Below are 144,179 nucleotides of genomic sequence, written 5' to 3'. Positions count from 1 at the left end.
TATTATGACAATGATGCTATGAACATTGTGTGCATGTCCTTCCTGGTGCAGGAGTTTCTGTGAAGTTGTGGAATCGCTGGACCAGAGAGTATGCATATCTTGAGCTTCCTTAGTTTAAAACAACACTCTTTCCCCAAGTGGTTGACTAATTAAACTGTAGCACATCCAGTAGCAACACTATCACCTCACTAACACTTGGTATTGAAGGCCTTCATTTGGGCCACTATGTTAGGCATATGTTATCTTGTTGTGTTTTAATTTGTATTTCCATTTATTAATAAGGGTGAGCACATTTTTACATCTTTAATATCCATTTGGATTTCCTCTTTTAGGAAGAGCTGGATGAAGTTTTTAGTCCATTTTTCCCCTATGGGATTATCTCCCTTTTTCTATTGATTTGTAAGAATTCTTAATGTATTTTTGAAATTATCCTGTTTAATATTTAATGTTTAATATGTATGCTTCAATGATCTTGTCTCACTCTGTGACTCATCTTTTCACTTTTTATGATGTTATAACCCCTAATATTATACTCAACAATCTTTTGCCTCTGGAAGAATAAATGAACTATGCATTAGATTGATCTTAGGGTTGAAAATAATGCTTTGGAATACATCATTCTGAGATATTCTTGTTCTAAATGCGTAAGCTGAATCTGATCATGAAGAAATATCTGACAAATCCAGATAAAGGGACATTTTACAATATAACTAATCCGTACTCTTCAAAAGTGTCAATGTCATGCAAAACAAAGAGGAGTTGTTACAGATTAATGGAGGCAAAAGAGATATCATAAATGAATGTAAACATGGTCTTGAATTTTCGTCAGTTATAGAGGACATGATAGGGACACTTGGCAAAATATGAATAAAGTCTAAGATAAAACATTATTAATGTGTCACTATGAGGACACCATTAATGTATCAATGTTAGTTTCTTGGTTTTGATAATTGTATTGCGGCTATGTAAGAGAATGTCCTTGTTTTTAGTAAACATATCCTGAAAGACTTAGGGTAAAAGGCATCATGTCTGCAACTCACACTCAAGTTCAGAAAGTAAAAGTATTTACAGAGAAAAGGATAAAATAAACATGGTAATATGTTAACATTTGGGAATCTGGTGAAAGGGATATAGGATTTATTTTGGTTCTATTCTAGCAACTTTTCTGTAAGTCTGAAATTGTTAAAATGAAAGGTAAAATAAATAAATAAATAAATCTGTTAGGGCCAGCTTAGTGGCACGTTGGTTAAGAGCTGGCTTGGGACGCCAGAGGGCCCCGGTTCAGATCACACATATGAGGGCCAGTGATACTGCCCTCTACAGCTAAGATGCTGAACAACAGCTCAACCTGGAGCTGGACTGCTGTGAGTCGCCTGCGTCGGCGTGGGCTGCAGCCCCTGCTGCAGTGGGTTGCCATGGGCTACCATGTGTAGCTGGCAGCCAGCAGCCGCCGTGAGCGACCATCCAGAAGCCGTCGACTGATCTGCCTTGCCCGGAAAAGCGTAATGACAGTGCCAACATGGGCCAGTGAAGCAACATCCTCCACAACTAGACTGAAGAACAAAAGGACAGCAACTTATCTGTTCCCCTTCCCCCAATTCCCCAGCACTGTTCCCATCCCCCAATTCCCCAATAAAAATCTTTCAATAAATAAATAAATAAATAAATAAATACTCCTTTATCTTAAAAAAATTTTTAAAAAAAGAGTGCAAGGTCTGAGCAACAGCGGTTCAATTCTTGGCCTGAGCTGAGCTGCAGCTGAGCTGCCAATAAGTGGCAGGATGGCTCAGCTAAAAATAAAATAAAATAAAATAAAATAATAATAAATGATGGAATGCATACAAGAATATACACTTCTTTAAAAAAAAAATCTGTTCACAGTAATAGCTATTGGAATCAGAGATTAGCCAAAAGCAGGAACTAGAAGATTCTGCTACAAACACAATCAACCCAAAAGAAAATGGATAAAAATTTTTGAATAGACACTCAAATAAGAAGAAATCCAGCTGACCAGTAAATGTGTAAAAATGTGCTTGATCTCATTAATTATCAAGAAATAAAAATTAAAATGACAATGAGAGACCACTACACACTCACCAAATTGGCAAAAATTAGTGTCTGACAATACCAACTGCACCCCCGTGGAGCAGTGGGAATAAACATCCAAAGCTGGATGGGAAAGTACACTTATTTGTTCAACCACTTCAGACGGTTGTTTGGCATTATCTAGTAGTCAAAGATGCACATTCTGTGGCCCAGTACTTTTATCCTTAGATACATAACCTGGAGAAATGCATGCATATACACAGCAAAACACATGTACAAGAAGGTTCATAGCAGCGCTGTTCAAAACAATCCCAAGCTGGAAACAGCTCAAATATCCATCAACAGGAGAATGGATAAACTGTAGTCAAGTCATATAGTGGAATGTTATACAGCAATGAAAATGAATACACTACATCTGTGTGCAGCAACATGGATGAACCTTACAAACTTGATATTGAGTAAAACCATATAGTTTTATTTATATAAAGTTCCCAGACAGACAAAACCAAAGCTATATTGTTTAAGGATACATATACAGGTAATAAAACCATGAAGGAAAGCGATAAAGAGATACTCTAAGCGTTGGCAGAATGTTGATCTGTAGAACAGAGGAAGGAGAGTGATGTGGGGTGAGGGGGTGTCTGAGGTGCTGGCAGTGCTCTATTTCTTAACCTGGGTGGTGGTTACACGAGGGGTTATTTTACAACTATTTTTCAAGATATACGTATATCTTGGATGCTTTTTCTGTATATTATATCCCAGAATAAAAATGATTGAAATCAAGTATTAGAACAAAAAGTAATTTTTGCTTTTTGTTCAACTGAAGGTGCTATTACAGGGTATGGACACAAGAGGGGGCTCTAACCAGTGAGCCTCGGAAAAACGAGGTTTCCTAGCAACGGAAAAAACATCGAAGAGGAAACTTCCTGAGAATGGTTAACTGATGCATTCAGGCTCCTGCACCTGCCAGGTCAGCCTGAGGTCAGTTTCTGGCACCTGGAGCATTTCTGCTGGGTCTAACAGCGTCCTTGACCTTTCACGATAAGAGGGGCTATTCTTTCAAATGCAAGGTCCAGTCTTCAGAGGCGGGGAGGCTGCCCACCCTCACATCCCTGTGCTTGCCTTTCCTGCTAGTGTCAGATAATGACACCGTCAGGTTTTGATGGAGGCCCTTCTTCATAAAATTCCAAACACATCTGTAGTGTTTCTGTAAAAGAAAAACCGGAGGAAATTAAGAAGTGACTTTGCGTTTCTAAGGCTCCAGGTCACACAAAAAATAAGACTTTCGAGAGTTGGGATGTGGTGGAAGTTTTCTGGATTGTTGACAAAACAGAACGTTTATAATTGCTAAATGGGTGTATTTGAGGCTAAGTGGGGTGGGTAATAATAATGAATATATATAGAATACAGCTTTCCCAGATTTGTGTCACTTGTTACACAATCACTCTAGTATCACTCCATTTTGTAGATGAAGAAACTGAGATGTTAAATGGTGAGAAGTTCAGAGCTTTCCTCCCGACCTAATCTACAAAAGAATAAATATTAACTAGTAGTTTATTTTTAAAGGGGAGAAGCTGTTAATTGCCTCTAACAAAGAAATGAAAATTAAAACAACAGCAAGATAGCTTTTCTCCATTAAATTAGCAGAACTATTTAAAGTCATAATAGCTCACACTAGGAAGGCTGTTTGGAAACTGGCAGTCTTATACAACGCTAGTAGCAGTGGAAACTAGTAGCAGTTCTTTGGGAAAACAGTCTGGCAACACTTAGTAGGAGCCGTAAAAACGTTTCTATCCTTTGATCCATCAACCACACTTCTGAGAAACCTATCTGAAGGACATAGTTTGAAATTTGAGAAAAGATGCATGTGCAAATGTTGGTGTATGTGCAGATAAAAAACATTATTTACGATGGCAAAAAAATTGAAAACACAAGGGAACTGTGACGTGACTACGGGAACAGCTAAACTATATTAAGTAACATTAATGCCTCCATTTTAAAAAATGATGATTCTGAAGCCTGTGGCATCATGGGATATGCTGCTGTGTAATATTAAATGGGGAGGTGGAGGAAGCAGCTAAAAAATGGCCTGGACACTAATCAAGCTTGTAAATACATAACATCCCACTGAGGGGGGGGGGAGGGAAGTAAAGTGGGGGAAAGAAAAAAACATTAGGGAAGTAGGAATGCTTTTTTCTGTTTGTTTTTTTAATAATGTTTTTCTCCCCTTTCATTTACACTGAGTTTACTTTTCCTTCTTTTCTATTTCTTTCTATTATTGGGCATTTTTCTTATATCTGTTGGCAATGTAATGCTCACTCCAGGTAAGTCTGAAAATATAAGAACATAAAAGAAAGAAACACTCTAGTCATACCTCAGAACAGTGGTTCTTAAACTTGAACGTGCATCAGCACCACCTGGAGAGCTTGTTAAAACCAAGTTTGCTGGACCCCACCCCAGAATTTCTGTTTCAGTAGATGTGGGGTGGGGCTCAAGAATTTGCATTTTTAACAAGTTCCTGGGTAATGCTGATACACAGATCACACTATCACAGCAAAATTTAAAAACACAGGGGAACAGTTAGGTGATCAAGGGAACAAGGATCAGTGCTTTATAAAGTCTTTCTAAATTGAAAAATAAATTTAAAAAATAAAGTGAGGATAAGAGTGAAAAAATTATACAAGGGAAAAAAATCCCAGCTCTGCCACTAGCTATCTGTGTGATCATGGGAAAATTACCTTTCCTTTCTACGCCTATTACTTCATCTGAAAAATGGGAATAATATTAGTGCTTACCACAAAAGATGTTTGAAGACCAAAACACATTTTCTTTCTTTTTTTTTTTTAAAGATTTTTATTGGGGAATTGGGGGATGGGAACAGCGCTGGGGAATCAGGGGAAGGGGAACAGACAAGTTGCTGTCCTTTGGTTCTTCAGTCTAGTTGTGGAGGATGTCGCTTCACTGGCCCATGTTAGTATTATCATTGCGCTCTTCCTGGGCTAGGCAGATCAGTCGCCGGCTTCTGGATGGCCGCTCACTGCGGCTGCTGGCCGCTCGCGCTGGCTGCTGGCTACACACGGTAGCCCATGGCAACCCACTGCAGCAGGGGCTGCAGCCTATGCAGTTCCCTGCGACTCATGGCAGCCCAGNGACTCATGGCAGCCCAGCTCCAGGTTGAGCTGTTGTTCAGCATCTTAGCTGTGGAGGGCAGTGTCACTGGCCCTCATATGTGGGATCTGAACCGGGGCCTTCTGGCGTCCCAAGCCAGCTCTTAACCAACGCTCCACTCGGCCGGCCCCCAAAAGACATTTTCACACAGTAAATTCTCAGTGCTCATTAGCTCTCAGAAGAAAGGAAGGCGCATGACTTTTGGCATCTAGATTCTTTTTAGAATCCTTATGATGTTTGAATAGTGATTTTATTTTCTCCTGACATCTAATCTATGTCAAAATTAAAATATGGTGTTTCCTTAATAAAAAGTCTATGTGTCACACATACAGATTCCTCACCAAAAAATGGTGGACTTTTGGGCTGTTTTTGCAAGAGCATTCTTGTAGCTAAATTTTTGGTGCATTTTAAATTATTAATTATCTGAATAATTAAGATTGTCATAATTATTAATTCATTATTTTAATTATTAAAGTTATTAGGATTAAGCTTCCAATTCCAGAAATGGAATTGTTGGGTCAAAAGACCTGAATGTTTTTCAAGCTTTTAATATATATTGTTAAATTGCCACCACAGAATCTAATATTTCCCACGTGCTGTGCAAATATGTCACCTCATTTAATCTTCAAAATTCATTCATTTATTCCATATATGTTCACTGGATGCTCCTTTGTGCTAGCTATTTTAGGGACTCAGAGATAAACAAGACACAACAATCAGATGATGTAGATACTGTTCTTAATTCTGTTGCATGGATGAGGAAACCAAGACCCATGAGATGGCTTGCCTATGACGACACAGCGGGTGTAGCTGTCTGTACCTTAGGACTGCTTCATCATTTGCACAAGAAAGTCACTGCCAGTTCTAGGGGGCCTCATGCTGCATTGTTCCATATGGAAGGGAATATTTTAATTTTGGGTGGCGACTCTCTTTTTCCTTTTTTTTTCCATCACGATCCTGGAAAAATCAAATTAGGAAACATCCTGGCATATAGCTTAGGAAATAAAGCTCATCCAAAAGCTGCCAGGAATAAAAGCTAACAAAATTTTCTCAACTGAGTTTGATGTCCCACTGTTATGAAATCAGGCAGAATTGGCCCCCTTTGATCCCAAAGTTAGATTAGTTAGGAAAATTTCTAGCAAAAATCATGACAGATATGCGTGGACATGTAGCAACTCATTCAGATCATTTTTCATTTTCCTAAATTAGCTCTAATTACAACTATTGGCTGGATAGCTTAATGGTTAAATGCAAAAGTTTATGAAACAGATTTGACAAAACGGAAAGTTTTACAATAAATACACTATTTTTATAACTCTAAGCTTCAGTTTCCTCATCTGCAAAATGGGTCTAGGAATACTTTCTTCAGAGATCACTATGTAAGATCTAAAGAATTCAGGGGCAGTGATCACCATCTATTTCCCTTTTAATTCACTAATCGGACCCATGCAAAAACCAGATGGATCCTGGGAGCTGATAGTGGACTACTCCAAATGCAACCAAATAGTAGCTGCAATTGCAGTTGCTGCATTGGATGTGATAGCTTTGCTAGACAGATTAAGATATATTCAAGTTCGTGGTATCAAACCATTGATCTGATTTATATATTCTTTTCCATCCCTAACAGGAAAAAGGACCAGAAACAGTTCACTTTTATATGGGGCAGACAACAATACATATTTATGATCTACCTCAAGGCTATGTGAACTCTCTTGCTCTCTGTCATAGTATATAGTCTGAAGGGACTGGAACATTTGGACATTCTGCAAACCATCACCTTGGTCCACTCTATTAGTAAAAAGTGATAATAGGACTGGCTGAACAAGACATGGTTCTGGAGAGTAGGAGATAAAACCTACAGGAATTCAAAGACTCCAGAGGATGGTGAATTAACCTACTTTCAGGGGCTCACCACATCAGTGTAATTTGGGAGGGTTCACTGACCTGGGGCATGCTGGGACAACCTCTGCAAAGGAAACGACGTATAATTACATCTTGTACCTCCCACCCTTGAGAAGGAAGCACAACCCCTTGTAGACTGCTGCAAGCTCGAGTCAGCATATTTATACTTGGGAATACTGATCCAACATATTTTCTGAGCGACATGGAAGGCTGCCAACTTTGTCCTGGACAGAAAAGAGCTGTGTGGTAGATCCAGGCTGTACTGCAAGCAGCTCTGCCTCTTGGGTCATATGACTTGGAAGACCTTATGGCAGCGGTTCTCAACCTTCCTAATGCCACGACCCCTTAATACAGTTCCTCATGTTGTGGTGACCCCCAACCATAAAATTATTTTCATTGCTACTCTATAACTGTAATTTTGCTACTGTTATGGATCGTAATGTAAATAATTTTTTGTTTTCCAATGGTCTTAGGCGACCCCTGTGAAAGGGTCATTCGATCCCCCCAAGGGGTCCCAACCCACAGGTTGAGAAACGCTGATCTAGACCCTTAGAGTTCTGGAGCCATTCAATCTGCAGCAGAGAATTATAGCCAGTTAAGGAAATCCCCCTGGGGTGGGCTCTGGTAGAAATGGAGCATGGAACATTAAGTGACCCTGCAGCCAAAACAGTCCATCACAAGCTGGGATCTCTCAGACCTACCAAGTCATAAGGTCAGGTGGGCTCGTCAGTAATCCAACGTAAGATGGTACATCTGGGACCAGGCACAAGTAGGGCAGAGGGCACAAGCAAACTGTACAAGCAGGTGGCCTAGACCCCTATGTCATCCACCAATTTGTACTAAGACCTCTCCTTCATCTCACATCTGTGGCTGTGTGGGGCTTCCTTGTGGCCAGCTGACAAGGAGGGAAAATGCCAAACTTGATTCACAGATGGGTCTGTTTGGTAGGTGGGTATAGCTGAAAATGGAGGATGGTTACACTACAGCCTCACTCAAGTGACCTTTAAAGACAACCGTACTCTGGGCCGGCCGAGTGGCGCGGTGGTTAACAGCTGGCTTGGGATGCCAGAGGGCCCCGGTTGGAATCCCACATATGAGGGCCAATGACATTGCCCTCTACAGCTAAGAGGCTGAACAACAGCTCAACCTGGAGCTGGGCTGCCGTGAGTCCCGGTTGACGGCATAGGCTGCAGCCACTGCTGCAGTTGGTTGCCATGGGCTACCGTGTGTAGCCAGCAGCCAGCGTGAGCGGCTGTCCAGAAGCCGGCTACTGATCTGCCTCGCCCGGGAAGAGCACAATGATGGTGCCAACTTGGGCCAGTGAAGCAATGTCCTCCACAACCAGACTGAAGAACAAAAGGACAGCAAGCAACTTGTCTGTTCCCCTTCCCTCCAATTCCCCAGCACTGTTCCCATCCCCCAATTTAAACAAAATAAAAAATAAATAAAGACGATCATATTCATAAGATGGGATCTTCCCAACGGGCAGAGCTTTGGGCAGTTCACCCAGGCATCCGCTTTGTGGACAAGAGAAGCAGCCTGAGGTAAAAAGAAATACAGAGTGATGAGCAGTGGCAAAAACAGGAAGGATAAATATTGGAAGATTACGGACAAGGAAGTCTGTGTGTGGACACATGGGAATGGGTACAAAGTGTAAAGATCTTTTGAGACCCCATGTTGATGTCCACCAGGGAGCATCCATCATGGAAGTGGTACTAAACAACTAAGTAGACAGTGACTCAGCCAGATCAGCAGTCAGCTTCTGTCATTGGCTGCCCCAGCTTGGGCACAATAGGCTCATAATGAGAAACTGTGTGGCAGTGATGGAGGTTCTATATTCACTAAGAATGATCTAGCTACTGCCACTGCTGGCTGTCCAATTTTCCAGCAACAAAGATCAACATGGAGTTGTCCATGGGACGCCATCCTTTGAGGAGCCCCACCAGCCACTTGGTGGCAAGTTAATTACCTTGAACCTCTTCTACCTGGGAGGAGAAGCAATTCATCTTGACTGGAACACATACTTTGGGTATGGATTTGCCTTTCCTGGCTACTGGATCTCAGCCAATCTAAAGACTTGCAGAGTGTTTGATCTGCTGACATTTGGTCTCAGATAACATCACATTGGACCAAGGGATGCACTTTATAGCAAAGGAGGTGCAGCAGTGGGCACATGACTGTGGGATCTACGGGACTTATGACATACCGCATTGCCCAGAAGTTGCTGGCTTTGGGAGGATTTTGGACTTTGGAGAACTTTGGAGCTGAAACTTACATCTAAGCCAGTCAAACTGGGCACCAAGGAGAGAACAAGTTTCAGGTTTCACCCAGCCCCAGCCCAAAAATATCATCTCATTTCTATCCCACAGGCTTTAAGAAGTAAGTACTTTAGTTCTTAATTCTTTCTGACTTCTGTCCTTTCTCTCTTCCACACATGCAATAAATTCTGCCTGAAAGCTATTGTACCACCATGCTCTCTTGGGCACTATTGGTCAAAAGCTGCTACCCACAGACCTCCCTGGCCTGCCTGGAGACTTTCTTGGTTAATGCTTGGCAAGGCTCTGTCATTCCTTCCCTTTCCCAAACATCTAAGCAGATCCAAGACTCTAGGTTTCTAGGGTCACAGGCAAAGAATCTTGGTAGGAGGTAGGCTCCGATTCATTTCTGTCCTTCTCCCAGGTGGATTTTACCTCTTGCCAATCTAATAATCTGTGGAAAAGTTTATTCTATGTCCAAAAGGTGTGATCAGCAGAATACTGATAGATGATAAAGTTCCTCTCAGTAACATTTTCCTATTGTCTCCTAACGGGATCTGGCTGTCCCTAGAGGTGGCAATGGTGTCATGTGGGAGGGGCCTACTGCACTCAGGCCATCTTAGAGAAGGCTATAAGACTCCATGCTTCTGGCTGCCCTGGCTTGTCTTCTGCTAAGACCATGCTCTCACAGGTGACAAGGGTGGTTGTAGGTGAGGGAAGCAGTCAGGAACCTGAAAACCTGCCTTTCTCCCTCATAACCCACCCCTGCTCCCATGTTCTGCAGATGCTGCTGTGATTGAAGTTTCTATAATAAAGAATTCATATCTTAAAAACATTTGGTGGGTCTAAAAATAAAAAAAAGCACTTTAGCTAGAAAAAAGAGGCCACCAACGGGGAAATGATATCTGTGCGAATGAAGCACCATCTTCCAGAATAAAGTATTCACCCTAAACCAATAACTATGAATAAGTGCTGTCTACAAAAGTACAATTCAGGCATACCTCAGAGATATTGTGGCTTGGTTCCAGACCACCTCAATAAAGCAAATATCTCGATAAAGCAAGTCACATGAATTTTTTTGGTTTTCCAGCACACATAAAATTTATATTTATGCTATACTGTAGTCTATTATGTGTGCAATAACATTATGTCTAAAAAAACAAGGTACATACCTTAATTAAAAATACTTTATTGCTAGAATTGCCAACCATCATCTGAGCCTTCAGCGAGTCATAATCTCCTGTCTCCCGGTGGAAGTACCATTAAAATTTAAGCTATAGCTGCTACCTGCTCTCTTCAGGCTCCTGTGCAAAGAGAGCAATAGGCAAAAATTGGAATCACCCTCTTGGCAGGCGAATTGACTGTGACATCAGAGGAGGAAGGGCTGCTGCTACACAACAGGAGAGGAAGAATACATTTGACACTGAAGGTGACCCACTCGGTGTTTCTTTGTTCTTCTCTGACCAATTTTGATGGTAAATAGATAGATGCAGCAGCCATAACTAAGGCCAGCATGGTGACCAGGGTGTCAGACCCCTTAGAGATGGAGGTCTGAGCCGTCTTGCAAGGTAAGCCGCCTCCACCAGAAGAGGTGCTAGCTGAGTGTTAGGGGTCTGGAATGGGTAGTAGAGGAGGGAGATAATGAGTAGACCAGCTGTAGCATGAGAACTCTAGCCTCTTCCACTAACTCTCTAAAGCAGCGGTTCTCAACCTGTGGGTCGCGACCCCTTTGGGGGTCGAATGACCCTTTCACCGGGGTCGCTGGGTACTCGGATGTGGGTGTATCTGCATGTGGGCCTGGAGACGGATAGAGGAGCGGTGTCTCGGTTCCTAAAACCATCAAAAATATGTGTTTTCCGATGGTCTTAGGCGACCCCTGTGAAAGGTTGAGAACTGCTGCTCTAAAGTTTCCCCAGAAAAAGAAATGAATCAGAACCCTGGTGGAGCTGTCATCAGATGGCGTTAACTTATTTTACAAAGCAGGCGATCCAAATGGTACAGAACTGTGATAAATACTATGATGTGTGCCAGATCGCCTCCTTCAGGAGCAAGACACGCACCCACAGCTGCCAGGAGTCTTGCCCTGTCATGGACGCTGCTGATGCCTTGTCCAAAGTTATAACCCCTCCTTCGCGGCAGCCTTAGCCAATGACTGGCCAATTGTAGGGGTACAAAGGCCTAGGCCCCTGCTGTCATTTCAGAAGAACTCTGAAGGCCATCCTATTTTTAGAACTCCATTGCAGTCCATCTTCTCCCTTTGTGAGATTTTCCTGTCCTCACTCCCTCGCAATTGTTGTTCCTGAGAGTACTCCCCAATAAACCTCCTGCAAACAAACCTCCTCCTCAGAGTTTGTTTCCCAGGGAACCTAGCCCAATACACTGTGCACGTCCTCAACCACACTTGTTAATGTCACACTGTACCCAAAATGGCTGTACCAACTTACACTCCTACCAACAATGCATGAGAATTCCATTTGTTCAACATCCTTGCCAAATCCTGGCATTGTTAGGCATTTTATTTTTAGCTAATCTGGTGGGTGTGAAATGGAATCCCATTGTGGTTTGGATTTACATTTCCCTGATGACTAATGAGGCTGAGCACCTTTTCATGGGGTTTTCTGGCCATTTGCTGTCACTCTTTGGAAACAGTCCCAGCTCCTTTGCCAGTTCCAGTGTCACAGGCCCACTCATTGAGTGCAGTCTACTAAGGGGGTGAGTGCAGGGTTAAGCCCAAGTAGAATTCATGGCTTTCCTGAAGGCCACCAATCTCAATGAATCCTTCGGTCCTCTTTGGACTTGACCTCTGAGCAGTGTGAAATTTAATGGACCACTCTCTCCTCCTCCCATCACCTTCTTTTCCTGGCTTCCTCAACAATGCCTCATTTCCCCTACCTTTCTGGCTGCCCTTCTCTGTCTCCTTGGCAGGTTTGACCTACTGTAAAGGTGTGGCTGTTAAATGTTGGGGTTCCTCGGGCCGGCCGAGTGGCGCGATGGTTAAGAACTGGCTTGGGATTCCAGAGGGCCCCGGTTGGGATCCCACATATGAGGGACAGTGACACTGGCCTCCACAGCTAAGATGCTGAACGACAGCTCAACCTGGAGCTGGGCTGCCATGAGTCGCCAGCGACGGCGTAGGCTGCAGTCCCTGTGGCAGTGGGTTGCCATGGGCTACCGTGTGTAGCCAGCAGCCAGCGTGAGCGGCCAGCAGCCGCAGTGAGCGGCCGTCCAGAAGCCGGCGACTGATCTGCCTCTCCCGGGAAGAGCGCAATGATGGTGCCAACTTGGGCCAGTGAAGCAACATCCTCCACAACTAGACTGAAGAACAAAACGACAGCAACTTGTCTGTTCCCCTTCCCCCAATTCCCCAGCACTGTTCCCATCCCCCCAATTCCCCAAAAAAATCTTTAAAAAAAAATGTTGGGGTTCCTCAAGGCGTAGTCCTTGACCCTCTTCTCATCTTACTCTGACCTTCTCTCTGGACAAGCTCATGTGCATCCTCCACTGCAGTTACCATCATTATACACTGAGGATTCCCACATTCCTCTCCTTTGGCACTTCCCATGTGACGTCGCAAAGCTCCATCTCAGTCTATCCAAAGTGGAAATCATGACTTTGCCTCTGCTGGAAAAATTTCCCCAGGGCTGAGAGACCAGAGAAAGAGGCCAACAACTCCAGCATTACGTCAAGTGTTTATTAAGGGAACTTACATATGAGACGCGTCTCCGGCTGCAGGGAGAAGACATGGATATCCTCTGTGCCCTGTGGTGGGCGCTGAAGGGTTATATGGGGCAGGGCAGGATGGATAGGGGTACTGGGGCATGACCCACCCCAGATAAGGGGAAAATGCCTTACATACTTGCCAAGGGCAAGGCAAGGGCCTGTTCCAGGAACCAGTATGTCTGGAGCATAGGGGAGGGTGGGTCAGACAGTCTCAGAGGGGATTTATGGGAAGCAATCTGTTCTGGCCAGGATCTAGCTGGATGTAGTAGCTCCAGGGTCTGGCAGTGGTCACCTCACTGAACACATAGATGATATTATTAGCCTCTATTCCATGGGTAAGGAAACAGAGGCACAGAGATGTTAAATGAATTACCTAAGGTCACACAGCTAGGCAGTGCTAGGATTTAAACTCAGGTGGCCTGGCTCCCGAGTGTATGTGACCGTAACCACTACACCACACTGCCCCTGCCAGAGACAACTGAGTACTTTCCCTTATTTATTTTTCTGAAACTAGTGTTTGTTTTCTGATAATAAAAAGATACCTGCTCATAAAAAATATACGAGAAAATTTAAGGAAGCAAGAAAAAATGTTTCAGACTTTTACTCCCCAGCCCTCCCCAGAAGTAGCATAGTAGGGTTATCTCCACAGATGTACACAAATGTATGTTATGCAAAATGAGACAATATTTGTAAGTAATAAAACCCAACAGCCATGAGAGAATGATTGTGAGCTCACACTTAGGTGCCATTCAGCCTGGGTTCAGATTTCCCAGCTTGTCCTCTGCTTGTGTGATCCTGGGTAGTTCATCGAAGTTTCAGTTTTCCCTCCTGTAAAATGGGACTGATGGTAGTCCAACCTTACAGAGCACGCCTTATAGTGAGATAATACATCAGGAGAAATGCATAACATGGTTCCTGGCATCCAGTGAGTGCTCAGTAAAAATTTAGCTACAACGACGATTATTCATGGCTGATGTATGCTCCTTAGGTCAGTGAGCTTCCAGTTCTAGGAAGATCCGAATTCTGGCCACTGAGGGAAGCCAAGGATGAAAGCTACAGACTGAGGGCTGAGGTGAGAGGCCTCTAATGTAACCCTCACTGTGGTCAGGGTCTGGAGGTCCAGGAGCAGTTTAGAAAGTAAGGTGCATAGGGGGCCCAGGATATGGATTATGTGCTGGGGATTGGGGTAAAGAAAGGCTGGAGATGCTGCTGGAGTGAACAAACAGAACCTGCCCCCTGATAGGGAGGATTCTCTCCTGTGTACTGAGTGTAATTGTTCTCCAGGCGCTGAAACTTGCCCAACAGTCTCCTCCCTCCAAGTAAATAGGTGTTGCTATTCTGAGCAAAGCCTGTGATAAAAATACTTGCTTTGCTTCAGAGAGGTGTTTTTTTTTTTAAGCCATGAAAATAACAGGGCAGTAGGCTGTCTATTTTAGGTTGGGGCTTTTGGCTCGCTTTCAAAGTCACGGCCCAAATGAGATCTATTTAGAAACAGGTCACTGCACACTTTGCACGCGTTGAACGTCTGGTAGAACAAGCCTGGAAGGATGCATTCTGGGGCCTGTACCGAGGGGCAGCGTTGGAGGGAATTTCGGGCCATTGTTTATGCCTGAATGTAAATATCAGCCCTGGTATCTCTCCCTGGGCCTCAAAGCCCGCCCTCTCACTCTCCCTCCCCGGGGCCTGGAGACGGATAGAGGAGCGGTGTCTCGGTTCCTAAAACCATCAAAAATATGTGTTTTCCGATGGTCTTAGGCGACCCCTGTGAAAGGTTGAGAACTGCTGCTCTAAAGTTTCCCCAGAAAAAGAAATGAATCAGAACCCTGGTGGAGCTGTCATCAGATGGCGTTAACTTATTTTACAAAGCAGGCGATCCAAATGGTACAGAACTGTGATAAATACTATGATGTGTGCCAGATCGCCTCCTTCAGGAGCAAGACACGCACCCACAGCTGCCAGGAGTCTTGCCCTGTCATGGACGCTGCTGATGCCTTGTCCAAAGTTATAACCCCTCCTTCGCGGCAGCCTTAGCCAATGACTGGCCAATTGTAGGGGTACAAAGGCCTAGGCCCCTGCTGTCATTTCAGAAGAACTCTGAAGGCCATCCTATTTTTAGAACTCCATTGCAGTCCATCTTCTCCCTTTGTGAGATTTTCCTGTCCTCACTCCCTCGCAATTGTTGTTCCTGAGAGTACTCCCCAATAAACCTCCTGCAAACAAACCTCCTCCTCAGAGTTTGTTTCCCAGGGAACCTAGCCCAATACACTGTGCACGTCCTCAACCACACTTGTTAATGTCACACTGTACCCAAAATGGCTGTACCAACTTACACTCCTACCAACAATGCATGAGAATTCCATTTGTTCAACATCCTTGCCAAATCCTGGCATTGTTAGGCATTTTATTTTTAGCTAATCTGGTGGGTGTGAAATGGAATCCCATTGTGGTTTGGATTTACATTTCCCTGATGACTAATGAGGCTGAGCACCTTTTCATGGGGTTTTCTGGCCATTTGCTGTCACTCTTTGGAAACAGTCCCAGCTCCTTTGCCAGTTCCAGTGTCACAGGCCCACTCATTGAGTGCAGTCTACTAAGGGGGTGAGTGCAGGGTTAAGCCCAAGTAGAATTCATGGCTTTCCTGAAGGCCACCAATCTCAATGAATCCTTCGGTCCTCTTTGGACTTGACCTCTGAGCAGTGTGAAATTTAATGGACCACTCTCTCCTCCTCCCATCACCTTCTTTTCCTGGCTTCCTCAACAATGCCTCATTTCCCCTACCTTTCTGGCTGCCCTTCTCTGTCTCCTTGGCAGGTTTGACCTACTGTAAAGGTGTGGCTGTTAAATGTTGGGGTTCCTCGGGCCGGCCGAGTGGCGCGATGGTTAAGAACTGGCTTGGGATTCCAGAGGGCCCCGGTTGGGATCCCACATATGAGGGACAGTGACACTGGCCTCCACAGCTAAGATGCTGAACGACAGCTCAACCTGGAGCTGGGCTGCCATGAGTCGCCAGCGACGGTGTAGGCTGCACTCCCTGTGGCAGTGGNCCCGCCCCCCCCAGTTCTCAGGAGGCGGAGCCGCCAGTCCACTTATCTCTCACTGCTAGAATCCTGGCCCAGGGTGGGGCTTGTGCATGGGAAATGCTCCCACTTTTCAATAAATCAGCAGGGCACGCTGCAGTGTTGAAACCAAGCAGGTTGGGGACCACCATCTGGAACTGGCCTGAATTTTTCCATCCTCAGTGGACCAAAGGGTGCTTTTGGGGACTGAGAAAGACAATGTGGAGGGGATGGTCTGAAATACAGTGGAAAGAGCCTGAGCAGGCTTAAGTTTGAATCTTGGCCCTGGCTCCCACTAACTGTGTGATCTTGGAGCGATAACTTCATCTCTCCATCCCTTGTTTTCTTAAAAAGTGAAATGGAGATAATAAAGCAAACCTTAAGAACAATTGGGACGCCTGCTCTGACCAGCAGGGCAGCGGTTAGGATCCCACATGGGGGCCAGTGACACTGCCCTCTACAGCTAAGATGGTGAACAACAGCTCAACCTGGAGCTGGGCTGCCATGAGTCGCCGGCGACGGTGTAGGCTGCAGCCCCTGCTGCAGTGGGCTGCCATAAGCTACTGGGTGTGGCTGGCAGCCAGCTTGAGCGGCTGGCAGCCTGTGTGAGATGCCAAGAGCCGCCGCGAGCGGCCATCCAGAGGCCAGCGACCAATCTGCATGACCCGGGAAGAGCAGAGATAATACCAACATGGACCAGTGAAGCAACGTCCTCCACAACTAGACAGAAGCACAAAAGGACAACAACTTGGCTGTTCCCCTCCCCCAATTCCCCAATAAAATCTTAAAAAAAAAAAAAGAACGATTGGGAGGATTAAAGAAGATAATGTATTTAAAAAGCATTTAGTACATCTAGAGTGACCACGAAGTCTGGAAACAGGAATTTTCAAAATAAATAGTTTATTGATAATGCATAATAAAGTCCTTTATATTTCCAGAGTTTAGGGTTACCCTGTGGTAATAATTACAGGTATTTATATGGTACTTACCATGTGCCAGGCACTGTTCTAAAGACTTTACATGTATTGACTCATTAATTGTTCGTAACAACCCTATGAAATAGGCCCTGTATCATTCCCATTTTACAGATGAGAAAACTGAGCCTCGAAAGTTAAATGACTTACCCAAGACCACAGGGCTAGCAAGTGGCAGAACCACAAATCAAACCTAGGTAGTTAATCATTATACTATAGTTAACTATTTTGCTATAGTTGTTTTTCCTAACACAACTGATGTCTTGATACTCAGATAATGCTAAAAGATGAAAATGACAATTATGACAGTCACAGAGTCCCAGCATTGCAAAATCTCTTAAAAGGTCACCCAGTGACTGTGGTCTTAACCTTCTGCTTTTCTCAGTTAAGAATACACCGAAAATACTTGGGAGGTAACTAGCAAATATTTTTTTACTTTTTCCAATCTGGAAGATGAAAAGTGGCCTCTCAATGTGGTTTCTCTTATTATGATGGTGATTATCTTTTTTACATGTTTGATTTATTTGCATCATCCTTTCTGTGAATTTTCTTTTCATATCCTTTGATTAATTTTTCTTTTGGGTACTTGGTCTTTTCTTATTGATTTTTAGAGCTCTTTTTATGTTAGAGAAACCAATGCTTTGCTTGTGAATTAAACTGCAAATATTTTTTCCCAGTGTGCCATTTGACCTTTGATTTCGCTTAAGATATTTATTACCATGCAGAAAGTTGACTTTTATGTAGCTGAATTTGTCAACCTTTTCTTTTATAGCTGCTGGCATTTGTATCACGCTTGTAAATGCCTTCCCTGCACTGTTCTTAACTTTCACATGCTTTCCTCTAGTATGCCTATGGTTTCACTTTTTATGTTTAAATTTTTCAGTCATTTGAGTTTCACTTTGGTGTAATCTTCAAACTAGATATCAAAGTTTTCCTTCTTTTTTTCTAGGTGTTAGGGAAACAGCACTTTGCGTCCTATTCTTCTACATGCCCAGTACTTCCAAGTTCAGCGTAAAATTTCTGTCCAGTTCTCCTTGGTTCCAACCGTAATAGGAAAATTTGGCTTTAATTTGGTGTATTTGTTTCCAGGGCTGCCATAACAAAATAATACAAACTGGGTGGCTTAAAAAAACAGAAATGTGTTCTCTCACAGTTCCACAGTCCAAAAGTCCACGATCAAGGTGTCAGTAGAGCTGTGCTCCCTCTGCGGCTCCAGGTAGAATCCTTCCTTGCCTTTCTCTTAGCTTCTGGTGGTGACCAGCAATCCTTAAAGGCATTCCTTAACTTGCAGCTCCATTACTCTAGTCTCTACCTCTGTTGTCACATGGCATTCTCTTTATGTATTTCTGCCTTCTGTTCTTATACAGACATCAGTCCTATTGGTCTAGCACCCACCCTACTCCAGTACGACCTCATCTCTTCTTGATTACATCTGTGAAGACTCTATTTCCAAATAAAGCCACATTAACAGTTCTGGGGGTTAGGACTTCAACATATTTTGGGGAGGGGGACACAATTCAACCCATAACATTTGTTCCTCAAAATTATCTAACTTCCAGAGGGGACAGCTTAAAAATTATAGGCTACATCATAAAGAAAAACATCAAAATACAGATGAAAGACTTCTGTGGCTTAAAAATCTCCAAAACTACCATAACAATAACTATGACTACAAATTCACTAAAAATAAATGAAAGCTTCAAACTAAAAAGGCAAACAAAAGACTAAGAACAAACACTTCCAGTCAGTAGATAAGATGTTAATTGCATTATCATAAAAATAATTCACACATATTGATAAGAAACTGTGCCCATACCCCAGGAGCCAAAGGTCATGAACAGATAAGTCGAAAACAAGGAACGTGTATGTGGGAAAATATTCACCTGCACAATTAATCGAAGAGATACAACTTAAAGCAGTGATAAAGTGTTTCTTTTTTTCTAATAACCAACAGAAAGAAAATATAACATTTTGTGCTGATAAAGGGATAGTGAAACTGGCACCGCTGGTAGTACCCTTTTGGAAAACAAGCTGGCAATATAGATCAAGGGCCATAAAAATGTTTATTCCAGCTGCTCCATTAATTCCACTTCTGGGACTCTATTCTAGAAAAATAATCTGAAGTATGGAGGCTATTTGAAAATGTAGAGGAAAGAGACATGTATTAGATACCTACTAGATGCCAAGCTCTTTAGATATCTTATCTCATTTAATTCTCTCAATAACCTGATGAGGTCTGTATTCTTTGCTCCATTTACAGATAAGGAAACTGAGGCACTATGAGGTTAGGCCCTAGTCCAAGGTCTGACAACACTGACCTTGGACCTGAGGTGATCCAGTTCTAAAGCCACTGGCTCTCAGCTCCCTATGGCTACTTGGGAGGCAAAGCCTGGCCCCTCCTTCAGGCCAGCTCACCCATCTGCCAAATTCAGGAGGTGGGGGCTGGGGTGGGATGTTTCAGTGAAGGGTCTCTAAGATTTTTTTTAAGCTCGGAGCTTTTGTGAATCTATTTATTCCTGTAAGTAAACCTCAGGAAGGATAAATACAGAAATGAGTAAGAACTCTGCTGAAAATATAGATACACTTCATTTCCCCCTTCAGCTTTGGGACTTTCAGCCAAGATTAATCTTTGTTTTGGATTTTCATTTTGGGTTTATTGATATTTTCCTAATTAAAATTAGCTACTTACTATGTTTGAGTGCCTATTTATTTATTGAACAAATATATCATAATGGTTAAAAGTGCAGGCTCCATATATGTGAGTTCATTAGAGTATTTTTGCAAATTTTCATTTTGAAATTATTTTTTTTTAAGTAATTAGTTTTTTTAAAAATAAGGGGGTAGAGTTGAACTGCTTGATTTGGATCCAGAACTCACCCTTGTTAGCTTAGCTGTGTGTCCTTGCCTCAGTTTCCTCATCTGTAAAAAAAAGGTTGATAATGTTACCTATCTCACAGGCCCTGAGTGATTCCCATGTCCTAGGAGATCTCTCTTCAGAAGATGAAAAAGAATGACCTTAACTGAATGTCAATATTGCCAAGAGGAAATCAATAGGTAATCACTAGAGCATCTACTAAGACTCTGTTACAAGTGATAGAAATACTATGTTTAGGTTCAAACAAAGAGAATGCAATGCTGCATGGAGCTGAAAAGTCCGGGTCTGGCTGGTTTCAGGTCAGGCTGGCTTCAGTGCTCAACAAATGTCAACAGGACCCTGTATGACTCCAGCCAGGCCCAGCTCTCATCGTGTAAAGGTGGCTAAGGCAGCCTTCCTTCCCCACAAAGTTCAAGTCCGTTTGGGGGCTTCCTCAAATATCCTGAGATTCACTTTTTTTTTTTTGTAGGTTTTTTTTGGTTTTGTTTTTTAAAGATTTTTATTGGGGAATTGGGGGAAGGGGAACAGACAAGTTGCTGTCCTTTGGTTCTTCAGTCTAATAGTGGAGGATGTTGCTTCACTGGCCCAAGTTGACACCATCATTGTGCTCTTCCTGGGCGAGGCAGATCAGTCGCTGGCTTCTGGATGGCCGCTCACTGCGGCTGCTGGCTGCTCACGCTGGCTGCTGCCTACACATGGTAGCCCATGGCAACCCACTGCCACAGGGGCTACAGCCTACGCCGACGCCGGCAACTCACGGCAGCCCAGCTCCAGGTTGAGCTGTTGTTCAGCATCTTAGCTGTAGAGGGCAGTGTCACAGGCCCTCATATGTGGGATCTGAACTGGGGCCCTCTGGCGTCCCAGGCCAGCTCTTAACCAACGCACCACTCGGCAGGCCCCTGAGATTCACTTTGATTGAATCCAGTTGAGTCTTGTGTTCATCCATGATCCAATTACAGCGACCAAGGGTTATGTGCCACTTTGGCCGGGCCTGAGTTATGTGCTGTGTAACACTGAGACCTGTATAGATTATTGTTTGAGTTCCTTGCATGTGGCTGTACTTCATTTGTGTACAAACTCCCTACCCCCACAGCATAGTGAGTCCCCTGAGGACAGGGACTGTCCTGGGCATCTCTACATCTCCAGTGGCTAGCTCGGTGCCTGGTTCCCAGCATGCAGTACATGCTCAGTAAATGTTCAATGAAATAAGCTGAATTGTAGATAATGGAAGGAACTGGAGAACTGAGATGATTGTTTGTATAATTTATGCAAAACAAAGAAACATAAGCACACCTTTGGCCCTGATTATCTGGCTTTTATTCTCCCTTTGGAATCATCCAACCCAAGTCAATGAAGGAAACTACCCATTTTAGACTCTGGATAGCAGTGACAATGAAATAACCTGAAATTAAAGTTTTAGTCGTCTAATAAGTCTTGTTGCTTTAGAATTTGCCCCTAAGTTGGAGCCACAGTTTCTCTTTCATCTTAGCTAGTAGCGAAATAAGTGTATATTAAGCACCAACTGTATGCTCGGTTCTACATGCTGGGGGAATCATGATGGTAAAATATTACAAAGATAAATAAGGTCCTTTTCCAGAGATTGAGAGAGGATGGAGCCACTTCTATTTTTTTTTTTAAATTGGGGAATCGGGGAGGGGAAACAGACAAGTTGCTGTCCTTTTGTTCTTCAGTCTAGTTGTGGAGGACGTCGCTTCACTGGCCCATGTTGGTATTATCACTGTGTTCTTCCCGGGTGAGGCAGTCGCTTGCCGGCCATTGGACGGCCGCTCATGGCGGCTGTTGGCAGCTCACCCTGGCTGCCGGCCAGTCACGGTAGCTTATGGGAGCCCACTGCAGCTCCACTGCAGCCTACGTCACGGGCAACTCATGGCAGCCAAGCTCCAGGTCGAGCTGTTGTTCACCATCTTAGCTGTAGAGGGTGCAGCATCACTGGTCCTAATGTGGGATCCGAACCAGATCCTGCTGCTCAGAGCTGGCATCCCAAGCCAACTCTTAGGCAGCTCGCCACTCGGCCAGCCCCACTTCTATTTTTTTAAAGCTCCTGGTATATTTTTAAAAATGTAAAATGCCAAAGCAGACATTAAAAATGGTGATGATATATTTTAAATGCTTATATTCAACAAGTTAATTCTTTTAAAACACAATCCCCTGTTGCAAACATAACACAAATTAATGATGCTTTTTGTGAGATAGTTACAAGGTTTATTTTTAAATTTAATTCATAGTTGTGGCTGATTGCATTTTTCAAAGATGGCTGCAACAATATGTCCCATCCCACATGAGTCTCTGTAAACTTGCCAGGCCTCCATCAAGAGATGGAGTCTGTATTGCCTGCCCTTGAACCTGGGTGGCTTGTGATTGCTTCAACCAGGAGAATACACTATAAGTGATGCTGAGTGACTAGGTAAAAAAAGACCTGCAATGCAGCTTCTGCATTGTTTGCTGGTGCTCTGAGCCACCACGGAGGAATTCTGACTACCCTGAGGCGACAGTCCTGGCTAATCATCACACACACACACACACACACACACACACACACACACACACACACACACCCCCTTCCAGTTATCCCAACAGAGGTGCCAGGCATAGGAATAAAGAGACCGTTTTGGAAGTGGGTCCTCCAGCCCCAGCTGGTCCAGCCCCCAGCCATTGGAGTCCTTCCTATGGAGGCCCCAGAAATCATGGGGCAAGCCATCCCTAATAGGCCCTATCTGCATGCTTAATCCACAGACTCTTCGACCATTATAAAACAGTTGATGTTTTATACCCCTGAGTCCACGGTGGCTTGTTATGCAACAATGGGCAACTGGAATAATAGTCTACCATGTACAGCGGGGTCTGGTGACAAGGCTCCAGGTTAATACTGTATGATGGGTGTTTTCTCCTTGTATTCTTATCAGTGTACCTCTTTAACCTTGTTTGGGGAGAACTGGCAAATTTTAAGACCCTTCCAGGGCCATATAACCCTCCTGGCCTCATCCAGGGTTATCTACATAATTTCTGGAGCCCAGTACAAAGTGAAAATGTGGGGCCCCTTGTTCATAAAGCAGGAGAAAAGTGCCATTAAAAGTATTAAAATGTAGAACTTGGTCCTTTCTCTGGACATGTCACGGTGTTTTGTATTTGCTATTTAATGATGGGCTCCCTGCAGTGCAGGGATCTACACAGGGTGAGTACAGACCCCAGTAGGGGCCCACACTGCTGGGGTCACTCCCCGGCCAAAGGATGGCAAAGATTGCTGGATGGGTGTGGAGACAAGGAGGCTGGGCAGGACTTGGTGCAGGTTGTGGGGGGAGGAAAGTGCCAGAAAGGAAGAGGAGCAGGCAGCGGAGAACTCTTGGGAGGTAGGAGGCAGGACCACGTGTGAGCAGAGATTCCAAGCCCTTGGGTGCATGCTCCATTGTCCTATCAGATTTCACTTACCAAAACACTAATTCAGAGATAACATTATCAAGAATTTCAACACAGAGTCCACAGAACAAACCCCAAGTGCTGGGGTCTTGTGTGACTGCCCTGATCTTATGCCTATGAAGCCCACCGTGCCTTTCACCAACACAAGGTAAGATGCTTTAATAAGGATCCCTGTCTCACCAAAGCCCTGTGAGGTGGGCATTATTATCCCCATTTCACAGATAAGAAAACCTCGTAGGCAGGTGTACTAGCTTGTTGGCCTAGCCCAGAGTCAACACAGCTAACAGGAAAAGGAGAAGGAAATTCAGCATCTGATTCCAAAACGTGTGCCTTTTCTGCCAGTTGAAGTAACGAGAGGCTGAGAAAAGGCACGCCATGAGGTATGAGCTAAAGTGGGAAACACAAAAATTCGGAGAAAGGACAAATACTGGAAGTTGCAGCGGCCAAAGGAGGCTCCATGGAGATGTGACCCTTGAGCAGGGGTTGAAAGTCAGGAAGAGCATTTCTGGCAGACGGAATAGCGTGAGCTGCCAGGTGGGCTGAGTTTTGTGGGCCCGAGAGGAGAACAGGAGGAGCTGTTCCTGGGACAGCAGGTGTCAGACCAGTGAAATAGGAGAGAACCTCAGAGGCAAAATTTCAATAGGAAAGGGATGCCCTTGACCAAATATCATAAAGGGCAATGAGGCCTGGGCTCGGGAAACTTCCCTGGAGAGACATTTTAGTAAGGAGAGGCATGCTGGGGATGGCCGTGGAAGGCGACTGTTGGGGCTTAGTGAAAGGATGGGTGAGAAAATTGAGACTGAGTTTACACCACTTGGGGATACATTTGGCCTTAAAGGGAAGAAAGAATTGGGGTGGTGGTACCTGGAAGGCGGAAAGGGACATTTGAAAGTGCTGGTGGTTTTCTTCCTCAAGACCTGACAGACTTGTCCATTTAGGGCAGAAAGCAGTAAGTCAGGCGGAGGTGTTAGGGGGGAGGTGACGAGGAACCTACTGTGTGCAAGGGCCTGTACATCTACTTCCCTGATTCTTTTTCTCCCAATAACCACTGAAGGCAAGTGTTCCTACTCCTAAGTCACCCAAGGGAGAGCACAAAAAATCACAGAACTGAGGTCCTGGCTGGCATTTGATCTATTTGTCTGACTTCAGAGCCCACGCCCACCCTGTGCAGGAAAGAGGAGGGGTTGGGTTTATCAAGAGGAAAATGTGTGTTCTTCTTAGCCGCTGCTGAAGTAGGGCTGTGGTGGGAAGGGGGCAGCGAACAGCTCAGGCTTCCGGCTGGAGGTATGGTCTGGGGCTGGGAGGAAGCCAGTGGAGGTGAGCCATGGACGTGGTGGCAGAGGCTGTGCATTGGCCATGCCCAAGAGGCAGGCACACAGCACAGGCGCTGTAGGTGGGCTGCCTAGTCAGGATGCTCTTTACCTCTGAGCTTTGCAGCTGAGGAGCTAGAGTGGAAGGCGACACATACTGGAAAGAGTGAAGAGGCTGGACAGGCATTCAGGGGCCCAGGCAGCCAGGCGGCATTGCCTGAGGCCTAGCCCTTGGAGTCCTGGGTGGGTAGTGTCCTGGTGAGGGTCACACTGAGTTTGTGGGTGGGTGGGGGAGTGTGAACAATGGAGAAGGTCATAGGGCTGAGGGACAGACCATTAACCTATGCTTCATCTCATCTCTTATTCCCCCATTCCCAATCTTCATTTCCAGTGTGGACCATTTCATTTGACCTCCAGACCTGTGGGGTTTTGTTTTTTAGCTAAACTTTTGAGTGGGTAACACACTCACACGGTTCAACAATTAAAAATTATTAAAAGTTTGGGCTGGCCAGGTGGCTCAATTGGTTAGAGCGTGTGCTCTTTTTTTGAAATTTTATTTTTATTTTATTTTTTTAAAAGATTTTATTGGGGAAATTGGGGAAGGGGAACAATGTTGGGGAATTGGGGAAGGGGAACAGCCAAGTTGTTGTCCTTCAGTCTTAGTTGTGGAGGGCGCATCTAGCTCAGCTCCAAGTCCAGTCGCCATCTGGCCGCTTGTCAGCAGCTGGTGGCAGCTCAGCTCAAGATGCCATGTTCAATCTTAGTTGGGGGTAGGTGTAGCCCACCATCCCATGAAGGAGTCGAACCAGCAAAGAGCACGTGCTCTGACAAGAAGGTCGTCGGTTCGATTCCTGCATGGGATGATGGGCTACGTACTCCTTCCCCCCCGCACCCTCACCCTCCTGCCCCCCGAAACTAGATTGAAAGTGGCAACTGGACTTGGAGCTGAGCTGTGCCCTCCACAACTAAGATTGAAAGACAACAACTTGACTTGGAGCTGATAGGTCCTGGAAAAACACAATGTTTCCTGCCCCAATTCCCCAACACTGTTCCCTTTCCCAATTCCTTAATAAAATCTTCTTTTTTAATTATTAAAAGTTTAAGAAAAATAAACTAAAAATGATATAAAAAAATTAAAAAGAAAAAACAACAAAAACTTAAAGGAATACAAAATTTGCCAGTGAAAACTATTTTTCCACTCTTGCACTCCATCTACCCAGTACCCACCCTCCTTGTGATCACTGTTAGCATTTTGTGTGTCCTTCAGACTTAAGCCTTTACAAGCCAATGTTTTCCTTCCTTGTTACAAAAAGTAGCATACTGTTCACACTATTTTGTCTCTTGGTTCTTTTTCTTTCTTTCATGCAACAGTATTTTTTGGAGATCTTTTCATATCTGTACTTACAGAGTTCATTGTTCTTTCTTATAGCTGCATATTTCTTTGTTTAGAATACAAGCAATGCAGCACGAATAACCTTGTGTTACCGACTAGACTAACCGAGCAGCACCCCCACCACTGAGAAACTTTTAAGTGTTCTTTCCTATAGAAATGTTAAGTATAGAAGTGTTAAGTCTCCTCCCTAGTTTCTTAGCTCCTAGCTTTGAGTACTCTTCTCATCATTCTGTGAATTTTAGGCTAAAGATTGCTCCTAGCTTGAATCCTAGAATTCTCCTATCCCCCTGCTTCTTGATTGCTTTGTAAGTCAGTTTCTGAATCCTAAACAATAGAAGTCTCCTACCCCTGCTTCAGATAACTGCTTGAAAGCCTGTGACTTCCTAATATCCCTCATGTCAGTAAGCTAAATGCCAAACCCATTCTGGGCCCAGGCAATTGACGCCACCTGAGTGACAGGCTGAACGGCCACAGGCTTCATGAGAGCTAACAGATTTATTAATTAAAATTTATTTTTCCTCATTCAGGGGCCTTGGGGATACAGAGGATACCCCAACAAAATTGCCATTCACAACCAAAGAAGCCAACACGGTCTTCCAGGCAGATCTCGAGACCCCTTCCTCTCATCTGAGATCAGCTAGGGTGAGAGTTCCGTGAATCCCCCAATAGGCAGGGACAGCTCTATGCCCCTGCCCAGCAGAAAGCAGATCAGAAGAAGAGACCTCCTGTCCCTCGGCTTCCCATAGAGATTTTATGGGGATAATATCTCTCAAGGGGAAAACTAGGTGGGCAGTTAGAGGCAGGCACTGGGTCTCTGCATTCCTGCAGGTCCCACAGAATATGACCGCCCAGATGACTTCCCCTCTCCACTCCAAACTCCCCCTTTGTATTATAATTACCTACCCCTGCGGGAAAACAAATGGGCACAAAATACCCAACTAGATCAGACCAGTCACTGGCACCTGCGCAGTACCACTTGTCAATCACAGGTGCCAATCAAGTGGTCCCATGCCCAAAGGGGAAAAGCCCATTCTAGAGAAAGGGAATAAAAACTCCAAGTCCTGGGAAGTCCGCTCTGCTCTTTTTGATCGCTTCTTCCCTTTTGAACCCCTTCCTCCCTTTTTTTGAGCCTCGCCTTTGCACGTGGCCTGCTCCAAACTCTTTGAAATGTACTATCTCTTTGAATAAACTACTTTTTCAGTACTTTACTCCGGCATCTCGTTCAATTCTTTGCTCAAGCTGCCAAGGACCTGGACTTTGCGCCGAAAAGGGCCCACTCTCCGACAACACTTGTACATACATCATTTCACATGTTTACAAGTGTACCTGTAGGAAATTCCCAGAAGGAGAATTTCTGGGGCAAAAGGTATACATATTTATAATTTTGATATTGCCAAATTGACTTCCATAGAGATTGTTCCAGTTTATACGCCCCAAGCAATTTATGATAGAGCCCAGGGCTTAATTTTTAAACTGTCTTCTAAGATGACTGCACTAGGCTTTCTTGCATATGACACCACAGCAGGTATTGTGGTTGACACATCAGTAGCTGGCTCCTCACCCGGCTGCTCCCCCTGCCCCATTATGGACTGCCCCATTATGACTTGAGGGAGATTGACCCTGGGTCAGACCTCTTTTGCCCCTCCAGGCCTCCCCTTTACCACTCCCTGGGTGCTCGCTGCCCCAGGGAGGCAATCTCCAACCCTGAGAACTGCTTGCTCTTTCCCAGCATATCCTCAGTCACACCTCTTCAGCCCTTGCTCATATTGTTCCCACCTCCTGCCCTACCCCCCTCCCTTTAGTCTGGAAAATTCTGACTCCTCCTTTAAGACTCAGCTTAAATGTTGCCTCTGGAGACCTTCCTGACCCTCCCTGGCAGAACTGGTCATTCCCTCCCTCCTCTGGGTGCCCTCCCACAGAACTCCACAGCTTGCTATTAGAACACATTTGGATTACCTGGTGGGGTAACTGTTTGTTTACATGGCTCTGTCTCTCCAGTGCCCAGGGCAGGCCCACACTTCAAGCTCATCTGTGACTAAAATTAAACTCACCAGAGAGGCAGGATGGTATGGAAAGGCCACGGGTGTGGGAGTCAGACTGGATATGACTCCATCCTCTGTCTTCTTCCCACCTCTCAGCCTCATCTCCTCCCCCTCCTTCTCTGGGCTCTGGCCACGCTGGCCTGCACTCCATGGCCCTTCACGTGCTGTTCCAACTGTGGAGTGCTCTTCCCCTGGCTCCTTCTCATCCTTCAGTACCCAGTTTAATATTACCTCCTAAGACAGGCCTTCTTTGGCTCCTGAGGCTAAAGGCCCTTCCCATTCTATCATTCTCCAGTCATTCCCTTATTGTCTTCTCGGCTAGACATTGAGGGAAGGGCCTGGCATATGTTAGGCACAACAAAAATCATCATGAGGAATGAACAAACAGGTTCAGATCCCTGCTCCACCACTTCCCAGCTTTGTCCTTGGATTAATTACCCTCTTAGAAGGTTTCCTCATTTGAAGATCAGGCCTTTCAAGTTGAGATGAGTATTGGAGATTGTGTAAAATGCCTGATTACATGAAGAGGCTCCATAAATGTTAGCTATTATTTGTGAAGTTTTTCTTTCCTTCATCTGAAAAATGTGCCCTTTTGCCAGGCTTAGAGACCTGGTATTTTTCAAAAGAATTTTTTTATTGAGGTGTAACAAATGTATAGAAAAATATACACACCAATTACTACATATGTATAAATACATATATTTACTACATATAAAAATAATACACACACACCCATGTAACCACCTCCCAAACTAAGAAGTAGAACATTCCAACACCCAGGAAAGTTTCCATGTTAGCCTCCCCCACCCCTTCCCCCCCACCAGTAACACCTCCATTCCTTCCCTCCTCTGTTTGATCTGAGATCAATTCATGCCCATTCTTTCTTCAAGCCATTCCTGACTCATTCCTTTCCCCTGGTTCCTCTTCTGAGACTTTTCCTAATAACTCTAGCTCTCCTGACCTCTCCTACCACCTGTGGACAAAAAAGGGTGTTCTATGGAAAGTAACCTCATAGGGTGATGATCATAAATTCCTAACTGGGCAGGTCATGGTGAGTAGTCACGCTCCAGGCATATAACTTCTTTACTAAAAGGCTTATCTTGGCCTTAAGTAAGCCCTGTCCATTGTTACTGTGCATCTAGGTTAACACATCTTTGAAATGCCCCCTTTCAGACCCCTCTTTCTAATACATGCCCACCCTCAAGAATTTAACAATCTTGTAATTCAATCCCTGCCTTGCTTTCTCCCACCTCCATGTAGTCTTATTTTCAAATGCATAAAGGAAACTGCAAAACTGTTATAAAACTCCGGAGCATTTGAGATCTTGTTCCCCAGCATAATTTTGGCTCAAATAAACTCTTATGAAAATTCTCTACAGGTCTGGATGTTTCTTATGTCAACACCAAACCAGGTTTCCAAAGTGGGGACATGCAACCCAGTGAAGTGCATGATAACCCCTGCAATTCCACTCCTGGGTATATGCCTGAAAAAATTGAAAACAGGTACTCAAACAAGTACATGTACATGCTTGTTTATAGCTGCACTATGCATAATAGCCAAGAGATGGAAACAGCCCAAATGTCCATCAACAAATGAATGGATAAACAAATTGTGCTATATATTTACATATTCAGCTATAAAAAGGAATGAAGTACTGATACATGCAACCACATGGATGAATCTTGAAAACATTATGCTAAGTGTAAGAAGCTAGACAAAAGGTCACATTGTATGATTCCATTCACATGAAATATCCAGAACAGATAAAGCCATAGTGATAGAACACATATTCATGGTTGCCAGGGCCTGGGTGGGGATGGGATGGGATGGGGAGAAACTGCTTTGTGAGTAAGGGGTTTTCCTTTGGAGTGATGGAAATGTTTTGGAGTTAAGAGGTGATGGTTGCACAACATTGTGAACATACTGAATTGCCACTGAATTGTTCACTTTAAAATGGTTAATTTCATGTTATATGAATTTCACCTCAAAAAGTTATTTTTGAAAAAATGAAGGAGACACTCTTACTGGTCTGGTGGGGATTGAATGAAGCATGGGCTCTGTAAGGATTCTAAGATGTGAAATGCTGGGCAAATAACAGCTGGGGACAACTGAAAGAAGGAATGTCCTGGGGGTCAGCAGGTGTGGCTTTGCTGCTCTGCCCCTAAGTAGTAATGATATAAGATAGCTATAATAATTACAGCTGACACTTCTATGATGTTTAATATGAGCCAGGCACTGTTGCAAATGCTTTACATCTTAAACTCACTAAGTCCTTACAATGCTAACAGGTGGGCACTGTCATGTTTTCACTACAAATGAGAAAACTGAGGAACTGAGGTTTAAATAATTTGTCCAAGTCACAGATGAAGAAATGGCAGAGTCCAAGTTTGAATTTAGGCACTTAGACTCCATAACTGAAGTCTCAAACCCTAGGCTCTGTAGTAAGTGCTTTCTATGTTTTATCTCATTTAATCTTGTGAGGCAGGTATTACTATTGTTAAAGAAAAAAACAAAACACAGGCCCCAAATGTTATCACTCGTGCTAAAAGCCCATGATACAAAACCTAGATTTAATACCTGATCTAATTGCAGTTTCAACCTCTCCCAGAAACATAATTAGCCAGTCTGGAATTTTCTGGTCAAGTATCTGTAAGGTAATCTGTCACATAGGCCCTCTCCATCCCTCATAGAAAGAAGAGGCAATCTGCATGATAAGAACACTTGCCCTTCTCTTCCCAAAAGATGTCCAGCCAGAAAAGAATCCTTTCTTTTCTTTCACTAGTAGCTCCTTCTTCTCACCGTTTCCTATAAAAACCTTCCATTTTGTACAACTCTTGGGAGCTCCCTTCTAGTTGCTAGATGAGATGCTGCCTGATTCATGAATTGCTCCGTAAAGCTAATTAGATATTTGAGTTTACTCAGTTAAATTTTTAATTATTTCTATTAAAAAAAAATCCCCTCATGGCTCATTCATATTCAATGTCTTCATACTTCCCCTGCATTTATTTTCATGTTGGTCCACATACTCCAATCATTATCTCATCTTGCTTCACTTCATTTTTCTTTATGCTGCACATATTACTACCTATTATTTATATTTTATTTTGGTCTCTCATCACTAGAAGGCAGGGCTTTTGATTATTGTTGATTTCCCAATACTCAGAACAATGTGTGGTACACAATAGGTTCTCAATAAAAATTTAAATGAATGTTGCACCCGTATTGGGTATGCCTGTGTTTGAATAAGATCATACTGTACATGTTCTACTTTAAAAAAACAACAACTGAATGTCTTGGATTTAAAAAAAAAACAGTATATAAACCTACCCATTCTTTTTAACAGATGGATGATAGATCTTCCATACTGTGGAGGTAGCAACTTTATTTAACCAGTTTCCTATTCAATTAATCCACATTTCCCCCAGTTTATGTCTAAGGCATACAATACAATAAACATCTTAGCACATACCTTTTTCTGCATATGTGTACATATTTCTCTAGAATTAGTGCCAGAAGTGTAATTGCTGGGAGGGTTATAAACATTAAAACGTCAATAGAGAATACCAAATTGCCCTCCTGATATCCATTCCTGCCAGTGCCTAATGAGGGTACACAAGTTTTCATATACCTTGGACCAGACTGGATATTGAGTCTTTTCAACTTTTTGCCAATATCATGGGGGAAAAAGAACCCCCAATTTACAGATGAGGAAACTGAGGCTCAGAAAAGTTTAGGGACTTTCCCATATAATCAGTAAGTGGCGGAGTCGCGATTCGACATCTCATGTGTCCCACTCTGGAGAGGATGAGCCAAAGCTGGACAGTGTTCTACGCTGTGCATCCTCGGGAATTTCTGGTTATTTCTGGGTCTTGTGATGTTGGCCGGCTGCCTTTTCTCCCCTCTTCTAGGCGGCCAAACGCCGCTCTTCTCGATTGCCGGCCGCCCCTCCGCAACCTCGGTCATCACCAGCCCTACAAACCACCCCCGCTCCGAAATGGCGACCAGCTCGCGAGGCCACGCCCCTTCCCTGGGAGGCGGGGCCTGAATTCAGGCCGGAGCGATAGATGCCGGAGCCAAGTTTGAAGTCGGCTGCCAGGCGGGCTCGCGCAGAAGCAGACAGCTGGTGGCGCTTCGTCAGGTCGGGAGGAGGAGCACCGAGCTGGAGGGCTCGCTTGCCGGGGCCGCCCGAGAGTTTCTTCATCGCGGGCGCTGGGGCCGCCGCCATCTTAGATGGCGGGAGTAAGACGAGAACGAGTGTGAGACGCGCTCCTTTCCTGCCGCTCTCTTGGGGCCCCAAAGAGGGCCAGCTGGCCGGGCTTTGGGGTGTGTGCCCTGAGGCTCGGAGCGCGAGTGCGACGATGCGGGGGCTGCCCGGGGCCCCGTCCCCTGGGCTGGGGACGCGCCGAATGTGACCGCCTCCCGCTCCCTCACCCGCCGCGGGGAGGAGGAGCGGGCCAGACGCCGCCGCCGGACGACGGGACACGGAGGCGGCCCGGCTCTTCAGGTAGGCGGCAGGGCCGGGCCCTGGATGCTGGGGAAGCTGGCAGTGGGGCCGAAGGGGCCGGGTTCCGTGGTGGCCCGGCCTGGACGGCGCTGACGGAGTGGTCCCAACGACTGCTGGGGTGGAGGGCCCGAGCCAGGCCGCTGTCACCCCGGTTGGCGCTGACGGGCGGGGGGGCCTCGGGGCCCGGTGTCATGGCCGGCGAGCTGAGTTCCCACATCTCCACTCTAATTTCCTTGTGTTTCGGGGAAACGGGCCAGCGCCACACCTGTACCCGGTGCACATTTCTCATATTTTGGCAGTGGGAAAACGTACCCAGTGCTGCCCAGTGTCTGTGTTGTCATAATTCCTTTTCTGGCCGCGGAGTGGGAGACCTGGGCTTGCATCTTCTCTCAAGGGCCGTCACTCAAATGACACCCTTTTTGGGGAAGACGAGAGAAATCCGGGACGAGAGAGGAAATGGGTCACACTGCCCCACAAAGGCATAGGGGCCTCGCCTTGGGTTTCAGGACTCTGTGGGTTACTAATGAAAGGTTTGGGATGCTTATACTGACTGTTGGCCTCGGGATGCCTTGGAATGAAGATCCAGGGCTTTCTTTTGTGTAGAGTGAGAGCCGCCAGGACGCTCGCTGCAGCTGCAGAGGCTTTGCAGCGCAAGGCGATGCCCAGAGAGAGGAGTTTGGACATCAGGAGAGGGGAGGCGGCTGTGTTCATTCATTGTTCTCTTTCCAGCGCTCTGGGTGTGCCCTCTGATATTCTGTCTCTGGTGGGAAGAATGATAGGATCTCCTATGTCTCCTTGAGATGTGACCGGGTTCTAGAGGATCGCTTAACCTAAGTAGGGAATGAATTCAGCGCACGTTCATTGAGTATTTCTGTTTGCCTTGTCCTTTGTGGGCTTAGTGGAGGGAGTCTGCTCTCCGTTGGCTCCCAAGGCGTGAAAACAATGCGCTGTGATAAGATGGACTTACCAAGTGTTGTGGGAATTTGGAACCACTGGTTTTTTCCTGGGAGAGTTGAGGAGGCTTGTCCGCTGGAGGGGACTTATGCGCCGAGCTTTGGACTGGTGAGTGTACTCACCAGGTGAGGAGGAGGGGAGAGCATTTTAAAGTGAGGGAACAGCTGGTACAAAGGCTTAGAAACATGCAGGGGTTGGGATGAGTTTGTGGAGCAGCAAATAGTTCGGGGTGCAGGAAGGAAGTCGTGAGAGTTGAGGGTCTAAAAGAAAAGTTGGCTAGATTGTGAAGGATATTTGTTGAAGATAGTGAACTACAATGGTTGATTTAATTTGGGTTATTTTAAATGAGTGTTGGTAATTTTTTTCTTGGTGATAACTAATTTTCTCCCCTTGATGATATTGAAGCTGATATTGAAAAGATTCACTTTGTTAAACCGAGTTAACATTTTTGATAAGTGCTTTACACAATGGTGAATGAACTGAACATATTCCTAGGGATTCTTGCAGAAGATTTTTCTGAAGTTACAATTGCTCACCAAAATATTGACTTTATAAATGTAGTATAGTGTACTAATACTACATTTGAATGGCTGTTGACAACAAAAATCATGCTCAGTCATATATAAATTGCCAGATTATATAAAACATCTGAAAAAGTGTAGATTGCAAGTGGGTATTTTTAGTTTAGTATATGTGTTTTATATAGTAAAGTGTTTCTTTGAATTGATTCCATGGATTTGAATTCTATTATCAAGTCTTTAGCTCTATGAACATAATTTCCCCCCAAACAGCTGTATTGTTGTGATTAATGCTGTGCTAAAGTGATTATTATTAACAGGCTTTGGCTGGCAGATCCTAAATCTTTCTTGGGTTGTGATGTTTCTGTTCCACTGAAGAACATTAAGATTCTTTTCATGGTGACAGAACGGGACTAGACTTTGGATGGATGATGTATTATTATAAAACTGTACAACTGAAACTTATATAATCTTATTAACCACTGTTACCCCTAAGTTTAATTTAAAAAAAGATTCTTGGGGCTTGTTTTCACCCTTATCACTTCAAAGGCTAAACTGTTCAAATTGCAACAGAAACATTTGACCCAATTGATTGAACATTGGATACTTGGGAAAATAAACCTGTTACTGTTTCTGTTGTAAAAGCTTATCTTTTAGGTATGTGGTATTTGTGATATAAATTGTAGTGGAATTGCTTAGTCTTGATAAACTTTTGTCATTGTTGAAAAAAATGGGTATGCCTTCAAAGTAGAAGGCTTGAGTGAAATACATTAGAACATATTTTATGGGATTTGGTTTACCAGAAGAAAACAGTGAAAAGCAGATTAAGCTGGTCATTTATGATGAAAAGTATCTAAAAGATGAAATAGAGAATGGTTAAACATCAGGTATTGTATTACAACTGTTCTGAAACTAGTTGCTTTTAGTTTAAAACATACCCTTTTGTGAAATCTGAAGTAGGTGGTTTACTCTGAAGATTAAACAACTTGGAAGTTAAATTTGATTTTCCAGAAGCATTAGATTACTTATTAAATGGAAAATATAATTAATAACTTCAAATTACTATTTCAAGTAGTCTGTTAGTAGTAGATGTATTATTCTACTACATTTTAATTTCAGATAAAACTTTGTTGGTAATCTACTGCCTAAAAATAGAAAAATGTTACATGAGGGAGTGCTTTTGTTTGCATGTTAGGAACATAATAGGCTATACATAATAATCCTGGTCTTGGGAGGAGCTTGTTAGCCAAACAGCATGCCTTAATGTTGACTTGCAGAAGAGAATTTTAAATATTGCCTTTGAAAGGCATTGGACTAATGTGACAGTAGGGGGTTTATGAAACCACAAAATTGTACTTTGACTTGAAAAGGTTTTTTGTTTTTTAAATTGTGCAGAGCATAGAAGTTTGATTTCTTCAAAACAAATGACTGTAGCTGGAAAATTGCTCACCTTGACTAAATTAATTGGAAATCAAGGAATACTGGGCTCATTTAGGATGAGGTTGTTTAGGATTTAAGTTGTCTTATTTTGTGTGTGTTATGTGTGTTCATGTATGTGTATGGATGGATAAGAACTATTTAATAAACTGGGTAGGTTCAAAATGTAATACTAGATATTTGTGTTACAATTCAGTTAGTATTTTGGGTATAGGGCTAAATTACCTTGTCTATAATCTTTATGATAATAATGGCTGGGTATTTTATTCTTGCTTCAAAAGTTGTGAGTAAAAATTCCTTAATTATTTATTAACGTTTTCATCTTGATTTTACAGTGATCGAGTCAGTCTGATTCCTCATCTCTCCCAAAATACTTGTGTAGCTTTCAATGATTTTAGTATTTAACTTCAGATCTGTTATCCTTTCTTCTAAAATTACTCCTCGAACCTCAGTTTAACCAAGGAAAATGTCAAGTGAGTGTTGTTTTTTTGTTACTGGTTTTGGCCCAGACTATCTGAAGTCTCTTTGGCAAATCACAAAGTGTGTTAATTGCCTCACATTCCAATCAGTGTACATAGTTTTTCTTGAGGAACACTTGACACATAGTTTTATTTTTAGACCACATTCTAAGGGATTTTACTGGGTGGGGATTAACAGTCTACTACTAGTTTAGAATTTTAAAACCATTGTGATTTAGAGATAGTTTGCATTTTTGGTTAATAAATGGGAAGCAGCAGGCAATTGCAGGCAGTCAGTGTTTTAGGGGAACCCAATATGTCTAATTGCTTCTGAGGACCTTGTGGATTCTACCAGTGTCATCTTCTCTTTCTACTTGTTGGGTTTCATTTGCTGTCATTTAATAGCAAGAGTAAGTACGTCTTTCCTGTTTTAGTCAAGATGTTCTTTCCTATTTTCTCCCAGTCTGCTATGGAAAGCAAAAGTGGTCTGATGTCTTTGAAGCTACTTAATACTAGGCATCACATTTGGACAAAGTATTTACCTTTCTCCATCCATGGACATTTCTGATGGATGAGTCAGGCTACTTAATGTTTAACTATGTTAATATATCTTTAAAATTATGAGTTATCATTCTTAAAATGGGTATTTTGGAGGCATCCTTTTCAGCCTCGAATAGCTTTTAATATCTGTCCTTTTAGGTTTGGGATAGATGAAATCCTGAGCTTTCCCTGGAAGAACATGACTGCTTTTCTGCGGCAAATCTCATTAGGAAGCTTAGAGCTTCTGGGAGAGGCATTTCCCTGGATCCAGATAGATGGTTCAGAAAGGAGCTCCCATTTGCAGTTAACAAAGTTTATTTACAATAGGAAAACTGGAAAGAGTTCAAATGTTCAACAGTAATAAAATGATTGCATAAACTGTGGTACAGCCACTTGATGGGGCACTGTGCTTTTCATTAAATATGGCATATATGAAGCATTGAAGACATGGGAAATGCTTAGCACAGAATTACGTATCTGGAAGGATCACAGTTGTATATAAAAACTTCATACAATGGAATATTATTTAGTAATAAAAAGAAATGTACTGATATATTCTCCAACATGTAAACCATGCAAACATGTTAAATGAAAGAATCTAGTCAGAAAGGACCATATATTTTATGATTCCATTTATGTGAAATGTCCAGAATAGGCAAATCTACAGAGACGGACAGTAGGTTAGTGGTTGCCAGGAGCTGGAGGGAGTGGGGGATAGGCAATGAGTGTGATAGAGTTTTTTTTGGGGGGGTGATGAAAATGTTCTAAAATTGATTGTGGAGATGGATGCACCACTCTGAATATAATAAAAGCTATTGAATTTTACACTTTAAATGAGTGAGTTGTATGATATGTGAATTAGGTCTTAAGCTGTTAAAATATTTCAGGGCCGGCTGAGTGGCTCAGTTGGTTAAGAGCTCACTCAAGAGTTTGAGCTCTGAGCAACAGTGGTTTGAGTCCCGGCCCAGCTGAGCAGCCGCTGAGCTGCCAACAGGTGGCAGGATGGCTCAGCTAAAAAAAAAAAAAAAATAATAATAATAATAATTCAAACCTATACATAGGAAGAAAATACATATAGATATTAACAATGGTGGTTAAACAGTAGAAATAAGGATAATGTTCCTTTTTATACTTTCCATATTCTCTGAATATGTTGCTTTTATAATAGAAAAGTACATTTAATAAAGCTAAGTCAATTCAGTTCATGGTATGGGCCCTTACGTCACTTAAAGCATTCAGTCACTATCAGATTACATTGACAACTTTATTTTTGAATTATTCAGCTATTTTCTACTTCCTTCAGATTAGTTCAGACTTTTATTACTATTTGCCTTGACTCTTAGGAACCTCTGAACTGAACCCCTTTGTCTTATTTCTTCCCTGCCAGTGCATTCTCCACATTATTGCCATATTTACTTTCTTAATGTGCAGATTCTTAAAAATTAAATTTTATTAATTTTTAAATAGATAATAGAAGTCACGTGCTACAAAGTTAAAAGGATATGCTGTGCAGAGTAATTCTACTTTCCTCTGTTTCCCAGCTACCCAGCTTTCTTTCATGGAGGGGAATTATGGGGTTCTTATGTATCCTTTTTGTGATGATACAAGAATATTCAAGTGTAGATGTGCTGGCCTCACTTTGCAAATCTTCCAAGCATCTCCTCCATTGCCTGTAAGACTAAGCATACAGTTCTTTCTTCTGTGTCTTATTAACATGGATTCCTCATACTACCTCTAGTGGAATTAAAAAACCTTTTTTTTTTTTAGCACTTATATAGGTGCAGGCTACTGTGCTTGGTGCAGGGTAAGGCAAGTTCCTGCCTTCAGCAACCTTATCTAATGAAGAGAGATTGGCATGATTTCCTCACTTTTATCTGTTCCTCTTTTAAGAGCTATTTTGAACACCATCTTCTAAATATCATTTCCTGATCTTTTTCTCTCATTATTGTTTCCTTCCTTGAGCCCTGCCTTATACCCTTTGCATTTATTTTTCTTATAGCCTTTATCATATGGTCATTTGTGAGCTCACCATTCCATTGGATTATAAGCTCAAATGCTTCAAACTCAATGAGCAATTTCTTATTTATTGATATTTGTGAAAAAAATTTCCCCTTTGAAAGGCTGAAGGACCAGTCCGTGTACTTTGGTGAAAGTGTTGAATCTAAATTCCAACACTTAATACTAGTTTTTATGCAACCCATTATTTAAATTTAAATGATTTGTGTAAGTACTTTTTTGGTACTGTGCACTGTAGACTTTATATGTATTTATTGTGATACGTATTTTATTAAAGTATTTGTTTACCCCTCTCTTTTCTTAGAGGACTATATAGCTTAATCACTTAAAAACAAATTTTTTAAGTGTATTGGGGAACAGTGTGATTTTTCCTAGGACTCATCATCAGCTCCAAGTCAAGTTGTCCCTCAATCTAGTTGTGGGGGGGGACCATCCCATGTGGGAGTTGAACCGGCAGCCTAGTTAAGGGCATGCGCTCTAATCAACTGAACCATCTGGCTGCCCACCAGCAGCTCAGTGGCAGCTCAGCTCAAGTTGTTTTTAATCTAGTTGCGGAGGGTGCAGCTCACTGGCCCATGTGGGAATTGAACTGGCAACCCTGTTTCTCAGAGCTCACGCTCTAACCAAGTGAGCCACCCGGCCGCCCTTCTTAATCACTTTTGAGTACCCAGAGTTGAGCACAGTGGCATAGCCCCTGATTGCAGCTCAATTTGTTGAATGTGAGGTGCTAAATAATGTTTATTGGATTTTTTTTTTGTACAGATGTTTTATATCTCTGGGTAGACTTAAGCTCCTTAAGGTGAGGCATGTCTTACTCTTGTTTAGAAATCTCCAGTTCCTAAAACTTTGTCTTGATTATATAACAAATGTTAACTGAATGATTGGAGATTCAGAGGTTAATCACCTGTGGATTTAGTTCCTTCCTACCGCCCATCATTTACACACAAATGCTTACAATTTAATGGATATACAGTACTTAATAAACTCACACTCAGAACTTTGTAATTTAGGATACCTCTTGAAAGAGTTACTTTGCTTAGCTTCCCCTTCTATTGGGCGTTATCTGCAGAGTGCCCTGGGTTCTTACTGCCAGCTCCTTGAAGACATGTGCCTGGTTTAGCAGCTCCTTGACTCATTGGCCCAAACTGCTGGTGGCTGTTTCCTTCTGCATTCGTAGGCTTTATACATGGAAGAAAGTTTAAACCAGAGAGAATTAGTGGATAAGTGATACTCTTCTACATTCCATGACTTTAGTCTGGATTAGAATTAGAGTGGTATTGTGAATTGTGAGAGAAGAGATCATGACCTTCATGACAAGCATTTATCTAGCTGTTTGACACTGCAGAATGGGCCCCTTAGGGTTTTTTTCTTTTTTCTTTTTTTGTGGGGTGGTGATGGTGGTAAACTATACATAACATGAAATTTACCATTTTAACCATATTTATGTGGACTATTCAGCGGCATTAAGTACATTCACAACATTGCGCAACCATCATCACTATTTCCAGAACTTTTTCACAATCCCAAACAGAATTCTGTACCCATTAAACAATAACTCCCCATTCCTCCCTACCCCCAGCCTCTGGTAAACCATTCTGTATTCTCTCGATGAATTTTCCTGTTCCAAGTACCTTATAAAAGGTGAATCACACAATATTTGAAATTTCATGTCTGGCTTATTTCACTTAGTGTTTTGAAGGCTCATCCATGTTGTATCATGTATCAGAATTTCATTCCTTTTTATGGCTGAATAATATTCGATTGTGTTGTGTGTAATATTTTGTTTATCTATTCATCTGTTGATGGCCTCTTGGGTTGTTTCCATCTTTTGACTATTGTGACTATTGACTGCTGTGAACATGGGTGTACAAGTGTCTGTTTTTAGTTTCTGCTTTCCTTTGAGTATATGCCTAGGATTCGAATTGCTGGGTTATATGGTAGTTCCGTTTAACCTTTTGAGGAACTGCCAAATTGTTTTCACAGCAACTGCACCATTTTACATTCCGACCAGCAATGCATGAAGGTTCCAGTTGCGTCACATCCTTGCCAATACTTGTTATTTTCTGGTTTTTGATGATAACTGTCCTAATGGAGATGACGTGGCCCTAGGCCTTTTCTTTCTGTGAATTAGATCTAATAGGCAAACCAGAAGCTTAGAAGTTGGCTATATTTGCATCTCATGGACTTTTTTTCTCCCTTATAAATGTATTTGTATATAGTGTTCTTCAAAGAGATAAATTAATCACGCAATTAATGACTCATCTTTTTTGAAAAGAATGTTTTTTTAATAGCATAAGCTGGTACATGTAGTTACCTTTCTTTATACCCTCATTCTGTTTTAATCTAAAATGTATTCAGTCAACTGGTGAAAGATGATTTCAGTTAATCCTGGTTGACAAGATATATTAACTGAAAAAAGTAGGGTACTATAATGTGTACAAGAAGATCCCATTTTTATAAATAAAAATATACGTATGCATAAAAAAGACTGTATACATATGTCCACAAATGTTGGCAAGAGCCATCTATAGGTATTTGTTTTTTTGTAGTTTTCCAACACCCCCCCCCCCGTGAACATGTGTTCTGTAATCAGTCAGTGTATCTTTTTAAAGATTAGTAGATTGGAAAATAAAATTTTTGCTAAAACCTATATATGCATGTATGATATCTGTATGGGATTGTAAGCATGGAGAAAAACACCAAAGAATATTAGGTTGTCAGCATAGGTTGCTTGGTGGGGTTAGATTGGAGAAGAAAGGCAAGGGTAAAGCAAAGAAGGTGTTAAATAAAAGACCACTAATTTATATTATCATTTAGGTGCTATAGGAAAAAACAAAGCAGGGCGAAAGTTTTAGACTGTACTGAGGATGGGGACAGGTTGGTTGCTATTTATAATAGCTGTGTTTGTAAAGTCATTAGATATGAAGCTTTAAAATAAAAGGAAAACAAAGTTGTGTAAAAAGTAAAAACAGCTTTACTATTCATCATCAGGTTTGTTTATTTCTAGATTTTTCCTCTACTCTCATTCCCTGGATAGATACATTTTAGCTTTTGTTTTACCTATGCATCCATCTATTGAAATGCTACCCCTTCTAGTTCAAATACTACAGTGAAATCATCCTTTATTGTCCACCTCTTCCTCCACTCAAGCTGTGATTGAATTCTCATAGCAGTTTTCTTAAGAAATTACGCACTGCCACGCCCCCCCCCCCCAAAAAAAAGCTGCCAAATTTTGTTGCATACCTACTTGTCATCCTGAAAGCCCTTACTTTAGCACAGTGCCTAGCATATCATTAGTCTTTGGTAAATGTTGATGGTTTTTTTTTTTTCCCCTTCTACTTTAAAACCTCCTGGAAGGCAAGGGCCATGTCTTTCTGAACTATATTTTTCAAAGCAGCTAGGAGTTGAAACTAGCTTCTGAGGAACTATTGAATGAGTAGTGCTCCTTTTTCTTCTTTTCTTCTCAGTTCTATGCCAGGTTGCAGTGTATAGAGAAGCATTCTGGTTCTTTCTTTTTTTTTTTTTTTAAATTGGGGAATTGGGGGAGGGGAACAGCGTTGGGGAATCGGGGAAGGGGAACAGACAAGTTGTCCTTTTGTTCTTCAGTCTAGTTGTGGAGGATGTCGCTTCACTGACCCATGTTGGTATTATCATTGCTCTCTTCCCGGGTGAGGCAGATTGGTCGCTGGCCTCTGGACTGCCCGCTCACGGCGGCTCTTGGCAGCTCACACCAGCTGCCGGCCGCTCACGCTGGCTGCTGGCCACACACAGTAGCCTATGGCAGCCCACTGCAGCCCCACTGCAGCCTACGCTGTCGCTGGCGACTAAGGCAGCCCAGCTCCAGGTCGAGCTGTTGTTCACCATCTTAGCTGTAGAGGGCAGTGTCACTGGCCCTCATGTGGGATCCAAACCGGGGCCCTGCTGCTCAGAGCTGGCTTCCCAAGCCAGCTCTTAACCAACGCGCCACTCGACCGGCTCGCATTCTGGTTCTTTAGATTATATATCAGTATTTTTATGTGGTAGATAGTGGATTCACTTATTTTATATTTCATGTCTTTATTTTTGAGGAAGGCTAATGCTATTTTTTAAATCACTTGTTGATTATGCAAGATTTGCCAGTAAAATTCATGCCTTTTATGTGGAACAGAAATCAATGGTATAAGGTTAAGTCAGAGTTTCCAGGTATTAACGTAGCAGGCTGTTTTTTTTTTTTGTTTCTCTTCCTTCCCCTTTCACTATGTAACTTTTTAAAATTTTTTATTGTTACTTGGCCATCAGTATGATCATCTTTAAACCACATTTTATTTATGCACTGTATATTTTGGTCATATGGTATACTTTGTAAATGGGTCTGTTAAATTTTAAATTAGCAGTTGCTGCCTAAATGAGAAAAAATGACTGATTTGGAGATGAAAAGTAAAACTTGGATTTTTAGTTCAGACAAAGCAGCTTAAAATGAAAATATAAAAATAATTTGTGACAAGAGTTAAAAAATGAAATTGGCTCCAGACATCTTTTACTTTGGAACTGATAGGTTTAACATAATTGTTTTGAACTAGTATTTTTAACATATTTTAAAAGTAATTACCTTTTTAAAAAGTTAGAACCCTTTCTAAACTTGGGCAGCCCCTGCTTGCTAATTTTTTAGAAGGGTAGAGTGTCACATTTCTTCATGTGTGTTTCTGCTGGCCAGTCATCTGATGAAGTTACCAGTTTGTGGTCAGAAATTGAGAAAGAGGAGTGAAGAAACTCAAAATATTGACACACATACCACCTTGCAGTGTCAGAGTGCCCTTTTGGACTGGTTGGGGAACTAGCCTAAGCCTTTTCCAAACTAGATGCATTGTTTTTTAGCTTGAATGAGATGCATTTGATTTTTAAGTGTTTGAGCATGTCTCAGAAGAACTTTTCATGTATGAGGTTGATTTTTTTCTAGAGTTGTGTGACCAGTTGAGTTACAAAAACAACAAAAAAATAAACAAAGCACATATTTCCTAAAGAAAATTGGGGTGATCTTGAAAAATTGATAATCTAGTCTCTCAGGTGGAGAAATAGTAATTAATGTGTATGATAACCACATTAAAATATGAATATTCAACCATGTTATTGCTCTGCCTCAAAAAAGTTTTTTAATAGTGCAGGCAATTTTAGCCACCATTCCTGACCTGAGTAGAAATACTTATTTCCATTACTCTTTTTTTCTGTAAGGTGATAATGAATCATTTTGCTTTTACTTTACATGTGAAAACGTTTCTTCAAATCTTAAATATTTAATTTAGGGACATAGTTTACAATATTTTTAACAATATTCTTTTCAAAATGTTTCCCTTTATCACTCGTCAATATTTCATAAACTTCTAGGAAACTTCTTATCACTTAAATATGTGTAAAACGTACCAAGTTTATACAAGCACTTTAGAGACATTGTGGGTTCACACTGAAGCCTTTAATCTAAAGCTTGGTTACCCCAAGCATTAGGGTACCCGCCTAATGTTTTATCTTAAACCTTTGTCATTTGATGGAGGGACTTCCTCTTTGGAAAGTTTCCTGTGCTAATTTTGCCAATTCTTAAGAGAGTGTTTAAGATGCTTGTAATTTTATATGATAGATAATATTCTGAAAAGTGAGCTTTGTGGAAAGATTTCTAAAATGATTGTATTGGCTTTTATAATTTTAAAGGTTCATTATACAATTAAGTAATCAAAATTGAGTAGACACAAGTCTGGAATAGTGTTCTGATCAGAAATGCTATTAGAGTCATTAAAAATTATATACAGTACTTAGTTTATTTTATTGCCACTATATCTCCTACGCTATACTCCCAATCTATTTTCTAATTTTCTGACTTATCAGAGATACAGTGTTAGAATATTTTAATTAGTTAACTGATTAAAATATAAACTGGCGGGCCAGCCGAGTGGCTTAGCTGGTTAAGAGCTCGCTTGGGAGCGCCAGCTCTGAGCAGCAGGGCTGTGGTTCGGATTCCACATTGAGGGCCAGTGACGCTCGCCCTCTACAGCTAAGGTGATGAACAACAGCTCGACCTGGAGCTGGGCTGCTGTGAGTCGCCGGCGTAGGCTGCAGTGGGGCTGCAGTGGCCTGCGGTGAGCTATGTGAGTGGCTGGCTGCCAGCGTGAGCGGCCGGCAGCTGGTGTGAGCTGCCAGGAGCCGCTGTGAGCGGCCAACCAATGACTGGCGACCAATGGCCTCACCCCGGAATAGCACAATGATCATACCAACATGGGCCAGTGAAGCGACATCCTCCACAACTAGACTGAAGAACAAAAACAGCAATTTGTCTACCTGTCTGTTCCCCTTCCCCGATTCCCCAACGCTGTTCCCCTCCCCCAATTCCCCAATTAAAAAAAAAAATAAACTGGCATATACTTCAAAATATAAAATTGTATACCACATATAGTTAATAGAGCTACTTTTACCTGTATTTTTCTTAAAGAACAGTGAAATAGGATTTTTACATTTCTCTTAAGCATTAAGTTGCTGTAAGTTGTTGCATTAAGTTGCTACAAGTTGTACGTGGCATTCGTCTTATTTTCTCTTATCTTTGATAAATAATCTTGTCTTATTTCTCCTATATAGAGAAATACAAATAAGAAGCTTTTTTTTGAGGAAATGATTGACCTAGGCAGAGAGAGAGAGAGAGAGAGAGAGAGAGAGAGAGAGAGAGAGAGAGAGGTATTTTCTAAGAAGTTGCTTTGGTTAATTTTAGGTAATTTAGGAGTGTGTTGATATCATTTACAGATTCCAAGTTATTGGATTGGATAAAGCATCTGGAATTGGTCCATGCAGTCTCTGCAGAGGACCTCTGAGAATGTGCAGACAGTTTGCAAAGAGCAAAGGAATAAGATAGTGTATAGCAAATGTTATCCCCACAGATAATGTGAGAGCTAAACAAGGGCTTGCACAGTTGATCTGTACCTTGGAACCAGGAGCTTAACTTTTGAAACACAGTAACATAGTGGTTAAGTGGTTTAGGCTTTGAACTCAGAATTCCTGATCATTGTAAACAATAGAACCATCATTGTTTGTATAACAAATGATAATAGGTAACATTTACTATCTCAGGCTAACATTATGTGCTTCCCATATATTATTTAATCCTCACATGTTATAAAACATGCCAAGTACAGGAGAAAGACATACAAGTAAGTCTTAAATTTAGATGTCAGTAAGTAAAAGGCTATTTAAAAATACAGGCATCTTATTTAGTGTGTCATTTACGAGTATGCCAGACATAAGCTTTTAAAAAACTCTTGCTACCAGTTCCTCTTCCTCTGCTTGCAAACAAAGGAGAGCAGGGCAGCTAGATAATATTAACAACAGAATTTTAGCTGAAGGGCAGTGCCTAGATTATTTTGATGTATAGAAATTCTTTTATATTGACTAATATTCAGAATTAGTGAGTCATGGTTTGCAGTTCAGTCTTCTAATTACATGCAGATTTTATTTTATTTAACCTGTATTACCAGCTCTGGGAAGAAAATTTTTGGAATGAATATAAAAAAGAATGGCTTAAAAGAAATTTATAGAATCTTCATTGTATTTGTTTTAAGTCCTTATCCATTTATTCCAGATTATAAGAATTAGCTTTCTGAATAAAAGATTGTATTTTTGATACACCCTTTATTCTTTATCATTCAATGGATAAGAAAGGAAGGCCAAGTTAGAAAAAGCATTAGGAATACCAGGATAATGAATTTAAACTAAATTGTTTAGAAATGAAGTAAACATCTCTTAAATATGAAAAAAAAAAGAAAAATTGAAGTTATGATGTATAAGACATGGTATGTATTTTCCTTTCCTCCACATACAGGTCTGATGCATTTCTTATAAATAATATTTATTTCAAAGTACTATAATAGTAACCTTACATAATTAAATCAGTGTGTTATATAATACAGCTGTAATTTAGTGAGGATCTTAATTTTTTATTTGTTTTGCTTCTCTTAAATTGTTACTAAACCTTTTGAACTTCATATTTTCTTCATCTAAAAAAGTAGTAGTAATAGTACCTGCTTTAGACTGTTTAATTTTAACAGTCCTGTGAGATAGTGGTGAGGAGAGCTGAGTAAACTGTAAAGTTCTGTAAAATTGTAAGTTCTCTTGACTGAAGTAAACTTTCTGGAATCAACCTCAGTTACACAGAATACATTGCTACATTCTCAGAAATTAGGTTTTAGGTAGATTGAGTCTCTTAAAACCTCTTCACTCTCTTAGGCAGAAGCTTTAGAACTTTTTGATTCTTGTATTGCGTTGTTGGAAAAGTCATGACGCATTTTTGCAACAAAAAAAACAAAAAAATACGTCATGACTTTTCCGACAACCCAATACATTGAACTCCTAAAAAGCTTCCTGGGTTAATCAAGATTGCTGTAATTGATTTTTCTTACCGTGGTCCAAAGGAATCTAACCCCATCTTTTAGGAGAGGAGCTGTGTTACTGGAGAATCAATGATAAATTGGAGTGATTGCTCTAGTATGGATTCTCTCTCCAGAAGTTGGTATAGTAGCATTTCCAGGCAAACAGTTATGCCTCAGATTAAGCTTTAAGTGGGAGATGGACCTTAAAGCATAGGACTCAAATTACCTAAAATTATACACTAAGTACTACTAGTTACATTTTCATAATTGTAGTCTTATCAGATTTGACTTGGCCTGAGGTTACTTAATAGTATTGGGTGTTGGAAAAGTCATGACGTATTTTTTCTGTTTTTTGTGGCAAAAATTCGTCATGACTTTCCGGCAACGCAATATTTTGTATGTGTGCTGCTCCCTAATGATCTTGCACCTTAAACATAGTCTTGTTTTCACAACATTTTAATAGCATTTGGTAAACTCCAAAAAGCAAAAACAAGACCCTCCTAGGTTTTGAAAAGTTTATTTTGTCTTCTAACTTATACTTTATTAATCTGGCATTATTTATTCGTTTTTAGAAGTGCCTCTGAATGCAGCAATTCACTGAAATTATTGCTAGAACTGGGCCACAGTGTGAGAAGGCTGAAATGAATGTGTTGAATTTAAAATGCTTTTATCACAACTCGGTGTTGTGAATCTTGAGCATCAGAATAAATTACGTAAGTGTCCTTTGTAAAGATCACTTTGAACAGCTTATTAGGAATTGTACTAGAAAATAACTTGATTTCTTTTAAATTTTTTAACAAGTCAGTTTTCACATAGTGTGGCCTCTATATTTACTGCCTTTTTACTTTGTTTGATCCTTAACATGTTTACATACCTGAGTGTTCCTGCATGCTATAACCGGTTTCTCAGCCACATGGTGCTTTGTGTAGATTGGGGCATGAGGATTGTGGGAACAGTTCTCAGAACTCTGCAGACTCTCTGGAAATACATACAGTACAGCTTTTTGCCTTAGCCAACAGAATGTTTGTGACTTCTTTGCTGATGCCTGGGGTTTGAGTGGTAGGTACTGTGCCCATAAAGCCATTTGCTTTGTTGCCTGAGGACAGAAGTGCATGCAGTATTATAGGGAGGACTTGTACCTTGCTGAACCAATGTTTAGACTTAAAAAAGATAATCTTATTTCTTGAAAGTGTAAGGAGATGAAAATCACTGGCCTCCTACTTCTATTCTCTTTCTTGAGCTTTCTGCTTAGTATCTAGTAGAAAACTCATTGGCTGTAATGGTGTGTATTGTTCACAGAAACCCTCAGGAATGTGTTCCTGGTTTAAAAAAAAATGAGGTTTGCTGTAAAAGTTGAGTTTTTCTTAACATTGTTTATTTTTTAATTCTTCAAGTAGGAGTTGGAGAAATTTATGTTGCACCATAGAAATCAGCTAATTAATGGTGGCCTATAAAACTTGTTGACATTCAACAGTCCCTAGTTTATCTTCATTGAGGAATTCACTTCATGTTTTTACTAAAATGGAGAATTATTCTTAGGGCTGCAACATTATGGCCTCTGGGGTTTGGCCCATAGCAAATACAGAGAAAGGAGTAACTACTGTTCAATTACAGAATCATTTGCAAACACGATGTGAAAATATAGCAGTTCTCTCTGTTGCGCATTCTGGAAATTACTGGAAACAGTAACAAAATTTTAAGTTTGTTTTACTGAATCCTATTCCTTAATTTTACTGTTACTCCTAATTATTTATTTTACTCCTTAACTGTTTACTATTTACTCCTTTATATTACTGAATGTCTGGTTGGTTTCATGGTTAACAAATTATATACAAGGATATTAAATTAACATCCAAGAATCTAAACTATAACTAGCATTGTTTGGTAATGCTTAAGAAAGCATTCTTGTTCTGGGACATGTACCCAAAATATTTGAGAATTATTGTATTTCCTTTAAACGGAACGATTTACGCCTTCCCCCAATCTGAAATTCTTCTTTCTACATATTCTTTTGCATTCTACATCCTTTTGCATTCTTGCATATTTAAAAACAACATTTCTGCATTTCTTTAGTAGAAGCACTGTGGTTTAAAGCCACTTTATTTTCAGCAGTGTATACTTTGGACAAATTGAATATGTGTGTAGGTGAAAAATATTTACATTTTAGTATGACAGAACAGGTGAACAAGAATGGTGCTTGGTTTTATTAAAAACAAAACCAAAAAACCTATGAAGGGAAATGCCAACAATACTAGTAAATCAGAGTTTAGAAATAACTACAGCATAGTACAATTCCATAATGGCTTCAGTTGGGTTTTATCAGCTGGTTTTTGTCTAGAATCTGTCTGATGAGCTGTTGTATGACTTGACTGACTGCCAGTCAACAATTGTGCTGTGTACTACAGTTGTAGAATTCTAGTTGTTAGTGTTCTAATTCTCAAGTGTAGCCCCTCAGCATAGTGTGGTTCCTAAATGACTGCACTGATGGTCTCTGTTAGAACTTAGCACTCGTTGGACCCAGATGGCAGCATTTGTTATTCAGGAAATATCTCAAGGACCCATTGTATGCTAGACACTATTAAAGGTGATGGGGCTGTAAGGGTGAATGAACTCAGCTTCTTCAAGTATACTATCTAGTGGGGTAGGTAGGCAGTAACCACTTAGTAGGCAGATATCTAATATAATTTCGAAGTATTATATTAGATGGTGTAAAGTATTAATGAAAAATGTAAAGCTGAGTAAAGAGAAAAGAATGATGGGTAGGGGCAGGATACACTTGAGCAGGTCCAGGAGGTCCCCTTTGAAGAGTGACATTTGAGTGGAAACATGATAAGTGAGCAAGCAACAAGAAGACCAGTATGACAGAAATAAAGTAAGCAAGAGAGAGGAGGGTAGGAGATAAGGTGGAAACGGGAAATAGAGGCCAGGTCATCATGTAAGGCCTCGTATGTCATAAAGAATTTGGGTTTTATTTTGAGAGTAATAGGGAACCGATGGAGGATTTCAGGAGATGAATAATGTGACTAGATTTGTGTTTTAAGATGACTCTGTAGAGAATAGATTTAGAGGGATTGAGAGTGGACATAGTGACACTTGGAGTGCAATGTAGGCCAAGAAATGATGGTGGCTTAAGTTAGATTGGCTGGGGTTAGGTTAAAGTGGTTGGATTTTGAAGAAGGAACAGACAGGACATAGTGGATGATTTAAATGTGGTGAGTGAGGAAAATAAAGGAATCAAGGGTAATATCGTGGTTACTTTGTTGTGCTGATAAGCACTGTTATATTATTATCAATAACAATAATATAGCTATCATGTAGTAATAGCAATCATGGATTAAATGCCCAGCATGTATCAGACATAGAGTTTTGCATTCTTTGTAGTTTTTCATTTACTTCTCACAACAACCTCTTAAATACAGTTGTGCTCATTTGCAGATGAAGAAATTAAAGCTTAGGTGTGATTTGCCCCGGTCAACAGAGCCAAGAAGGTTATTCAACTACAGGTCTCTGACTTCAAAGCACATGTTCAGTTTATTTAGTCATTCAGCAACTACTTGCCAAATATATTTTTTTTAAGGATTTTATTAGGGAATTGGGGAGGGGAACAGCGTTGGGGAATTGGGGAAGGGGAACAGACAAGTTGCTGTCATTTTGTTCTTCAGTCTAGTTGTGGAGGACGTCACTTCACTGGCCCAAGTTGGCACCATCATTGTGCTCTTCCTGGGTGAGGCAGATCAGTCGCCGGTTTCTGGATGGCTGCTCACGGTGGCTGCTGGCTACACATGGTAGCTTATGGCAACCCACTGCCACAGGGGCTGTAGCCTATGCCGTCGACGGGGACTCAGGGCAGCCCAGCTCCAGGTTGAGCTGTTGTTGAGCATCTTATCTATAGAGGGCAGTGTCACTGGCCCTCATATGTGGGGTCCGAACAGGGTCCCTCTGGCGTCCCAAGCCCCTTTTAACCAATGCGCCACTTGGCTGGCCCCAACTATTCTTCTAGGAGTTAGGTTTACAGAGGTTAAAGCTGAGTCACTGTTCTCATGGAGTTTAAAAAAATTTGTATTTTGTGTATCACAAAAAAAACCCCACCTTAACCATAACAGTGTATGCAGTTTTGTGGTCCAAGTGTGTAGGAGGACCGTACTTACCTGAATGTTGGTTGGATTTTTGGTAGCCTTAATCTTCTGGAATATAGCTTTGATTTTGCAAGTAAGCCCATACTAAAGCCTTTTCATTGCTCAGCAAGGCTAGGTCCGTAAGCTTCTTCTCTTCCTGTTGTGCTTCTTTATACACAAACATGATTATCTCTTTTTCTCAAATCTGATTGTCATTAGCACATGCTGAGGAGTAGGGGAGTTAATAGAGGTACCGTATTTTGTGGTGCATAATGCGCACTTTTGGGCTCAAATTTGTGAGGGAAAAATAAGGATGTGCATTATACATGAGCAGTACTAATTCCACATCTATATAAATGTTTTTAATTCTTTTATTTATGCTTATGAGTTAAAAGTGTAGCTCAAGAAATCAATAATGATATATGTATGCAAAATAATACCCTGGAATACAGTAATCGGTTTTGTTGAACTTATAACAAACTTGCAATGACGAATAGTTCTTGGCCCTCTATGATGTGTAAATATAGTAAATTTGTTACCAGTACACACAATTTCTTCTACCTTGTATCAGTTCTTGTGTTTTGCAGTTTGTTACATAAAATTTCTTGGACCATAATATGTTAAAAAAAATGCTAAAATTTCTTTAAAATACAAAAAACAAATACCTAAATGTAAACAAATAAAAAATTTAATTAAAAAATTAAAATGAAAGATTTTTTTCCCCCTGAAAGTTTGGGCCAAAAATGTGAGTGTGCATTATACACGGCAAAATATGTTAAGTATAATGACAGTCAGAAGTGGCTCTGGCAACCTGAGTGCAAGAAGTGTCAGAAGAATACAAAGGAGACACAGAACTCTTGTTGTCTGTTACATTCGTTATTATTATTGTTTTTGAAGCCTTTCCACTAAATACTAGAGAAGATTAAATGCCTTCTCTTTGAGACAGAGTTTCTTTGAAGTCATGTTTTATCTTAAATCTTTGGTTCTTGAATTTTACTTCATAATGTGTATTGTAAAATGTGTAAAAATATTAGTTACGTACCTTAGTAACCCCCCCCCCCACTAAAGTCTGAGTAAAATTGTTGGACATAACAAATTATTCCAGAATCTATATTGTCAGTAACCAGAGGTTACTAATTATAGCAGTTTGTAAATCATTAAGAAGAGGTTGCGTGGTATAGTCTAATTGGAAAGCTAGAGAAGCAATATTTGATATTAGAAAATTTTAATGTATGTTAGATTTTCATGGCACTAGGATCAATAAAAGAGCTGGAAGGATCATTATGGGTCATCTCATCCAACTCCGTGTTTTGTAGAGAAGGTAACTTGAGGTCCAAAAAGTTAGTGACTTACGTATTTATGGTCATATTTGTAGTTGGTTGCAGGGTCTGGATTTATCAGGTAAGGTAAATTATGTAGCTTTTTTGAGTCTTCTTCTTAGTTGATGTTTTAACTTTTAAATATGAAATAGCATATAAACACCTATATACTATTCAGGGCCTAGCTCATGGTAGAGCCTAAAAGATGCTGGTTTTCTTTTTCTTTATCTGTCAAGTCTGTCCCTTTTCTATTAGGTCTCATTTTTTATTTTCTGGAAATTTTGTGTCCCTAGTCCTAGTGACAGATGTGTTCCAGAGAATCAACTGAACAAGAACACTTATGATATCATGTCCCCTGTCTGCTCATTGGGCTGCAGTTGTGCAAGGATTTCCCCCTAAGATTTGCTAAAGAAAGAGCAGAGCTACAAGGACTTAAGAAGACCCATGTTGCCTGCATGATTTGTCATGGGTAGACATTGTATGAGCAGTGGCAGGACCTCAGAAGCGTGAAATTACATGTAGTACCTGGGTGTTTTTTTTTTTTAGCTAAGCCATCCTGCCACCTGTTGGCAGCTCAGTGGCAGCTCAGCTCAGCGCTGGGAATCGAACCGCTGTTGCTCAGAGCTCGCACTCTTGAGCGAGCTCTTAACCAACTGAGTCACTTGGTCTGCCCTGTATTACCTGGATTTTGATTGTACCATTTAAGAATATGCACACACGGCCAATTTGAGGATTTATCTGTTTATTCTCCCCCCCCTCCCCCCCATGGTAACTATTACATATTTTTCCATGAGAAACCCTTAACTCTTTTATTTCCAATTACATAGCCATTCCATTTTAATGAGATTGACCCCATCCTTAGCTCTAGGGGAAAGCCTGATTAGCTTAAACCAATCAGTAAACCCAGCCATTTGTACATAATGATCTATCTGTTCATAGTAACTCACTAAAGGCCAGTGAGTGTGTATAGCCCACATTTGGGGCTTCCTTACTCCAAAGAGCTTCCCTGAGAAATGCTGTTTACCTGCTAGACTTAAATGAGGTTGCATGTAGCTCCCAGATTCTGCTTGTAGTCTCCCATGTTGTGACTTGGGAGTGTGGGGGATTGCTAGCCTTAGAATGAAGATAACACCAAGGCAGGCAGAGAGGAGAAAACAAAAGAAACCACATCGTTAGTGACATCGTTGAGCCATTGGACCAAGCCTTCCTGAAGCCATTCTACCTTTGGTCTTGTCAGTTAAATGAATCAGTAAATTATTTTCATTTATGCAGTTCAAGTTGGGTTTTTTATTACTTGCAACCCCGAAACTTAAATAATAGCACCTAGCTTATCCCTAAACCACCTATACGTCAAATATCTGGGAGCGTAGACTTAGGAAAATCAGTTAAAAAAGCATGCTGCCAGGTGAATTAAATTTGTTAGCAAACATTGGTTGAGCTGTTTTTCCAGTCATTTATTCAGTACACATTTGAGCTCCTGCTCTGTGCCAGGCTCCATGCAAGGTGAGGGAGCCGAAGATTGCTTCCTGCCCTCAAGGAACTTACAATTTAGAGGACACAAGTCATATGGGTACTTTCAAGTAATAATTACATGTCATTTGTCTTAAAATAAGCTCCTCCCAATTGCTTTTTAATTTTCTTATAGAATGTGCTGCTGTATCTCATTTGTATTTCTTTATTGTAATATTTTCCCCTTACAGTATAATGTGTAGTTTTACTATAATTATGCAATATGTATGTATTTTCCACCTCATTTTGTTACAATCTCCATAAAGGTATAATGGATAGATATAGTACTACTTGGACTTTTTAAATATTTAAATATGTTACTGGCATAAAAAATCAGAAATGAACAAAAGAAGAGTTTCTAATTGCTGCTGACCCTTATCCAAGTGATACTTGATTCTTTTTGGATCATGCATTGCTTTCAAATGCTGAAAGAAGCTAAGGTCTCTTCCCAGAAAGATGTAAATATAGATTCCCAAGATTCTCTATTCAGTTTCTGGGAGTTCTTGAATTCACTGACCTTCTCAAAAGTGGAAGGTCTCAAGTTAACCTTCATACCCACCACGAAATGATGCTCTACGTCAGTAAACTTACTAGTGAATGTAATACACTTCAAAACAAAACAAAACAGAAATGGGTAAGTTCAGCTTCCCACCTGAAGAATTTGTAATAGAGGTCCAGTTTTTACTAATTTTCAGAATTCTTTTTATATGCCAGACTCTTAAGTTAGGTACATGACATATATTATCATATTCATTCTTCCCTGGGATTCAGTAATGTTTGTACTGTCATTATTATTATCTTAATTTTATAGCTGAGGAACAGTGCCTGAGGGAGTTTAAAAGTAAGTTATCCAAGTTTAGACAGCTTATAAGCAGTGAAGTTGGATTTCAGACCCAGTACCTCTCTTCTTACTCATTAAACCATTCTGCTTAATTACGTAAGTAATTGATAGAAAGTCTTCTGTGTAGTCCCCAGGATGTAGTAAGTAGTCATCCTGTTGCTGCTGTTCATTTATTTAGCTAATATTTTTTTGAGTAGTTACTCTTTGTACATTTAGTTTTAAAGGATAGAAATGTTTTTTTCTTAGGACCCTTAGATGCAAGGAAGAGAATCCATTTCAAACTAAGTTGAATGTAATAGTGAATCTTGTGGGTTGGTACTGGGGTTTGGGGCAGGAAAATTTCCAGGATTTATGAGAGAGAGGAAGGAGGAATTAGAAAGTTCAGGAACCCAGATAGCTTCTGCCAAGTTACTGCATACCTTTTCCCCCTCTCCCCCCCCCGCAACAGCTTTATTGAGATATAAATCACATATCATACAATTCATCTATTTAAAGTATATACTTCAGTGGTTTTTTTTTTTTTAGTAAGAGTTGTGCAACCATCACTACCATCAATTTTAGAACATTTTCATCACTCCCAAAAGCAAACCTTTTAGCTATAACAATCCAAACCTCCTTACCCCGCCCCCCTACCCCCCCAGCCCCAGACAACCATTAATCTACTTTCTGTCTCTATAGACTTGCCTGTTGTGGACTTTTATATGAATGGAATCATGTAATATGTAATATGTGACTGGCTTCTCTCACTTAGCATGTTTTCAAGGTTCAGCCATGTTTCATTTTTATGACCAAGTAATATTTCATTTCCATTGTTTAGGTATCCCACATTTTGTTTTTTCATCAGTTGATGGATAATACCCAGTTTGGCTATTAGGAATAATGCTGCTATGAACATTCTAAGGTCCTAAGATTCTAATAACCTGCCAGTCCACTCTGAAGTCCTGTAATTCCAGTCAGCAGGGAAGAGAGAACCCTGATGGTTTTTATTGCTTTGGGCAGGCTTTTGGAGGGTAAAAAAATAATTTTATTAGGTTTTATTTGGAAATACTGAAAGGAACCAGAGGATCTTTTTTGGTTTTTTGAGTCCTCAGGGATCCGGAGACTCCAAAGTGGGAGTAGGACTGACCTAGTCCTACCCACCTCGTTGTTTAAGACGAACCCCCACAGTCCAGGGAGGTGCATGGGCCTCTCAGTGCCTCCAAATTTAGCATCAGTGACTGATAGTATTTTGACCTATAATGATCAACATGCCATTTTGTTTTAATGACATGGTAGGATTAGGCATACATAACATTTACCATCTTAATCATTTTTAAGTGTATAGTTGAATAGCATTAAGTACATTCACACTATTGTAGCCATCGCCACCATCCATCCCCAGAACCGTTTCATCATCCCAGACTGAAATTCTACCCATTTAATTTCCCTCCCTTATGCCCCCTCCTGTCCTTGGCAGCTGCCATTCTACTTTGCCTATGAATTTGAACATTTTAGTTGTGTCATATAAGTCATACAGTATTTGCCCTTTTATGACTGGCATATTTCACTTAGCATAATGTCCTCAAGGTTCATTTATGTTGTAGCATTATCAGAATCTCCTTTTTAAGGATGAATAATATTCCCTGTATGTGTATAGCACATTTTGTTGTCAATTGTTTGTTGAACACTTGGGTTGTTTCCACCTTTTGGATAATAATGGTGCTATGAACACTGGTGTGCAGATATTTCTTGGGTAACTACTTTCAGTTCTTTTGGGTCTATATCCAGAAGTGGACTTGCTGGATTGTATGGTAATTCTGTTTTTAATTTTTTGAGGAACTGCCATATTGTTTTCCATTGCAGTTACACCATTTTATTACATTTCCACCAGCAATGCACAAGAGTTCCAATTTCTCTACATTCTTGCCAACACTTCTTTTCTTTTTTGATAACAGTCACCTGATAGGTGTGAAGTGGTATCTCATTGTGGTTTTTATTTCCATTTCCCTAATGATTAGTGTGATGTTGAGTATCTTTTCATGTTCTTATTGGCTGTTTCTGTATCGTCTTTCGAAAAATGAAGATCAAATCCTTTTCCTATTTTTAAATTGGGTTGTCTTTTTTATTATTGAATTGTAAGAGTTCTTTATATTCTATAGAATACATTCTAGATGGAAGTCCATTATCAGATATAGATTGCAAATATTTCCTCCCAGTCTTTGGTTGTCTTTTTACTTTCTTGATGGTATTGTTTGAAGCACAAAATGCTTTAATTTTGATGAAGTCCAGTTTGTGTTTTTTTTCTTTTGTTGCTTATGCTTTTGGTGTTATTAGAATCCACTGCCAAATTCAAGATCATGAAGATGTGCTCCACTGTTTTCTTTTAAATGTTTTATAGTTTTTTTTTAGTTTTAACTCTTACATTTGGGTCTTGATCCATTGGGTTAATTTTTGTATATGCTATGAAGTAGGGGTCCAACTTTATTCTTTTGCATGTGGATATCCAGTTGTCTCAGCAGATGTTCCTCCAACATCACCCAAGACATTATGGGTATCTCAGGTTTCATGATTATTTCATGTCCTTCAGTCATTGAGGCAGTTTTAGTTAATATCCAAGCAGGCTAATAGTCTCTCAGATAGTGTGTATCGGTTGACAGCATCTTGGAATTTTCATGTCCAAAATCCCAGGGGTCATTGCTGGGATGCGCTTGTGGGCTTTTGCCAAAAGCTTCAGTCTGCATGGGTACGGATGGCAGACACTTCCAAAATCATATTTCAGTGGGCTCATAAAGGCCCAAAGGCGCTCATAAGGGCCCAAAGGCATTAAGAGAGATACTACTGCCTTTTGTAGTTCTGACATGGCCTGCTTTTGTTCAGATCCCCAATCAAATATAGCGTTCTTTCTGGTGGTTTTATATTGGGTTGTCGGAAAAGTCATGATGCATTTTTGCAACGAAAAACATAGAAAAATACGTCATGACTTTTCCAACAACCCAATAGATGAGAGCTAGCAGTATTCCCAGATGTGGAATATGCATTCTCCAAAATCCAAATAACCCAACCAATTGCTGGGCTTCTTGTTTGGTCCTGGGGATGTGCAGCGACAGCAGTTTATTTTGAGTTGATTGTGGAATATCCTGGGTGGCTTCTGCTCAGGTCATTCTTAAGAATTTTACTGCATGGAGCTTTGCTTTGTCATGTGCCTCACCTTTGCATTCAGATCAGTCCTAGCTTGCTCTTTGGTTTCTAATATAATGTCATCAATATAGTGTATTGTTACACTTGAGACATGCATCAAGTTCAAACCCCTTCTGACCAAATTATGACAATAAGCTGATGAGTTCAGCTAACCCTGTGGCAGCATTGTAAAAATAAGTTGGGCTCCTTCCCAAGTGAAGGCAAATTGTGGTTGGCTTTTCCAAGATTGCGATGGAAAAGCATTTGCAAGGTCAGACACTGAGTACCAGCTTCCTTTAGCCTTCTGTATTTTCTGTATGGTTGAGACCATGTCTGGAACTGCTGAGGCTATGGGCAGTACATCTTTATTTAAGCCTCAAGAGTCTGCTGTTAGCCTCCATGAACCATCTGCCTTTTTCACAGGCTACACAGGGCTATTTACAGCAAATTCATTGGTTCTAGCACTCCAGCTTCTAGCATGTCATTAATTAAAGTGGTAATCTCTTTTTTGTTTACCAGGTATTCTGTATTGCTTTAAGTTAACCACCTGTGTGGGCTCAGGCAATTCTAGTGGTTCCCATTTAGCATGCCCAATTAAAACTGGCCTGAGGGCAGACTTACGTACCTTCTGTTTCACAATATTGTTAGGTAGGGGAAGCAATCCCCAGTCAGACATAATATCCATCCCAATAATACATTTACGTATAGGAGTTGGGACCACCTCACACAAAATCTGTTCAAACCCCCCAATTTTCCTACAAACTTTTAGTTCCATCAACTCTTAACATTACTAATGTAACTTCATCAACAGATCTTGGTTTTACAGTGCATTGGGCTTCTGTATCATGGAGTCCTAGAAACGTTTCTTCTCCCTCTGGCCATTTTACCCACATATGTGCATATGGCCTTGGGTCCCTGGCTAGGGAGGGGACAGAAGACCCTGGCTTTGATTAATCTTTCTAACCACCTCCCCAGGAGATTCCTGGTCAGATTCCTCATCTTACTAGGGTAAATAGAGTGGACTTGTTTGGGTCCCTTTAATGTTGGGGGACCAACAGAGGATCCCATTGGTTCTCTCAGTCTCTTGGTAGTGCTGCAGCAACACCTTTGTTTCAGCTCCATCAGTGTCTGCTTTATTCATTCATTCCATTTTTCAGTAACCATCTGGAGACTTCCATTCTGCTGGGTCTATTAGGGTTTTTTTGTTTTGTTTTGTTTTGGTTTTTTTTTTGGCGGGCAGGCGTAGCCCGTCATCAAACAGTTGTCTTGTGAGGAGTGTGTGCTCTCACCAGCTGAGCCATCCTGCCACCTGTAGGCAGCTCAGCTCGGGCGCAGTGTCACTGGCCCATGTGGGAATTGAACTGGTGGCCCTGTTGCTCAGCGCTCGCACTTTTAAGCTAATTCTTAACCAACTGAGCCACTTGGCCGGCCCCTCAATGGTTTTGAGTTTGAAATCTGTTCTTTTTTATTGAAAGGGGAGATTAGGAAGTGTTAATTAAAGATACCAAACTGAGACCTTTTCCTTATAATCTTTATCTGATTGATTCAGTGTTATTTTATGTCTTGTTCTCAAATCTCCTAATCATTTTGTAAACCATGAATAATATGTGGGCCCATGCTTTGGGATACTCTGTGCTACTAGACTAGTCATGTTGTTCAACCACCTAGAATATCTCAAGACCCAGCACAGGTCTTACTACCCCCTCTACAAGGAAGAGTGCCCTTAAAGGTATATAAGATCATGTAAACTTTTAAAATGTGAGCTGTTTCCTTCCCTCCCTGCTCTCCCTCCTCTCCTTTCCTTTCTGAAGAAAAGAAAAAGCCATTACGTAGGTGAGAATTGTTGGTAGTGGTTTCAGATTGCTAGAAAGGGTCACAATATTACGGGTTCTTGTCCCTGATGCCCACGTATCATCTAAGTATTTCCCTCCCCTGGCATTCCGGGGATTTTGTTTTCTTCTTTCCTGTGTTAATGCCCTATTTTCCATATTCCAAGTCTTTCTCTTTCTTTTCTTTTTTAAAAGATTTTATTGGGGGAATTTGGGGAGGGGAACAGCATTGGGGAATCGGGGAAGGGGAACAGACAAGTTGCTGTCCTTTTGCTCTTCAGTCTAGTTGTGGAGGACGTCGCTTCACTGGCCCATGTTGGTATTATTATTGCGCTCTTCCCGGGTGAGGCAGTCGCTTGCTGACCATTGGACGGCCACTCATGGCGGCTCTTGGCAGCTCATGAAAGTGCACGCCCGCTGCCAGCCAGCCCCACTGCAGCAGGGGCTGCAGCCTACACCGTCACTGGCGACTCACGGCAGCCCAGCTCCAGGTCGAGCTGTTGTTCACCATCTTAGCTGTAGAGGGTACAGTGTCACTGGCCCTCATGTGGGATCCGAACCGGGACCTTGCTGCTCAGAGCTGGCATCCAAAGCCAACTCCTAATCAGTGCGCCATTCAGCCGGCCTGTCTTTCTCCTTCTTGATTTACTCTTATTCATGTAACAAATTCCCTGAGAAAGACATCATGAAGGGTAAAATTTTTGTAACTATGAATGTCAGAAAATATCTCCCTACTACCTTCATTGACAGTTTTGCTGATTAAGTTGGAGATAATTTTCCTTCAGAATTTAGGAGGCTTTGCTCCATTCTAGCTTCCAGTATTGAGAAATTTGAAGTCATTTTGATTTCTGGTCCTCTGTATTTTTTTCTCTAGAAGTGTATAGAATCTTCTGGTCCTCCATTATTATAAAATTTAATGTTATAAGCATTTCGATGGGCTCTGCTCTGATAATGCTAGTTAATCTGATAGCTCAAGTCATCCAGTTGGGATCTTTCCATGTTAGAGGCTTTCCTAAAATGTCTGCTAATGCATGGCCGTCTGCTTATTTTTAAAAAGATAATAAGATTAAATAGCTGATTAGAATCTCAGAGTGCTTGGGTTAGACTGGTCTTTGAGCTTCGTTGTAAGGTAGGAGAACTCCTGTAAGTTCTTTTGAGCCTGGTTGCCCAGCTATGGAAGAAAGAGGCTGTTGGTCTCTGCATTCAAGCATTCAGTTGGCATGGTTTTCAGAGTGGCAGCCATGCTCTAAACTGTACCCCAGCCTGGAGGCCTTCTGTTTTACCTTTTCAGGAATAAAAGGTATTGGGCCTTCTTATTAGAAGCATTTCAGAGAGCTCTTCGGAACTAGGCTGTTGAGTTCTACTTTTCTTTGAAGAGTACAGTAAAACCTTGGTTTGCGAGTAACGTGGTTTCTGAGTGTTCCACAAGATGAACAAACATTTCTAATACGTTTTAACTTGGTAAACGAGCGATGTCTTGCAATACGAGTAGTTTGTTTCTGGAACAAATTATGCTCACAAACCAAGGTATTACTGTATAAAAAACACAAAGTTATATCACTCAATCTGGTGGAGAGCTGCCTGGATGTTAAATTCTTATAAAAGTTACACCCACTGGTGTTGCCTTTATCAGTATGTATCTTTACCCTTTCTAAACTTTTAGAACCCTTTGTTACATCTAAGAAGATGAAGTAGCAGCACAACCTGCCTTTTCTGGGTTAAATTCCCCCCAACCTACCCCCGAAAAAAAAAATCAGGGAAAATAGTGTCTAATCGCTTCAGAAAACAAGCTTATCTTAAAGACAAAACTTCACCCAAGTCTAATTTAAAAATATTAAAAACATGACAGTAGCAGCACTCATACATAATTGTTACCATTTCACCCAGTAATCCCACCTCTGGGGTGTTAAGCAAAATACCTATATTCCTAAAGGTGTTTCCTTCAGGTTCTCTGTTAGGACAAATAAGATACACCATTTTTTGTAAGATGTGTTCTGGTTCCAGAGATTTTAAAATTTGAAAAAATTGGGTTGGCCAAGTGGCTCAGTTGGTTAAGAGCGCCAGCTCTGAGCAGCAGGGTCACCGGTTCAATTCCCACGTGGACCAGTGATCTGCACCCGAGCTGAGCTGCCAACAGGTGGCAGGATGACTCAGCTGGTGGGAGCACATGCTCCTAACAACAAGGTTGCTGGTTCAACTCCCGCATGGGATGGTGGGCTGTGCCCACCCATAACTAAGATTGAGCACGGCACCTTGAGCTGAGTGTCCGCGAGCTGCCAGTGGGGTGGCCGGATGGTGACTGGACATGGAGCTGAGCTTGCTGCGCCCTCCACAACTAAGATTGAAGGACAACAAGTTGGCTGTTCTCCTTCCCCGATTCCCCAACACTGTTTCTCTTCCCCAATTCCCCAATAAAATCTTTAAAATAAAATAAAATTTGAAAAAAAATGTGTGACTTAAAATAGGTAAGAATAAATTAAATCTCACACAACATTGATTAGACAAATAATGATCAAATATTTAAAATTAAATTGGAAGAATAATGTAGCATAGGATTTGGATTGAGAATGCAATAGTGCATACATATGGACAAAGATTAAGGCCACAACTAGCCCCAAAGAAATCACTGCCAAATAGCAAAAGGTCTACGGATCAGCTGGCAGGACTGCCTCCTTCCTGTGAATTAGAATCCCCTTCCTCCAGGCTGATGGTGTTGTGTATTAGGTACATGACTTCTTAGTAAGTGAAGCATTGGCTGAATTTCTACCCTGTCTCATTTCCTATGTTGGGTGTCCTTGTATAAGGCTGAAGCTATGACAATATTATTTACTGTGTCATCCATAATGCTAAGTGCCTTATGAACATTGAACAATTTTAATTTTCGTAACAACTCAATGAGGTATTATTCCTTTTTTTACAGTTAGTTAATTCTTCAGCCCAGACATCCTCTGAACTCCATAATTATATATCTATTGTCTCTTTAGTTCATTTGCAATATAGCTGCTGGAGCAACCCTTTTAGGACCTAAGACAGATTGTGTCTCCTCTGCTCTAAAAGCTTTCCGTGGCTTCCCGTTACACTCAGTAAAAGGCAAAGTCTTATATTAACCTACAAGACAGTATGTTATCTGCATTGTCCGCTCTCCCTTCAACTGTACTCCCACTTCACTGAACTCGGTAATCTCTTCGCTATTCCTTGTATACTGGACACGCCTGCTCGAGGATTTTTTCACTGGCTGTTTTCCCAACTATCTGTAAGTCCAACTCCTTGACTTCCAAGTCCTGGCTCAGCTGTTACCTCCTCACTGAGGCCTACTCTGACCTCAGTTTGTAAATTGCAACCTGCCTCCCTTCCTCCAGCACTTATCTATCACTCACTATTGTATTATATCATTTACTGTATTGTGTGTTTCCATTAGAAAATATGCTTCTCCTGAAATCAGGGGTCTTCGTCTCTTTCACTGAGGTAATCCAAGCATCTAGAACAGTGCCTGGTACATACGGTGGTAGGTACTCAGTAATGTTTATTGCATGAATAAATGAGTGAGAAAATTGGCATGGGGGAGGTTAAGCAATTAAAAGGCCACACAGCTAATAAAAGGTAGATTTTGAACTGATATCTACATATTTTTTTTCTTTTTTCTTTTTCTTTTTCACATATTTTGTTTCTAATACTAGAAGATGATATAAAAAATGTTAGGATAAGACATTTTACTCAACATTACTAGAGCTAAGTAAAAATTAAATTAATGAGTTAGCATTTATTACCCATTAGATTGACAAAAGTTTAAATGATTGATATCATCTTGGTAAAGTGTGAGCATCAAATTGTTATCAGTAATTTCCTGTAGGTAGTAGAAACAAGTTCATATACATATAGAAATTTTTAAGTGATGGGCTTATCAATGTTTTCAGATGCAGCTAAATAAAAAGCAAAACTCTCCCTCAGAAGAAAGAAGCATCTGTACCAAGCCTTAAACACTATTCTAAAACTAAAATTCCAAAAACATTTTGAGCTTATTGTCATATTTTAAATAAAAATATAGCTTTTAAAAAGGTACCAGAGTAGAAGAAAAGAGCCAACTGTCAGGAAGCTAGAGCAGGCAGCCACAAGGCTGAAATCTGGTACCTTATCTGAGCAATAGCTTGTCCCACAAATGCACTGATCTTATCTGTGTTAAAATAAAGAATGATGGTGTGATAAAACCTTGGTAAAACTTATGAGTGCTTTTGACCTTAGATGTTCTGTCAGTAATCTTGGTTCTCTATCTTTCTGTGTAACCTTGAACAATTTTATTTAACTTTTTTGGTCCTCAATTGCCTCCAAAACCAGAATAATAGTCTTTCTCATAGAGTTGTTGGGAAGGTTAAACGAGACACTGTATGTAAAGAACTGAAACTCATTATGTACATACTGAAATATGAAGAACTCAATATTATTGTTGCTGCTTAGTTGATACAGAATTTTAAGAAATTTGTGTTTTGATGAATATATCTTGTTGCCTAGTGAGTTTTGGCAGGTGTGAAAATACAGAGCAAACCAATATTGTTATTGTTAGGTAGCCAAACAGTCTTTGTTAAATATTTGTGTTTTTGAATGGATGCTTGCTTGTGGTTATAATTTTATATTACATCTCAAAGTAGCCATTTTCCTTAATTTATATACATTTTAATATTTAATGTATAGTGGGTCCTACAACTACCACCCCATTGGTTTTGAAGTCTTGGTTGAATAATGCCTGTGGGTCACTTGTGCTAAGCTCTGGGAGAACAAAGGAGAACAAAGAAGGCTTGCACTCCATCCTTAAGGAGCTTACAGCAGGCAGGGAGGCAGACATGTAAATAAATAATTATGATACAAGGTGGGAAGTGCTGTTAATATATACGTGAATAGTATATAAATATGAAAAACAGGAGGGAGTAGTAAATTATGCATAAGGAGCAAAGAGGGGAGGTTTTATGAGGGAGAATGTCAGGTGCTTTACCTGAAGAACATCAGAGGACCCAAAGCCTCAATAGATACATACAGTATTCTACTGAGGGCTGCCTTCAAAGGCTTTAGAAACCTACTTTGTACATTTTAAGGTTTTTGTACTAGATCCAAAGACTGGATCTCTCTAACCATCTAGAAGAGAAAGTAAAAACAGTTGCAAGACTAAATGAGTACTACAGTCTTTGTTGTGTATAATTTAGAGAAGGATTTAAATTGGGGAGGGAATCTGCATTAAGTTCAGTGAAATAGAGTTAATCCCACACTCTTCTTTTGGTATTTTGTATGAAAGCAGAAAAGAACATTATCTCAGCAGGCAGGAAACAGAGGGCCTCACAGCCACAAAGATCATTTTAAGAAGTGGTAAATGAGCAAGTAGAGTAAAGGCTATTGAGAGAGTGAGGTGGGGAGAAGTGTTAGAACTCAACATAGGGCAAAAATAATTTTGTAAATGAGACTATATAGTGTAAGTTCTATGCTTTAAAATGTCACATCAAGTTAGTGAACCATGTAGCCTAATCAGTGTTGGAGAATGGACTCAGGTTACTGTTAGTGTATCCATTAATTAGTAGATATCTTCATAGTAAATTTGAATGATAAATAAGGTCATAAAATAATGGTACCTGAGAAAAGAATGAAAACTTAATATACTAAGTTTTTGAGCCCATATAGCAATAAAATACATGAAACTGGAAGCATTAACAGGAAGTAGGGGAAATGACTATTTTTAAATGTAACATAAGGTGGAATTAGCACACACATGGAGAGGGTTCATTGGTAGGATTAGTAAAGACACCTTAAGACTAGACGGATCCTTACAAAAAGTGATCAAGTGCAGGAAGACGTATTTTGTGTGGATAAATGCCTTTGGAAATCTATACAAGTTCTAGAGATTCTGGGCTTTAGAATTACATCTATGGTTTTCAAATTTAGTACTGATCAACATTAAGAAATACATGTGTGTGCACCTCAATCAAAGATTTCTCAAAATATTGTAGTACTTACCCTGTACGATGTGAGATACATTCTGCTCTCTCTTTTTTTTTTTTTTAAGAAAGCTGGTTTAACTCACCAAAATGATTTCCTGACCATACCCCATAGTTTGAAAAGTGCTGAATTATATACTCTAGGAAAGAAAGAGACTTGAGTTGTTTAAGTCTCTTCCCTGAAGAAGCTGTTTGTTTAAAAGAGAGTACCTCTTCTGTGCTTGTCTGAAACCATTTTAGTTATACCACAAAAAGGGCCCAAAGAAGGCGACTGAAGTGCATCTCAAGGTAGAGCCCGTCAGATTGTTCAGGGGCTTGGCCTTTGGCTCTGTGGAGTCCCCTTGCTGCATAAATCAGGGCTAGGTGCCTTTCTAGTACAGTTATTTTTTCTCCTAAACTTAGTACTATGTAGAATTTATTAACCATCTTTTAACTTAGATATAGATACTTGGATATGTCTCTAACTTTCTGAAAATGAATATTCACATAGAGAATAAATGAGGTTGAGAGTATGACAAGTGACCTATGATAATAAAAATGGACATTTTGGTATAGAAAGATAAAGCTTTGAAAAGAGCTTAGACTATAAAAATCTTGAATTATGTACCTAAAGTGAATATATCTTCAAACTCCAGTATGGCAGAATGAAGCATGAAGCCAATAGAAGGCAAACTTTTTGGTGAACCTATGGAATCTACCACCCTAAGAAATAATAGATTCAGAGAAATTTAGATAAACTCATGATTGACAAATACAGAGTAGGATGACTACAGAAAGCTAAGATATCTAGCAGTTGATGAATTGTCCCCTTTTTCTATCATAAAATACCCATACCCTGGTGTCTTTCAGAGACTGACTTTGTAATTAGGCCCATTATGGCAATTCTTTAATGGACTAGTAACCAAAATGGAGGAAGCAGAGTAGGGTACATTAGGCTTTTTGATTTCTGAGGTGTTCTCTGATGCTGGGGGTGGTGTTGGGGGGTGGGCGAGGAGGGGTACTGGACTGTAGAAGGAAGCACCTTGGAACTGCTTGAACCTGAATTCTAGAACAGGCCAGAAGAATTCATATTAAATAAATTGTAGGCTTCCTAAATAATTTATGGACTTAAGCTATCACAATAAATGAAATTATGAATATGCTGTCTGTTCTAGTAAAATATAAATGTTTAGTCTGTAGAATACAAATTCTCAGACTGTTTCACCAAAAAAGTGTTTAAGATCAGGGAACTTTTGTAATAATAAAGCTACGATTTTGTATATATGAAGAGAGTTACACCTACAAAAAGATTATTTTTTGTCATTGGACTTTTACTGTTGGGTTCCATATAAACTTTTTGTTAACCAAAGTTATCTTCAAATGGAATATTTAACTATCTTTTTTTAAGCAAATAATACACTTTTTTATGTATTGGTTGAATACCAAGAATTACTTTATGAACATTTTACATTTATCTTTTTTTGATGTTTGGTTTACTTTTGATACTATACAACATGTATGGTCCTGTAAAGTATTTTAAAATGTATTGGTAAAAACAAAAAACAAACAACAACAAAAAAATGGTGACAGGTGACATTGCCCCATTCTTACATTATGGAAAATAATTTACAATTTTAGCAGTGATGTCCAATAGTTTTTGTACTTAAATATAAATACTATTTAAAGCTTAAAACTTTTCTTTTTAAAAAGTTTGCTCAGGCAAAACAGTAGGATTTTTTATAACTTAAGAATGTCTAGATAAATATTCTTTAAATTAGACCTTTAGTCAGTGTTTTGGAGCAGCATTCTTTCCTAGGAAGTCTTGTTTTTGTAAATCAGTCTTGCTTTAAATTGTTCTGGTTTAGTTCCATGACTTTGACTCCGGAGTACTTTATAGTTTATTGATATTACAAACAATGCCGCTTAAATATTCCTGTGTGTTTTTGTAGGGCTGGGTTGTTTTTTTTTCTTCTGTAGGATAGATTGTCAAATGGTACTTTGAATTTAAATCTTTAAATAATTAATAGACACTATTAAATTGTTAGATTATTACAGTTTGTGCTCTTACCACAAGGAATAAATTTCTGGTCAAGTGCTTGTGATGAATGTTTCAGTCTTTTAAATTTTATAAATCTAATATTAAAAAATTGTATTTTATTTTTAAAATTCTCATGTCTCCAACATACACACACACACATATGTTTATGGCCTGTGTTTCTATTCTATGAATTTAATTCCCTGTGGCATTTTTCATCTTTCCCTCATTAATTTTCAGGAGTTCTTTGTGTATTAGGAACAGCAATCCTTCGTAGGGAGATTTATATGTGTTTTTCAAAATGATTGATTTCTTCCAACCTAGTGAATTTCTCCATTCATAAGAACATGCACTTGTTTTGAAATTTTTCTTTGGAACTGAAAGACCTTTCACATTCAGAAGCTGATTTCTGCTTTGCACTATGTAGTAGTATGTCTCTAGGTGTGTATGTGTGGGTGTATATCTATTTTTTTTACTTAGAGCACTTAGTCAACAGATCAGAGGGGAGAGATCACAATACCAAAGCTAGATTTACATTTATGTTACATTTAAGATTGAATGTTTCCATTTAAGATTGAAGTATGTTACTGTCCTATGTTTTTTAAAAGATGCCTCTTTCTTGTTTTCAGATGTGTATCCTAGGTAAATTGATTAAGGAATACCCTAGCATAGAGCCTCCTATGATGAAGAGGTTAGAGGTGTGTGCATCAGCCCTGGGGCGGCAAGTGGTAAGGCCCTTGGCATTCCTGGGCTTGTCTGCTCACTTCAGCATGCCTTAAAATATCATTTTGTATGAGTGACATGAAAAAGGTTGGAAGCACTGATATGCTGCTTAGCCTGTGAGTGGTCTTGCTATAGCATAGAAAAATAAAAATTATGAATGCTAAATAATCTAAAACAGCGGTTCTCAACCTGTGGGTCGCGACCCCTTTGGGGGTCGAACGACCCTTTCACAGGGGTCGCCTAAGTCCATCGGAAAACAAAAAGATATTTACATTACGATTCATAACAGTAGCAAAATTACAGTTATAGAGTAGCAACGAAAATAATTTGATGGTTGGGGGTCACCACAACCTGAAGAACTGTATTAAGGGGTTGTGGCATTAGGAATGTTGAGAACCACTGATCTAAAACTTGTTAGAGTGGATTTGCTTTTATTTTGTCACTTTTTAAGTTATTGTAGTATGTTCTCTACTAAGCACCAGCACTTATTTTTTAAGTGCCTACAAGACTTAGAATTCATCATAAAATAACTATATTCTTGGATTGAAGATACATTAAGTTTTGTAAGGAGCTCGTTAGCCAATAGATTATATAATATAGTCTTCTTCCATAATTAAATCCAGAGTGCAGTTTGTCTTTTGCTGAATGGTAGATTTTATTTTTAAAGGCGTACTACCAAATGGAGATTTAATTCACGTTTGCTAGTTCTTGACAGGTCTTTTCTATTAAAAAAAGGTACAGTTTTGCAGCATTCTTGTTCCTAACTTAATTCGTTTAATAAATACTTGCATGCCTTCATGTTCCAGGTACTGTTCTTAGGACTCTAAGAATATAGCGGTGAACAAGATTCGCAGAGGCTTGACTTCATGGTGCTGAAGGAAGGGTGGGGTACTGACCAAAATCTGTAAACAGTCTAACATAGTAGTAATGCTAAAAGAAAATAAGGCAGGATTATTTGATGGGGCTGGGGCGTGGGGTCTTTTGGCTAGGGTGGGTGGGGAAAACGCCTCTAAAGAGATCATTTGGGTGAAGACCTTAATGGAGGGGAGAAGGCCAACTTTCTTGTGTCTGGAGGTTTCAGCCTTCCAGATGAAGGGAACAAGAAGTTGCAAAGTCCTGAGATGTGAAGCTTGGCATGTTCAGAAAGAAGTTTAGCTTTTGTTCCCAGTCGTAAATAGAAGGGGACACAATGAGCTGTATTTGTAAAATTGCAGTGGCTGCTTTGTATCTATAGATCATAGGAGCTGCAGATCATTTGCTACACAATAGATCATTTCAGGCTAGTAAGATGTTGGGATGGGTTCTCCCCTCTTCCCCTCTCCCACTCTCCCTCCCTCCCCTTATTTTCTGTCTCATCTGGTTACAAACGTCTTCATTGCTTCCTTTTTAGTTGGGGAAAAAAGATCTAGGTGCCCCTAAAAAGTGACCTCATGGTAACTGAGCGATAGAGTTGGGAGTGTGTTGGGGCTCAGGTTTAAGTGCCAGAGGTGGAGGTAGTATGTTATGACCCTGCCACTTTGAAGGCTGTGGGGTCTCTGTCCAACGCCTTCCTTTACAGAAATAAAATAGGCTCATACAAGTTTATAGTATAATAGTAAAACTATCAGAAGCTAGAAGTAAATAGATAATATGTAAAAAGTAAAAATTGCTCACAATTCTGCTGAAATAATCACTATTAATACTTGTTCTAGATTTTCTGACCCTTTTTATGATACTAGATCGTCCTCTTTCTAGATTAATATTAAAAGGTTCAAACTATAGCTTTCAGTTTTGTTCATCTTGAAGAGCTTTTTCCACCTGTACACATCCAGATCTGCTTCCTTTATCATGGATATTAACATTTAGGTCCCTGGAGTGAGGTATCTGGTCTTTTTTTTCAAGTTTTCAAGGATATAAACAATGCTGTAAACTGGTTCACATATTGTTATACACTTCCTTATACTTCTGTAGGATACATCCCTAGAGAGAATTGAATTACTAGATCAGTCTTTAAGAACATTTCAAAATTTTAATCGTTATTACCATATTCTCCAAAAGAGTTGTGCTAAGACTGAGAGTAATGCCGTGGCGTGATCTTGAGTAAGTCTTTAAACCTTTGGTTTCCTCAGCTGCCGGCTAAGAATAGTCAATATCTGTCATCTCCTCTTGATTCAGGCATGTGATGTGAGAAAGAGCTTTGCACAGAATCGGTATTCAAACAGAAACTTTTGGTTGAAAACAAGCGGTTTGAATTAAATGGTCTTTAATTCTACCATTTCAGCTGTGACTGAATGATTTTGAGTGTCAGTACTGTATATGAAAAGGTAAGGGCTCTGGAGTCAAAGTTGGTTTTGAATCCCAGCTCTGCCACTTAAAGCTGTGTGCGAATTTTCTCAACTGTAAAATGGGAATGTAATTCCTGCCTAGAATATCACTGTAAGGATTAGGTTGGATAATATGAGTGGGATGTATACAGTATATACTGCCTGATAACAGTAGCACCCAGTAAATGGTAGCTATTGTTAATAATAAGTTTCTGAAGGAGGAAGATTTGAGAAGGATGGCACTCCCTGTCAACTTCACCCTTTTCTAAAGGAGGAAACAAATCTCTTACTTCTGCATGGCTGCTGACTCCCAGTCAATGCCAGGGCACTGCATGTCCTCACTGCAGACTGTCTGACTTACTGTCATTGTGGGGCTATCTGTGGACTTCTGTGGCAGTTTTCTTGTTGACCAGTTCAAAACATTTGGTTATTTTTGGTTATGTGACTGTCTCTGCTTGTTTCTGTTTATAAGCTTTGTTTTTGTACTGAAACTGAACTCTGGTGGAAAGTTCATGGACTTTAAATTTAAACATACAGAATCTGGTTATTTTGCCTATCACTTTGGTGTTCTTGGGCAAATAGTATGATTTTCCTGTGCCTTATTTGTTTAAAAAATAAAGGGTGGATGAAGGGATTTTAAATCTTTGGGGTTCTTAAACAAATTAAATGAGATAATTTATATATAAAGCATCTAACACAGGTCCTAGAAGTACTAATTTCTTTTCCTTAAAGGCAGATTATGGCTTGTGCTTTTAAAAAAAAAATTCTCATAGTACAAACATGTGAACTCATATTCAAGGGTAGTTGCTTATACTTAATATACAATAATCAAAGAAGAGAAATTTAATTGAAAAAGTATTAGACTAAAAATCAGGAGACCTGGGCTCATATTCCAGGTTGGTTTTTAATTAGTAGTATAACCCTTAATGAGTCTTGATCTCTAATCCCCACTTAGCTAATTTTTGAGTTGTCTATGAAATATTTTATGGAAATATACTAATATAGAAGTTTTCTGATTATTTAAGCAGAAGGTATCACATATAAGAAAGCCCACATGTCACTATTTTCACAATTTATGTATTGTGTTGTTAATTACATTTGTTTTAGAATTATAATTATTTGTCTTTTTTTTCTTTTTACCAGATTTAAGTATTGCATAAGCTGCATCAATGGAGCACATACAGGGGGCTTGGAAGACGATCAGTAATGGTTTTGGACTCAAAGACGCAGTGTTTGATGGCCCCAGCTGCATTTCTCCCACAATAGTTCAGCAGTTCGCCTATCAGCGTCGGGCGTCAGATGATGGCAAACTTACGGACTCTTCGAAGACAAGCAATACTATCCGTGTTTTCTTGCCAAACAAGCAAAGAACAGTGGTACGTGAACATGACTCTCAGAAAATTTAGCTTTCCATCTGCCTGTAGGAAAACATTATGTATCATGTTGCCCACCTTATAAACAGGAAAGATCTTCATTATCACTTAAGAGTCTTTATTCATTGGCTTTCCAGTTGCAGATTTTATTGCTTCATATTGCTGTGTTCCTTCTACATCCCCTACTTTCCCCCACCCTTTGGCCTTCCTTCTATTATTACTCTTGCCTGGAATGTCTTATGCCACTTAATCCGAACAAATAGTACATTCTTATGGAGATATAGTTCAAAAATTTTCCTTTTTTTAAAAACTTCCTTAGACCTTCCTAGTGAATTTAAAGAAATTATTAATAATGAAAAAAATTTTTTCCTCTAAATATTAAATTAAAATGTTTGCTTAAATTTTGGGGGATATTAAAAGTATTTTGAAAAAAAAATTACCTACAAAAAATTATTTCGTTAAATTTCATAGGCCCCGAGCAAGATTGGAGGTAGCTTAGAAATCAGTGTCTTCCTCATTTCCAGGACACTGGCACTAGCCAGTTATTTCTGCAGAGCTTATTTTTGTGGTACTAGTGACAGATTCATATGGGCATCATGGTAGGACACTTCCACTCAGTTTTCTGACACAAAACCCCAACTTTTCTAAGAAAGTACTGCTCAAAAAAGTTTCCTACTATCTTGGGGGAAAAAACCCATCTGGTTAAAACAGAAAAGTGAAGTTGTTGCTAATTTTGCTTAGTGGGACATTTGAGAAAACCTTATTTCAAAACTTCTATACCTCCCCCTTTCCCATCCTCTATTCATTGTTAAAATCAGTGTATTGTGTTTGTTCTTTGTTCTTAGGTGAGGCAGTGTTCCAAGATGGGAAGTCCAGAATTTTCTCAATTTGTTTCAAACTGTTTCACTCTCCTCAGTTTACTAATAAATTCCTTTATACTTTTTTTTGTGTGGACTAAGGAGTCTCCCAGTTATAGTGTTGTACATTTAGGTACATTTGAACTGAAGGCAAAACTCAAAAGGCATTTAAAGTTTGAGTAAATTTATTTTCCTTTCCTTTCCTAAAAAATGAAAGTTTAATTGCTGGCAAAATAAATAGTAATAATCTCCTTATATTTCAATAGTGATCTTTCATTTGCAAAGTGATTTTTGCCTATTTCGTATTAATTTTCTAACTTTAATGGAAAGCTCAGGTGGGAATTGTGAATGTGATGGGAAGTGGAGGACCACCTGATGCTGTTTCCAGGTGTTACTGCGGCTATCTTCTCCATCCACTACCAGTTTGCCTGGGAGTTTGGGAAACTTAATTTGGCATAGTGATTACGTGTATGGACCTTTAAGACAACCAGGCCCCAAATTAAATCCCTGTATGGTCTTTTATTAGCTGTGTCGTCTAGACACGTTAGATAATATTTTGAGCCTCTGTTTTCCTGACCTTTATGAATTGAGGCTCATGCTGAATACAGCCCCTAGTTCAGAAGTAAAATGGTAGCAATGATTATTTTTGAATTTTTTCTATGTTTGTGTAGTCCTTGACAGTCTTTATTTGAACACATCTGGTTGAGAGCCAGTGATTTGGAAACTTGGTTTCTCCTGCAGCTAATGAGAATGTTGTGGCAGAGAAAGTCAGTTTCTCCTATTTCTTTGACCAGAGATGGACCATCTGTCTCTGGAAGAACCAGCTTCTTTCACTAGGCACCCAGCTTCAGGGAAGCACCGGAGCAGAAAGGAGTCACTTGCTGGTCAGCACCCTCAGTCAGCTGTTTCTCATCATCCCCAGGTTGCTTCACTGCTGGAACCCAAAATAACTCATCATTACTTAGTAGCCTCTAGATATTAGTCGGATTTAACTGATTTCAACATGTATCCACGGGGAGTTGTAGAGAGGAGAATGACAGAGGGGATGTATATCTGATTTAAATAATTTTAGAAGTAGTAATTAGTAGTTACTTAGTTTTTGAATTTTTCTTGACATTTGTTTTGTAAACATATGTCTCTTTTACTGCTGCTGCTTCCTCTCCTCCTCTTGCTCATTATTATTATTATTACTATTACTATTGGATGAGTGCTTGGACTATCACTGAAGACTATTGCTTATCATTAGACTCACCTGACAAGCAGGTTAAAATATAGTAGATTCCTGGGTTTCATTCAAGACTAACTAAATCAGAATCCTGGAATGTGTTAGAGGGGAGAGGTTGGGAATCCACATTTCACAAGCCCCCTTGGAGGATTCAGTGGCAGCCACATTTCAGAACCCTACTAGATGAGAGGATATTTAAAGACCTGTCTAGCTCTTAGAGTCTGTTACTTTTAATGAAGGTTAATGATATAACACAGATATCACTTTACAGTTTTCAAAGCACTATTGCACAGTATTTGATACAGGTCATTATACTGTTAGTATTTGTTTATTACTTTTGGTTGTCCTCATTCTTGCTGTCTTCATAGTTCAGATCATTATATTTCACTTAGTTTTGTTTCTGAAAAGCTGGAAGTTAGTGGGATCTTCTAAGAATGTCACTTTAAGGAACCTTTAAAATAAACTTGGTATGGAACATCTTAAATAAATGTTTTAAAATATTTTAAACTTTTAAAATAGATACAAACATTCACTTCCCTCCCTCTGGGAGCTAGGCGGCCACTGTCAAATCAGCTGTCACACTTGCACCCGAGGGTGGCGAGGGAGCTCCACTGTAGGCAGTTTGCAAGTACTACAAAGTTACATTCTACTCTCCTTGGCCATGCTGACTCTAGTTGCCTTACTTTTGATTAACTTTATTGGCTTTAAAAACAAAATGTATAGGGCTTTTATCAAAACTCTTGAGATCTTAGTTGAAATTTTTATATAGCTGCCATTATTAGCACCCTGGTCACCCACACTTTCTACCCGGCCTCTGAGTTGCCTGCCTAGCTTTGGAGGATTGGGTACAGGGGGATGTAGGGAGCCATGTACTGCTGTGGCTACCCGGAGTGCTGTGCACATCTGTTAAACGAGCAGTGGTGTTCGTCCTTACAGCAAAGCAATTCCTACTCTTCCTGCTTGCCCTCACTATCGTGAAGTGCATGGGAGATGGAATTTTTGTTAGGAAGATCAACTATTTTGTGAAAAATAGGTTGAAATAGAAAGTTTTGATCAGAAAAACTCATTTGTTTATAGATCAGACTGGCTTATTTTTCCTTCGGTGGATGTTCATGCTAGCACGCACCTTTCAGTGAGTCAAAAACTAGAGATGTGTAAAGGGAAAGTTAATCTCCCAATCACTTGTTCTTGATGTTAACAGCTGGGTGTATCTCTCCCTCCCCCTCTCCCCCCTCCCCCACACACATACACACGTACACACACGTTCCCCATCCTTTAAATACCTTACTCTTTGTAGTAGTCTGAAAAATATTTTCCCCAATTAATATATCATAGACACCCCTCCCCCCAGGTCATTATGAGTAATATATTAGTGGCATAATCTGACATACAGATGTTCCATATAAACACTCACTTTTGACTGGACATTCTGATGGTGTTGTGTGTACCATTACAAGCAATGCTGTCGCAAATCTGTTTCTACATACACTTACAGACTGGTACATTTATTTCTATGTGCAACCTTTCCAAGGGGTGTGCAGCCTGTGTTGGTCCTAAAGATGGTCCTTTGTTTATAGGTCAATGTACGAAATGGAATGAGCTTGCATGACTGCCTTATGAAAGCACTCAAAGTGAGGGGCCTGCAACCAGAGTGCTGTGCAGTGTTCAGACTTCTCCACGAACACAAAGGGTAAGAACTCAAAAGTTAGTCAGCTCCTCTTTCATACTAGTAAAGATCTCCTAGCCTCGAGTAATGACTGTTTCCATTTAGAAAAAAAATTTACTAGCTTCCTGTAAAATATTATGTATTTGTACGTCCTTGTTGATAAAGAGACAATTCAGAAAAATAAAATACTAAGAACTTGAAATTATTGCTTGAAAACTTTGCATTGAAAAATAAAATACACGTTAGGTGTTGATAGTGTTTCCATAGATGGAAGTAGTATGATGGTGTGTTTCTGGAGAGCAAAAATTTTTGTGTTTGCTATAATGCAATGCACAGAGTAGGTACTGAGAAGGTGTTTACGTATAGTTAAAGAATGTTATTCTCAAGAGATTGACTTATAATTCACTCATCTTTATTCACTAAATGTTTACTGAATCCCCACAGTTTGACAGACACAGGGTTAAAAGATGCAGGAGAATTTCTGCTTCGGAAGAGCCATAGTTCTGTCAATTTCCAATGGCGGAGGCAAGGTAGAGTCTTCTCCTCAAAGGCTAGGACTACCCCAGTGTTTCAGAGCCCTCCATAATTACCCGTTACCTGTTACTACCCCCCCCCCCCCCCCCCGCCCTCCCTCAAATGTGGGGAAATTACCTTGCCTCTACTTGCTTCTTGGAAAGTGCTAGTTCTGTTACTGAGCTTCAGCTTACAACTATTATGTTTCAAGGAGTTCCCCAGTTTGAGACTATAGCCCAGGGAATGAGCCTATTCCAAAGGGTGAGCATAACTTTCCCTATTTAGGCTATACCTCTCAGCTTAGCAGGCAGTTTGTTCAAGGGCAAATCTTTGAAGCAGATGTCAGCTTTATTTGTATATAGCCCCAGGTTGGTCCCCAAGCCAGTCTATAGTGCTTCTTAAAGACTAGAGATCTCAGCTATGTGAGGACACAGTGAGAATACAGCGATCTTCAAGCCAGGAAGAGGGCTCTTGCCAGAACCTAACCATGGTGGTGGCACCCTGACCTTAGACTTCCAGTCTCCAGAACTGTGAGAAATAAATCTGTTGTTCAAGAAAAAAGACTAGAGAGATTCTGAGACAGTGAGGGCTTGGTCCACTCTCATCCAAGGCTGCATTGTTTTGGAGCTACCCTAGGTTCTTTCTTTGATAGACAGCACCTGAAGACTGTTCAGAAAACAAAGCTGCCCCCTCTTTCTTCATTAGGGCAAAACAGAATTTGGAGTGATAGGGGTTTCTCAGACCTTGTATAGGGAATTATATTAAGGGGTGGATTATTTACTGTTGGATTACCAGAGAAATGACTGAAATAGTCTTCTGGTACGCAAAGGGAAAGGTTTGAGTGGTGCTATGAATGTGTGCTCTCCCTACCTGAGAATATTCATTGTTTAGGAGACGAGACTGATTAACTAGTACTTCAATGTATCTATTTTTCTGTCTGGTTTACTCTAGGCGCAGAAAGAGTGGTCTCAGAGTAAATATTTAAGATAGTCAAGTCTCCTATCAATTTATATTTATAGACCCTGCAAACAACTCTACATATTTGAGCCTATTATTAATAGAAAAGTGCATTTCATTTGTGATTTCTTTCTATTTATGTATCTTCTAGATTGAATTTTTCTACTATAGCAATATTAATAACCTATTTTATTGGGTTTTAGGATTTTTAAAGGATTTTAATGTCACAAAGTTTAATTTATTGCATCTTTACTTCATCATGATATTGTTATATTTCACTGTTGAAAGAAAACTTCAGCTTTGGAGTCCAGCCGACCTGGATTCCAAAATAGGCCTTTACACTCACTGCGTGGCCTTGACTAACTTACCTTCTTTGGACCCAATTCTCTCATTTTAAAGACGAGGGTAATTATGTCTACCTCATAGGTTTGTTGTATGAATTAAATAAGTTAGTGTTGTCTAGGATTAAGTTTTATGTTTATATAGCACGAGGTAAATGGTAGCTGTTATGATTGGTATTGAACTCTTACCTTCTTTGTATTATATATTTTTAAAAATCCTCTCTAGTAAAAAAGCACGTTTAGATTGGAATACTGATGCTGCCTCATTGATTGGAGAAGAACTTCAAGTAGATTTCCTGGATCATGTTCCCCTCACAACACACAACTTTGTAAGTTGCAGATCTCGTCTCTCTTTGTGGCATGTTGGGTGCTTTGGCCCACAGAAATTTCTCAGGTGATAAGCATATATGTTAGATTGTTTAAAGCTCTGGTTGTGCCATTGTTTTACAGTAAGGCAGTTTGAGCTTCACAGATATACTTGAATTTCTAGGTATGAATTTTACAAATGTTTGAAGTATGATTCTTCATTCTGTGAAACCTCTTGGGGGTCATCAAGAAGGAAATTATTTTGTCTTTTGTCATCTTTCATTTATTCAGCATAATTTATACCTGTGTTGTTCCAGGCTCGGAAGACCTTCCTGAAGCTTGCCTTCTGTGACATGTGTCAGAAGTTCCTGCTAAATGGATTTCGATGTCAGACTTGTGGCTACAAATTTCACGAGCACTGTAGCACCAAAGTACCTACTATGTGTGTGGACTGGAGTAATGTCAGACAACTCTTGTAAGGAATTGTTCTTTTTTCAAGGAATATAAGAGGGTGGGAAGTAAACTCTTTTGAGGGTGTTTATTATATATTTGACTGACAAATCAGGAGTTTGGACTCAATAAATGAATTGTCATGATCCGAAACCATGTACTTTAGAAACATGACATTTTGGAAACCAGCAAGTTTTAGTGTGACATGATTCTCTAAAATGAGCAGGTAAAACTATTATCTGTCATGGAGAGATTGCCATACTGTGATTCAGTATGACAAATAATGGGATAGGAAAACAAGACTTTTTACTTTTCTCTCTTAACAGTATTATCTACTAGTTTGCTAGTAGACACTGTCATCACCTCAAACTGGAAACATTAGTCTTAAATCATTTGAATGTAAAACCTTAAAAGATATTTGTATCCTTCAGGAGACAAACAGGTTACCAAAATATATTTCGTATAGACAAAATATCTTTTAGTAAGGTTTAAATTAAAAACTTAATAAGGATATAAAAAGTCAGAGTTGAAGTTTTATCCTTTTTTGAGGGATAAGCTAAGGAAGTGTGATTAAACCACGATGGGAACATCTTTTTTGCTTTTGTGGTAGTGACATGTTGCTTTTGCAAAGATGCCTTGTGTAGCATAAATGGCACAAACTTTGGAGCCCAGCAGACATGGATCAGACTCTCAGTGTTGTCATTAACTAATTGTAACCACCTTTGAGTCTTACTTAGTTCACTCATCTGTAAAAAGGGGGTTATTAATCTTTCTTGCAGTGTTCTTGTGAGGATTACCTGAGACAATGTGCAATTGTCAAGTACGAGTGCTTGCTCGTCTTGTGGAAAGAAGATGCCCAGTTAATGTCAATATCACTTTTCCTCTCGTGACTTTTGGTGTTGAATGTGACTTATTCTTCATATTTCAGTCTTTTCATGTATGCATTTCCAAGACTATTTCATAAAAAGCTCTACATGATTTATGTTATAAAGTGCCCTACTGTGTAGCTTTAAAAAACTTTATTTTGACATAGCCAGCCATTGGACCAGTATTTCCTAGAAAGACATAAAGCCTGCATGTTCATTGGCGGGTCCACATTCATACATGTTTTGTAGTCATTCATACCCAGTCTGTTGGGTTTAGTCTGGGTATCCTAAAATGGTTGAGGAAAATGTGACTAGGAAAAGATCAATTTGAAGAGCTGTTGGTTTGCAAAGCAAGGCAGGCTGACTTTGTAAAATTATTGCAAGTCTATAAACTAGTCTTTCTCTGATTTCATTTAGATTGTTTCCAAATTCCACCATTGGCGATAGCGGGGTCCCAGCACTGCCTTCTTTGACAATGCGCAGGATGCGAGAGTCTGTTTCCCGGATGCCTATTAGGTAAAAAAAAATTTTTTTTTTTTTTTTTTTTACCTACAGCTTTTCTTTTGGAGAGTTACACTGGGAAGGGGTGGGATGGAACCCTGAATACAAAAGACAAGAGTTCCTTAGCATTCTCTCCTCTTGCTACTTCTGTGGAACTTAATATTAGTGTTAGAGCAAAATGTAGAACTTTCTCTTTGTGGTCCTGTAGTTCTTACATTCTGGAAAGTGACTCTGACTACAGGTTTCTTCTATTATCATGATATGCCCCTTAATATCATCACATTTTAAAGACCTTGAGATTTTGCCTTCCTCAATATGTAGTGAGATGAACCTCAGGGAAAGGATCCCAAAATTATATACAGTGATGCAATAAAAATGAAACCCTTGGGCCGGCCGAGTGGCGCGGTGGTTAAGAGCTGGCTTGGGACGCCAGAGGGCCCCGGTTCAGATCCCACATATGAGGGCCAGTAACACTGCCCTCCACAGCTAAGATGCTGGACAACAGCTCGACCAGGAGCTGGGCTGCCGTTGGTCACCGGCGACTGCGTAGGCTGCAGCCCCTGCTGCAGTGGGTTGCCATGGGCTACTGTGTGTAGCCAGAAGCCAGCGTGAGCTGCCAGCAGCCGCCGTGAGTGGCTGACCAGAAGCCGGCGACTGATCTGCCTCGCCCGGGAAGAGTGCAATGATCACAGTACCAACATGGGCCAGTGAAGCAACGTCCTCCACAACTAGACTGAGAACAAAAGGACAGCAACTTGTCTGTTCCCCTCCCCCCAATTCCCTAATAAAATCTTAAAAAAAAAAAAGAATCTAATTAGATTTTTAATATAAATATCCTTTTTAATATACCTGTGAGTTTGACCATACTTGTCTTTACTGTTTTCCAGCTTTTAAATCAGTTTTGTTGAGTTCACGTCTTGCTCAGTGTTACACTTGAATTAGGAACCTAAAATAAAATCTACATTTTTGTCAAAATCTGACTTTAATATATTACCGGGGTGCCAAAAAAACGTATACACATAACTTGTATTCATCTTTTGTTATCAGTATATATTATTATAATTTTAATACAGCTTTTTCCTTTCTTAAAATGTATGCATTTTTTGGCACCTTTTGTATATAATTATATAATATTTAATGACCTTTGTAAAACTACATAGAATTGTTAAAGGCAGCATATCTCAGAACAAGGAATTTGTATTGAAATGATAAATGGAAATAGATTTGTGTATGACTTTTATTTTTCTTGATAATTTGAAAAGCCAGTCTAACCAACAAACTACTTGCTTTTGAAGATTTCACAGAAGAAATCTGAGGGTATAAATATTGCATTACCTGGGAAGACAAATGTTGAGGGCAGTAGAACAATTTCTCTTGAAAACTAACCTTTTATCCCTTAATTCATGCATGGTGTACTTGAATCCAAACAAAACATCTTTAGAGCAAATAATAAAAATGTTATACTTAATGTGTGTTCCCATTTGCTAGGGGAGTAGCATTGACTGAAAGAGGCCAGTGATTAATTTCACAGTTAGATATTGCAACCTAAAAACTGAATTCACATGAATAGGCTTTGTGAGCTGGTTATTGGTGGAGAGGATGCATCGTGGATAAAGTGCTGGCCTTTTTGCAGACGTACTCAGCTGGTCTCGCCATCTGTTAAATAATCTTCCTTAAAGTTCTCTGATTTAGTCTCTAAATTAAACTGGACACCTTCCAGCTTAGTAGGATGGCAAATGCTAAACCTCTCAGAGATGTTCTAAAAATTTGGAATATTCTAAAGGTGGTTTATTATAAAGAAGATAATGTGTTCTTTTCACATGAGTTCCAAGCACATATATTACTTTTCAAAAATTTGCACGCAAAAGCACCTAGACAAGAAAATTTTAAAATGGTGCATATTGAAAGAAAGGAACATTTTGTCAAAGGTTGTAGTACTGGTAGGGTTTGCCCCAGGGTATCTTAATGGTAGGCAGTTGAACAACTTTACCAGTGGGGAGGCCTGAGTGTCAATCATGAAATTGTCTTTCTCCTCTGCGCCTAGTTCCCAGCACAGATACTCCACACCCCACGCCTTCACGTTCAACACCTCCAGCCCCTCCTCTGAAGGTTCCCTCTCTCAGAGGCAGAGGTCGACATCCACACCTAATGTCCACATGGTCAGCACCACCATGCCTGTGGACAGCAGGATGATTGAGGTAATAGGGGCCCTTGGGGTGGTGATGGGTATCAGTCAGTTACTCGGGTGGGGTAGACTTTTATCAGAGAGTTTTGGGTTTCAAATCTGATAAGGAATATTGCAGCACTTTTTCAGGTCTCTGGACTTTCGGAATTTCTTTTTCACCCACTCCATCTTTAGACTGGCTGACTAATCCAGTTGGTATATCTTACAAGTGGAGAACTAAAATATCCTGCAGAAATGTTAACATTTGAACTTTTTCCCATGTGATATTTGAATAGGATTTCAGTGAGCTAATGAATACAATACATAAAGAGTAGTTTCATTTTGGTGTGGGAAAGAAAATAATAGTGAAGAAGAACTACAAACTCTCTGAAAGACTTTTAAGTGTTTTTATTTAGAAATCAAAGGGTGGAGTCTTAGGATTTTAATAAGCAGGTATTTAGGGACATGTAAAAGTGCCCAAAGCTAGTGTTTTCAAATTGCCTTTTCTTTTCTTGGCCTTTTGGTATGTTCTATTTGTTTGGTTTGCTTTCTGGTTCATCTTTAATAACAACTGAATACACTTAAAATACTTCCTTTGTTCTTTATTCTTCTTTATTTCTCATTGCTTTGGACTAGAATAACAGCCTGAATGCTTCTCCCAGGGCGTGGTCCAGACGATTTTGTTTGAGGGGAAGAGTAGGTATTCTTCTTCATGCCTTTGCTTTCTTGTAAATTAACAGGATTGCTAAGACTGTCAGATAGTAGACTATCAAAAATTAAATAATCACTAAGTTAAATTTTATATTTCTTGTTAGATTTGTTTTCATGGGGTTTTGGGGGGAGTAATAGATTATATAGTAGTACAAAAAGACCTTATGTGGTATTGCAGATAGGTGGAATAAGTTTTTCAAGTGTAATTTTGAGGCCAAGGGCATTAAAAACTTTTTAGAAAATCACTTCCAACCTAAGACTAATGCTAGATTTATTTGGTTGGTACTCACAGCATCATTATTCTATTTATACCTTGTTTAGAAACCAAATGTGTCAGTTTGGTTGCTATGCCCTGAAATTTTTTTGTTAAAAGCTTATCATAGACAACTGCTCTCTCTACATCAGGAATTGTTCCTTGAAAAACCTCAGGGAAGGCCGGCCAAGTGGCTCAGTTGGTTAAGAGCTCACTCAAGAGTGGGAGCTCTGAGCAACAGGGTTGCTGGTTCGATTCCCGGCCCGAGCTAAGCTGCCGCTGAGCTGCCAACAGGTGGCAGGATGGCTCAGCTAGAAAAAAAAACCTCAGGGACACTTGCTACCTCAGGCACAGCTTACCTCACTCAAGCCTCAGATCACTTGAGACATACTTGTCCTACCAATCAGAGGTGGTAGGGACTCAAGAAAAATGTTGGCTTCTGAATGTGGGGTCTAAAGTAGTCATTTGCAGGGTGGGGGGCACTTTGCATATCACAATATTATTTATTGTGAGGAAGTCATGTGTGTGTAAGCTATGAATTTGAATTCTTTTTTATCACGATTAGCCCTGATAATAATATAATAACATACCACTTCTCTTATATGATTTGTTCCTGTGTAAACACTATAATATTTAGAGGAAATATTAAAAGTGAAAATTCTTGAATTTTTATTATAAAATAATTAGAATTACTGTTATGCTTAATCCTTTCTGTACTTTAGAGACAGCAAATTTTGATTATTTTATCACAATTCAGCATTTTTACAGCACACATTCTTGCTTTGTTTAAGCCATTTGTACTTCTCTCTAACTGATATTTAGATTCCAAGATGATTGAAAAGTTCCTTTTAGGATATATCAATCCAGCTGTAGAAATCAACACAGAATAAAATTTGAATAGATACAGGGGAGAAATTTAATGTGACATTAAGAAAAAAAATCTTACTGCCTAGGACTATAATTCTGGTCACTAAAAAGACATTGTGCCATGGTTCAATTAAAAACAAAGACTAGATTAGTTGGATAATAAAGCTATAGCTGCTGCATATTCTGTTGAAGTTCAGGTTTATTTTTTGGCCAGTGTTTTGCCCACCACTTAAAAACATACCGATTCCTGGGCTTCCCACCACTCTCCCAGACATGCCTAATCAATCCTAGTGGGCTGGGAGTCTGTATTCTTCAACATGTATTCTTCAATCACCTCTCTAGGTGATTCCTGAAGACTCGCCAGGTGTAGGCACCCCAGCACCAGGCTTTATTGGTAAACTCTGAAGGTGCTTTGGTGGGGCTGCCAAAGGCAGGGAGGGGCAGCTTGGTTTATGGTTTTTATTTTTTTATCTTGTAAAAATGTCATGGAGTGGGAGCATTCCAGTAATAGTTGTGTGAAAAAAGTATCTTGTCTTTACTGTGGTTACACAAAGAAAACAAAGAATAGAACTTCCCAGAAAATTATCCTTTTTGAGGATGTGGGGGCCAAGTGGTTTTATATTTTTACTATTTATACACTCCAAAAGAGTGTCTATAAAAATGGGGATTTAGGTCTTGTGGAGGGCCTGGTGATTTAAACTGACCCAGTTTGTCATAAATTCTAAAGGTAGCCTTTGACTTGTCACCTGAGTAGAATCTAACTAATTTCAGAGCTTACCCGTAAGGTTTGAGGAGCATTTTGTGGTAAACGAGCTCAGAGCTGAGGTCCATGGTGATGGTTTGTGGTTCTATTTCTGCCACCTTCTGGCTGTGTGACCCTGGCCAAGTCTTAATGTAAAATGTAGATTTTTGGACTAGGGGATTATGATCCTTTCAGCTTTCCATGATTTTAGGCTCAGATAAAGTGATACAGTCATCATGCTCACTCATATCAAATCCAACTTCTGGTCAATGTGCCCGATAAACTCCTAGAGGAGTAAGAATGAGCTTATCACTGAATCCTTCCCTCCCTCTTTTTTGATCCTCTATGGAGCAAGATCCCCAATCATTGGAAAGATCTTAGCAGATAGTAACTTTGCTAGCCTTCCTTAAAGAGTATCAGTTTGCTGTGTGCGTTGCTTTCTTCTGAGATAAAGAATGTGGTTTTCATTGTATATGAAAAATTAATATTCCTCCTAATATTTGATAACAATCTTAGAGATATTGGCCACTGACATTTGGTGTATTTAATCAAAGGAAAGAGTGTGTAATTAGACTGTATTTTAGAGGTTTTATAATCTACTTTGTTCCTGCAAATCCCCCTCCCCTTTCCCTTCCCCAAGAATATCTTTCCTAGTTCAGAAATTGACCAGCTTTCCTTTTCTGTTTCAGGATGCAATTCGAAGTCACAGTGAATCAGGTACTTGTTCAAAGTCATTTAGCAAATAGTAATGGGCTTTTTCTCTTTATGCTGTGTATCTTCTGTTGGCTTATCCATGTGTGGATTCTGTTTGTCTTGTCTATTAAGCCTCACCTTCAGCCTTGTCCAGCAGCCCCAACAATCTGAGCCCAACAGGCTGGTCACAGCCCAAAACCCCTGTGCCGGCACAGAGAGAGCGGGCACCAGGATCCGGGACCCAGGAGAAAAACAAAATTGTGAGTGTGACCAACAGTACCTCTTGCAGGTTAGGGTTTAATAAGAAAAGCTTATCCGGGAAATGAGAATACTTTTAATTTTCAGAGGGAGGGGACTCAAATAAAAAACATATTTAATGAATCATGAATGTCAGTGCTATTTTTGGCATGCTTACATTGGAAAACTTGGTGGTTCGTTGTAAGGGAGACACAATAAAATGCTATTTCCTCAAAAGACAAAAATTGGAATTATAGTTAATATGTCTGTCTGTAAAAGATATGGGAATGGACCAAGTGGAATTGATCTTTTCTTTGATACCCTTGTTAAACAGACCTTTATCATCTCATGGAGTTTACTTACTGATCTCTGCTTGTTTCAGAGGCCTCGTGGACAGAGAGATTCAAGCTATTACTGGGAAATAGAAGCCAGTGAAGTGATGCTCTCCACTCGGATTGGATCAGGCTCCTTTGGAACTGTTTATAAGGGCAAGTGGCATGGTAAGTTTGGGGCCTTGACTTCAAGGCCGGATAAAGTCAAGTTTCAGTCTAGAGAGGGTTAGGAGGAGGGGTAAGATTCCTTGAGTCCTGCAGCTCAGAGCACCATTGTCCAGGGGTACTTGATGATATCTGAAGATTGAACTTAGTATCTCAGTGAAACTTCATAGCATTCTTTTTAGATTCCACGATGCTGTAATTGGTATGGTGGAGTTTCCAGCATACTTAGAAATTGGTGAACAGGTTGGGGTCCTGTATGTCAGGGACTTTTCTTATAAGACAATGAAATACAGGCTGCACATGGGACACGCTTGAAGCTTCTTAAATGAGTAAGAATCTGCTGCTGTGAGGGGAGCACGGATTCTAGAAACTGAAAGTTGGGAAGGACCTTAGAAATTTTACGTGCAAGAAAACTGAGGTCCTGAGAGGGCAAGAAATAAGCCCATGGCCAAACGGGCACAGGGAAGGAAAGATCCTCCTGCAAACAGCTTCTGTGCTCTGCTGTGGGGTTGGCTGTGGGAGTCCCCATCAAACTGGGAGGACACAGGCTGAGTTCTGGAATCTGTGGAGTGTGTGTTCTTATTCTACTGGAAACACTTTGTCACTCAGAAGAAAAGTACTATTGTAATGCCTGTAGCCACAGCTTGTGTATTTTGGCAACATATTGAGCATTTCTCTGTCAGGTTTTTAATGCCTCTAGGTTTAGGACGTTAGCAAATATAGGGAGTATTGTCTTGAAAATGCTACATCTCTTATCAGATTTTAATAAAGAAAAAAACAAAACCAAGCCAAAACAAAACAAGCAAAAAGAAACACCTCAAGTGCCTAGGTGCCTATATTTCTACTTCGGATGCTACCATATTTATCTTTATTTGTAAATGGGCAAAGATTGAGAGAAGTTAACAGCATCAAACAAATATTCCAGCATTAAAATTCAAGCTGCTGAAAACTGAGAGATACCCCCCGTTTTACAAGCATCTTACGTTCATTAATATATGGGCTTGCCGCTTGTAACTGATCGTCTGACAGATTTCAGGGTCTCTAAGGGGCTGGTGTAGAACTGAATATTTGTAAATTGCATGTAGGATGATTCCTTTTCCTTTGAAAATTCTATCTTATATACTAGTGGCCGCCTTTTGGGTACCTCAGAAATTATACTATTGCAGAATATTTTCCAAATAGATGTCATAAATGTCTAAGTGATCCTTTAGAAAAAGAAGAACCCAGTTTTGTGGGATAGAGTGCCTGTATCTGAGACAAGGCTGCTACTAATTGTAGGAGGTAGAGCAGTAAATATTGTTTTTAATGCTTCCATTAGGAGCATTTAATCATTTTTATACCACATTTTAAAGCCTCAGCTAAAAGCCAATAGATGCAGTATAAGTTGTACCCAAATTTAAGTTTCTTCTGGTTGAACACATAATTTTTAAAGCATTAGATTTGCCACAGTACTGCTTATGAACTTGTGTTTTCTCGCAGCCTTGTGAGCTTTTAGACTGTGGTAAGGAGATATATTTGTTACACTGTTACTGCCATAAAGACTCCTGTTAGAATGTAGATAACATGTCCAATGCTTTTAAGATTCTAGTGTTTTTAAGTTAAGTCTCAAAAGTCAGAGGATTGAGGAGCAGTGGACTTTTATCTCAGCCCCTCAGAAAGCGCTTGGTCTCTGAATGAACAGGAAAAATGAGAGGGTCAAGAAAACCATAATTTCTAGATTAAGTGTTTTGTCCTATACTCCCCCCACCCTTTTTCTTTGTTACTGCTTTTCTGGTTCCTGTATACATTATGTTTTATTCAATTTCTTAAAAATTATGACTGTTTTGGTGATTTAAAAAATTTTTAATTCTGCCTAGCAGCTGTGAAAATAAACAGAAGGATCTCAGAGCAGCCAGTCAAGATGGAGGCCTCAGATCCATGAACTAAAAGCTCCCTTACTTTGTGTAATTACGGAGGAGGGCCCAAGCACAGAGCCTCCTTTTAAGCATAAGTTTGGGGTCTGATTTACTAGCCTTTACTAGCTAATTACAAACAACACATTAAAAAGGATAGAACAGCAGCAGTAGAGGCTGTCAGACTGACGGCAGGGACCATCACTGACAGCGTGAGAAGGCAGCAAACTCCTCAAGAGCAGATCCCCAGACTGGAGAAAGTCTGGGGCCACTTAGTGTGGGGCAAGGAGTCTGATGGAACCCATGTCCGGGGATCCCCATCTTGGCCTAAGGCTGAGGTTTATAACTGAGTCAGTAAGAAGCAGAGGAATGGTGTTCAGTTTGTTGCTGTTATAGAAAGTAGGGCTGTGTATAATAAATTTTAGACAACCCCAAATGATTAATGCAGTGAATCCTCCGAGCTTTGAGGCTGCATTACTGATCAGGCCCAGAATTGGTGCCGCTGAGGGGTGGGTTTGGAGACAGCTGGAGCGCGTCCAGAGGAGAGCTGTGAGAAAAGGAAGGGCTCATGAACTAGGAAGGTCCTGAGAAGCAGCCTCTCCTGAGGGACCATCCAACATCTCCCCAAACCTTCCTCCTGCATCCCCATGCTGGCCTGTCCCTTTAAGGCTCTGCCCAGTGCCTAGGCCACCACCAGCATTGCTGTCTCCTGGACCTGCCACTCAGTTGACTGCCGTGTTGGGTCAGTTCACCTTCCTAGGGTTTCTTGCCACCACCCCCTCATTTCACCACTGTGCTTTTATCTTTAATGGGCTCTTGCAGCACTCCTTCCTGGCTTCCCTCCTGTTACAGGTTCCCAAATCCCCTGCTAGAGTTTTCCAAACACAGCTCCTGTTTCTGTCTCCCCCTCACCTCACCTTTGTTCCTGGTGTACCTAGTTTGGAACAGCCTTTCTGCCATTTAGTAAAAGCCTTCCCTTGGCTTGTAGCCCATTTCCTTCCGACCTTTCTACATACATTCTGCCAAGAGACTTATCCCCCCCGGCCAATCTTGGCTCAGACTGCTCCAGAATGAACAATTATGCAAGTCCCTTGTCCTCCTACTCCGTCAGAAGGAACTTGAGGTTGGGGCTGCATGGTTTACTAGCTCCATCTTCCTAGAGAGAAGGCAGCTGTGAATGTAGTGTGCATCTCCCCTCCAAGGTCAGCAGCACCTTCACAGGCAGCCCTGGGCCCTTGGTAGATAAAAGTGCCGGTGTGTTCGATGAGAGCCATGTGGAGGCTGGTGGTAAGTGGGGGCTTCAGCTCTAGATGATAAAACCAGCGATCACAGGGCAACAGTGTGGGACCTAGCGTGAGAACCATCGCTGTACCAGTTGGTGCTCCCCAGAAGTGAAATGAGGAATGCTCCAGCAGACGCTACAAGGGGGCAACGTGCTTGATATGTGGGTGAACTAGGTCACCTCCAAGGTGCCATTCACTGACTCCTTTGTTTGATCATTGGAAGGCTGTGTTTTGGTAAATTTATTTGCCATGAAAATTTGAGGTCCTAATAGGGCTTCAAGTAATTTATTACAATTACTATGATAAATATGACATAAAAGCACTTCAGAAGTGGCTTCTAAATTGGTAGCACATATAAAGTAGAATTGATCTGTGGCTATTTCTTAAGGTTTATAAAGAGGCTTATGGTGATTGAGAGTGATTAACGGTCCCTTGTCAGTATTATAGTAAGAAGTGCAGCCACTGGAGTCAGATCCTGGCTCTGGCACTTCGGTTCGTGGCTGTATGATCTTGGGCAAGTGGTTAAACTTCTTTGTTTTCTGTAAAATGAGGATAACTATTTACGTGGTAGGACAACTGAGGATTAAAGTAGATGATAGTGCCTGTGAAAGCACACACAGTGCCAGGGTACAGTGAGCAATAAGTGGTAATCACTGGGATTACTTTTTAATGGTACTGAAGGCAAAGAAGTTTAATTTTAATATATGCCTTTGAATTTGTACAAGGGAACATCTCAGGTCTCATTGAAATGTAACTGAGTTTAACATCAACTGCATAAATGACCTGCTTCCTGGCACCAGCTTTCTGGCCCCGAAGAGTCACTATCTGCGGGGCCATTCATGTCCACCCACCGATGTCACCCTCACAGGCCCCCATTGTGACCTGTTACACATGACTGTACCTCTGGGGATGCCAGGCTTGACAGGAATAGTATAAACTATTCCCTGCTCAAGGCCCGTGGGGTGGTATTTTAAGGATAGTAGTGTAACCTATTTAACCTTTTCCAGCCACTTGAATAATTTAGAAAATGCCATATTTGTTCCATCTGTGTAGGTATATGACTTTTGAATACATGATTTACTATATCTCTAAACTAGTGTATATGAAAAATAACAAAGTAAGATCATTGAACTGACTGTACCGACTACAAACTAATTTGCAGGAGACGTTGCAGTCAAGATCCTAAAGGTTGTCGACCCCACACCAGAGCAGTTCCAGGCCTTCAGGAACGAGGTGGCCGTCCTGCGGTGAGTAGAAAGCTGGCCTCGGGGGCGGGGTGGTGCTAAGTGGGCTGCAGTGTAGACCTGTCTCGGAGGGCCTGTGGCTGGGACTGGTGATTACTGAGTGCTCGCTGTGGAGGCCTGTGGTTGAAACTCCTCCCTTAGACGTGAGAGGGAGTGGAAGGTTTCCTTCAGCTTATGTGGTTGTCAAACCTTTAAAGAGCCCCTTTTGATGAGCACGCCCCCTTCCACCGCTTTAGGTATCTGGGCACAGTATACTCAACAGCGCAGTTCTGTCTCTGGGCTTTTTGGTTTGAGGTAGGGAGAAATAGGTTGTTTTCATATTTATTTCCAAGAGCTCTTTTTATAACCAAGCTGCCTTATTCTGGACTTCAAACCTTCAGCTTTCAAATCTTTGAGTCACTATTTAAACTTGTAGGGATAGGTTGAATGATGATGCATTCCACAGATGAGAGATCCTTGTGACTCCTGTGGGAGAATCGTGAGTGTATGCTGGGAAAGAGTGTCCTTTCTATAAACAAGGCCCACACCGAGGTGAAGCACGGTGGGCTCCTTGTTAGCTCAGAACACCAACGGGATTATCCATGGGCTTGTGTGTTTGCTTTGCCAGCCACCCGGGTTGTAAGTGTGGGTGGTGTCAAGAACACACAGGATTCGTGGTCAGTGCCAAAGCAGAGTAGGTCTCCCCATTCGGAGGCAAGGGGGGGTTCAGAGCCTTGTCTCTCCTCCTCCCTCCAGCAAAACGCGGCACGTGAACATCCTTCTCTTCATGGGGTACATGACGAAGGACAACCTGGCGATTGTGACCCAGTGGTGTGAGGGCAGCAGCCTCTACAAACACCTGCATGTCCAAGAGACCAAGTTCCAGATGTTCCAGTTGATTGACATCGCCCGGCAGACGGCTCAGGGAATGGAGTGAGTAGATGGCCTGATGACTACAAAGTCTGGGGTCCGGGCATCAGCTTATCGCTAAATCGGAACCAGAATTAGGGAAAGCCAAGTCTGTTAAGTGATTTCTTTGATCTTTTTGCACAGCTGAAGGTAGCCTCTGGTGGGTTGAAGGGATGACAAATTCATGTTCCTTGCCCAATCCGAGACTGCTCCACTGGGGCTCAGATTCAGTTTCCAGCCACTACCCCCCAAATTCAGCCAGACACCCAGCCTTACAGCCACGGCAGTGCCCTCTGTGGGCTTCAGATGTCTGAGGCATGGCCCATCCGCAGGTGTGCTGGTTCCACATGAGGGTTTGATCAGATGTCACTTTTTGGATAATTTTTTATTTTGGAGAACGTTTAAAGGTCATCCTTAGCGCCTCCATTAAATCTTACTCTTTTGGGTCTCTGTGCTTGATGCATTTCTTTGTTAAAAGTGTGTGTGTGTGTGTGTCTCTCTCTGTGCTTGATGCATTTCTTTGTTAAAAGGGTGTGTGTGTGTGTGTTCATGCCCTTCTTGGCTAGCTCAGAGCAGTGCCTCTGAAGCGCCCTGTATGTGGAGGAGCGGGAACGCCTCATACCCCCAGATGTCGGGGAGCCTAAGCTAAAGCTGTGCTTGGAAGTGCTGTTTAAGAGCTCATGTTCTACCTTACATTTTAAGAAAGAACCAATCACAATTACTTTTTAGAAAAAATTTAGACATAAAATTCACTGCTTTGAAGTGTACAATTCAGAGTTGTGTAACCATCACTATTTTTGAAACATTTTGATATGAGATCTTTTGTGTCTGGCTTCTTTCATTTAGCATGCTTTTGAGGTTCATCCATGTTGTAGTATGTATGAGTACTTCATTCCTTTCTATGGCTGAATAAAATTCCATTGTATGGATATATCCTGCATTTTACTTGACAATCAGTTGATGGACATTTGGGTTGTGAGAATTAGTTTTTTGAGTAAAATTGATGCTTCAAGAAGAGTCGCCCCATTTGTGCTGTGGCCTCACCTTTAGATAAATGACGATGTGGCCCCGCCTGAAACAGCACAGGGCCAATCCCTGTAGCTCCAGGCCTTCAGGTGGTTTATTATTTCATAGCAGAAGTCTGACGCTGCTTTCTTTCTACCCATGCCCTTCTCACTGTTTTTAATAGTTGTTTTCCCTTCACAGCTATTTGCATGCAAAGAACATCATCCACAGAGACATGAAATCCAACAGTATCCTTTGGTGGTGGTTTCATTTGACTACTCAGTTCTAAATTTAGGAAAACAGAAGGGAGACTTTTAAAGTTTATCTCAGCAAAAAGTGACCTTGGGAAGATTTCCACAAGAGTTGAGATACGTGTTTGGCTTATGCTTGAAATAGGCCTAGTTTTATTATGCTGTTTATTACTAAATTTAACTTGGGGGATGGGGCTTTTTGTCTTTTATGTTTTTTTTTTCTAGTTTTTGGGGAATGTGTGTATGCATCTGGTCAGAAAGTAGCTAGCTGCAAGCCAAATGTTGCAAGATTTTCAAAATTACTATTTAAAATTGTTTTTCTTAAATGCATAGTAGTTTCCTTAGAGGTCACTGCTGGACTCAACCATTCCCCTTTCTAAGAGGTCTTTAATGTGTTTTTATAGAAGAGGAATGAATTAAGGTATTTTTCACACTAAGGGGCAGGAAATGTAACAATTTTATATCTGCCTGCCTCCCTCTCCCCCCCAGCCTTTCTCTTTGAAAGGATTGTTGCATTACAGCTGAACTTTGCTACTTGGCCAGTGAGAGGGTGTGACATTTGTGTTGAGTCGGATTATGTGCCCTATTTGGGGCACATGTTTGAGGCATGGAATACCTTTTAGTGGTGGGTCTTTTGAAACCAACACACTATGCCATGAAAGCAGACACCACAGATTTTAAGGTGGTGTGAATTCTTGGGCATCGGCACATCACAAGTCAGCCTTAAACTGCCTGACTTCTTTACCCAGAAGTGAGGTGAGTTTGGCTCTGATTTTGAAGTCACCGAGTGGTACCTGTTCTAGTGAGAAATGTCTTAGGACAGGAGTGAGCGCTCAGTGAGGGTTTTACTGTTTGGTTATTCACGTTGCTTCAGTTAGTCATCTCGGGCAGAATGCAGGCAGAAACCACTCACTGTCAGCAGTCAGCAGGCCATGCTGTGCTCTGAGGAACACTGGAAGGCAGCCTGTGCACTTAGAAATCTTGGGTTTTTGTTTTTTTTTTTCCTTATATATCTCCTCAGGAAAACATAGCACTATTGAGTGACTATTACATCCTATGGAGAACTTCAGTCTTTGGTCACAGCGTTAAGAGCTTCTGGTTTTGATCCCACAAGCTTTCTTTGAAATGACCTAAGAAGTCTTGGGGTTTAAGGCACATCCCTTATGTGGGAAGGTCACAGGCCAGGGACCTGGCACCTAGATATGTAAATGGGGAGAAGTAGCGGGGGCAAAACTGCCATGTTTTTGGCTGGAGTCAAATCATCTGGTTCCCCGAGCAATCCGTGCACGCCTCCTGGAAGAAGGGGTTTCAAAAGTACTTTTTAAAAACTTCAGAAATCCTGGCAAATCCAGTGCAGAGAAGGCTGGACAAATGGGAGGGGGAGAGATGCTGTACCAGTAGGAACTTTGGGAAGTTTTTCAAAATTAACTTGACCATTGTTTTGAAACCAGAATCCTTAACAAGCATTGAGATATATTTCTCCATGAAGGCCTGACGGTGAAAATTGGAGATTTTGGTTTGGCAACAGTCAAGTCACGCTGGAGTGGTTCTCAGCAGGTGGAGCAACCTACCGGCTCTGTCCTGTGGATGGTGAGGCAAGGGGCCCTGGAGGTCTATGTGCACACATGAAGCATTTCTCCACATTCCCCCGAAGTCTTGGCCTCCTTAGTGACGCTTTCAATGACATCATAGAGCCTGGGGTGAATTTGGGTTTCCTAGAGGAACTGGCGATAAGAACCATGTTGAACCATAGCTTGGAGGAGTCAGGTGATAGGAAGTGCCGATTCCAGGGATCCCAGAGCTTGAATTACCCAGAGCCTGAGGATGTTGGCCCTTTAGGGAAATGCTGTAGAGGGCAGAGGAAAGGCCAGTGAAGAGCATAGCCTGACCCTGATGTGTGTGTGGCCCAGATGGTGATGAACGCCCTTTGTCCCTGTAGGCCCCCGAGGTGATCCGAATGCAGGATAATAACCCGTTCAGCTTCCAGTCCGATGTCTACTCCTATGGCATTGTGCTGTATGAGCTCATGACAGGGGAGCTACCTTACTCCCACATCAACAACCGGGATCAGGTAGGTGCACTGCCACTGAAGGTCCCGCCCGCCCCTGTGGGAGCCCGAGCCTCCTGCCAGTCTGAGCAGCAGGAGGGATGGGGAGTTACTGCTTTCACTGTTTCTGCACCCTTTCCCTCAACTGTTTTTTTCCCCCTTAGATCATCTTCATGGTGGGCCGAGGGTATGCCTCCCCAGACCTTAGTAAGCTATATAAGAACTGCCCCAAAGCAATGAAGAGGCTTGTCGCTGACTGTGTGAAGAAAGTTAAGGAAGAGAGGCCTCTTTTCCCCCAGGTAAGACCTAGCTCAGCGGTTCTCAACCTGTGGGTCGCGACCCCTTCACAGGGGTCGCCTAAGACCATCGGAAAACAAAAAGATATTTACATTACGATTCATAACAGTAGCAAAATTACAGTTAAAGAGTAGCAACGAAAATAATTTGATGGTTGGGGGTCACCACCACATGAGGAACTGTATTAAGGGGTCGCGGCATTAGGAAGGTTGAGAACCACTGACCTAGCTGAAGGGTGTTGGAACTGATAAAATTAAAGCAGCTCTTAATGACAGAAATGAGGGGAGTGTTTTTTGTTTTTTTTTAATAGGGAGGGGCTCATGTTCTCCACAGGATGTTATAGGTGGGATGGGGAGAACAGCCTGTGTCTGAGCTCCTGAGGAAAAGCTGTGCTCTGGAAACACCAGGACCCACCTGAGACCATTTTGTGGCTTTGTTTCAGATCCTGTCTTCCATTGAACTGCTCCAACACTCTCTACCGAAAATCAACCGGAGCGCTTCTGAGCCATCCCTGCACCGGGCGGCCCACACTGAGGATATCAATGCCTGCACGCTGACCACGTCCCCGAGACTGCCTGTCTTCTAGCTGACTTTGCACCTGCACTCAGGCCATCAGGGGAGGAAGGGAAGTCAGCAGGCACCACCTTCCTGCTCCCTTTCTATGGGAACAGAGCTCGTTTTCAGAGAAGCTGCTGCTAAGGACCTCCTAAACTACTCACAGGGCCTTAACTTCACGTTGCCTTCTTTTCTACCCTTTCTGGCCCTGGAGAAGGAAGCCATTCGCAATGCTGGTTTGTCCTGCTCCCTCCCTGCGTCCCCCATGCTCATGAGCTGAGCCTTCTCCAGATGCACGACTGGCGGCTGGTGGCAATACAGGATCAGGGGCCCCATTGGTTGGCTAAATGAGTATTTTTAGGGCAAGAAAAAAGCACTCAGAGGGAAAATGAAGTTAGCAGGCAAACCTCAGATGGGGGGACACGTGGATTTTGAATATCAGCTCCTATAAGGATTGCTTATTACAGGAAAGACTTTTCTTCAGAGATAGTGGTGTGGCACCAAACAGGTAGTTTTGCACATAATGCACCAAACAGCCCAGGACTGTCGAGACCACGGCCGCCTGAAGGAGTCTGCTTTGGTACTATGGAACTTGATTTTGGGGACACTTCCTTTTCTTGGAGGTCTCCAGTGCATTTGGGATGGTTTCCAGAAGAAGCGCTTGGCCTGCCCTGCCCGGTCTCCGCCCTCTCAGGGAGCAGTTTTCCATCAATGAATTTTGTCTTCCAGGAGCTGCCCCTATGGGGCGGGGCCACTGGGCCAGCCTTGTCTCAACAGTCACATCATGTGGATGCAAGGAAGCCAAGAATACAGGTTTTCTTGATGATTTGGGTTTTAATTTTGTTTTTATTGCGCCAGACAAAATACAGTTACCCCCATGGTTCAATTATGTTATTTTAATAAAATAAATTAAATGTAGGCTTAATGCTGTTTCTTCCTTTTAGAATAATATTGAGCTCACAGTGTGAACGCTCCATTTGTTCATCCTTTCTGGAGCAGGATTCAAGAAGCAGGAAATGGGCCTAGAACCTCTGCTGGGAGTGAATTTAATTCAGCCTTTTTCTATGCTCTTTGTCACCTTTCACTAAAGACAATAAAAACTATGCAAAAAGCACTCTAAACTCAGAACTCAGGTAAGAATAGACCTTTTTCTACCCACTCTTTAATGCATTTTACAAAATATTTGGTATCTATAGCTGTTTATAAAAATAGATAATTCAGGCTTAGTGAGTTCTGAGTCACAAGATTATGCTCCTTCAATTAAAATCACAACTGATGACAGAAGACTCATACTCACTTCAGGACCACTACTGGGTCCATTAAATGTTTACAAAAGTTCAAATCAAAGCCAGGTTTTACAGGTAATACTAGATAGCTCGGGCAGGAGCCACACACAAGAGCACGTGTGCACCAATCCCTTAGTACGATTACCCTGGCACCCATGCCCGCAGAGGAGAGCTGGGTACACGTTCCTGGAAGCATGTATGCAAGGCTTCCTCGGATCGTGGCCCCAACACCAACCAGAAACGAGGGGCCATACCTCTCTCTGCCACCTGTACTTCCTGCTACTTCACGAGCTTCCCTTAACAGGGAAGGTGGTGTATAGTTTACTTTGCTTACTGAATATATAGTAACAAGACTCCTGCTTTGATTTGGGACACTAAAGAGTCCTACATAAAGTCTTATGCTAAGGTGTGCAGTGCACACTTTTTGTTTCTGGAAAAGCCCTATACAGATCAAGTGTTGACCACACACTAGTTAAGCACACTAGAGAAATTCACTATAAGGGAATACTTTTTAGGGGTGAAGAATCCTTTGGTAAGAAAAAGAATCTGCTTTAGGGACAACTGCAAGCTGACTGTTTCTAAGGAGTTAAAAGCTCATAAAGGACAAGAGCCAGGTTGGTTTTAAAAGCAAGCAATCAAAACAGTCTAGTCTGGCTGGTTAGTTGGTCCCCCTGAGGAGCTTGAGGTGCAACTAAGATATCAGCTATAAAAGTAGTGACTCCATATACTTGTTAGCTTATTTTATATCTTTCACTCTTCTCATGGCTGTAATGGAGAATGGATGAGACCACGGTTAAATACAACCCCACTCAAATCCAAGCAACATGTCACCTTGGGCTGCAGTAAAGGAAGCTCTGCACATCCTGCCTTGGGGCAGGCTCAGCTGGCAGAGCCCAAAGTGCAGGGGCGACCATTTGTTCTTCAGGGTTCTGAGGACTCCACTCCCGACAGGTGCATGAAGAGGTCCCCAAGCTCGGTCATGTCGACATCTTCAGTGCTGGGGACATGCTGGCTTTCTCGGTTCTCGATGAAATCCCACAGCCGCACTGAATTAAAGAACTGCAAAAACAGCCAGCAAGCATGCCTAGTTATTATAAATGGCAACATTAAGAGTGGATAGCTTGTTTTTCTTTTGCCTGCCCCATCCCTGGCTGCCAAAGTGATTAGAGAAAGGGCCAGGAGCAGTATCCGGAAATGCCCACGGGAAGCGTCCCTGATAGAGACAGCAAAGTCCTTACCCTCACAGTGCCTTCAGAACTGAGCTGTTTCCGAGGTTTCTCAGGCTCTGCTAGCCGCCCATCAGGGTAAGCATGGCGGTAAAGACATTTGCTTCCAAACGGGCAGGTCCCCTTGCCTTGCTCAAAGTATTTACAAGCTTTTTTTCTGAAAAGCAGAAAGAAAAAAATCAAGATAGTGGGAGAATCTAGGGTCCAGATGAACCAATACCTTCCTCCATCCTGCCTCCGATGCCAGAGCTAGGCCAACCTCATGTTATAGGTATGGACACTGATTTCCAAGCTGGATAATAATCCCACTGTCACATGTGGCCTCACACAGAACTTTGAGCCTGCAGTCCTCCAAAAGGGAACCTTAGGCTTGATCGCTCCTCTGGCCAGCTGTCATGGGCTCCAAGATTGTGAAGCTGGACTACTGGCCTCGGTCCCCAGTCCCCACCAGGAACTCCACCCAGGGAAGTTTCCCATCCGCCTGGCCAGCAGTGATGTCAAGATGCCCACAGGAAGCCCTGACTTAGGAGTCACAGTGAAAGCAACACATTTAGCCGCCGCCTAAAGTTACAGGTCTCGTTTCAATCTTCCTGGGTCCCCACCTTCTAGAGCAGGGTTCTTAACTATGTGCTACAGTCTCCCAGCCCAGCACACTGGTTTTAAATGCATAAAACAGGTCTACAAAACACAAGTATCAAAAAGTTTAAAAATTTCCCCCATCTTTGAACTATATCCACAGACCTCTATGTTAAGAACCCCTGTTCCCGAGGAAAATCACAATCTAATAGAGAATTCCCATTTCTTCTTCCTCAAATGAAATTTTCATAAATGATCGCAAGTTGAAGAAGAGATGCCCCAAACCCCAGAGGGCCACCTGGGAGTGTTCAGGAAGGGAAGATGCAGGAAGAACCAAATCACAGCAGAAAGGTGGGCTGCTGCCAGGGGCAGCTGGGGTGTGTGATGGTGGCAGGAGACAAGGAAGTGAACTCCTTGACACCAATGTTTCTCAGACAAGGGCATGGCAAAGACCAGTGGCGAAGGTCTCTGAGACCTCAGAGCGAAGCAAAGCAAAGCGACCGTCCAGAGAGAAGGAGCCGCCGGGCTCGCCTGGGTGCTACTCCACCAGGTCTGATTCCAGCACAGGTGCCTGGGGAGTGGACTCAAACAGGTGTGTGGACCAGACGCCTTCCATGGTCGCCCTGCCCCCGAGTTTCTGAGCAGGTCTTCAAATAACTGCTCAAGGGCGAGTTCTTACCAGAGTGCTGGACATCGGCTTTAATAAACGCATCAGGCTGAAAAAATTATTCTCTAGTCCCCACCCCCACAATAATTGTTCTTTTTCTTCCCCCAGCCTTATCTGGTCACTAAGGACAACAGCCTTCTGTTCACACTCCCTTTGTTCTCAGCTCTCACATCCAACTGTTTACTTCTGCTTCCAGAGCACCTCCCCAATCAACCTGTCCTTTCAGCTCCCATACTGCTGAAGCCATTAGGGACGTCATCCTCTTTGGCCTGCCTCCCCTCCCACCAGGTTCCAACCTCTCACACTACGCAGAGGAGCTTCTCAAAATAGTGCTGTCATCTGTTTTGCCCCCTTGGACTTGACTCCAGTCTATCTACCCTTGTGGGAGTAGGTCCTACCACATCCTCTGCTTCAGTCCCAGTGACCACTCCCACTGCTCCCCCAACATGAAATTCATACCATTCTGTACCCATGTCATTCTATTCACCGACTTCCAACCTCTAACACACAGTGAGAGGCTATTCATGCTTCATGGCTTTCCCCGACACTCCCACCCATGTGGATCCAAGTGCTTTCTCTGTTGTGACACCTGGCTTGGGCCTCTGATGAAGAATTTGTCACCAGAAAACGTATCATTGCCCTTCTGTAATTTACCATGAAATTATCTTACTGATGTCTACGCTATAGCCCCCACTGGTGCTTAGCTTGAAGGTGCCTGGCCCATAGAGCGTGCTCAGTAAATATTTGTGGAATGCATAAAAAGAGTCACCAATGGAAACCAAAGCCAGGAAAGACCCAAACAGCAATAATGTGAATTTTCAGACTCCAGCTGAGCTCCTTCCTATAGGCTGGACCCCTCTGTCTGCCACTCCTGCCCTCTGGTGGACACATGAGAAACCACACAAGGAAAAAATTGTGAAACAGAAAAATACCAAGCCTTTAGTAAGTAATTGATAAGCAACTTAAAGGGACCTTGAAAAAAGGTAACATACAGTTCTACTTTTAGTAAGCTTCTACCAGACCTGACCCTCCTGCAGATAACTAGAAACAAAAATATTTTTAAAAGACCTGAAGGCACTGAAGAATAAACAGCAGCAGGAGGATTCTTCAAAAGATTAGACACCTGGAAGAATGGAAAGGCAAGGAGTGCGTTATCTTCTTAGAAAAAAAAGCTTTTAGCCTAGAGCAGGTCAAAGTCAGGTTGTCTGTGCAGGGTAGCTAAAACTGCAGTGGAAAAACCCAGTCTTTTTGGCCTGAAGAACCAAAAGAACGAGTTGGAGGGAAATCAGCCACTGGAAAAAGCAGCAGTCCCACAAAGAAAAGGGCCTGAGGGGGTGTTCCAAACACTGTGCATTAACTCTGCCCAAATCTTCACTTCAATGAAGATTTGACCTTCACTTCAATGCCCCGGGATAAAAGAACTGAACTGAGACTTGAACTGCTGCCCAAGAGTCTGAGTCTGAACAACTAACCTGCCTATTATTGAGTTCAAGAGACGAAGATTTCAAAGCAGCTACTATAAATGTATTCAAGATGATGAACAGAGGGAAAAACAATGAAAAGAAATGAACAGAATCCAAGACCTGTGGGACAATATTCAAAAATCTATCACATGTAATTAAGAGTCCCCGGAGAAAAAAAATAATGTAGAAAAAATAAAGTAGGCCAAAAGTTCCCTAAATTTGGTGAATGACATAAACTTTCAGATTCAGAGAAAACCAAGCGGTACAATATGAAGAAAAGTACTCTTTGGCAAAATATCAAACTGCTGAAACCCAGAAGAAAATATTAAAAGCACCCCAGAAAAATGACACTACAATCTAAATTACCTGTGACTTCTAATCAGAACTGGTGAGGGCTAATAAGCTCCTAGACATTGGTCTTGGCAATAATCTTTTTGGATTTAACACCAAAAGCAAAGGCAACAAAAGCAAAAATAAACAAGTGGGATTATCTCAAACTAAAAGTTTCTGTACAGCAAAGGAAACCCATTAACAAAACTAAAAGGCAACCTACTGAGTAGAAAATATTTGCAAACTATTTATCTGATAAGGGGTTAATATCCAAAATATATGAAGAACTCATACAACTCAATAGCAACAATAACAATCCATTTTAAAATGGGCAGAGGAGGGCCAGCCGAGTGGCGCGATGGTTAAGAGCTAGCTGGCTTGAGACGCCAGAGGGCCCCAGTTCGGATCCCACATATGAGGGCCAGTGACACTGCCCTCTACAGCTAAGATGCTGAACAACAGCTCAACCTGGAGCTGGGCTGCCGTGAGTTGCAGGCGACAGCAGGTGGGTTGCCATGGGCTACCGTGTGTAACCAGCAGCCGCTGTGAGCAGCCGTCCAGAAGCCGGCAACTGATCTGCAGAAGCCGGCAACTGATCTGCCTCGCCCGGGAAGAGCGCAATGATGGTGCCAACTTGGGCCAGTGAAGCAACGTCCTCCACAACTAGACTGAAGAACAAAAACGACAGCAACTTGTCTGTTCCCCTTCCCCCGATTCCCCAGCACTGTTCCCATCCCCCCAATTCCCCAATAAAAATTAAAAAAAAAAATCACAAGATACCACCTCACACCTGTTAGATGGGGTATCAGCACTCCCATGTTCATTGTAGCATTATTCATAATAGCCCAGGTATGGAAATAACCTAAGTGTCTGTCAACAGATAAATGGATAAAGAAGGTGTGGCATATATGTATACAATGCAACGTTATTCAGCCATGAGAAAGAAGGAAATCTTGTCATTTTGTGATACCATACAGTATTTGTCTTCCTCTGTCTGGCTTGGGCAGTATGCTAAGTGGAATAAGCCAGACAGAGAAAGACAAATACTGTATCGTGTCACTTATATGTGGAATCTGAAAAAAGGTCAAACTCATAGGAACATAGAAAAGTCTATGCCAGAGGCTGGGGGCATGGGGGAAATAGGGAGCAGTTGGTAAAAGGCCTGATTATAGTGGAACAACATTTGCAAAGTGCTAAAAGAAACAAACTATTAAACTATTAGAAATTGCAAAAGGAGGCAAAGATGGAATAGCACTGATCAGATCAATATATTCAATGACAATATCCTTTAAGAATGAAAAGAAAAGCTATTTCTCTGATATATAGAAAAGAATTAATCACTAGCAGATCAACAAAATGTTAAAGGCAGTTCTTCAGATTGAAGGGAAATTACACCATCTGGAAGGAATTATATACCAAAGAAAGGGCACTGGAACTAGTAAATATGTAAGTAAATGTAAACAACTTTTTTTCCTCTTTAAAAAATACACAAGCTTTTAAAGGCAAAAAGTCATATTACCTTGCACAGTTCTAATGTACGTAAAATATCACATTCATACATTATAACAGTAAAGTTGCAGGGCATAAAATCAATACACAAATACCAGTTGCCTTTCTATACACTAAAAACGAACTATCAGAAAGAGAAATTAAAATAATTCCATTTACAATTATGTCAAAAATAAAATACCTAGGAATCAATTTAGCCAAGGAAGTAAAATAAAAGACCTATACTTGGAAAACTATAAGATGCTGATGAAAAAAATCAAAGACACAACTAAATGGAAAGATACCATATGCTCACGGATTAGAAGACTACTGTTAAAATGTCCATATTACCCAAAGCAATCTACAGATTCAGTGCAATCCCTATCAAAATTCCAATGGCACTTTTCACAGAAATAGAACAAACAATCCTAAAATTTGTGTGGAACCACAAAAGAGCCCAAATAGTTAAAGCAATCTTGAGACAGAAGAACAAAGTTGGAGGCATCACACTTTCTGATTTCAAAGCTGTACTACAAAGCTCATCAAAACAGTACAGTACTGGCATAAAAATAGACACACAGATCAATGGAATAAAGAGCTCAGAAATACACCCACATCTATATGGTAAATCTATGACAAAAAAGCCAAGAATATACAATGGGGAAAGAACAGTCTCTTCAATAAATGGTGTTGGGAAACCTGGACAGATACATGCAAAAGAATGAAACTGGACCACTTTCTTACACCATATACAAAAATCAACTCAAAATGGATTAAAGACTTGAACATGAGACCTGAAACCATAAAACATAGGGGATAAGAAGCTTTTAACTATGCGATGAACAAGGTCTGAGGATATAATACAAAACATGGTGATTATAGTTGATAACACTATATAATTGATATTTGCTATCAGAGAATTGAAATGTTCACACACACACACACACACACACACACACACACACACACACACACAGAGACATGTGAGGTGATGCTGTGCTAATTAACTAGATGAAAGGAATCCTTTCACAACATATATTCAATCACCATGATGTACACTTTAAGTATCTTACGATTTTGTCAGTTATATCTCAATAAAGCTGAAATTTAAAAAAAATTATCCTGTGCATATATGTATATATAATGTATATGAATTATGTCTGTAGTTTAAAAGGTGGTAATGAGGTAATTGCATATTATATCGACAGTAGGAATATGAATTCTGCCTGTGAAAATATTAAGAGCATATTGTAGCTCCAAGAAAAACCATTAAAAAAAAGAGGTAAGCTAAAAAACTAAGTTAAAATGGAATTCTAAAAAATATTATAATAGCCAACAGATGGAAACAGCACAGGTATCCAAAATGGTAAACACACAGCTTTACACAGTTCTGATCTGCATAATTTCAGTTACCATGTGTTATGGTTTGAATGTGTATAGCCCCTAAAATTCATGTTGAAATCTTAATGCCTGACACAACAGGATTAGGAAGTAGGGCCTTTAGAAAGTGATTAAGTCAAGAGTGTGGAGCCCTCAAGAATGGGAGGTTCTTATACAAGAGACCCAAGAGAGTCCCACAACATAGGGGCGCAGTGAGAAGGCACCAGCTATGAATCAGTCCTCATTAAAGTCCTCATTATAAAGTGGGTCCTCACTAGAACCCCACCATGTTGGCATCTTGATCTTGGGCTTCCTAGCCTCTAGAAGCATGAAAAATAAATTTCTGTTGTTTATAAGCCACCCAGTCTGTGGTGTTTTGTTATAGCAGCTAGAATGGACTAAGACACCATGTACAGTGAGTTGAATAGTGCCCCCAGAAGACATGTCCAAATCCTAAGCCCTGGTACCTGTGAATGTGACCTGATCTTGAAAAAGGATCTTTGAAGATGTGGTTAAGGATCTGGAAATGAGATCATCCTAGAATACTAAGAGGGTCCTAAAACTAATGACACTTGTTCTTACAAGAGACAGAAGGGGGAGAAAGAAACACAGAGGAGAAAATAAAGGCAGAGACTAGAGTTATGCTGTCATCTGCCAAGGAACACCAAGAACTGCCAGCAGCCACTAGAGGCTAGCAGAGAAGCATGGAATAAATTCTCCCTCAGGGCCTCCAGCAGGAACCAACCCTGCCCAGACCTTTATTTTGGACTTCCAGCTTCTAGAATTGTTAAGAGAATACTTGTAAATTTCTATTGTTTTAAGCCACCCAGTTTGTGGTAATTTGTTACAGCCGCCCTAGAAAACTAATTCATTATGGTTTAAATAACACTTGTCCTTCAAATTTCATGGTTCAAATTTCAATGACCGCAATACATTAACAATGAGGAACTGCATAAAGCACAAATGCATGACCTACAAAGCCCTACAACTTGCCCCTGCCCTACCCCAGTCCCTCTGCTGTGTCTCCAGTGCTCTCCCCCAATTTGCTTCTCTCATCCAGCCACTTCTTGCTGTTCTCTGAACAAGGCAGACATGCTTCAGACTCAGGGTTTTTGCAGTGACTGTTCCCTCCATCTAGTGTTCTTCTCATATCAACATGGCTTGCTGCCTCACCTTCTCTAGGTCTTTGCTCAGATGTCACCCCACTGAGGCATTCTATGATCTCCCACACTAAAATTGCAATCCCCTCACTTCCTGTCCCCATTCCTGGGTATATTTCACTCCTTACTTCTGACCACCATCTACTGTATAGTTTCCTCATTTATCATTTTTATTATTCTTACTTATTTTCTTTCCTTCACTAGAATGTGACTGTGTGAGGACTGGGATTTTTGTCTGATTTTTTCGTGCTGTATCCCCAGCAAATAGAAAAGGCCAATCATACAGATCTTCAATTGATATCTGTTGAATGAATGAATGAGCACAGATGACAAGTCAAACTCAGCACCAGAAACAGGATTTCTAGGGGAAATTGCTTAGCTTAGAAACTAAGTCCACTGCATCATGGCTTTGCTCATCTCTGCATCGCCAAAGCCCAGCGTGATGTCTGAGAGAAGGAGACGCTGAGTGGCTCAAGCCCCCAAGACCACATTCTTGGGAGGGAAGGGGAGGCTCTGCAGTGACGGTAAAAACAGAAATGAGCCAAGGAGGGCGCCAGGATCACACCTGGACTCAAAGCACTTACCCCATTCCCTGTTTGAAAGCTTCAATCAACTCGTTCTTTTTATTCTGATCTTCTACCCAATACACACTTGGAATTACAAACTCTGATATCACACGGCATTCTGGACAAGACCTGAAATAAGAATCAGGTTAGTACAGGAGAGATCAAGTTACAAATCCTGTGCGCCCTCCACCACTAAACCTCTTGCTCAAATGCGTGACCACTCCAGATGTTTCCTAACCAAACCTTATTTACTGTTAAAAACATGTTTTTCTCAACAATAAAAAGATCACCCAGTTTTAAAATGGGCAAAGGATTTGAGTAGGCCTTTCTCCAAAATGGCCTAAAAGCACAGAAAAAGTTACACAATATCATTAGTTATCAGGAAAATGCAAGTCAAAGCATTTTGACAAATAAAACACCACTTCACATCTAGAATGGCTAAAATCAAAAATAAAGACAATAACAAGTGTTGACGAGGATGTGGAGAAATTAGAATCCTCATACATTGCTGGTAGGGATGTAAAATGGTTCAGCCACTCTGGAAAACAGTCTGGCAGTTTCTGAAAATGTTAAACATAGAGTTACCATATGACCCAATATTCCACCCCTAGCTATTTATCCAAGAGAAATGAAAACAAACATATGTCCACACAAAATCTTGTACATGCATATTCATAGCAGCATTATTCATAATAACCAAAAGGTGGAAACCCAAATGTCCGTCAAATGATGAACAGATAAAATGTGGACATCCATACAATGCAATATTATATGGCCATAAAAAGAAAGCACTGGTATATGCTACAACATGGTTGAACTTCGAAAACATCATGCTAAGTTAAAGAGTTAGCCAGATACAAAAAGGCCAAATATTTATATGAAATGTCGAGAATAGCCAAATCCATAAGTCAGAAATGGATTGTCAGGAGCTGGAAGGAGGGAGGAACGGGCAGTGACTGCAAATAGAAGTTTCTTTTTGAGATGATGAAAATGTTCTAAAATTAGGGTGTGGTAATGGTTGAACAACTCTATGAATGTACTAAAAACCACTGAACTGTATACTTCTATCTTAATAAAGCTGTTATTTTACCACACAAATGTGTGACTTTAGGCAAGTTACTTGAGTTCACCATACGTCAGTTTCCTCATCTGTAAAATGAAGATGATGATCATAGGGTCTCTGAGAGAATTATAAGTTAATGTGTGTGAAGTTTCTAAGACAGTACATAGCATGCAGTAACTTCTCAATATGAGTTAGCTCTTTCTCCTACAACCCTGTCCCACTGTAGAATTTAAGAACAATTGACATATGTCAATTGTATCTCAATAAAGCTGGAAAAAAAAAAAGAAGAACCCTGTGTTGGCTCCACAGAGCAGACCCTATGTATCAGACATTATGTGAAATGTTTTATATGCTTTATTCCATTTAATCCTCAAGTAACTCTATTTTACAGATGGGGAAAAAAAAAGAAGCTTAAAAAGGTCAATAGGCAATTGGGCTAAGGGCAGAGTGCTGGAGTCAAACAGGCCAGTGCCATTAACACCTTGTCACACAGATGATACCTGGTGAATGTCCCCCCAACACCTTGAAAGCTTGGCAGGAACTGTTACCCACACTTCAAAGGAAAAGGCACTTGGGCTCAGGAAGGGTGGTGATGGGCCCAAGCACCAGTTATCCTCTGCACAGAAGCACCTCTGGAGGACAAGGGAGGGCTTAAGAGTGGATGGAATGAGATACCACCTCACTCTGGTCAGAATGGCTTTCATCAATAAATCAACAAACAACAAATGTTGGCGAGGTTGTGGAGAAAAGGGAACCCTGGTGCACTGTTGGTGGGACTGCAGATTGGTGTAGCCACTATGGAAATCAGTATGGAGATATCTCAAAAAACTGGGAATGGAACTACTTTATGACCCAGTAATTCCACTCTTAGGTATCCAGAGAAACCCAAGATGCTAATTTGAAAAAATATATGCACCCCTATGTTTATTGCAGCGCTATTTACAATTGCCAAGACTTGGAAACAACCGAAATGCCCATCGGTAGACGACTGGATTAAGAAGCTGTGGTACATTTACACAGTGGAGTATTACTCAGCTATACAGAAGAAGGAAATCTTACCATTTGCAATGATATGGATGGAATTAGAAGATTTATGCTAAGTGAAATAAGTCAGTCGGAGAAAGACAAATATCATGTGATCTCACGTATATGTGGAATCTAAAGAAGTGAATGAATGAGCAAAGTAAACAGAAATAGTCTCAGAGATATAGAGGAAAAACCAATGGTTGCTAGATGGGAGAGGGTGGGGATGAGGGAGAAGGGGAAGGGATAAGACAGCATGAATAGGTAACTACAATATCGTCACAGGGATATGAGACAATTTGGGGAATATAATCAACAATGTTGTAAATATTTTGTAAGATGTCAGATGGGCATGTCTTGTTAGGGAGACCACTTCATGGATGGTGTAGATGGTGTAGATGTTTGACCACTGCACTGTATACCTGAAGCTGAATAATATTGTATGTCAACTATAATTTTATATATATATATATATATATATATATATATATATATATATATATATAATATATATATGTATCTATATCTATCTATCTATCTATCTATCTATCTATCTATGGTCATGGGCTATGGAGTATAGTATAGGGAATTGAGTCAATGCAATTGTAATACATATGTACAATGTCAGAGGGGCAATAGATTGGGGGAGGGGGTTATCACTTTGTGAGGGGTAAAAAGTATATCTATTACATTGTTTTGTACACCTGAAACTTAAAAAAACAAAACAAAACAAAAGTGGATGGAAGAAGGTCCCAGATCAAACGTTCCCCCCTGCTTCCACAACTAAGACCCATGCTGTACTTACTTAATGATTGGGTTCTCAAACTGCTTGGCACACCTCCACTGCCGGATGCAGGACAAGCAGTATGTGTGATTGCAATTGGAGAGAATCCCAAATCTCCTCTCAGAAGCAGACGCCTTCTCGAGGATCACTTCCATGCAGATACTGCACACTTTGTCCTGACTTGCCTGGAAGGCAAAGGCCTTTTCCATCTCGTGTTCGAATGTCGACATGCAGATCTGAAGTACAGAGAGGAGGGAAACCTTCTTAGGCTCTGGGCTGCTGGGGAGCGGCAAGAGCCCGGGAGCAGCTGCCAGCCACACTGCACAGCCAAGAGCAGGAAGGAACACGGACCAGGGCTGCTTTAGGCGAGGCCCAGCAATCCCTGGAGTCCGGACACAAAGCTCTCTCAGACCACAAACAGGACTTCAAAGCATCACTGGCCCAGGCCCTTGCTTTCTAAGCATGATATGGTCACCTCCAATTTAGAGCTGAGACCACAGAGGTCCCAGAAGGTTAGAGTACTGCTGTGGGATCACAGAGTTTCCAAGGACTGGCTGGGACCCTGGTCTCCCGGTTCCTCTGGGCACCAGCTTTCCTTACTCTGAACCGCACTGATAACAGAAATGCCAAATGATCCTCAACTTGAAATGCCAGGCTGGTAGTCCAGAGTCAAAGGTAAGCAGCATCACTTCTCAAGAGAACAAACTGCTTAATGAATTCATTTATTCAGTAAGTAGGTGCTGCATACTATCCATGTATGGTACTGTGTATCAGTCACTGGAGTCAATGAAAACAGTACAAAGACCTAGGGAGCTCATGGAGGACAGGAGATAAGCCAACATGCGCAGCACAATGACCTCCACACACCCAGGTAGAGAGGAAAGCTCTAATTCTGTGCTCACCTCAGCACTCCCCGGGGAAGACAACGCAGACTCCACCCCCTTTAAACCAGGCCGCCTCCTCCTCAGGGGCTCTAACACTGCAGCTGTGGGCTCCTCCCCTTCTCTTTTACCCACCTTCAGAGCCCAGTACAAGCACAGAGCCCGGTGTGAGGCAGCGCTTCCTAAACACTGGGACCTAATGACCTGGAAGGTCCCTTCCAACACTTGGCTCCTCAGATTCTATGATTTGGGGTCCTCAAATTCTCCAGAACTCAGCCTGGCTGGATCACAGCCACAGTGATATGTAAACCTAGAGAGGGAGGGTAGGGAGGGTGTATGTGTGTGTGTGTGTGTATGTATGTATCTCTCTCTCTCTCACATACAACACACACGCACATACACACAATCCTCCTGAGGTAGACTTATTCTCTGAACTTTGCATAGTTTTGTTTCTAATACCTGTTCTTTTTTTATTTATTCTAAATAATCAAGAATTGGCAAAATGACAACAGGAAAAAAACTTGAAAATACGGTTATAAATATGCCAGGTACATAATGCATGTATTATTGGCAGTAAGATGCTTGCAGAAATACCAACAATCTTGTCACTTAGTGCATTTCAAATTTCTTAAAGCGAGTTCATACAAAGGCTTGCAACTTTACCTTCTCATGAGCTTTCCTTTGCTCTGGGTCGAAAGGGTGCAGGACTCGTAACCGACAGATTTCACACACTTGCCCATGCAGGTATATACAACTGTCCCCAAATCGGCACTCCCCAGCGGCTGCATAGGGGCATAGCTGCTCCTCGCTGTTGTAGGAGCTACCGGCTTCTAAGTCATCAAGGCCACTCCTGATTGCATCTAGGTAGGAATGAGGCTTCATCTCCGGGTTGCTCTGGGGGTCACTGCCACCTCCTGGATTACTTACCACACTTGGGTAAGCCTTTTCTTCAGCCATGCCAGAGAGATCTTAATACAAAACACATAACACACACACAAATAAAAACTGGCCCAACCATCCTGGTAAGCAGTTAGTCAAAACCTAACAAATTAAGCAACTCTGACCTTGGGAATTCCACTCTTGGGAACACATAGGAAAAAACAGGCCAAGAAGGAAAAATAAAAGGGATAGTATAAAATGTTCATAGTGAAATTACTTATAATAATTAAAAAACAAAAAACATAATTGGGAACGTAGGGAAATAGCAAAACATACTATATTTACACAAAAGAACTTTAAAGTTGCTATTTAAAAATGGCAAATATGGCAATGTCAACATCTGGACCAGTTAATACTAATACATACACACACACACAGACACATACACACACACACGTAGACATATGTATAGATATATAAAAGTCAAAAGGAATTTAGAATGAGGTCAATAGAATATAGTGGTTAATTTTATATGAGTAAAGTTACCTATCATTTTAAAGTGAACTAGAATGAAAATCTGGAGCACGTCTTTGGGTCCTGAGGTCAATGTTAAATTGCCTGATGGGCCCCCTTCTCACACCTGGAGCGTTCCCCTTCCCATCACACACACTTCTGGCTTTTTTAGAGGGGACAGGTTTGACTGGATTGATTACTTGTTTGCTTAGGATGGAATTTGCCTATCTTATGCCACATAATTCCGGGAACTAGAAATTCCTCCACGTGCTGAGGACCAGCCAATAAAAACGTTTATGATTTGTAGCCTTCTTCCTCCCCAAACCCTTTTCCAGGGTACAGACCACTCCTCAAACCCCAACATAGTATTGTTACAAAGATGCAACCTAAAATGCTCAGCAGGAGAACTAAGACTATGAACTGACCTAGAAGTCAAACAGTGATACATGCTCTTTATCCAAAAATATGTACCCTTGTAATGAACAGCTTGGTGCTTCTCAGAACTGGGCAACTACCCTGTGCAGATGGCAGTTACGTGCTGACAAAAAGGTCACTTTATATTTTGCCAGGCCAAACTTGGGGCTCAGCCCAGCCTTGGGCACAACGCTGGATGCATCATCCGAACACTAGCCAAATGAAGCCCATTCTCAGGACAGATCTGGTGTCTCTACATTCAAACACCTTGGAGGGGTATTAGGTTAGCAGTACTCTTGACAAGAGAAGACCAGAAAGAAACATCAAGAACAAGCAAGACTGCTTCTCAAAAAGAGGCAACAAAAGGATTCTGCTTACTCACTTCGGTCTCTAAGTACCAATGTTCTCTTTTCACGTTTCCCAGGCTCATGTAAGTTAGTTTTCACAATAGATACAGTGAGGTCGGAAGGCGGCTGAGGGCTGTGGAAACTTGGGGAGGGCACCCCGTGGGGCACGGTGCCCACAGCACCACCAGCTGCAGCAGAGGGCCTTGTGTGGTCGTATCTAAACAAAACACACAGCAGATGCATTATGGACACATATGGTCACACGTCTCCCACCCTGTCCAGAGTGAACGTCCTTCCTTCTGCTCCATTTGTGGAGGTGGAGAATGAAACAATCTTTTCCTATCTATTAATTGATTAAAGACTTATCAATTAGTAAGAACTGTCTGGCAATTCAGGATGAGTGGTACCTTGCTGTCTATCACCTATACCTAATTGTCCTTGTAGAACTCGAGTGGGACAGACACACTGCCCCAGACCACACAGAGACCCTGAAAATTCTAGACAGATGTTGAACTGAAATCTCCTGACACTCAATCCAGTGCTCTTTTTGGGCAGGAGTCCCCACAATGTTCATGATGGACAATGTAACAGCTGGAGACCAGCCTTTCCTGGGCTGTCTCTCTGGGCATCCACTGGCTGGGGGAGGTCAAGGTGGCCAACTTCCATCATCCCCAGCTGGCCAAAGGAGGGAACTGGAGGGAACTTTGCAGCCCAGGAAGGAACAGAGCAGCTCTCCACTACAAAAAGACAGGAACAGGTTTCTGGAATATTTTTAGAAGTTACCAAAGTTGCCTACAGATGTGAATGGAAAAAAGAAAGACTCTCTATGCACATAAATGTTTACTGCAGGGATACTCACAGCAAAAAATTGGAAACCACTTAAATATCTAATATAGGAATACTTAATAAAATGATGGTTTGTTAACATCATAAAACGTTATAAAATTACAGCTAGGAGATAAAGTAGCAGCATAGGAAAAAGCTTACAACATGTTAAGTGGGGGAAAAAGCGAAATACAATAATCTTATATATAAGTGCAATTTTATAACTAGAGACTCAAGAATAAGGCCTGAAAAGTGATTTTGAAAAATTAAATTTTTAGGGTAATGAAATTGAGGTTTCAAAATTATTTGCCATACTTTTTGTAATGTTATCATATTACTTTTAAATTTAAATTTTCCCTCATCAAGACCCATGCTCCAAATGAAGGATCTGAATCCCCAATAGTATGCAACTCAGTTAACAGTGGGGGCAGGTGTGGGGTTCTTGCCTGCAGCGAGTTCCATAGGCGCAATAGCCCTTCTGATAGTATTTGCAGATGGTGGATGGCTTGCTGTTTGCCAAGTCATGTGAGAAGAGGCACTGGTTTCCTTCCCGACACACACCATGCATAAAATATCTGAAGAGACAAGCAGAGGTATAAAACTTTTAGAATCACACTTTGCTTAATAAAATCACCATATTTTTGAACCTAGCATACAAATATCTATTATGCATATATTACGTATCAAGGCTCTATTAGGCACTGGGGATTTACATATTTACTTGATTCCAAGGCAGTGATTTTAGGTGCACCACAACTAATTCAATGAGATTTGCTGGAAGAAAAATGGTCCCATAAATTTCTATTTTAAGATATATCCTCTTGATTTGAGATATGTTACATGTGTAAAATGTGAGTCTCATAATTAAGAATATATTCTCTGGGGCCGGCCGAGTGGCACGGTGGTTAAGAGCTGGCTTGGGACACCAGAGGGCCCCGGTTCGGATTCTACATATGAGGGCCAGTGACACTGCCCTCTACAGCTAAGATGCTGAACAACAGTTCAACCTGGAGCTGGGCTGCCGTGAGTCGCCGCCGGCGTAGGCTGCAGCCCCTGTGGCAGTGGGTTGCTATGGGTTACCATGTGTAGCCAGAAGCCAGCGTGAGCGGCCAGCAGCCGCAGTGAGCGGCCGTCCAAAAGCCGGCGACTGATTTGTCTCACCCGGGAAGAGTGCAATGATGGTGCCAACTTGGGCCAGTGAAGCAACGCCCTCTACAACTAGACTGAAGAACAAAAGGACAGCAATTTGTCTGTTTCCCTTCTCCCAATTCCCTAGCTGTTCCCATCCCCCAATTCCCCAATAAAAATCTTAAAAAAAAAAAAAGAGTTGGCTTGGGACACTGGCTCTGAGCAGCAGGGCCCCGGTTCGGATCCCACATGAGGGCCAGTGACGCTGCACCCTCTACAGCTAAGATGGTGAACAACAGCTCAACTTGAAGCTGGGCTGCCATGAGGCGATGGCATAGGCTGCAGTGGGCTGCCGTAAGCTACCATGAGTGGCCAGCAGCTGGCGTGAGCGGCCGACAGCCGGCGTGAGCTGCTGTAAGCCGCCGTCCAATAGCAGGCAACCGATCTGCCTCACTGGGGAAGAGCACAATGATAATACCAACATGGGTCAGTGAAGCAATGACCTCTGCAACTAGACTGAAGAACAAAAGGACAGCAACTTGTCTGTTTCTCTTCCCCGATTCCCCAACGCTGTTCCCCTCCCCCAATTTCCCAATAAAATCTTTAAAAAAAAAAAGAATATATTCTCTGAAAAACTGCTCTCTCATGGAGCTTACAGGGTATGGCTGTAATGGAGTTGCAAAGACCTGAGCCCAGGATCCAGCCCTGTCATGTATGAGCAAGTCAAAACCAACTTCCCTGGACCCCGCTACCTTTATCTATAGAATGAAAATTATACTACATACTTTCCTGGGTTGTGGTGAGGATCAAATATGAGTGTGTAGCACCAAAAGATATATATAATAATGTTCCACTGAGATGTCCAATTCTGGCCCTGAGAAATAACTTGGAGGCATTCTTATTCTGTCCAGCTCGAGTAGAAAGGCCTGGTTGAATACTCAAAGCAAACAGTAAAGAGACCACAGAGGGGCATGCCTGGGTATTAAGGGTAAACAAGTCCTAAAGTAACAAGTATTTTAGATGTATCCTAATAAAGCTTAAAAACAAGAAAAGGATCAAACTGAAATTTTGATAGGAAATAAGGAAATAACTTACTGTCAGCAAAAACACACTTTAATGCTCTTTGAAGGAAGACAATAAAATCCAAATGCTCAAAAATACAATTTTTGGCATCCAATAAAAAATTACTAGATATGGCAAGCAGGCAAACATGACCGACAACCAGGAGAAAACTTAGTCAAAAACAGGAATGACATATATGGATGCAGAAGACAAATTAAAAACAGCTATTATAAATATGTTCAATATGCTGAAATATTTAAAGGAAAACATGAATATAGAGAGAAATTAAAGATCTAAAAAGAGCCAAATGGAACTTCTAGAAATGAAAACTATAATATCTAAAATGAAAATTTTACTGTATGAGCTTAACAGTATATTAGACACTACAAAAGAAAATCTGAGGGTCTGGCCTAGTGGCGCGATGGTTAAGAACTGGCTTGGGATGCCAAAGGGCCCCGGTTCGGATCCCACATATGAGGGCCAGTGACGCTGCCCTCTACAACTAAGATGCTGAACAACAGCTCAACCTGGAGCTGGGCTGCCATGAGTCTCTGGCCACGGCGTAGGCTGCAGCCCCTGTGGCAGTGGGTTGCCATGGGCTACCGTGTGTAGCCAGCAGCCAGCGTGAGCAGCCTTCCAGAAGCCAGCGACTGATCTGCCTCGCCCGAGTAGAGCACAATGATGGTGCCAGTGAAGCAATGTCCTCCACAACTAGACTGAAGAACAAAAGGACAGCAAATTGTCTGTTCCCCTTCCCCAATTCCCCAGCGTTGTTCCCATCCCCCAATTCCCCAATTAAAAAAAAAAAGAAAAAAGAAAATCTCAGAAAACTTGAAGATGGCAATAGAAACTATCCAAACTGAAGCTCGGAGAGGGAGGGAGGGAGGGAAGAAAAGAAGAGAAGAAAAGAGAAAACAGATTTTTGCTTCTAGCTATGAATGAGTATAGAACTTGCCCTACAATGCAAAAAAACTAGAAAACGGAACAAAATTTATGAAACAGCTGTTTTCAGACACAGACAAAGGACAACATAAGATTGGTCCTTGAGAGAAGGAAAACAAAGGAGGTGAGCCCCATGTTCAGCTTGGCCTTCTGCTGCAGGCCTATTATGACCTTGGTGCAGGGAAGGGAAGCCCGAGTACGGCACAGTGGTCTTGCTGAGTTGAAGAGACAGAGACTGGAGTCCAAGAAGGCTAATGGAAGCTTTTTGAAGAGCCTATAAATAGGATTACACATACATGATTAATTGACTTCTGATACAGGTGTCAAGGTAATTCAGTGGGGGAAAAGAACAGTCTTTTTAACAAATCCTGCTGGGAGAACCATGTGTTCCCTGCCCCTCACGGCCCTGGTGGCTGTGTCACAGCTTCTCTCCTGCTGTGATCTGCACAGGAAGGACTCAGAGAGAACCAGGAAACCTAGAAATGGACTCAGTGACCTTTAAGGATATGACTGTGAACTGCACCCTGGAGGAGTGGGCTTCACTGGATCCTTCAGAGAAGGAACTCTATAGACATGTGATCCAGGAAACCTCAGGAACCTGACCTCAACTGGAAAAAAAAAAAAAGGGAAGATCATGACAATGAAGATCAGTACAAAAAGCAGAAAGAGAAAACTAAGAAGTCATATGGAAGAGAGATGATGTGAGAGGAAAGTGGGTAGTCAATGTGAAGAAAACTTCAGCCTTATTCCAAATCTCAATCTGAACAAGAATAAAACTCTTCTGGAGTGAAGCCATGGGAATATATTGTGTGTGGAAATGTCTTTATGCATCATTCATCGTGTAATATGCACATCAGATGTCAAACTGGGCACAAGCCATACGAATATCTGAATTATGGAGAGAAGCCACATAAGTGTAATGTACGTGGGAGAGCCTTCAGTTACCCCGTGTTTTGAGAAACATTAAAAGAAATCACAATGGTAAGAAAATCTATAAATGTAAGGAATGTGGGAAAACCTTTAATTCTTCAACTTCACCTCAAATACATGAGAGAGCCCACACTGAAGAGAAACTCTATCAATGTAAATAATGTGGGAAAGCCTATGGATATCATCAAACTTTTCAAACACATGAAAGGACTCACATAGGAAAGAAACCCTATGAATGTAAAAAAAAAAAAAGTAGTAAAGCTTTCAGTTGTCTCAGTTCTTTGAGTACATGAAAGGACTCACAGGGTAGTGAAACATTATAAATGTAAACAATATGGTAAAGCCTACATATATCACAGTGCCTTATAAACATACCAAAGGACTCACAAAGGTAAGAAACCCTATGAATGTAAGCAATGTGGAAAAACTTTCAGTTCTTATCTAGGTTTCCAAACACATGAAAGAAGTCTCTGGAGAGAAGCCCTATAATGTAAAAAATGTGAGAAAGCCTTCAGATGTCATTAAACTTTTCAAAGACATGAAAGAAATCACATTGGGGAGAAATCCTATGAATATAAGGAATATGGGATAGCCTACAGATATTACAGTACCTTATAAAGACACAAAAGGACTCACACTGGAGAGTAACCCTATGAATGTAAGCAAATGTTGTGCTTCTCTTCATTAAATAAAAATAAAACAAAACATACCAGACCCAGTATCTATATGGAAAAAAAATGAAACTCAAATACTACTCATATGTGTCTGCTGATGTGATCCAATATGAATGAAGCATACAGCATAACCTGTGATGTCATACACGTCATTAAATTGAATCCAATAAAACTCCAGATCTAACTCCCAGTTTATAGGACATACAAGGAATTGGGAGCATGAGGAAGCAATCAGATAAACATAAAGAGGAGGCAGTATGTGGGCCAGGTCTCCTCAATAAATGTCATGAATAAGGGGGGGGGGGTCAGCTGAGTTTGGAAAAGTTTGGTGGTTTCTTAAAAACTTAAACATAGGGCCGGCCGAGTAAGTGGCGCGATGGTTAAGAACTGGCTTAGGACGCCAGAGGGCCCCGATTCAGATCCCACAAATGAGGGCCAGTGACACTGCCCTCTATAGCTAAGATGCTGAACAACAGCTCGACCTGGAGCTGGGCTGCCATGAGTCGCCGGTGACGGCGTAGGCTGAAGCCCCTGTGGCAGTGGATTGCCATGGGCTACCGTGAGCGGCCGGCAGCCGCAGTGAGCGNACTGATCTGCCTCATCCGGGAAGAGCGCAATGATGGTGCCAACTTGGGCCAGTGAAGCAACGTCCTCCACAACTAGACTGAAGAACAAAATGACAACAACTTGTCTGTTTCCCTTCTCCCAATTCCCCAGCGCTGTTCCCATCCCAATTCCCCAATAAAAAATCTTTAAAAACAAACAAACAAACAAACAAAAAACTTAAACATAAATTTACTGTTTGACTCAACAATTCCACTCCTAGGTCTTTACCCAAGAAAAGTGAAAACATGCTCACACAAATAGTTGTACATGGAATGTTCACAGCAGCATTATTCATAATAGCCCCAAAGTGGAAACTTTTACACTTCCATCAACTGGTGAATGGATAAACAAAATGTAATATATCTATTGGGTTTTCAGAAAAGTCACGATGTATTTTTTCTATGTTTTTCGTTGCAAAAATGTGTCATGACTTTTCCAACAACCCAATATACAATGGGATATTATTTGGCAATAAAAAGGAACAAAGTAATAGAATATGCTACAACACAGATGGACCTCAAATACATTAGGATCAGTGAAATAAGCCAGACACAAAAGACATGTTACATGATTCCATTTATATATGTAATGTCGAAAAAAAAAAAAAGGGCAAATCTACAAGAACAGAAAGTAGCTAAGTGGTTGCCTATGGGTGAAAGAGGGGGTAATAGGGAGTGTGACTACAAATGGGTACAAGAGGTCTTTTGGAGGTATAAAAATGTTCTAAAATTGTTGTGATAGTTGTACAACTCTGTAAATTTAAAAAAATCTTTGAGTTGTGAATGGGTGAATTTTATGGTATGTATATTATATTTCAATAAAGTTGTTAAAAAAATAAATTTAAAAAAGAAGGGAGCTGAGCTGGCCAAGTGGCGCGTTAGTTAAGAGTTGGCTTGGGACACCAGCTCTGAGCAGCAGGGCCCCGGTTCAGATCCTACATGAAAGCCAGTGACACTGTGCCCTCTACAGCTAAGATGGTGAACAATAGCTCGACCTGGAGCTGGGCTGCTGTGAGTTGCTGGCGACGGCGTAGGCTGCAGTAGGGCTGGCTGGCAGCTGGCATGCGCTTCCGTGAGCTGCAGTAAGCAGCCGTCCAATGGCCAGCAAGTGACTGCCTGACCCGGGAAGAACGCAATGATGGCACCAACATGGGCCAGTGAAGCAACGTCCTCCACAACTAGACTGAAGAACAAAAAGGACAGCAGCTTGTCTGTTCCCCTTCCCTGATTCCCCAATAAAGTCTTTAAATAAAGAAAAATAAATAAATAAAAAAGAAGGGAGGTGTATTAGGTTAGTAGATAGTACATAACGTACAGAGTAACCAAATGTAATATTTAGTCCTGGATTAGATTCTGGTTTGCACAAACCAGATGTAAAAGACATTTTTGGAAGAAATTGGAAAATTTGAATACAGACTATGTATTAGATAAAATGAAAATTTACTGACATGGAAAGTTGAAGATTATTAACTGAAAAAAACCAGGTTATAAAACAGCTTATATAATAAAATAGTGCAGCTGCTATGAAAAACAGTATAGCAGTTCCTTTAAAAATTAAAAATAGAATTACCATATGGTCCAGCAATTTCACTTTTGGGTACATAGACAAAAGAACTGAAAACAAGAATGCAAGTATTTGTACATCCATGTTCCATAGCAGCATTATTCACAGTAGACAAAGAGTGGGAACAACCCAAATGTTCATACACAGATTAATGAATAGACAAAATGTCGTCTATCCATACAATGAAATATTATTCCTCTTTGAAAAGGAAGGAAATTCTGATACCTGCTACACATGGATGAACCTTGAGCATATTATGCTACGTGAAATAAGTCAGTCACAAAAAGACAAACATTGTATGATTCCAGTTATATGAGGTCCCTAAAGTCCTCAAATCATAGGGACAGAAAGTAGGATGGTGGTCGCCCAGGGATGGTGGGAGGGGGAATGGGGAGTTAATGTTCCCATTGTTTAATGGGAACAGAGTTTCAGTTTGGGAAGATGAAAAAGTTCTGGAGATGGATGGTGGTGATGATTGCACAACTGTGTGAATGTGCTTAATGCTACTGAACTGTACACTTAAAAAATGGTTAAGATGGTAAATGTGTATGTTATGTATATTTTACAACTAAAAATTTTTTTAAAAAGCACATACAATATGCTCTCATTTTGATAAAAATTAAAGATATATATAAACATACATATATGCATTAAAAAATCTGGAAATATATATAATAGCATATTAACAATGGCAATCCTTGATGGTAAGGTTTATGGTATTTTCATTTTATTTTTGCTGTCTGTACTTTCGAACACTTCGACCATGACCTATACTAATTTTGTAATAATAAGTGGTTGTTTTAGTTTTAAGAAATTATAGGGAGCATTTTCTCAATCTGTTGAGATTTTGCTTCCCAGCAATTGTCAGTGTGTCTCAAATAAACTCTTATAAGCTTTCTCTTAGGCTGGATGGTTTTTTGTTGATATTACTTGGAACAGTCGGCAGGATTCCAAAGAAGCCCACCCAGGATCATCATGTGGACCTGGTTTTGGTGCTAGGTACTAGCAGGGGCCCATTGTGCCCCACAGGCTCCCTGCTTCGCATTGGGTGAACTTTGGAATGACTTACAGGAAGCCCTTATTGATAATGAGGACTCTTATCTTAAAGATGAACAGGGACATTACCAAGCTGGATATGCAATAACTTCCATGTTCCAGAAGTTAGCTGCAGAAAACGAAAAGAAAACATGGCAACAAAAAAGGAGAACCTTTGACCCAAAAAGATATAGCTTAGAACTAATCAGAAACCAATCTTACCTATAGGGGCTCAATTACCTGTACTTTAACATGTACATGAGCTAACGCAGTGGGATCTTGGAAAGATGATATCATGGAGTAAAGAATATTATTGGAAACCTTCTCCTACTGTAGCTCACAAAGTGCACAGCAGATGTTCTATCTGTCCAAAATATAATCCTGGAAAATCACTTCATAGGTCCCAAGGACATTTCCCACTGCCTTTAAGGTCCATCTGAGGTATGGTAATTGGATTTTATCCAAATGCCACCATCTCAAGGATACAAATATGTGTTAATCATGATTTGTATATTGTCTCACTGGGTTGAGACATTCCCTTGCAGGAGAGCAACAGCCTTAATGGTAGGTTAAATTATTAAAAAAATAAAAATAAAAAATCCCCAATTGGAGAATTTCCTGTGTTACATAGTGACTGAGGGACTCATTTCACTGGGCCAATAATGCAATCTATTTGTAATATCTGGCCGATTTTACAGCATTTTCATTGTGCTTATCACCCCAGTCCTCTGGATTGGTGGAATGTACAAAACTCAACTAGGTAAATTTTCAGGTGCTTTTAATCTCCCTTGGCCAGAAGTTCTCCTTATATTGCTTCTCAACCTGAGATATATACTCCTTTTGGTAAACACAGCCTTTCTCCTCATTAGTCATTGTTTACCCCATGCGAAGGGACATATGAACCAACCTTACTAAAAGGAAGCATTCTACATTATTATCAAGGACTTACCAATTAGCTTAAAGAAATTAATAAATTAGTAACTGATTCACTTCAATGTGCTCCCGGGAAACGAAGACTTCAAAGACCACCACTCACAACAAGGAAATTTTGTCTGTTGGACAAGACATCAATTAAAGACTCCAACCTCGTTGGAAGGGACTTATCAGTGGATATCAAAGACTCCTCAAGGATGAGAAGCCACCGACATCAGGGGTAGACAGCTATCCCAAGACATGGAGAAGGCCTACATACCTACATTATTGATATTGAACTTAAAAAAACAACCATTTGTTTGATTGTCTTTACCTGCCTGATAATAATATTAATCATAATGATAGTTATACTTGTTCCTTAGGCTTTTCTCAAACTCTGTACTTAAATAGCCCAACTGTTATTAATTGCTAAAGGTATATAAGTTAACTTTTATATTATCAATAATACTATTTTTATGGTTTTGAAATTTAGAAGGAACGTTATTGTAGAAGGAAGAAAAGAGATGTGTGTGTGTGTGTATTTTTGAGAGAAGTTCAAAGGAAGTAATTTGTCTAGTAAGTTGATTATTTCTGGATGAGAAAAAGGAGACAAACTGAGAAGGACAAGTGAAGTTGTAGAAGATTAATGGAAAAAAATATCAAGAAAGGAATTTTATATCTAAATATTAGAACCCAATTATGCTTACCCCCTAACTCAACAAAGACTACTAACTTTATTAATTCATATAGAAGCAGCAGTGGACACATTAAAAAAATGGCCCACTATAATGGCTGCTGAAGCACAAAAAAATTATTTATGAAACTCTTACTGTCCTTGTGGCCTCTAGAAATTTTTAGATGGTAATTATAATTTACATCATTGTGTTCTTACAGCCTTGACCCCTATTAAAAACTTAAAATTACAGTTCCCAGTTATACAACTAGCAGAAATCAGATTAACAATGAATGACACTTGAGTGCTTCCCATGGAAAGTAGATAGGCCATATTAAAATAACACCACCACCTCCATCAGTAAATGGGAATCCATCTCATGGTTAGATTTTGAAGAGGTATATGGTGTGCCCTCAAACTCTAAGTAAATGTACTAGATGCAAAATACAGAAAAGTAAGACAGACAGCAAAACTTGGATCATGATAGCTTACAGGTTAGAAATGATCATGTTTTTTTTTTTTTTACTTAGTGAGGGCCCATAAGACCTCACTGCCTCCCATTTACCCGCCTTTCCTTGAGGCAAAAAAATTGGCCTCAACTGCCATCAAAGTTATGGTCTTGCCCCATCCCCAACGGCCCACCATTTTAGCAAGACAAATGATGACACTAAGACTTCCTAGGAATGAGCCTTTCTAGCACTGTGGGGCCACATTATCCATCCAAAAGGTGGGTCATCAATGCATCCTTTGGATTGATTTATGACCCAAAGGGGGAAGTGTCAACGGAAAAAGGGCCACATACTAAACCTGACAAGCTCAGAGGAGGTCAGCATGACAGGCCCTACAAACTCAGAGACTAAAATTAACCACATAGGATGGTCTGAACATAAAAATTCCTAACTAAAAGCAGGTCATGGCAGGTAGTCACATCCTTGGCCTGTAGCTTCCTTGACAAAGGTCAATCTTGACCTTGAGTGTGCCTGTCTATTGTCTTTTTGCGTCTAAGGTAACATACCCTTGGAAAGTCCCTTTTTCCGGACCCCACAAGGCACAACCTGCCACACCATAGCAGGAAACTACAGAATCCCTCATTGTTGCTCTTGTCTCTTGATTACCATCTCTATGTGCTGTAAAATGCTATTAACTACCCTGTACTCACCAATGTAAAAGAAGAACTTGTCTCTCCAATTTACTTTTTATCCAATTGCAGATATTTCCCCACTTTGCCTTCTCCAACCCCCTGAATCTACCACCAATGGATTTCATGTAAGCCTCCTTCTTTAATTCTAATGTATAAAATAAGTTGCAAAACTGCCATTTCCCAAGGCATTTTCTCAATCTGTTGAGATTTTTGCTTCCCAGCAATTGTCTTCAGTTTAGCTCAGATAAACTCTTACAAGCTTCTTAAAAAATATATAAATACTATCCAACACTGGCGAGGGTATGGTTAAAAAAATACATAAAAAGCTCAGTACAGTACCTGTAACATAGTAGGTACTCTCAAAAGTTCAGCTCTTAAGTCTAGTAAAGAACACTGACAAACTGACAAGAGTGGCCTGTGTCTTATCACAATGTATGCAGAGTGCTGAGGGGCTCAGGGAGGACAATAGGAGGTAATGTAAGTCTCCTTGGAGGTGTGCCCAAGCAGAGTCTGCAAAATGGGGTGGGGGGAACAGTGGGTAAGAGGAATATGTGCCAGAAGAGAGGACAGCAAGAAAAAAGGCATAGAAGGGAGATGCAGTGAGGGGGTGAGGGAAGCCTGCTGAGTGACCAGACTGGAGTATCATTACCCTAATTGTGCTCCAAGACACCCTGGTGTCAGCTGAAATACTGATGAGTGCATCTCAAAATAAGGAATAAAGGGCTCACAGTCAAGTCAGCTTAGCAAACCATGAGTCTGGTCTTTCTCAGAGGTTTACAACAGATAGTAGCAGAAGAAAGGCTCTGAGCATCCTGTCATAAAGAAAACTGTTTACTCTTATTAAACACACCCTTCCCTGACCTTTTTCAGAAAAAGCCACTTGAGCTGCAGGGTGGGAGACAAACTGGACAGGGCTGAATGTGTACGTGAGGAGCCTCGTCAGAGGTTGCTTTGTTAAGGAGATTCATCTATGAACCATGTTGTAACTTATTTAGAAAGATATGGAAAATTTCAAACATATACAAACAGAATGGTACAATGAACTCTCAAGATAGACCAGTAACAGCTTTCACATTATCAATTTACAACCAATCTGGTCTGAACCCTTTCCCCATTTCCTGTATGATTTACACAATTTATCCTTTTTAAAGACAGATAACTCACATACACCTTGAATGAAGAATTTTGCACAAGAACTCCCCCCACCCCAACAAGTACATTAAGAGAAATACAAAATGAAAAAAAATACAAAAGATCTAATAAACAGTACTATCAATATTGTCTAGCACTTTCACTTCTTTATCTCATTTAATCCTAACAATACTATGAGGAGTATTATTACTACACCCATGAAACAAATAGAAAAGTTGAGGTTCGGAGAGGTGTGATGACTTATAGATCTAACTCCTAGGTAGGGGACCCCAGCTCTGGTTTTCTCAGATAGCCCTGACCTTTCCCACTCCAAATGACTTCACTGTCACTCTGCCTTTGTCCATACGGTGGCCCCCATGTAAAACACTGTATCCCATCTTTTACTGCACTGAACTGTCATAATGCACCTTCTTTCATGAGTGGGTCCTGACTGGTCCAAGAAGCCTTTTCACCCCTCCAGCTCACAGTGCGATGTACCCCCTCCAACCCCACAGACTCACTGGTGGCAGCCACATACTATGGTACTTCCCAATCTGGGGCGCCTGACCCAAGAGAGCTAGTGCTCATATACATAGAGTTGGGATCATCTGGTCTCTAATGAAAAATAACTGGGAATAACTTAAGGAAGGCACATCTGGAACACTAAATGCCACTGAATGTAGAAAGCCTAAACCTAACCAATCATATGATTCTGTCTGGAACTGAAAAAAGGCTTGACAATAGAAGGCAGGGAATGGCCTCGAAGTTAGGTCAGGAAGGCCCAAGAGGCCCAGACTGCCCTTTCCAGAGAAAAGGTACTAGGGAACACAAGTGACAATTCATGCTGCATATCGGCCCCCTAAGATGGGCCTGGGAGGCTGCCTCAGCTGTAAGTCATAAAATTTGAAGACCTTCCATCCCTCCTTGCTCACGAAGCATACTTCTAACTTTTTTCACCTGTTCATCTCCCCCAAAGCAGGGGAAGTGTTGACCAGGCCCACCTGACAGTTTCTTTTCTCACAGGAAAACGATAAAAGGGTATTCTAGTTTTGATGTCAGTCTCTCCTGAGTTTGGATAGCATGAGCCACCTCTAAGCACACCAACATAACTAAATTTCTGAGTCTACAAAGATCAGAACTGGATCCTGTGACTTAGGTGACTATATCGAGGTGCTGCCTGATAGTTTTTTCTAGGAAATCAGTTAGGCTTTTCTCAGGTAACACCTCCTTGGGGGTCTTCCTCTAGATCAGAGACTGTATGGTAACTTGCTATGTCTGCTGTAGGTGAAAGAAGAAAGGAAGATGGAAAGAAGGCAACGGCACAGAACCTGACAAATTCAGGGGTATTCTTTGATAGACACTTAAGAGTCTGGTCAAGATGGCGGAATAGGTAAATGCTGTGCTCACCTCCTTCCATGACCACATCAAATTACAACTACATTATGGAACAACCATCACTGAGAACCACCTAAGGTCCTAGAACTAAGGATATAAAGAAGATACAATGAGACTGGTAGGAGGGGTGGAGATGTGGAACAGGCAGGCCCCACACCCACGATGTAACGGTTAAGAAATGGGAGGGAGATCTTGGCTGCAGAAGTCTCCCGAGGAGTGAGGGGTCCCAGCCCTACAATGACTTGCTTGCTCACAAAACTCTCTCACTCTAAGTCCCAGCACAAGGTCAGCAGCTCAAAAAGCACTAGGGACATACAGAAGGAACTAAACCCCTGATTACTAGGTCGTCGGGAAAGTCATGACGTGGTTTTCCATGTTTTTCAATGCAAAAATGTGTCATGATTTTCTCGGTGACCCAATAGCTTCAGGGCAAGGGCTGGAGGAGCAGGGGTCAGGGCAGCTCTCTCTGGGGATAGAAGCACTGGCAGGTGCCACTGCTCCTTAGTTGAGATTTCCCCTCACCCAGTTGGTTTGGCACAGGCGGGCCAAATCTGTGCTTTCCACGAACCTGGCTAACATTGTTCATCCTGCCCTGGTGGTTGGCTCCCTGTGACCCCACCCAATTCACATACCCAACCTGATCCACTTCCAGAAGCTTTTCCACACAAGCAGTCTGCCTTAGCTTGCACTGTGGAGTTTCCTAGTTTCTCTCAAAGATCCACAACCTCCAAACAAGCAATGGTTGGCCTTGGCGTGCCCTGTACCTCTTGCTAAGCAGTACCAAGCCTGGAACAAGTGGCGACTGGTCTCAATTTGCATCGTAACTCCCATCAGGTGGCCCTAAGCCTGGCATAAGCAGCAGCCAGTACTGGCTTGGAACATAGCTGCAACTAAGCGGCCACAGGCCCAGCACAAGTGGCAACCAATCACAGATCACTCTGTAGCTCCTACTTGGTGGACCCAAGCCCAACACAAGTGGTGGCTGACCGTGGCCTGCACTGGAGTCCCTCCCAAGAGGCTTCAGAACCAACATACCATCAGTGGCCACCTTCAGACCACACCAGAGCACCACTCAACCAGTTCCATAAATGAGACACCTGAAGGGAGCTTGCTAAAGTGACTTCTGCTCTGTGAGATCAGACCCTGCACAACAGTTCGTCTGCTGTAGTCACGGCCAGCCCTCATAGCCAGTCAGCTTGAGGGTCAACCCCACTCACAGATGTGCCAACAGTAATCAAGGCTCAACTACAAGAGGAGGGCACATACAACCCACACAAGGGACACGCCTGGAGCAGCAGGCTCAGGTGACCGGGGAGATTGTGCCACTGTGTTCCACAGGACACCTACTATATAATGCCACTCTGCCAAGACTGGGAGATGTAACAGATCTAGTACATAGAAACAAACACAAGGAGTCGGTCAAGATGAGGAGATAAAGAAACGTGTCCCAAATTAAAGAATAGGACAAAACTCCAGAAAAAGAACTAAACAAAATGAAGACAAGCAATCTACCAGATACAGAGTTCAAAATACTGGTTATAAGGATGCTGAATGAACTTAGGGGAAGAAAGATGAACTCAGTGAGACCTTCAACAAAGAGCTATAAAACATAACAAAGAGCTATAAAACATAAAAAATGAGATGAAAAACATAAAAAAGAACCACTCGGAAATGAAGAATAACTAAATGAAGACTACATTAGAGGGAATCAACAGCAGATTAGATGAAGCAGAGGATTGAATCAGCAATCTAGAAGACATGGTAGCAGAAAACACCAAATTGGAACAGCAAAAAGAAAAAGAGAACTTAAAAAACAAAAAAAATGAGGACAGTTTAAGGGACCTCTGGGACAATATCAAGCATAACAACATTCACATCATAGGGGTACCAGAAGGAAAAGACAGAGCGTAAGAGATTAAAAAGCTATTTGAAGAAATAATGACTGAAAACTTCCCTAACCTGGTGAAGGAAACAGATATACAAGTCCAGGAAGTTCATCACCCAATCAAGATGAACCTAAAGAGGCCCACACCAAGATACATAATTAAAATACCCAAGGTTAAAAACAAAGAGAGAATCGTAAAAGTAGCAAGAGAAAAACAGTTAGTTAGATACAAGGGAGCTCCCAAAAAACTGTCAGCTGATTTCTCAACAGAAACTTTGCAGGCCCAAAGGAATAGGCAAGAGCAAAGACCTACACATCAGGAGGTAAAAGAGTTCACAACCACTAAACCAGTAATCACAAGAAATGTTAAAGGTACTTCTTTAGGAAGATAAAAAATATGAATAAGAAAATACAGGAAAAAAATACTCACTGACAAAGGTAAACACTTAAAATCAATGGATCGACCATGTATAAAGCTAGTATAAAGGTTAAACAGCAAAAGTAGGAAGATCATGTGTAATTACTACAATAAATTCAGGAATACATATGAATACACATGAGCAAAAGTAAAAAATGAAAAAACACAAATATGGAGGGGGTGAATAAAAAGTGTAGTGATTTTAGAATGTGTTTGAACTTCAGCAACCATCTACTTAAAATAGACTGCTATATGCATAGCTTAGTATATACGAAGCACATAGTAACCATAAACCAAAAATCTACAACACATATACAAGAAATAAACAGACAGGAATCCAAACATAACACTATAGAAAGCCATCAATACATGAGAAGAGAGCGAGAACAACAAAGGAACAGAGAACTTCAAAAAACAATAAAATGGCAATAACTTCATACCTAACAATAATTACTTTAAATGTAAATGGACTAGATACTCCAATCAAAAGACTGAGGACGAGGCCAGCTGGTTAAGAGCTCGCTTGGGAGCACCAGCTGAGCCCCAGGACCTTGGTTCCGATCTCACATTGCGGGCCAGTGATGCTGCACCCTCTACAGCTAAGGTGATGAACAACAGCTCGACCTGGAGCTAAGCTGCTATGAGTCGCCGGCGACGGAGTAGGCTGCAGCGGGGCTGCAGTGGGCTGCCATGAGCTACGTGAGTGGCTGGTAGCCAGCAAGAGTGGCTGACAGCCGGCAAGAGCTGCTGTGAGCGGCCGACCAATGACGGGCGACCGATTGCTTCACCCGGGAAGAGTGCAATGATCATACCAACATGGGCCAGTGAAGCAACGTCCTCCACAACTAGACTGAAGAACAAAACAGCAATTTGTCTACCTATCTGTTCCCCTTCCCCGATTCCCCAACGCTGTTCCCCTCCCCCAACTCCCCCAATAAAATCTTAAAAAAAAAAAAAAAAGAAGTCATCTCTTTTTTTTTAAGATTTTTATTGGGGAATTGGGGGGATGGGAACAGTGTTGGGGAATTGGGGGAAGGGGAACAGACAAGTTGCTGTCCTTTTGTTCTTCAGTCTAGTTGTGGAGGGCGTTGCTTCACTGGCCCAAGTTGGCACCATCATTGCGCTCTTCTGGGTGAGGCAGATCAGTCGCCGGCTTCTGGATGGCTGCTCACTGCGGCTGCTGGCCGCTCACGCTGGCTGCTGGCTACATACGGTAGCCCATGGCAACCCACTGCCACAGGGGCTGCAGCCTACGTGGTTACTGGCAACTCATGGCAGCCCAGCTCCAGGCTGAGCTGTTGTTCAGCATCTTAGCTGTGGAGGGTAGTGTCACTGGCCCTCATATGGGGGATCCGAACCGGGGCCCTCTGGCGTCCCGAGCCAGTTCTTAACCATCGCACCACTCGGCTGGCCCAGAAGTCATACTCTTTAAAAAAAAAAAAAAAAGAAAAAAAGAAAAAAGACCGAGGACGGCTGAATGGATAAAAAAAACAAGACTCATACATCTGCTGCCTACAACACACTTCAGATAGAAAAACACACAAAACTGAAAGTAAAGGGATGGAAAAGGTATTTCATGCAAATGGAAGGGAAAAAAAGATGGAGTAGCAATATCAGACAAAATATACTTTAAAACAAAGGCTGTTACAAGAGACACAGAACGTTATTTCATAATGATAAAGGGATCAATCCAACAAGAGGATATAACCCTTGTAAACATTTATGCACTAAAACAAATATTAAAATTTATATGGAACCACAAAAGACCTGGAATAGCCAAAGCAATCTTGAGAAAGAAAAGTTGGAGGTATCACACTACCTGATATCAAACTATACTACAAGGCCACAGTAATCAAAACAGCATGGTACTAACATAAAAACAGACACATAGATCAGTGGAGCAGAATAATGCCCAGAAATAAACCCACGCCTGTATGGTCAATTAATCTTTGACAAAGGAAGCAAGAGCATACAACGGGAAAAAAGTCTCTTCAATAAATGGGGGGAAACTGGACAGACACATGCAAAAAATGAAAGTAAACCATTTTTTTACACCATATACAAGGATAAACTCAAAATGAACTAAAGACTTAAATGTAAGACCTGAAACCATAAAACTCCTAGAAGAAAATATAGGCAGTAAACTTTCTGACATTTGCTTTAGCATTAGTTTTTTTGGGATCTGTCTCTTTGGGCAAGGGAAACAAAGAAAAAATAAATAGGACTACATCAAATGGAAGAAGATATTTGCCAATGATACATCCGATAAGGGGTTAATATCCAAAATATATAAGGAACTCATACAACTCAACACCAAAACAAACCAACAAGCAGATTAAAAAATGGCACATGAATAGACATTTCTCCACAGGACATACAGATGGCCAAAAGACATATGAAAAGATGCTCAACATCACTAATCAGGGAAATGTATATTAAAACCACAATGAGATTTCACCTCACGTGTGTCAGAATGGCTATCATCAATAAATCAACAAATGTGTTAGTGAGGATGTGGAGAAAAGGGAACTCCTGTTCACTGTTGGTGGGATTGTAAATTGGTGCAGCCACTAAGGAAAACAGTATGGAGGTTTCTCAAAAAAATTATAAATGAAACTACCATATATATGACTCAGTAATTCCACTTCTGGGTATTTATCTGAAAAAATCCAGATCAGTAATTCGAAAAGATATACGCAACCCTATGCTCATTACAGCATTATTTACAATAGCCAAAATATGGAAGCAACCTAAGTGTCCACAGACAAGAGGAATGGATAAAGATGATGTGGTACATATATACAATGGAATATTACTCAGCCATAAAAAAGAATGAAATCTTGCCATTTGTGACAACATGGATAGACCCAGAGGGTATTATGCTAAGTGAAATAAGTCAGGGAAAGACAAATACCATATGAGTTCATATGTGGAATCTAAAAAATAAAATAAATGAACAAACTCATAGATACAGAGAACAAATTGATGGTTGCCAGATGGGAGGGGGTGGGGAGATGGGTGATAAAGGTGAAGGAATTAAGACGTACCAAAAAAAAAAAAGTTATAAAAATAGTTATGGGATGTAAAGTACAGCGTAGGGAATATAGTCAATAATATTTTAATAACTATGTATGGTATATGGTGTCAGATGGATATTAGACTTATCAGAGTGATCACTTTGTAAGGTCTATTATAAATGTGTAATCATTATGCTGTACACCTGAAACTAATAAAATATTGTACATCAACTGTAATTGAAAAATAAGAATTAAAAAAAACAAGAACTTGAAAAAAAGACCTATATCAAAGGGATCTTATTATTCACAATACTGATTTTAAGTGTGCAGAAAAGAGCTCTTTAACACAGCAGGTATGAGCCTGCTATCCATAGAAAGGCCTGCTTGTAAGACTGGCCCCTGCCTCATGTCTGGAACTTGGCTTGTAAACTGTTTTCTACATGGATATAAAATTTCCCTAAGTGCTTAGCCTAACACATCGTAAATGTTCCAAGATGGTTTGTTTTATTATTTAATCTCTTAACCAACCCTACTGGTTAGGCATTACCACCCCCATTTTACAGATGAGGAAATTATGGCACAGGTGGTATCTGGATTAGAATCCAGAACTGCCCAACTCTGGAGCTCAAGTTCTTCCTACCACTTACTGGCTGACAAAGTGCCCCATGTTTTGTGACTTCCAAAGAATCAAAAGCTCTAGGCTTGACTCTCTCGGGAAACTGAAATTCTGGGTCTTACACTAGTAACAAGACAAAAGGACTTCTATCACATGAGGAGGTCAAAGAAACTGGTTATCAAGCTATAACAAAGGCCTGCAGCAGGGCTTTAAAACAGATTGGGAAGGGGCCGGCCGAGTGGCTCAGTTGGTTAAGAGCTCGCTCAAGAGTTTGAGCTCTGAGCAACAGCGGTTCGATGCCAGCCCGAGCTGAGCAGCCACTAAGCTACCAATAGGTAGCAGGATGGCTCAGCTAAAAAAAAAAAAACAACAAAAAAACAGATTGGAAGATATAGGACATGAGCCAGCAAAAATGACCCCCATATTGAGATAATGTATAGAGTGGCATGTCAAGGAATCAGGAAAGTTGACTAACAGCACAATTCTGTGAGCTGCTGTTCTTGTCATTTCAGGCAATAAACATACAGTGTCTTTGTCATTAAGTGGAAATCATAGCATTTCACATCCATTTCTTGGAAAGACATAATGTGAATCAGAATGGAAGCAAAACTAACATTTTGTCCTACTGTCATTCAGAATAAGCAGTCAGGAAAACAAACCAAAAACCACAAAAACCTGTTTAGGTCTGGTTCCCCCAAATAAATCATACCTTGAACATTTCCCATAAGTTACTAATGTCTGGAGATAAGACTTGAGTGACTAAGATAATAAAGTGAAGCTTTTCCACCATGAACACACTAATGTAAACTTGGTATTCTTGGTAATATTGCAGGTTTTATTCATTTAAATATGTGTTGTTTTTATTTGGCCAGGCAGTGCTCATGAGGGCTGACTCCTTCATACCCCTTGCAAGTGAACTTCTTTTACTTTCTATAAGTTTTTGTATGTGTATTCCTTCCATATGAGCATATTAAAAGCTTTAAAAATTCCTGCAGTAAAGAAAACTTCATTCAGCATTTCCCAAACTTATTTGGGGGACCATACAGTCTACAAGAACATGGACTTGGATGCCACAGCTCTGTCACTTGGAAGCTGAATGACGCTGGACAATCACTTCAATGCTGAGGCTCAGTTTCACGATCTATGGAATAGTCCTGGTTGCTGGATTACAAGCAATATGGCTGGTAGAGCAACTCAAAGAGCACCCAGCAAGTTGTAAGCCCCACCCCTCCCCCTACCGCACACAAAATCAATTAGTGCTTAAACAAAAGTGATCTCTTCCCAACATTCCAACCCACTCTTAGTTTATATGCAACACCACCCTGAGGGACACTCCTGCAGTTAGATGTGAAGTTTGGGGCAAATCTCAAGTTTTTCTGAGCATCAGATTTCCTTACCTGTAAAATTAGATACTATATAGAGTTGAGATTCAATTATAAAGCATTATATAAATGTGCACTGTTTTGTGAACCATCTTAGGAGCAGTAGCCAGAATCTGCTACAGTCCACAATGACTAAGAAACTGCTCCAACAAGGGTGTAAAAAATATATCGGGTTATAGGAAAAGTCATGACGTATTTTTTTCTGTTTTTCATTGCAAAAATGCATCATGACTTTTCCCACAACCCAATATATGCTTTAAATGGAGCCAGAGCTGCCATCCCAGATGTACTGCCTTGCACATCTTAAGCCTCAAACCTTTGGAATGTTAAAACAGGGCAAGATAACCTTTATTAGGCCTAAAGCAACACTGTGCCCTAAAGAACTGTTTGCAAGGATAACAAGAAAGCAGATATTATGACTAAGGGACTTAAAATTAAAAACACTGTTTAGAATTCGCATCGCTATATTAGCTTATCTACATAGAAATGCCTTCCTTCTATAGATGTAATTATTCCCTTTCCCTTTCTCCTAAATATCCCTTGCCTCTGTTTCCTAATTAGAACACTATTTGGGTTTCTGCCTGAATCAATGCTTCCCAAATAGCAATTCTTTTTTTAAAAAATCTGAAATAAATGCTTAACCCCTCTTACTCTGAAAGGCCTTTTAATTTTAGGGTAACGGAAAACTTTATACAAATAAAACACACACACACACACACACACACACACACACACACACACACGTCTTCACAAAATGCCTTCTAGTACAAGTCTTTCCTATAGACACCAAGTGCAAATCTCTGACAACTGCTTAACATAAGCCACCTAGGCCTTAGATAAATCGAATATGCTGTTAATATACGCTAATGCAAACAGAAAATTTCTTACTTACATAATCAAACTAACAATTGGGTTTTTTAAAAGCAATGTTTCCCACGTAAGTTTTACTGAAACCAATCATTAAAATAAAATTTGTGCTTTCCAAATATTAGTTCAATAAGACTAGGGTCCCAATACTGGTAAGCCACAAGCTAACCAAGAAATGAGGGTGTCATACAACCAAGCTATCAATATTTCTATTTCACAGGAGCAGTCACAGTGTAGTCATCTGGTTCTGATTTTTCTACAACTATCCATCCATTACCATTGCATTTCTCCACGTAAATGGGTGGATAAGAGTATCACTTAACCACTTTCAGTCTATTACCTGCACTGTAAAATGTAATTATATTTGCCTAATAGCGTTATTGTGAAGTCTAGAAACAATGAATGTAAAGGACTTGGAAATACGCGGGGCGCTTAACAAACTTTCAGCAAATCCTACTTGCCGTTATTATTTTCTGTACAACTGCTTACTTGCTGGCTCTGTAAGTTTAGGTTGCTTCGGAGTTCTTCAAACTCTCAAGAAACCAAGGCTGCTTTTGGGGCCTCGGCTTCTTTGAGGCCCTTATCATCGATTAACAACCTATTCCTGTGCTGCATCTCCACTGGTAAATGACCTCTTAGTGTCCCCCTACTCAACTCCAAAACTCCTTTTCCAGCGAAACTTGAAGTTCCAAGAGCCCTTCTCCCAGGGCCCTGCACCGTGCACGGCCCTGGCTACCACGTCCTTCCAACCCACGAGGGTTATGCTTCAAACTCGCGGGACAGCTCCCGCGCTGGTTGCAACCCGGGCCTCAGCCACAAGACATCGCCACGCACCGCCGGGTCCCGGGCTCGGGCCTCAGCGTTACCGGGGCCTTGAAAAGCCCAACCGCGAACAGCTGAGCAACTTTACACGAATCGGCACCAGCCTCAGTTTCCTTGGCTGCAGGACTGAGGCAAACCCACCGTTATGGGCCCCGGGTAGAGGCAACAAATATCCCGGCGCTTCTGGATCCCGCCGAGACGCGCACTAACCTGCAAGTGACCTGCTTGGTGCTCATGGTGGTCGGGCTGGAGGGCCGTGGTCTCGACGCCACCTCTAGCTATCGTCGTCGCCGCCTCGGCCTGGCCTTGCCCCCCTCTGCGCGGCTGCGTCACACCGGCGCACACCGCCCCCTCCTGTGCGGCACATTTGTGGCGCCGGCCAGAAACCTTGCCACCGTCACAATTGGTTCCGCCCTGGGGTTGAGGCATAGCCGACCCCCAATCCCTCAACTCCTTGTTACACATTTCCAAACCTTCTCTGGGCTGGGCCTGGCTAGCGTCCCAGTTCTATCATTCTTATCCTGGGTGCCAACTGTTTGTTCCTACGAGTCTGTCCCCATCTCCAAGAGCATTCCTTAGCGACCTCCCGCGTTCCTAGAATCACCTCTCCTCTCCGGAGCCAAGCTCCTGCTTCTCCTCTGTGCACCTTAATCCCAAATACTCCTACCTATATCCAAATTATACATTCGTTAGCCCCCTTTCTCAGGCCCTGCCTCAACTCTTCCCGCCAGACCTTGACTCCCAAGTAAGGAATTCCTCAGTCCTCTCCCAATTGCTCTTTTACAAAATCTCTACTCCCATCCCAAGTTTTAGTCATTTTCTTTCCTGGAATTCCTCTGCTGTTCGGCCTCCATTTCCTATGATGGAAACCCAAAAAGATATTCGTGACATTTTCCTCTGGCTCTCCATATCCTGCAGATCCTGCTCCTACACCTCTGTCCAATTGCACCCTCGTCTCTCCATTTCCACCTTCATGGTTCTAGCCTAAGCAACCATGACTCCTTGCCTGGGCCCATGGAATGTAATGGCCTTTTAACTTTCCTGGCTTCTGCTCCTGTCCGCTTCTAGTCTATTGTCACACAAAACCAGTTTTAAAAACTTAGATCATGTCATTAGCTTCCTTTAACTCTTTCAAAGGTTTCTATTGCTTAAAAACATTTTTTTTAAATTTGTAAACATTGAGATAGACTAAAGTGAACAAAACACATGTGCCTCTGTGAATTTTCACATACCTATTTACTCATGAAACCACCACCCAGATCAAAGAACATTATCAACATCCCAGAGGGCTCCCTTATGACCCGTCCCAATTAGTATCTCCCAAAGATAACTGCTTATTCTCACCTCTATCATCACAAATTAGATTGTTCTTGACCTTGATAAAAATGAAGTAATTCAGTATGTATTCTTTTGTCTATCTTCTTTTGATAAATGTTAAATCTGTAAGATGTTTACGTGTTGTTGTAGATAGCCGTATGTTGTACTTTGCTGTAAAAATATTGAATCTTCCAATGAATGAGCACAGTATATAATTCCAATTACTTATAACTTTTGAAATTTCTCTGAAATTTAGGTAATATATTGGAAAATGTGTAGTCTTTAGTGTACAGGTCTTCAACAACTTTTATTAGATTTATTCCTAGATATTTAGATGGTTTTTTTAATGCTCTTTTAAATATTTTTTAAATGTCCTAATTGTTGCTTGTTCCATGCTAAATTCATGTATTAATTCTTTTTTTTTATTTTTTAAAGATTTTTATTGGGGAATTGGGGGATGGGAACAGCGCTGGGGAATTGGGGGAAGGGGAACAGACAAGTTGCTGTCCTTTTGTTCTTCAGTCTAGTTGTGGAGGACGTTGCTTCACTGGCCCAAGTTGGCACCATCATTGCGCTCTTCCCAGGTGAGGCAGATCAGTCACCGGCTTCTGCACGGCCAGTCACACTGGCTGCCGGCCACACATGGTAGCCCATGGCAACCCCCTGCACAGGGGCTGCAGCCTATGCTGTCGCTGGCGACTCATGGCACCCCAGCTCCAGGTTGAGCTGTTGTTCAGCATCTTAGCTGTAGAGGGCAGTGTCACTGGCCCTCATATGTGGGATCCGAACTGGGGCCCTCTGGTGTCCCAAGCCCACTCTTAACCAATGCGCCACTCGGCCGGCCCTATGTATTAATTCTAATGGTTTGTTGTTTTGGATTTTTAATGCACACAATCATGCCATCAGCAAATAATGACAGTTCTACTTCACTTTCAATCTTTTTTTTTTTTTTTTTTTTTTAGCTGAGCCATCCTGCTACCTGTTGGCAGCTCAGCGGCTGCTCAGCTCGGGCTGGACTCGAACCGCTGTTGCTCAGAGCTCAAACTCACTTTCAATCTTTATAGCTTTTATTTTCTTGCCTTATTGCATTGCTGCGAACCTTAAGTATAACCTTAAATAAAAGTGGTAACAGTGGACATCCTTGTCTTGTTCCTGAATTCAGGGAAATTATTTAATATTTCACCATTAGTTAAAATGTTAGCTCTATGGTTTTTTAAGTTCTCCATTATCAAATTAAGCAATTTTCTTCCTTTATTCTGTTAGTGTGTTGAATTGATTTTCTAATGTTAAGTCAACTTGAATTCCTCAGATATACCCCACTGGCATGATGTATTATTACTCTTTCTATAAATAATCAGATTCTATTTGTTAATATTGTGTTTAGGATTTTTGCATCCACATTCATGAGATATAGTATTCCTTCCTTGTAATGTCCGTAACAGGCTTTGGTATATGAGATATGCATAGTATGAGTTTGGAAGTCTGCCCTCTTTTCTATTCTCTGGAAAAGTCTGTATAATATATTTTTTCCTTAAATGTTTGGAAGAATTTACCACTGAAGCCATCTCAGCTTGGAGTTTACTTTGGCTTTGTTCATTTTCTCTGTTGCACATGTGATTTTTTATTTCACTGATTCCTGCTCCTTACTATTTCTTTTTTCTATGTTTGAATTCAGACTGCTCTTGTTTTCTAGCTTCTTGAGATGGAAGTTTAGATCACTAATGTTCAACTGTTGTTTTTAAGTATTTGAAGTTATAATTTTCCCTCCAAGCACTTTTTTGTTGTAGTCCACAAGTTTTTCTCACAGCTTCCTTACCATTAGGTTCAAAATATTTTCTAATTTCCATTGTTATTCTTTGACCCATAAGTTATTTAGAAGTGTGCTACTTAATTTCCAAACTACTGAGGATTTTCTAGTGATTTTTTTCTTCTTATCTTTTTTATTGCTAGTGTAATCCCACTGTGGAATTGTCTATTCTCCTTTTAGTTTGGTCAACATTTTATTTATATCTACTTGAAGCTATATTTTTGGGTTCAAAGATCACACTCTTCTGTTTTGTCAACACATTATTAGAAAGGTCCCTCTTTGTGCTAGTTGCACATGTGAATCAGCAGTGTTATATCAGTGAAAGAATCGATTCACCTCACTGTTGTGCACATAATACACTACTATGTAAAGACATGTGTATGAAAGATGTTTCTAAGAAGGCTAGTTGTCCATTACATCAGGGCATTGTTTTCAGAGAAAGAATGTGCTGACCACACTATGGTGCCTGTAATCCACTATGTAAGACACATGTATAAAAGGTGTTTCCAAGAGACTAGTTTAAAAAGGAAATGTCTAGGAATTCTTCTTTTAAAGTGTACTTTGATAGTAATACAATCACATCAGCTTCCTTTCAAATAGTGTTTGCATGTTATATCTTTTCCCATCCTTTTATTTTCAACTTACCTGATATTTTTATATCTAAATTGTATCTCTTATAAATGGTATATAGTTGATTAATTTAAAAATCCAGTCTGATAACCCCTCACACCCTCTTCCAGTCAGTAACCCCCACCCAGGGTAACCACTATCCTTATTTCTAACTGTGGTGTTATTTTTTTTTTCCTGGGCAAGATTACTTTTATAATATAAAACATCAACAGAAAATAGCTTCAAAGTAAGGATTTACTTATTCAAAACCATAACGATATAACCTTTTCTAGAAACACAAAAATAAATGTGGGTTCCTAACTTGTAGAGGCTCACAGACTAATGACTAATTAAAGAACAGAGCTCTGGTAGAAACATTAATCCAGCGCTGCCAGCGCAAGGGAACGCTGGGAGAAGAGGAGAAAGGTTTCACAGAAACGTAGGACAGAAACGTAGGAGCTGGCTGCCGACAGTCGCAAAATGTACAAAAGATGGAATTTCTGTAAGCAAGCACAAATGAAAATGAAAATGAAAGCCTCTGAGGACACCAGTTCAGGGTTTCTTCTAAAGCCGTCAATCAGAATGACGTCATTGTTGATCAAGTTACTCGGGCTGCGTGCATTTGCTACCTGTTCAATGAGGAAAAGGAAGTCTCCGGAAACCGCTCCTGGTTGCCCAGGAGGGGAAAGCCATGCAGTGCGCAGAGGTCGGAAAGCCTTTAATTAAGTTCAACCACTGCAGGAAATACATCTACAGCTTCAGTGTGCCGCGATGCTGCCCCCTCTGCCGGCAGGACGTGGGCTTGATGAAGCTGGAGGAAGCACCTGTTAGCATCTCCAATCCGTTTACCAACGGACATCAAGAAAAATGTGCATTCCTCCTCAGACCAACTCAAGGGACATTTCTTAGGTACAGTGTTTTTAAGTATTACATTGAATTGTGCAAACTTTCCCTTCTGTGTTGTAGTCACTAAAACCTTCTTTTACAGTGTGAGGTTTGGGGGGATAATCTTTCCAGTGTTTTAGCATTCAATTATACAATGTAGGCCTAATTGTTTCATAGAAATAGATGGTGTGCATACTTTCCTGGAGCAATAAGTGCAACAATATATCAAGGTCAAACCTGCTTATATGATTTCAAGAAAAATCAATAGCCTGGAGTTTTGTTTTTTTTTACCCAGATATTTTTAAGATAAGAGGCTAACTGGGAAAATGACCTAGTAGTTAATGTCAAAATAATACCTTTATTGCAAGTTAGTTTGTAATTTCTGTGACAAACAGGTACAATGTAGAGAGTCTGAAGACGGCCACTTTTAGATTATTTTTGCATGGAGGTGAATTAAATTGAAGACTAGAGCTGGTGTATTTCAATTGTAGATGCCACCTGAATTTAATTAAGAAAGATTTCAGAAATTAAAAGGATTGTGGCTCCTTAGAGTCCTTGTGTAGTTTACAAATGGAATTGGGACTGGCCCTGCACAAGGCAGGCTGTTAGAGAGCACGGATGCTACTGAATGATGGCAGATGCTTTAGGAAGGTTGCTTATGTGCATCCTCACCATCTAATGCTGAGAACTACTTGCCTCCTTGAAATTTGCCCTCCCAACTCTCTTGAGCCCTCCAGAATGTGTGGGATGAGAAAATTAGTTGACAGTTCACTTCATTAACTTCCTTAATTGATTTCCTTCCCGTCCCTATGAGGCTGAAATGAACCAAAGTATGTAAAAGGTGTTGCACCAAACTGTTTTTTTTTTTTTTTAGCTGAGCCATCCTGCCACCTGTTGGTAGCTCAGCGGCTGCTCAGCTCCGGCCGGGCATCGAACCACTGTTGCTCGGAGCTTGCACTCTTGAGCGAGCTCTTAACCAACTGAGCCACTTGGTCAGCCCCCAAACTGTTTTTTAAGAGCCCCACATTCACTGATGGGAAGTCTGACACCAGCCAAGAAAGGAGGCCCATCACTCTCCTCTTACTTTAAGTACCAATTCTTCATGCCAGACATATGCAAACAAACAAACAAACAAACAAAAATACTTGTTTCTTTCAGGGATTATGATGGAAGGTCTGATCTTCACGTTGGAATAACCAACACAAATGGTGAGTGCATTTTCATAGTTTTTTTAGCTTCAAGAGTCCCCGAAATACCCAGAGGACAGCAGAATTTCTAGAGCAAAAGTGATTGTGGCAACATTTAATTAGTGATTTCTCTGTTCCCTGGGTTCTCCTGCTGTGCCATGAAGTGGGCAGTGCTAACCCCCAAAATGAGAAATACAGTAAAACCTTGGACTGCAAGTAGCTTGATTTGCAAGTGTTCTGCCGCAAGATGAGCAAACATTTCTAATACATTTTAACGTGGTAAACAAGCAATGTCTTGCAATATGAGTAGTTTGTTTCCAGAATGAATTATGCTCGCAAACCAAGGTATTACTGTTCTAGACTTTACAGCAAGGTATTACTACTAACAATACTAAATATTTTTGATACTTTTTCAGTCAAGAGCAACACAAACCTGTTCAATTTTTGTTGGTTTTTTAAAAGAGGAAGAAAGAGAATCTGGAGAGGTTAAGTTGCCTCAGACCTCATCTTGTGTGGGAACCAGAATCTGGACCAAGGCCCTTTGCCCCCAAATGTTTACTCAGCTCACTGCCACTGGTCCTCGCGCTCCAGAGTCTCCAGGGGTTAGGCAGGGATTTCAGGGATAAATCAGGGGATATAGCACCTGAGCATGTGGCGGGGCCTGCATTGGCTTGCTTTATAAAAAAAAGAAGCATGTTTAAATAAAACAGTTCCTATGGCCAGATTTAGCTCTCGAGGCCCGGAGTCTGTATAAAGCCAGAACATCCTTGTCTGCAGGAAAGGGCCTGGGTGAGCCACTGGCAGGAAGCTGTAGGTCTGGAGATGGGGAGTGAGGCCAGCCAGGTGAGGCTGTAATCACAGCCTTTCCTCACTCCCTTGAGGCAGGAGAAACTGATGCTATGAATAGAAACCTGGGACTGGGTTTTTGAACTCAGTTCCCATGTGAGCAGTCAAATTTGCCACCAATCTTATCACCAGAAATTTATTGCTGATTTAAGGAAACAAGATAGACCCATTTGTAAATAGAGAACTTCAACAAAAATATTTGAAGATGATTATCCTGGCACCTATTATTGTCTCTCTTTCCTGGGGGCGACTTCAGGGTGCTGAAGAACAGGTGGAGCAAGAACTGAGTTTCCTTGAAGGAACTGCTTTGCTGACCGCAGAAGCGGCAGGGGCTCCGTAACCTCTCCTTGACTCCAGGCAAGACCCTTAGTCTTCCAGGTGGGCAGCTGCCCCCTCAACTTGATGATCTAGAGAAGTGGGTCTCAACCGTCCTAATGCCGCAACCCTTTAATACAGTTCCTCATGTTGTGGTGACCCCCAATCATAAAATTATTTTCGTTGCTACTCTATAACTGTAATTTTGCTGCTGTTATGAATCGTAATGTAAATATCTGATGCGCAGGATGTATTTTCATTGTTACAAATTGAACATAAATAGTGATTAATCACAAAAACAATATGTAATTACATATTGTGAAATATTTCTAATTACAAATAAATGAAATTTTGTCTTGGAAGCATGGAGACGGATAGAGGAGCGGTGTCTCGGTTCCTAAGACCATTGAAAATATGTGTTTTCCGATGGTCTTAGGTGACCCCTGTGAAAGGGTCGTTCGACCCCCCAAAGGGGTCGCGACCCACAGGTTGAGAACCGCTGATCTAGAGGAAGGAGGTTCTAGAGCCCTTCATGGCCCACTGCTCTCTGACTGTAGTTGGAAAGTACAACCTGGATTTCCATATGTAAAGTTACCATGGTGGTTGCTGTCTTTTTCTGACATCCCCTTTTCACAGAGGTGCATTTTCCCTTAAGCTTCTGCACAACTCTGGTTTTGGTTGCAGGAGTTGTGTACAATTACACCATGCACGGCGTCCAGCGAGATGAAGCAGGCTGGGAGCAGAGTATAAGTATCCCATTATTGCAGCCCGGCATGTTTGGACTGATGGACCAGTGGGACAAGTACCTGGAAGACTTCTCCACCACGGGGGTCTGGCTGCCACACAGGTATAGGGCTGCAGAGGCCACCCGTTCCCTGGCCCTCATTCGCCATGCAAGGGTGATCTCAGGTCACAGGGGACTCTGAGCTGTGTTTATTTGAGCCCATACCAAGATAGTAGTGCCTGTAACAGAATTTCAGCAGGGGTTGATTTACTTTGGGGTTTCTGCAGAGGTGAGCCCACATATATTTAAATAGACTCACAGCATTTTAAGAGCTGAAAGGACCAGAACTTAGTACTCCAGTTATTTGGCTAGGTATTTTTATATACATAACATTTACTAGTATGTACTGCAAAGGCTGTGATATTATAGTATCTTAATACAAAATTTTTAAAAATGGTATTCAAAATTTATAAATATTTAAAACTTTCTATTGGTTTTTAATGATTTTGAAATTAATTTTCAATTCCTTGCTCCCTGAATACTTTAGATATATAACATACTTATAAATTTCAATTGTTTTCAGGCTTCCCTTGAAATAAGTTTAGATACTGTGGGATATCCTAAAACTTAAGATATGGAATTCCACTTCTAGAATCTAGAATTTAAGTGAAATTAGGTTCTCCACATTGGGGTTTATGGGCAACTTAAGTCACCACCCAAACATTTCGTCGAGTCCCATCTGTACTTGTCAGTAGAAATGGCCCAAGATGCCAAGTGTCCCTCAGAACTGCACCTCCTGGAGCTTTGTCATCAAGTGGGCAGGCACAGGTAGGGGCCCAGCTGGCTGAGTGAGCCCCGTTTCAGTTGGGAATGGCGCAGCAGCTTCTCGGTCTGTTCCTGAGCAGCTTTCAAAGCTAAGCCTTCTCTTCTCCCTGTTCTTGTTTTGTAAGGTATGAAGAAGACCTCCACAACTGCTACAGTTATACCCTCACATTCATTAACTGCGTTCTGACCACAGAAGGCAAGGAGCAACTGGATAAGAATGAGTTCACGGAGAAATTCGTGGTCCCGAGGACCAGGAAGGCCTCGAAGTACATCACGCTCTACCGGGCGATAGAAGAGCGTGGCTTCTACGTGATTGACCACCCTGATCGAGAGCCAAGCCCTGCTCTGGGAAGCGGTTTGTGCTGAGTGCGATGTGTGAGAGCAAAACGGACAGGACATTGCGGGGTTACTACCTTTAGGAGGTACTGGAGATTCTAAATGTATTAAACTGTGGTGAATAAAAAAGTGTTAAGGCTTTCCTTTACACATATTTCAGCTTACTGAAGCATGGGAATTTATAAAACTAATACAAATTACCTTGGGTTTCCAAAATAGTATGTGTTACAACTAAATTCTTTTCCTATCAGTTTGTTTTTCAATCTGAGAATCCATGTCACAGCATTAAGTGACAGCATCTTTTATTCACAGAGCCATGAAAACTCTTCCTATAAATTAATTAGAGCTGAACATATTCACCTTTCAATGTGAGTCTAGAAGGTGGGGATTTGTAGGAAGGTGAGCGAGACACTTAAAATTTTTATGATGTAATGAGTACCTTCACCTCATTGTTTTTATTTAAAAAGGATATGGTAACCTTTTGATGGTCGACAATAGTGAAAAAAAAAAAGGAGGAAAAACAAAACAAAATTGAAAAGGTCTCAGAATTTAAGTTAGGAAACAGGCACTCCTAAATTCGCCTTTCTAATCCATCTGCACAAACTGGATTGGCAATTCCTTGTCAGTGGAACACCCGTCTGTTTCCTTTTCTTTATGACCTGACATAAAGAGATTGAGGTGTTGGGTTTACCACATAAAGCAGCATGTTCTCTGCCCACTTTAAGTGCAGAATTCAGAAAGGACTCAATGAAGGGTTGTCTTCTTTCTCTAATACTCAGGAGAAGAAAGGGGAAAGCTGGGATGAGCAACTA

The 144,179-nt window shown here is 41.1% G+C and overlaps 3 protein-coding genes across 5 annotated transcripts; 2 read left to right on the top strand and 1 right to left on the bottom strand.

Moving 5' to 3' along the window:
- Nucleotides 1-32,289: 32,289 nt before the first annotated feature.
- On the top strand, nucleotides 32,290-96,364 carry RAF1 (Raf-1 proto-oncogene, serine/threonine kinase). Of its 3 annotated transcripts, none has more exons than XM_019645990.1 (18): nucleotides 32,378-32,680; nucleotides 71,909-72,141; nucleotides 75,798-75,910; nucleotides 77,924-78,026; nucleotides 78,321-78,478; nucleotides 79,737-79,835; nucleotides 81,865-82,018; nucleotides 82,621-82,680; nucleotides 85,247-85,274; nucleotides 85,383-85,510; nucleotides 85,870-85,987; nucleotides 90,322-90,406; nucleotides 91,139-91,315; nucleotides 92,498-92,544; nucleotides 94,019-94,137; nucleotides 94,487-94,618; nucleotides 94,759-94,893; nucleotides 95,334-96,364. In XM_019645990.1, the coding sequence occupies exons 2-18, from the start codon at nucleotides 71,935-71,937 to the stop codon at nucleotides 95,475-95,477; spliced, it is 2,007 nt and encodes a 668-aa protein (XP_019501535.1). In that variant the 5' UTR covers nucleotides 32,378-32,680; nucleotides 71,909-71,934; the 3' UTR covers nucleotides 95,478-96,364. The 3 variants fall into 3 exon arrangements, with proteins under 3 accessions (XP_019501537.1, XP_019501535.1, XP_019501536.1); XM_019645991.1 differs by lacking the exon at nucleotides 32,378-32,680 and adding an exon at nucleotides 68,376-68,467; XM_019645992.1 differs by lacking the exon at nucleotides 82,621-82,680 and having other exon boundaries at nucleotides 32,290-32,680.
- Nucleotides 96,331-134,852, bottom strand: MKRN2 (makorin ring finger protein 2). Its single transcript, XM_019645993.1, has 8 exons — nucleotides 134,727-134,852; nucleotides 112,764-112,892; nucleotides 111,528-111,709; nucleotides 110,003-110,307; nucleotides 108,480-108,694; nucleotides 105,607-105,717; nucleotides 97,971-98,115; nucleotides 96,331-97,791 (listed from the first exon to the last, which is right to left on the bottom strand). Exons 1-8 carry the CDS (start codon nucleotides 134,750-134,752, stop codon nucleotides 97,654-97,656), a joined length of 1,251 nt encoding a protein of 416 aa, XP_019501538.1. The 5' UTR covers nucleotides 134,753-134,852; the 3' UTR covers nucleotides 96,331-97,653.
- A 4,002-nt stretch (nucleotides 134,853-138,854) lies between these two features.
- Nucleotides 138,855-143,530, top strand: MKRN2OS (MKRN2 opposite strand). Its single transcript, XM_019645961.1, has 4 exons — nucleotides 138,855-139,158; nucleotides 140,293-140,342; nucleotides 142,167-142,329; nucleotides 143,157-143,530. The coding sequence occupies exons 1-4, from the start codon at nucleotides 138,941-138,943 to the stop codon at nucleotides 143,395-143,397; spliced, it is 672 nt and encodes a 223-aa protein (XP_019501506.1). The 5' UTR covers nucleotides 138,855-138,940; the 3' UTR covers nucleotides 143,398-143,530.
- The last annotated feature ends 649 nt before the right edge of the window (nucleotides 143,531-144,179 follow it).

This window comes from Hipposideros armiger, unplaced genomic scaffold (assembly GCF_001890085.2).
Source record: "Hipposideros armiger isolate ML-2016 unplaced genomic scaffold, ASM189008v1 scaffold_96, whole genome shotgun sequence".
Taxonomy (NCBI): domain Eukaryota; kingdom Metazoa; phylum Chordata; class Mammalia; order Chiroptera; family Hipposideridae; genus Hipposideros; species Hipposideros armiger.
The sequence above is the reverse complement of the archived record's forward strand: the minus strand, read 5'-3'. Positions and strand labels throughout refer to the sequence as shown.

What these genes read in the sequence shown, in the direction of transcription:
- RAF1 (XM_019645990.1), top strand. Translation starts at nt 71,935, where the DNA reads ATGGAGCACATACAGGGGGCTTGGAAGACGATCAGTAATGGTTTTGGA. An exon ending in CAAACAAGCAAAGAACAGTG is followed by an intron (nt 72,142 to 75,797) that starts GTACGTGAACAT and finishes CTTTGTTTATAG; the next exon opens with GTCAATGTACGAAATGGAAT. An exon ending in AGAGGCCTCTTTTCCCCCAG is followed by an intron (nt 94,894 to 95,333) that starts GTAAGACCTAGC and finishes GCTTTGTTTCAG; the next exon opens with ATCCTGTCTTCCATTGAACT.
- MKRN2OS (XM_019645961.1), top strand. Translation starts at nt 138,941, where the DNA reads ATGCAGTGCGCAGAGGTCGGAAAGCCTTTAATTAAGTTCAACCACTGC. An exon ending in ACTCAAGGGACATTTCTTAG is followed by an intron (nt 139,159 to 140,292) that starts GTACAGTGTTTT and finishes TGTTTCTTTCAG; the next exon opens with GGATTATGATGGAAGGTCTG. An exon ending in GGGGTCTGGCTGCCACACAG is followed by an intron (nt 142,330 to 143,156) that starts GTATAGGGCTGC and finishes TTGTTTTGTAAG; the next exon opens with GTATGAAGAAGACCTCCACA.
- MKRN2 (XM_019645993.1), bottom strand. Translation starts at nt 134,752, where the DNA reads ATGAGCACCAAGCAGGTCACTTGCAG. An exon ending in GCCTATGGAACTCGCTGCAG is followed by an intron (nt 111,710 to 112,763) that starts GCAAGAACCCCA and finishes TGTTTTGTTTAG; the next exon opens with ATACGACCACACAAGGCCCT. An exon ending in GCTTTCAAACAGGGAATGGG is followed by an intron (nt 98,116 to 105,606) that starts GTAAGTGCTTTG and finishes TCTGCTTTTCAG; the next exon opens with AAAAAAAGCTTGTAAATACT.